Raw genomic sequence first — 134,430 nt, 5'->3', positions numbered from 1 at the left:
CTGTATATATTCAATCATGGTGTGATTATTATTGTCCATAAAAACAGACAAAAGATTTGAATTCCCTAGAATCCTGGTAAAAAATCTGTATATTCAAATTTGAATGACAATTTTCAGTGACAGTTGTTTTGTTATATTATTACCTAAGATTTAGATAAAACGTCAGTCAGATTGACTTAGAAGTAACAAAGAATTATAATTGGCAGATGCAATGTTATAAACAACACCCAGCAATATTTTATTTAATTAAAAGGAAATAAGGAATCAACCTTTCCTTTAAAGCAGCGATTCCCAACCAATATGTCGCGGCACACCAGCATGCCGCGAGGCCTCCAAAGGTATGCCGCGAAAATTTTGCAACATAAACCATTTAAGTCTTATGAACATAGTCTTACAACTGTTTATTGAATAATAGTGTTCTGTTATGACAATGTTTGTAGTTCAGTATTCAGCCGTGTAGAATGCAGCATTCTATGAGTCACTTCTAGTAGTGCAATATGTCTCCTCTACGACGGCGACAGCGCTGCATAGCGTTGGCCAAATGTCAGTCAGGCCACGTCACGTCACTACGTCAGTGCCAGTGAAGCTCTTATTGTAGTCGGAGCTATTATTTTTTTTCTGTGTTGAAATGGATCGTTTCGTAATTAAGAAAAATGAATTACTTTGTACGAGTTCGAGTGAAAATAATCTCCCTGTTAGTGCGGAGACTCATTGTTTGGAAAGTACGTCTAATTTAACGTAAACGATGTGGACATAGCGATGGTGAGACAGGGACTTTTCTTCAATATCATGAAAGCTATTTAGTCTTTCATTTCACGTTATTTGGTCGGGAAAACCCCAAACCTCGATGCCTAATTTGTGGCGAACTACTATCGAACGAAGTAATGATACCAAGTAAGTTGAAAAGACATCTTCTTGGAAATTGTTAAAATCATGTTTGGAGAAGAATGTGAAAAAGAGATCTGTCAAATAATACCATAAGTAGGCGTATACAAGACTTGTCCAAAGATGTTGAGACACAAGTCAATGAGAAACTAAAAGCAGCGTTGGATGAATTCACAGATATAACTGGGAAACCCCAGGTTTTAGCATTAGTCAGATTTAGAAACGAAAAAAAAGTAATTGAACCATTTTTATTTTGTAAAGATCACTAGTAAAGAATCAAAATCCAGATATTATATTTACTCATTGCTTCCTTCACAGAGAAGCTCAGGTTGCCAAGTCTTTGGTCCCTGAGCTTGAAGAATGCTTAAGAACTGTTGTGAAAATGGTAAACTTTATTGAAAGTAGGCTTTTAAAAGCTAGAATATTTAACAATCTGTGTTCTGCTATGGATGCTGAGCATACCTAGTTGTTGTTGCACACAGAAGTAAGATGGCTATCCCTCAGTCGTGACCTGCAGAGAATCTATGAACTCAGAGAGGAGTTACTCGTATTTTTTATCTGTGAAAAGTCAGAGTATGCTGGTTTTATTGGTGATTACTCCTGGTATACTAAAGTTGCGTTGTAGCTGAAATATTTAAGAAATTGTATGTTTTGAACAAAGCCATCTAAGAAAAGCGAGAGAACATTCTCACGTCTATAGACAAAATCAATTCATTCCCACAAAAGCTTTCTTTGTGGATATCTAAAATATAAACACAAGAAACATGGGATAAGTTTGAGCTCACAAAAGTTTGCCACATTGACTTTAATATTTTCCATATCAATTTGAACATTCTTCGTCAGCTTAAAAATATCATATCAAATATTTTCCATCTCTTGATGTATCTTCAATGGACTGGGTGAGAAATCCTTTTATTGATTCTGCATATGAAACTGTATCTCTTAGTACTGATGAAAAGAGTGAACTGTACTGTAAATTAGTTGAAGAAATTGAAGCCAAGTCTAAATTAAAGAAAACTAAAGTAAATTGTAGATATTGCATCCTTTTGAATCCCTCTGATAAATGAGTATCCATTAATCTCAATGAAAGCAATGAAGGCGATACTCCCTTTTCAACTTCGTACATCTCTGAGCCCGCTTTTTCATCTATGAATGCGATCAAGACAAAAAACCGTTCACTGCTAAAAAATTGGAAACACGACATGAGGGTGTGCTTGTCAACTATTCAACCAAGAAAGGATCTTCTAATGAAGGGATTTCAGGCACAAATATCCCATTCGTTTTTCTTCACACCTAGTATGCTAATTAAACTTTATCGAATTTTATTTTGTCCTGTAATGATTTTGTTTTCTCTTAATATTAAAATATTTGTTTACTTGGCTTTAGTTTTTTTTATTTAGTTTTCATTGGTCATTTTTTCTGATAAAACTTGCTATTATCAAGTGTAAGTATTACCATATCATATTATATAACATTATGTATAATATAATGAAACGCAATATTGAAATACACTAATCAAGTATACCGTGGCTAAATGAGGATTAAAGTTAATGTGTCATAACGTAAAAAAGGTTGGGAATCGCTGCTTTAAAGATACTCTCAAACTACAAATATTTTCCATTCTTCTGTATCGTACGCAGGGTTTCCAGACGTACCGGATTTCAAGAGACAGTCCCCCATTTCTCTAACTTGTCCCACGTCCTGAAACAAATTATCCCGCAAAATAGAACATTAATATTGGTGCAACCACCCCACCATACCATGTCATCCATTTCACCAATCGTTACTCAGTTCAGTTCACAGCAGTCGAGTTAACACATTGACTGCCACGGCAAGATTCAGAATTCCGTTTAAAAATGACAATTTGATTTAATTACATTACGATTCGACCTGTCGCTTCTCTAAAGCTAAATCATATATACGCGTTCATATTCTCAAATATTGTCGACTGCATTACATTTACGTCTTTCTTGAGTGTTTTTTCTTATAATAAATGTTATAATTAAATGATCAAGAATCCAATATGGATAAGAAAAGACCACTGACACAAAATGAAATTGAATACTACGCAAATCTGAGTGATTCCGAATTAGACGAAATTTTTGGCGAGGATGGTAACGACAGTAGCGATTAAGAACCTTCTGAGAATTCAAGTGATAGTGAAGATGAAATCTCTGAACCTGAAGATGATCCCGGATCTGAAGATAATGATTCCCAAGCAACGACATCAAATGCGAATGATAATTTGTGGACAGAAATTCAACCAGACTCGAAAAAAATGAAATTGCAAAAGATTCATTATTTAGGGAATCTACCACTTACTGAAAAAAAGCAGCGTCCGACAAAGCCACCTCGTATATGTACCCAAGCAAAAAAACGTAGAGAAACGCGTTATTTCTGTTCAACATGTAAAGAAAAGCCAGCCCTTTGTTTGAAAGATTGCTTTAAGAAGTTCCACAAACAATAAAATATTATTTTATTTCGAGAATTTGAACTAATTTTTATAATTATATTTTTTTCTTCTAGACTGGCTATTGATTTCCTAATAAAATATTATCTCCACGCTTTCTCTGAAAATAAAAGCTTCACATATCTTTCGATTAAGTCTATCATGAACCCCAAATTTAAAGCGGCTCCAGAATAACACAGACACGACAACTCACTTCGAAAAGCATTGAGTAACTGAATTTCAAAAGAATGACGTTATTTAAGTCTAAAATTCATTAACCGCTACACTGTGAAAATATTTTTGACAGCGCTGGTCATTGACAGACAAAAGCAATCATAAGATACTTAAGTTAAATAAAGGACTGTTATTTAATGAAAGTATTTAATACAAATATAATGCAAAATATTGTATAGATACATTGTTAAATTTAATAGATTCGGATATTTGTATTTTATTAACAAAATTTCACATTGAGAATTAGTTATTTTATTGCAATGTACATAATGTAACAAACTTTCCTCACTGTATTCTGTTGGTGCCATTCCCATCTAAAAATTCTTATCAATAAAAGCCAGTTGCAATTGGAGCTTTGTCAAGCGGTGCTAAATGAAAATAACGAAGCTAAGTTTACGAAGGTCAGGTCATATATATATATATATATATATATATATATATATATATATATATATATATATATATATATATATATATATATATATATATATATATATATATATATATATATATATATATATATAAAAACAAAGTGATGCCTTTCAAATAATTTATTATTTAATTTTAAACAAAAAACAATGTTGATACAAAAAACCACCTGTACAGTAAATTCCATTCAACCAATACAATTATTTAAGATAAAACAGTATCACAGTTTGAAAATTCTGGAATTGTTCTTGTTGTTTGTCAAATTTTGAAATTATTCTTCTTAACATTCAATTAAATCATTTGGATTTCCATGTTTCACTAAATTTGACAATTCTACCGCGCTGTAACCTAAAAGTTGTTTCAAATCGCATACAAATTTATACACAAATCTCTTCCCATGAACTTTTGAGATCATATCTCCATCATAATAATATCTTAATGCTCTGGAAAGTTTCTCGTAATTCATCATCGGTTTATTTTTTCTTTCTCCCCATAAATGCGCCACCACTTCTGGATGATTTAAACGGAATTCTCCTTCTTTACCTAAAAATTTCAATATTTATTTATGTATATAGTTGAAATTAATCTTAGTCGAAAAATTATGTAACAATACAGGAATTACGTAACAAGAATTGTAAGTAACCCATTACGCACGAAGTGAAAAATTTTATGCACGAAGCCGCGCAGCGCCTATTCATACATGCCACTTAAGACAAGGTGTCCTATTTTTAGTAAAATTGTATATTGTGCTGCCTACATTTAGGGGCATCACTCTTTCAATCCTAAATATATCTCAATAATGCTAGAAGCTTTTATGTTTGTTAATTGACTAAATTTGTGTAAATAGACCAAATAAAGTCTTACGTAAATGAAAACTTGATTGTAATTTGATTAAACCAAGAAGATTAAGTGCGATTTTTGACGTTTACAGACATGGGCGTAGAAAAAAAAATTATAGTAGTTTGAAAGCTATTTTCAAAGAGAGTAATTTATACTGGTTTACAAATTTGTTTTGAAAGATGTTGAATTAAACTATAAAAAATTCTAATTGTGATATTTTTCAAAATCGAATCTCCGTGTGTCGAACGATATACCAAAACAGGAACGGATGTAATAATGTTTATGTTGAGGTTAGGACAATAAAAGTAGAGAAAAATTAGTGATAATTAAAAGCCCTATAAATGATCAAATTTTTAAATTCGGCATAGATTTGAATTAGTTTTGAATACTTAGGTTTTGTCGTTCTTGAATTATTCCATTTTGCAGAAATGCAGAGTTTAAGTAGCAGTTTAATCCCGAAGAATCCATTCAACTTAGACAAGCGAAGTTTACAACAATGATTTAAGGAACCTTGATTTTTGTTACTCCGTTATTTCATAATAAGGTGTTCAAATATTGAAGACCACTTGGTCCAATTACTTTAATACTTCAATAGAAGCACCCTATATTTTTCTTCTGTTTTTTACCCTTCAATGGTGGCCTTTCTTTTATATCTGACTTTTTGCATTATTTCTCAAAATTAATTCGAATTGTACAGTATTTTGTAATGAATGTCAAATTAGTAGTTACAGTTTGGACTCCTAGATACTGTTAACGTTCCTGAGATGTGGCCGAGACCCGTTGTTAGTTACCACCCTGTACAAACACGAATTAAAAATGTATAGCTTAAACTATTTTGATGTGTTAAGAAAAACTTCAAATGAAGGGTTGGTCAAAAGCTAGTAGTGAGAATGTCCATGGTATTCTCAACGGTAAGCATATTTTCTTTTATTATTATTTTTATTTTTGAACCTTCCCTTTTTTATATAGAGTTCTAATAATAGACAAATTGATGCAATGTAATCAGTCAAAAAATGGTAATTCATTGCGGTAAATAGGTACATTGACACCAATGAATAAGATTACTTCTTAAAATGAGTAAATAACCACCCCAACCCTCATACCTTGATAATGTATCCAAAATGGAAGCCAAACTGTAGAGAAATTTCTACTACGTAGATACAAAAATTTTATAATACTCACCGATCCATTGGATAATGGACTTGTATTCTCTAGTTGTTAAAAGTTCCAAAAGAAATTGCCATAATTGTATTTGACCATTATTTCCACTTTTGTTATTACCCGCTGCATAACTAGCAGGATCGAAGTATCGGACATTAGTAGAGTAGTTCATTATTTTTAGATCTTTTTTTGATCCCTAAAATTAATTTGAAAACATTAGTTGAACAAGAAATAACTTCACAATCTAAATAGTCGGAATCATAAGAATCATAGCTAGGAAGAAATATAATTTTATCATGGTATCATGATTATTCATCAAAATTTCTAGAAAGATAATATATTTGACACTAAATAAGTTTCAATCCAAAGAATGAATATCAAATGTTGATAAATTTGGTCCAATTAAACAATTATTACAACGAGAAGTATGAAGATACGTCTCTATCAATAAAAACTTGAATATTTTGTTAGCACATACAGAAAAATGTTTACTCCACATATAAACTTCGATAAACATCTAACAAACCGTCAGTCCACGTGGACTCATTATCTTCACTGTTTATCAATGAAAAGATCGAATCGTAAACATCAATGCATTTCTGTTGGCCGAAGCTTTATGTACACAATTTCTTCGAAATATTCCTGCCAGACAGTCTGCGATAAGCAGTGGCATGTCAAGTTTTGTCAGCATGTGGTTTTAAACACAAGAAACTAAATAAATGGATGGCAATAGCCGAATCGTCAAGGATAGTTCGATGTCAACAAGATTATTTGCGTCAGATAAAAGACTACCGAAGTTCTAATAGACACATAATTTATTTAGATTAAACATGGTTTGACAGTCACGATGTAGTAAATTTTGGTTGAGTTGACAATAGTAAAAATTGCTGTTTGAATGGGCCATGATCTAAAGGGAAACGCATTATAATAGTACACGCTGGAAGCAAAGACGGCTTCTTGCCTAATGCTTTATTAATATCTGCAAAAAAATTGAAAACTGTGAAGCTGATCAACATGAGGATATGATAGCAGAAATATTTGAAAAGTGATTTAATGAACAACTTTTATCTAACATTCCACCAGAGTCGGTAATCGTTATGGACAACGCATCCTATCACTTGCGGAAACTCCTTAATATACCAAATAGTAGTAGTAACAAAGCTCAAAATTTAGCATTTATGTCTGAAAAAAATATTCGTATTCCCTGTCAGCGATCATAAAAAATGCCCAACTAACACAGAATTGCTTACTGTGATTAAAGATCTAAAGTTGGCGAAAATTTATTATATCGACAAGCTGTGCAAAGAACAGTGTCATACTCGTCTCAGACTACCTCCTTACTATTGCATATTTAACCCTATAGAGTTAATATGAGCTAATGTAGAGAATTACGAAAATGTTATCAGTCTCCTGAACTGAGTAACGAAGCTGTAGAGGTCGTTAAGAAAGTTCTAGCAGCAGACAGCCAAGAGCTTTGGAAAAATTGTTGTGAACATGTTATCAAAAAAGATGAGTATGTGGTATCACCATCTTTATAACCCTTCATAATTCAATCAAATGATGACTCTAGTTTAGACGATTCTGACTACCATGATTATTCATAAAGATACTTTGGAATTGAAATGTTTTTTTTTCTTTTGTTTTATTTGCGAAGAATTCATTTTCCTTTAAGGCTTTTGCTTTGGAAATTTCGTTTTCCAGAAAAAACGAATGGGGTTCAAAAAGGGCTCAGCTCACGTCTGGTACCCTGTTTAAATCAAACTCCCTTACAGTGCGGTACATTTTACTCGTCTATTCACGTTTTATAATTTAATATTCAGTGGTAGCAAGTTAACAAGGTATAATAATGATTTTTTTCCAAGTTTCAAGTAGGAATACAATCAAGTGCATCTATCTAAATAATGGCGTATAATACCGTTCAATTTATAACGATTCGATTGTCTTTTAACAAATACTTTCTCGCATAAGATATACATATTTTTAAATGTATTTATAAAAATAATAAATTTATAAAATCTACGCCTAAGGATGATCAAACAAAATTGTCGGCAAGGGTTTCGAACCAATTTTTATAATCTGCAATTAATATTGGAAGAACTATAGTAGCTAACGAACGTTTTAATTATTTATTATGTCTATTTTTATGTACGAAGGAGTAGTGAACCCTGGTTTCTAATGCAAAACTAAGTAAGGTTATTACAAATTTTGTTACATAATAATTTAAATATTTCTTAAAATTCTCATAAATGTACCAGTCTTTTATAATCATAAGCTATATAGAGCAATAGAAAAAGGATTGGACAGGCCAAAAGCCATGTGTGTCAAATATCACATAGCCGTATCATAATTAGTATTAATTTGAGAATGAATGTTAGAAATTTTGTTTGATTTTAATTCCAAGAATCTCTTTTCAAAAAATTTCACCGAAAATACGATCGTAGTTTTTTTCATTCAGTAAAGAGATCCAAGTTGTGTATTCTCTACAGTTAGTTTAGTTACAACTTGCAAAGTCCAGTGTGAGTAAAAGCCGAATAATCGGTCCATTAACAGTTAATGAAAAAACATTAAAAATTTTACGTAAAATTGTTGATGAAACAGTAGAATTAGTTAATAGTACGCTTGGTATTGGAAAATCTACAATTTACAGAGTGCTTAAAGAAGATAAATTTGACGAATTTTAAACTTAAAGAAACCTCCGGAATAACCAAAATTTCAAATATAAAATCATTCCAAAGAAAGACTTTTAAGAAAAGTGTTGCGTTCTTCTTTAGACAAGAATTTCCGACAGTAGATAAAGTTCTTGCCACGTTTCGACATTATAACTATTATCCTGAAATGAGTCGAAGAAATATTATTCCTGAAAAAAAAAACATTCCAGAAAATATATTTTAATATAAAGAGCCGATATTGTAGTATGGAAAATAGATTACCGACTATAAAAGAAATGAGAAATCAAAGAAAACATGGATCAACGAGGGACATATACCAAATAAATTTTGCCAATACTAAACAGTTACAGGCTTTTTTGAATAATTTATTTACAGGTTTAAACTACCATCAGGAAAGACTGATAATAGTATAGATAGGCAGTTCAAAATTTACGTTTATTTCAAACGTTTCAAAAGGCGTTGCTATGTTCTTGAAATTAACAAATCCTCATGAATATACGGAACATTGCCTTCGTAGGACTTCAGCAACTATTTTAGTTGACAACGAAGAGAACATTACCGCTTTGAAACCAAATGGTGGATGAAAATCCACTAGTATTGCTGAAGGGTATTTAGAAGATTCTGTGTCCTGCAAGAAACAAACTGCATAAAAAATACTTCATTGGGTGAAGAGATTTACATTCAAGAAACCTTTCAAATGAAAATATTTCCAACATAATAAATATAGACAAACACTTTACTAATCACATGTACATTAGTGGTCGCCAAACTTTTAGGGAGTCATCCTAGCATCTATAAACCTTTTAGTGAGCTACCTAGGAATAAGTGTAACAAAAAAAAGTATAAATGTTCATTTCAATGAGAAGGGTGGAACTCTTTTTGGCCATCAAGTATTTTCTTGAAGTTTGGAGAGTATGTTGTAGCTGCCATACTGATGCAGTTGTCCAACTGTTCATCAATCAGTCCGTTTCTATATTTGTTTTTTATGAATTTTATACTTGAAAGAGATGCTTCACGCAAGTACATAGAGCTGAGCATAGCTTTCAATCTCAATGTAACTCGAACCACAATTGAATACTTTTCTTTGGGGACTAGAGGCCAGACATTTTCAGTGGTAGAGAGAGAGATTTTAGATACAGGTCATTCTGAAAGTCAACAACTTCTATTTCAACGGCAGCCTGATCTCTACCAAAATGTTTTACAACACAAGCTGAAAAATCTTCTGCATCGATCTCTACAAAGGGAGAATTGACGAATTATGCCACAATCAATATGCTTTTAAAGTCTTGGAATCGTTGATCAAATTGTTGTCTTAAGTCTGTGAGAATTTCCACGTATTCTTGGTTATTGCTGGGGTGTTGTGGAGGATTTTGTTTGTCAACGATCTTCTTCAGACTAGGTAAGTGCTTGTATTAAAACTGAGATATTCTTTTCCCATAGCTCGAGTTTTTTTGAAAATTATGTTACATCTGAAATAATTCTGCCAATGTTCTTATCTTTGCCTTGAAGCTGCAAGTTTAAGTCATTCAACTTCTCAGTTATATCAATAAGAAAGGAAAAATAGTGTAGCCATGTGGGATCTTCCAGTTCGGTGAGATGCTCACCCCGATCTTTCAAGAACCTTTACCAGCTCTTCTTTTGTTTCAAATACCATTCTTACAAAAATAGCCAACTGAGCTGTATCAACTATATCAGTTGATTAGTCAAGTTGTAAGGAAAAATAACTACAACGACCAAAATCACTTTTAAGCTGTGAAACTAAATCAGAACTCATAGCTTCAACTCTTCGCATTACTATATTAGCAGAAAGTTGAACAGATTTAATAACAGACATGAACTCAACTTTGTTTTTGAAGTTATCAAATAATGTATCTGCAGCTTCTAAACATGCAGTTTTAATTCACTCGCCTTCGTACTGTACGGAAATGACGCATAGGTAGCTGCCTTGTTCTTGTCTAGTGTTTTAAAAAAAAGTTGAATGTTGTGCATTTAACTGAGATTTTAACCGCATCACCATCTCTCTTCTCAGAGCTGAATTTAGCGGATAATCTTTTTTTCAATTCCACTGTGAACTGTCTTGAAATGACGCTCAACATTTCCCTTCTTTCCAACAGAGACACTCACATTACAAAGTAAACACACACATTTATCTTTAACTTTAACTCTCCCACTTTTATTTGAATTAGCCATAGTAAAAGCAAACAAGGAAAGAGCTTAAACGTGTACACGTGAATTAAACACGTGCGGCACAGACATAACCTAGCTCTAGCTACACACATAACACTAACAGTCTGAGAAACAAAAACGTGTAGCTCCGGAAATGAATAATCGGCTGCAGCGCTCCCAGACACTCAGTGTTATCCCCCGCTGAGCGTCGCTGCGAACTACCCAATATTACTCCGCGAGCCACCGATGACTCGAGATAAACTGTTTAGTGACCACTAATGTACACCAATGACAATATTATGAATATCGAAGCCGAAAGCGGTGGCAGTGGCTTGAATTTAAATAACTGCAGTATACAAAACTACACCTTTATATTACCATTAATAAATAGGTATTTTTTAATATTTGTATTAATAAATAGTTGAGATATAAACAACATATTCAATTTTTTTCTACTTATAAATTGCATTATTCTTCATCCAGTTTGTACAGAATCAGAGCTCAACAATAATGATAGCCTTCTACTCGTAGTAACATAATGTTCTATTACTTGAAATAAGTTTTCAATGAATCTCGTAGCGGTCATAACGTTGAAAGTTATCATAAATACCTTCAAGTTTATACCCAAATTGGGTTAATACCCAGGGTATTTACCCACAGTTTTAAATACCCGGGTATTTTACATCTCTACCTCCATCACTGCTTTCCGACGTTAACACTAGTAAATATCAAAATTTAAGTAAAAATAGAATTGGGCCACTTTCAAACTAAAAACTTCAATAATTGAACTAAGAACTTATGAATTATCGAATTTGCTAGGAATAAAAGAAAGCTAAAATGCTTTACTGATAAATAATATGAAATAGTACAATGTTTCAAATATCATTGTTTTGATATTTACTTAATATAATTCTCCAATCAATTCGACATTGTTACGAGATATTCAATAAATAAAATAAGTTAATAACTTGATTATATTGATTGTACCTTATTGACTTTCACAATTTTTGGTATGATTCTTTTTGTTGACTCTTCCTTCTTTGTTGCTAAAAAATAAAATATATTTTTAAAAAATTATTATTTACCAGACTAATTCTACAAGTTTCCAATTAGTATCACATTAATTAATCACTTCCAATTACAATAAAAAAGATGACATGTGCAAAGTGAATTAAATATACCTAGTGACCAATAAGCGAGTTAAGCGGCTGAATCGCAGAACCTTTTTCTAAAAATTTGTAAAATGTCCGTTGGGGGTAACTATGAGTATAAGAAAGTAAATTATTATTTTTGAGGTCTTTATTAGATCCGAAATACTTTTCCACTGGGACTCATACTGCTTGTTTATTTTCAAACCAATAGGGCTTCAACTTTGTAGTTTAAATATTCGATGATAAAATATAATGAAGAACATAACAGCTTTAATTGTATAGAACTGGTCTATTTTTTCGAGAGATTTTTTTTCTAACCCTATGCAACATGAAATCTGACTTAATAGGTTGATTTGTCATGTGTGAGTTGTATCGTTGGCACTGTTAATTTGTTCCTCATTTGTAGAAATATAAATCTGAACTTGAATTCGTGATTTCTGTGTTTTTAAACAAAAGGAGTAAGTACAGTGCACTAAAATCAGCCTGAGTTAATAAACTCTTAGTTGTTATTTATTTTTGATGCTATATTCGAAGATATTTCTGATTTTAACATGATGATGATGTTATGTTCTTGTTGTTTTGATTTTCATGTGTTATCAATATGTCCCTTCATATACTTATACGAATTTTTTTACTTGACCCCCATTTGGGGATCGTGATACATATCATGTTGAAATCATAAGTCGGATATGCGTTTATCGCCAGTTTCTTTTTCTTCTTAGTTGAACACGTTTTTCACAGGAATGGCCTATCGAGAAGGTATGTCTGTAAGAAACTTTGAACATATATTAAATGATCCTAACTTTTGGGATAATGACGTCAATACCATTGATATTGTTGAATTACCACCAGAAGATGTAGATGAAGTCACAGATTGTAAGGAATGTGACGAAAATCTATTGGAAGATGTAACCCCCACAGAAATTCCTCGGACTCCTAAAGTTCACAGTAATCATGCATGAGATACTGTCGATGATGGTCCGAGTACTTCGGGCTAACAGCCAACTACAAAAACAACGTTACCTAGGGCAAAAAATCTCGTAATCTTGAAATACATGATGTCCATTCAGAACATGAGTCTGGTGAGAATTCGAATACATCCACTCCTCATCAAAGTAAGAAAAGGAAGTCAACAATCCCTGAAAGTACTGACAACACTATAAAAATTGAATTGAAGGGACAGAGTCCTCATGAAATTTTCGAATTTTGGAGCACATCGTCAGTGAAAGCTCAAAATTTGGTGCTCAAAATAAAAATCACCAATTTTTTTTGAAGGAAAGCAAAGAAAATGTGGAGTATGGAAGACAAACGTGAGAAAACAATGTGCCGAATGTGGTATAGGTGTCCATGTAGAATGTTTTCCCATATTCCATTCAAAATAATATAGCTACTAATATGACTACTGTTATCGTTGGATGTCCAGACCATATATAACCATCTATGCAAGTTTTTGCTCTCTTAAATACTAATTCTATTGTATACAAAAGCTAAAATTAATTATATTTATGGTAGTTACAATCACTATGATAAAGAGCCGGCAAAGGACAAAAAAATTTCTCTTCATGCCTTCTTTGTGAATTCAAATTTTGAAAAAAAAATATTCAACATTTGTTCGCGCGATTTTCGATCCATCCTAACCTCTATACTTAAAGAGACGGGGAGAAAATTTATGCCAAAGTTACAGATTCAAATTTATTTGCATTTTCATTATAGCTAAATATGAGAATTTAAAAAAAAACTTTTTTGTAATTTCAAATCTGCTACACCCCTTAGTATACATTATACAAACTGGAAATTAATTTGCAGTAATTTCGTTTGGCTGCCTTCCTAAAAATAATTTTTAACGAAAGGTCGTAAGTTAAACAGTATCCAAAATACAACACCTTACATACATCGCTTAGTTTGTCACTAGGTACAAGGTATACCCTGTTGAGCTGAGTAGATATAAATGTCAGTAACTACATGTAATATTTTTCTGAAAATTTATATACAGAAATCGTTCTAGTTTAAATATTTTCAGTTGTCTATGACTTCCAACCCTTGAAACAACAAAACTCAGCAGATGTTTTAAGGGATAGACCAAATAATCTTCATAGTTCTTTATTTCGAAGTCATTCAACATATCGACTAATTTTAGTAAAGTTTATTTGAACAGAAGCGATGAAAATGAAATCGAAGCTGTAAGTTTCGAAGGGATACTCAAAAAAGATGATAGCCAAGCGCATATTGTGATTACCTAAAAATGGGATAATGAAGATTGATTATTTATCATTAAGTGATAGTGAATTCCAGTATTTGAAACCTCTGTTGTATATGGAGTTAGTTGCCATATTTGATCATTATAAGATTGTTAGAAGTTACTTAAAACGCAAGGTAAGTAAAAATAAAGGTGATGAAAATGTGTTTTGTGTGAATCTTTCAACATTGGTAATGCGGGATATGCCTCGACCAAATGATAATTGCATGATTCCTGAAACATTTCAAACTGTTATCAAACATTTGACAACCCGATGTATTAAAGAATCTGAGAATCGCAAGCCAAAAGATGAAACTGGAACAACAAAATAGAAGCTAAATTTTATACAAACAGAAAAGAAGTTGAGAATCTTCTAGGACAAACGACTATTCACGAACTGACTGGGTATCGGGTATCAGGGTATCAGAACCGACGATCTCTGTGCAGAATGCAGTGAAGAGGAAGAGACAATAGAACACCTAATGTGTCACTGCACAGCATTGGCGTCGAAACGACTACAATGCATGGGGTGTAAAACATTGGAATGTCCGGAAGAAGTAGCGGAGCTGGGTGTTGCAAGCTGGAAAAGCTTGGGAAGGGGCAAGGACCTGGGAACGGAAGAGATAGGGAAGGAGAGTTAAATGGTGCTGACTGAAAAGGGCATGACAATGGGCCTAAGGCCCCCGAGTGGACAAATTTTTCCAAAAATGGAAGTTTTCTTGTGATACATTTTATAATGAAAATTTGAAACGTGAGAGTGGAGTATGATATTAAAAAATATTTATTCGTTTCAGAAAAGTGTCTATATAAATTAAATTTGAGCTAGAATCGGTTGTGGTATCACAACGACGGAGCCCTACCTCATTGTTGAATAGAGAACAATGCACCTCATCAATGGCCTCCTCATTCACCTGATATACTTCAATGGATTTCTTTTATTTGATTTTTGGAAGAATGTTTTACAGTTGTATACTCTGCATTAAGGGATCAATGATCATGGATATGCTCTGGTATATCGTCGCAATCTCGTAATTCGCGACTTTGAGATTTACCCGAAAAACATTAGCAACAAATAACGTCAAATTGTCACAGTCAATCAACATTAGATTTTGTTTTTTTTTTGTAGCTTTTGATGAAAATAAACTAAAAACAAAGATTATTCTGATGGGGAGAATAATTTGAATAACAAATACGATTTGAAATATTAGTTCCGATTAAATGTACTATAAAAGAAAATTTTGTTTACAAATTTGTGGAAGGTTCAGGGAAATCAGTTTCATCTCGAGGACAACGAAATTAGACTTAGCCAAACTTGAAATAAAATAAAATAAATGAAGCTTCTCCATCTTATCCTATAATAATTATTCTAAATGAAGATTCCGTACAAATGTAATTTCTCTTCTTACCAAAGATTTTAGTTTTCAATATTATCTTTTAGTTAATAATTATTATCAGTGAGCAAGAATACTCTATGTTTAGGTGCATAAATTTTAAACTTAGTAAGAAGCTATAGCAATAAACTATTAGAGACTACTAAACTAAAGAAAACAAAAACAGATTGGAATATTAAAGAAAAACAAATGCAAACAGGTTTTTTAAACAAACCGAAAATGGAATCCGACTACTGTGAAAAAGATACATTCAAAATGTATTTGGATAATTTATGTAAGTCTGTCCAAAATGCTTATTGTGATTTTAAAAATATATGGAAGAACATACATGAAACTGTTCTCGATACCACCAATTCATGGACATTGTTATCGGTATCGAGAATCGATCGCAAAAAATCGATACCAATACCATTAAATGGACGGAAAAATTATTTTTTAATCCAGTTTATATTGTTATCAAAATGAAATTATTATATTTTGAAAAATCATTTGTTAAAATATTTGTCTTTGTTTAAACAACAGGCTGCCTCGGTACAGAAGAGAAGGTTACTGACAAGGTAAAAAGTATTGTAGATAAATCAAGGATGATTTAAGGATGATATTCAGCTGCAAAATGATATGTGTGCTCTCTACTTTAAGTAAAATTGAAGTTTCATCAATTCACAGTGTATAACATAATTTAGGGTGATGTGTTATGTTATATACGACCACAGAAATATTTGCATCTAGCTTAATTGATCTTTTAAATAGTGAAGTGAAGAATTAAGCAATTTAAAAAAATTAGTTTACCATCAGTCACTGAAGAAGATAACTTATGGAAAATTGGTGTAGTGGTAGTGTAAACAGTGGGTGATGGAAGATGATATCCATACCTTTGTACGTAGATTGTCGAATAAAAATAGAAAAGATAATGAAATAAATATTCCAACATATTTACCTATGTTACTTATGAAAAACCTATCTGCAAAGGGGATGCCACGATTGCTTAATATTCATAAAAAACTCGGTCGCAATGAAAATTCATATGAATTACCTAACGGTAATTTGAGTGAATGTTTTGTCTATATGCAACAAGTAACAAAAATTACTATAACCCACATGAGCTTATCGGAAAATTTTTCAAAATTTTCAGAAAAATATTACTACTAGTTTATGAGATACATGTCAACTCGATTCATTGTGATAAACCATCTACATCATATCTATAAAATTTTTCAAATAAGCGATAGTTTTTAGAATAAAAACAACAACTATATAGTTTCCTACGAACAAACATTGAAAAGATTAAAAAACTATGTGCATATAGGATACTCAAAAAAATTACATAAGCTTTGACAAGCATAAAGAAATGAAAAAAAAAACATTTGAAATAACAGAATGATAAATATAAAAAGAAGTATCCTTATCCCTTTTTTGCAATGCAGACAAATAAATTTATATAATTTTATGTAATCTTACCTACAACTTTCATTTTTCTTAATAATTCGAGATGTGTCCAAAAAACATCTCCTGGATCGCTAGGAACAATTTTTTGAAAATCCTGTATAGTTAATGCATCCAATTCTCTACCATCCATCAACCAATCGCTCAATTTAATATTAGTTAAATTGAATTGGCGCACTGCCCACTGTACCCAATGTCTAACTTGGAGAGTAGTCCTAAAATAATAAATAGAGAAGCAATTTAGAAAAATTGATAAGCAACATTATTATTAAACATATATTATTTCGCAAGAAACTCAAATGGTGTAGAGCAAAAGCTCCAAACTTTTTCAACCCTCGGCTCCCTTTCATTCATTTCATTGAAGGCGCACCTAGAAAAATATACTTATTTGCATTGCATGACATTATATTTTTAATTTCTCTTATAGTTAATTGTCAATATATTCTTACACAACATAACATATTATATAAGATTGTTACTATTTTTATAACAACACAAAATTTTGGATTTTCAACTTATCTTACAGATTGTTCAGTTACTGACAAAGTTTACCAGGTTTACTTTGTTCTTACAGAGTCAAGAAGTAACATTTAACAACATACAAGAGTTGTAATAATACATGATATACTGCCAAAAAATCTACTTGGAACAAAAATTAGGAAAACACATCTCCCTTCTTTTAAAAAATTCTAAAACATAAATGAAGTGCCAACTTGCAAAAAATCATACAGAAAGTCCATATGTTTTTGTTTCAATGGGAAGGATGCGCTTGTTTGTCTTTTATGAGTGCATTTTATCTGGGAGTAAATTTTGATAGAGCCACTTGAATTTCTATTTCAATGTTAAGCTTTGCTCTATACTTGGATTGCATCACTGCAATAGCAGAAAAATCACACCCGCAAAGGTAAGAACTGACAAAAGGAATAACAGCTAAGAATTCAACTAGTAACTCAATTATACATTGAATGCTAATAATTATGGATACTTCTCTTTATTTTCCGTTCTTGCTGGCAGGATAAATAACTGATGGAATGTTAATATTTTAGAAAAAATAATAAGAATACAAACAAGTAATTACACAAAGAGATATATTGTGGATTACAGTTCATATTTCACAATAAATAGAATTGGAAGTGTAAAAAAAATAAGATCTAATTAATTAATAATCTAATAAAAAATATTACCATTCTTTTGGATCAGATGGAATTTTCAGTCTTTCTTGTTCCTTTTTATAATTTGCATCGACTTGCCATTGAACAATATTCTTCGATTTACTAATTGTTTCTGTAGCTTTTACTTGCTCAGATTCTTCTTTGGTAGAAATATCTTCTACATCGGTATCTTCTACAAAAAAAATTTCATATCCTTCTATTCTGAAGAAGAGTTGTAGCGAATCAAAAGTTTTTTCATTACTTAGCCATACATAATGCATAATAATAAAAATAAATTTCATATACAAAGACAATATACTATAATAGCACATAAAATATAAATATATATCAATGTAAAATCGATAACAACTCAATTCCAGTCTACTAGTGTATATTTCAATAAAACATCTCCTAATAAATCCACGAAAATGAAAATTCTTAAATGATAATTTAATTAAGTAAAGACACGTCGCAATTACTTCAACTTTTGTCTTATTGCCTTAATGGTTTGGACAACTAGAAGATTCAAAGAAAGAAATATTACAAAAATAACCTTAATGATAATTTAAAAGGAAATGAAAATAAAGTTAAGAAAAAAAAAAAGAAATCCATGACAATAAATATTTTATTTTAAATAATTCCGAAAATAGAAACATTTGGAGATTAATCTTGTGATCTGGGAATAGTACCACACCAAGAAATATTTCTATTATTAAAAGTAATTTGAAACTTCACTTTTATTGTCAGAAGATCATTCTACTGAAACAGTATATTAATGCATAAAAAACGATAATTTTCAAAATTTTAGTTTCATCTGATTATTTTATGAAACTCCATCTATTTGACGGTAACAATGTTTTCATTCATTATATAAATTTTTTAAAATTGCAATATCTGAGCACAACTTTAAAATTAATCAATGGAAGCAAAAGCCAGATAAAGACAAATCCTCACTCACACATTCCTATTAAACCAGTGTAATGAGAAACTAGTGGAAGAGTTAAGTTACATTAGTAGACTGTAATTAATTGGGTTAAAGAGTTTACAGTATTTTTTAAACATATAAAGATACACATTGTCGAAAGAGGAAAATTATGAATACAATTAGATTTATAGTGTTAGTTATATAGAAGATAATAATTTCTCTTTTTGTATTGGCCTGAGAAAATTTACATTAAATGACCTCCAGTCTTTCACCAAAAAAATACTTTTTTTGATAAAAACTGAAATTAAATCGAAGCATTAAATGGAATTTCTCTTTAAAAAGCCAGAAGAGACCTATAATCAAAACGATTTTTCAACAAAAATGCACACTGGACACTGTTGGATGGAGTACCACTTGAAGAGCATCGGAGTAAATCCTGACAGCTCTTGTCGTTTCTACAATACAGGAACAGTTAAGGTAACTTCTTAATTCCTTCCACAAAAAGCTTCTATAGTTCGTTTTATTGGGGTTTTATAAGCAAAAAATGTTTTTGTACTATGGAGGTACCGTTCCCAAAGTTCCCAGAGATCTAAGCCCAAAACATGTTTTAGGATACTCTACACACTATAATAAATAACCAAGTTATCGTCTAGGTCAATTAAAACTTATTTACTTTATTAATTTACTTAATTCCAACGAGAAAACCTCATCGGCGGCAAATTTCACATTCATTCCTCAACTACTAAACTATAGAGTGGAGGAATAGGCCTGTAGTAGATTTGTTTTTTCATTTTTAATGATATGTGTGGATTCCCCAGTATTTAGTAGTACCAGATCAATTGTGTTAATTCTTTATCTACATTATATCCATCTTGTCATTTATGTAAATTCATCTTTTTAGTAAATACTGTAGATTGTGAATTCCACTACAAAAGTTATATTGAGTTTTTATAGAATTTTTGTAATTTTTATGCTAGAGGGGGATGGGTAATATGATTCACCTCAATAATAAACTATAATAGCAAATGGGATCAAAACACCATACAAGAAATGAGCAGAAATCCCATTGAATGATATACAGATAGATCATAAATAGCAGATGAAACTGGAGAAGGAGTGTACGAGCCCAGAACTAAACACTCTGAAAGTCTTATCAGCGCACCAAGCATTTTTCAAGTAGAAATTTATGCAATTGAAAAATATATTCAGTGCAATCTAGAGAGGAACTGTCGCAAACAGAAGACAGTCAAGTAGCCATTAAAGCACTAAGCTCAAATATCATAACTTGTTTGGGATTGCCTAAAAATATTAAAGGAGCTAGACAAAAAAAATAAATTTACCCTATAATGGATTCCAGATTATACCGGAGCGAAGGGAAATGAAATAGACCTTAAGCTCGCTAAAGCGGGGACAGACAAGCCCTTCATGGGACCCGAATCCTTCTGTGGTATCAGCTACAGAACAATGGAAAAAGCACTGGAGAAGGTAGATGCAAGCAAAAACAATTATTGGTACAACCTACAGGGGTTGAGACAGACAAATACTTTTCTGGGAAAAACTATAACCAGAGTAGATCTGCTGAATGTAAATAAGAACAATCTACAAATACTATTCGGAGTTCTATCGGGACACTGTCGCCTCAACAAACACCTGAAGATGCTAGACCTAGCAGATAATGCGGCGTGCATTCCACATTCTCTAGGACTGTGAAACACTAAGGAAGTCCAGAGCACTACACCTAGGAGCGCATGAAATAGAAGACAAAGATTTCTGGCCATCCCACATTCTAGACTTTTTAAAAGGAGTGGGATTAATGGATCAGCTGTAAACACTGGGTTCTCCAGTATCTCTGCAAGATAGGGGGACACAATAGATCCTTTGGGTCACAATGTATTTGAGACCCCAAATCCATACATACATACATGGGTAATATGTTTAAATTTTATCAATCTGGCACTATAAATTTATTATTAAAACTAATAGCTGAAAAATATAAATTACCTAAATAGAAACCACTAGTTTTGTGATCATTAAGCATTTGAATGGATGTCTGTATTATTGGAGAGAAGAATTAAAACTATTAATTAATTATTTGATAAATATAATTAAAATAATGACATACCTATATGAACGTAATCTTCTGCGGGTTTCAATACATCAATGATATTGATTCTTTTAAGATTTGTTTGAACCTGTACATTAACTTGAACTAGTCCTTCGCCTTGAACACACTGTTCAACCAGATTTTTATCATCATCCAACTAAAATAAGAACATACATGATACTTAATTTGCACAATACGTTGTCTATTCTTTTTGAAAGAATATTTTAGAATTACAGATTACAAAACACTATTTCTATTAATTTGTTTCTGTTTCTTGAGTCTATTTTCAATCCATTTTGTGTGTATATTGTATGGAAATAAGGTATAAATGTAAGGAACTCATACATCTCGTGTTTAGTGTTTATAATCTAGTAAAAGTTTTTGAAAACAATGACAGACCAAGTGATAAATGGTACAGATTATTTCTCAAAAGACATAAAGAATTTGCCAAATTCTTATTCCAAGTAGAGAAACTGTGTCTAAAAAACAAATGGACAGCTAGTTTGAAGAAGTAAAAAATTAAATATCTATGAAATATTGTGTGTAAAACTATGACTAGTCCTTTTATCTAAAAGTGTCGATCATTGGTTGTTTACAAAAATATCTAACAATTTTTTTGAGGAATGTCTTGAGGGGATTCAGTGGAATAGTTAGTTTATTATAATTTATCAAGACATTAAATTATATAATATTATTATCATTAAAATTAAGTTGGGAGGGATTTTACATTGAAATTTCTATATTTCGCAAAATTTTTTAAATACCATATAACAGTTGATTAAAATATGTAAGATATACTTAATTTAGAAATGAAAGAAACTTTGAACAAATATAGAAGAAACATTCCTACACCATTTTACACATATAAAGTAGGTTTCAAAGAATACTTTTTGAGTATGGAATTGATAAAAGCTTCAAACTTTCTACTATGGAAAAGAGAACAAAATATTATACAATAATCAATGATTTTAGAATATGTTTCACAATTATTTATAAGAATGCAATTCAATGTTTCAGATATGCAGATAGTGTTATGGACAGTGCACACTATAAAATTATTATTCTGCTAACCCTCCAAAATGTATCCATAATTTTATACCATAACCATCATGACATACGCAATTGGCTTTTTGTCAAAATGATTAGTTTTACGGTCAGCTGATGTGAGACTGACACTTGGTTGGTTGTTAAGCCAAAAATAACTAAATTTCTCCCTAGAATTGCAACTTGCACGCAATAAAAATGGCACAAAACTGAAGTGCCAGATCTTGCATGAAACAATCAGGTGAACCTATCTATGCATGCTTTTGATCAAGAAATATTGCGTCTTGTATTGATTGCACTTTGTATTACATCATGTCAAGCGACCTTTAGTAGTAAAATCTTAATCTTAATCTTAATTACTCGCTAATAACCCTGTGTGGTTGATGCGTGAAAAAAATATGATTTCTTGCATTTTTCTGTAACAATCTGTTGATAGTAAACCAGATCTTTGTATCATGCAAACCCTTTGACATAAAATACTTCCCATTCCCAGTTTCTGATTATGTCATCAGCAAATAGTGTTCCAAATTTTGAAATGTGATATGTGTGCTTCTCAGACAAAACTAGTTCAATTAGATATTGCCTGTAGCTGTAAGATAATTAATTATTGTATTTTGTTACAATACACAATTTCTTACTGTATAGTAAAATTTGTTTTTTATAATAATTATTATATATTACAAAAAATTGAGCATCAAAATTCGTTTTTCAAAAAAATAAATAGATATCTTTAAATTGATGTTCCAAATCAAAATAAAAATCCATACTTACAATTTGAACACCCTGCAATGCAAAGACATATCCTTGTAGTCCTACTCCCAATCTATTTTCTATAAGTTTTCGAAGTTTAGTTAAAGGTTCCCTTATATCCATATGTTGCATAATATGTTGCGATTGGGGATTTGGTACCATGTTCATGAAATCGGAATCTAATTCATTCATAAGGTTCTCTTCAAATTCTGAAACTCCATCTAAAGAATTCATTATACCTGAAAATAACAAAGATCTGATTTGTTTTGAAATTAATTTGACTGTTTTTGGACATTTGAAAGCTAGAAAATATTCAAAAAAATATCTAAATTCTCTTCTCTTTGGCTGTTACATCAATTAAAGGCTTCTTAGATATACACAGTGAATGTGGATTTAGTCAACTAATCATCTTTGAAAAAACAATATCCACAAATGTCTCCTGCGATATCAATATTTTATCCACTTTATCCACGTTTCAAATCAGTTTATTATTTGTATTGTTTTGTAGTCTCCAGAAAAATAACACAGAAGTAGATGGCGTAGTATTGGGATAATTACAAAATTGAAACATCCTAATATTCTGATATATAATCAAACTTCTTTTACAGAAAATTTGTATATTATAAGATACTGAATAAATCTTGTAATCTTTTGTCTCAACAGAGAAGAAATAGTGTACGGGAGAAGGAGACCTTTTGAACAATTCTGACTCACACATCAAGTTGGTAGTCTGTGTATTCATGCCTCAACATCTGGCAATTTACCTATAGAAGAGCCATTGGAATTTTCAAGTGAATTTGCAGATGCTATTTTTACAGAGAAATTTAGCAGTTTAACAATCAAAAATCGGGTTTTTTAACTATAGCTGGAACTAGTAAGAACAATTTAACACCTGGGGAAATGGTAAGATATCAAGTTCATCAGAATAAAACCTGCAGTTAAAGACATTGAAGATAATGTGGAATATTGGAACATTTGAGTGTATAGAAGAAAGTTTAAATAATGTAAGAATTCACTAATTACGGTTAAGAATTCTCCATAGACAAGGTACAGCAAAGTGATGACTGTTTGTGATAAAACTTATCTCTTTACCTAACTGAGTAGGATCTTCTAATGAGTTAATATGCTGTACTTCACTGTTACTTGTACCATTACTATCATCTTCGCTATTTAAATGGGAATCTAATTTAACGGCGCAAATAGCTGTTTCTGGATAATATTCCGACATATTGCCTTCATCATCTAAAATATACCTGAAAAAAATAAAAATATTTAGTTTCAATAATTACTTTTTAATAAATATATATACTACTTTTTCCCTGGTTCCGATTGAGATGTACAAATCTTTTGTCCAAAATCGTTTAAGCTTAAAATGAATGTTTGTTCCTTATTTTTTTCCATTATTGAAAATACCAGTTTAATGTTTAGTTTTACTCACTTTGAGGGGTTAGATATTCTTCTTTTTTATGGCCTTCTTCTACTTTTTCGTTTGACCAGACATAAGTTTATTTCTTGTTTCCGAAAGCTTATTTTAATACATTGTCTATAGCATATATGTAATACTTCTATATGGATAGCTTTTATAAGTGGAAGCTGTTCCAACCAAGAAAGATGGAATGGTAACGATTTCTCTATCCTACGAGGTTACATCTCGGCTCTGCGCACTCCCAAGTTTAGATAAAGTGTCTCGAACGAAAGAGAAGATTAATATTATCGGCACCGTAACGTAGAACGTTTTTTTTTTTCATATAGGAGTATTACATGTATGGTCTATAGTGATGTGAGAAGTATAAATTTATGCATATTAGCTTTAAATATTGAAAAATTTTTAAAAGCTAGTTGTGTTTATTGTTTAACTATAATATTCAAATTGGAGGTAATAAATTTTTGTGTAAATAATGTTCCAATATGTAGTTACTAAAATTACATCACATGAATATGGACAGAATCCAAATCTTATTATACATGGAAAAATAATAACAAAATATGGACCCTGCTTACTTGCAATTACTGATGGAGAAAAACTGTGCTTTGTATACTTCTGCAAAGATTATAATTTAGGCTTCAAAGAATTGAAAAACATTTATCCTCTATCAAATTATACTCTTAATGATCAAATTATTGGCAGGTTTGTTCATTACTTTGAAATGAATGCAACTGGCATTATTCACTTGCAACTTAAAGGTACTAATTTTCAAATGAAAGTTTGGGAATATTTACTAAGCATTCAGAGAGGATCTACAGTTTCATATGAAGAAGTAGCTAAAGGTATTGGTAATCCTAGAGGGTCTAGGGCTGTAGCAAACGCGATATCTAAAAATAATATTGCTTATTTTGTTCCATGTCATAGGGTGATTAGTAAAAATCGTAATCTTAATAAATACAGATGGGGGGTAGAAATAAAAAAATTGATGTTGTGTGAAGAAATGATGAACTCTTTCAAAAATTAGGAAAAAAGGCAACTTCAGAGAAGTGAATGAAGCTATTAAAATATTTATAATTTGTTTTGTTACTTCTGGTAACTTTTTATTTAAGAATTCTACTGAAAATTGTAAATTTATTATTTACTTTTTTTATTATAATATTTGCATATTTACAATCTACATCACATGTGAGTATTAAGTAAATTAATGGTCTGTATTTAACTTGGAAGGGAAGCATTCATTAATGCTGATCCTTATATACTATTTTTCAAAGTTGTAGTAGGTCTTGAGGCCTACGTAGTCTTCTCGTGCATGGACAATTATTGGATAGTTCTTCTATTAGCTTGTTGTCATGGTTTGCCATCTGTTGATTGTATGTTACGGCCATAATCTGAATCTCATTTTTGATGTATTAATGTTGAAATCAGAATGGAGGGTATGATTACTGACATACTATGGAGCACCCACCAGGTTTCTTAATGTTTTAGATTGAAACCTTTGTATTATGTTGATCGTAGTAGATTTAGGGCATCCCCAGAATTGGATCCCATACAGTCAGATCGGCTTTGAGATTGATTTGTATATCAGCAATTTGTTGGTTGAGCCATTTTAGTGTTAATTTTTGTTATTTGATTTTATACTTGTAGTTTTATATTTTGTTTTTATTTTAAGCAGAATACACGCAGTTTTTCAGAAAAAAATCTTCTTTTTTACAACATCATTCTTATTAACCTTCCGGAACTGGCTCAGATTCTGGGTACGGCCACTGGCGGCGGACTGTGACTCCGCATATGTTTCTGTCGCACGGAGAATGTTGTATACAAGATTCATCAGATTAAAAAAGAATAACAATAAAAAACTTTTAATATTTATTAAACCATAAAATATATAAAATACAAATAAAACATTTTGCATATAAAGTTGAAAATTAAGGTAAATTACATTCGCTACAAATACAAGTTAAATGTCCCAGACACATGAACTTGCCACAAGTCTGGCATGGAAAACGCGTAGGTCGGTTTTTCTATCGGTCGCAGTATGAACAACATCCACGACTATTTTCAGTATTATTTACAGGTTGGAGATTTTGTATTCCAAATATTTCCTTTATCCTAATCGTTATGGTTTTGGGAATATTGGTCTGTACTGCTCGAGTACGAAGATAATTTTCGGCTATTTGAGAAATTAGCATATGGAAAAACTGTCTTCTTGTTATTTTTTGGCCAACGTTTTGTAAATGAAAAAGTACCATTGAATTCACTCCGGCTATATTGAGTAATGAGTAAAAAATTACAATCGGCCATCGTTTCGTATTTCTACCACAGTCATATAATGCGCACAATTTGTCTAGACTATCTACACCACCCTTGGAACTGTTGTAATCTATCATCACTTCTGGTTTTCCTGTTAATTCGTCAATTTTATCATCATGATGAAGACTTGATATCAGTAAAACGTTTTAGTTTTTCTTGGAGATATAAGAGACCAACGTTAAATTTTTATTGTAAGCAAACATACTTGAATCTATTGGCCTTTTTGTTGGATTCGAAATTTCTAAAGGTGAGAGTGAAATCCGTAAACAGAGTACGGACTAGAGGAATAATGATAAACCAGTTATCACATGTCACATTTCTCCTAGAATGTCTGATTGGTTCAACTAGTCTTTAAACAAGTGCTAAAGGAGAATTGTCCAAAGAGTGAGGTCCATCCGGCTGTTTGCCAACAATAGCCTCCAAATTGCTCGTATAAAAAGTTTTGGAATCCACCATTGCAAAAATTTTCAAGCCATATTTATTTGGCTTACTGGGAATGTATAATCGATTGTCAAATTTTGAAGTGACGTGTATGCAGCTTTACACTTTTCAACAAAATAATCGAAGATATCCCTGATTGGAACCAATTTGTCCGTAGATTTTCTTTCCAACCGTGTATCTATATCATCAAAACGTAAATGTTGTGGTAGGAAGCTAAACCGAAATTGTGACATTGTAAGGCGGAATTGTTCAACACCAGTTCCATTGTTGTTCCACGACATTTAGACGACTTGACTTGAGAACTCCTCCCAAATAGAGTAAGCTAATAATGCCTGAATTTCAGCCGCATCCGTTCCTTTCGCATTCCTTTCACGGGCATAATTTTCTTAATTTCTCGCGATATGTCGGTTTGTACATTCAACAATTTTCGCTAGCATCGTATCATCAAAAAAATATTTCCAAATGTCAACAGCGGTTTTCAAAGTCTTTACAGGTGCTTTATGGCCTGTTAAACGTGTAATCAAATTCTCTGAACGGGTTTTGGTGGAAGCAGGAACTTGTTTAAGCAATTTAGTTCCATCTTTTCCAGTGAAAAAAGGTATCTGTGTATGATATTCTTCCTTACTTATATCCATTGTTTCCACTTCATCATCTGAAATTTCTTGTTCAGTGTCGGAATTCTCAAATTGTTCTTCCACATTATCTTCCTCATTATCGTCATCTTGCAAATCCTTATTTATTTCGTCTGCATCATCTTCGCTCAAACACTAGCATTAATTTGTTTAGTATGTCCTGTTTTTGTTCGTACGACATTATAGGATACTTTTAGAACATGAAACCTTAGTTATCATAATGATTCAAAATGTGAAAATCGGCGTCTTACCTTCCATGAAGTTAAAAATAACAAGTTTCAAAATATTTATATGTTACTGGCGGAGGACTCTCAGTCCGCATTTATTTATAGAATTAACACTATAGCACCGTTGCACTTCAAACTCACAACTGATGTTCTCTGAAACATTGTCGAGGCATACTATAACGGAAATGACCAGGTAGTAGGGATGTTCGGAAAAAATACGTATAAGAGATGTCTGCGGAGTGAAAGTCCACGTTTCTCACTCCATCTTGTCTTGCAAAGTCTGGAAATATTAGGTATCAACTTCCTCCTCAAAAAACTGATTCCCGAAAAAAGTTTATAGTATCATTGGTGGCTCCCGTGGTATTTCTAATTTCAGGAAGTGAATTTAGATCATTGATAACTAGATTCAGTTTGTGGGACGAGCAATGAAAGTAGAGGGCTTTGATGTACTTTTTGCGTAAGATCGCTTGTACCCCTCCGTCTTCTGACATCGTTGAACAACCACCAAAACCAACCCATATTTGTAATACTCCTATATGAACAGTATACTAAAAAATGCCTCAAGTAATCACATTTATTTTACTTTAGTAATTAGTGTTGTGGTGAACCTGACTGCATTCAAAAACTGTCAACATGGCTTCGATCTTAAAATTTTCACGATCTTTTGCAAAATTACCCAAATATGAAAATGTACTCAACGTAAGTACCTATAGTTGTTTTTATTCATATTTAATAATGCACATTAATTATAAAAACTTAATTTTGAGGTTCAACATTTATTACGTAATCAGATTTGACAATTAAAATGTACATTTTTTCAGGCTTATGGCAAAAATATAATTAGAGGAGCCGCCAGTCAGCCAGAATCACAAACTGTTGTTCTTAACGTTCCACCCACGAAAGTTAGTACATTACCAAATGGTAAGAAAAATTTAGATCGTTAAGGTTATGTGTTATGTCATTGTCATCTGAAATCAGAGTAATATGTATTCCTTTTCTTGCAATTCTTATCATATATCGTCTACACAATTTTTATTTAATATCAGCAGTCACATCCCATATTTATATAGTACAATTCATGTTTTGTCCAAATATGAAGTTTTATTGGATCTCCACATTTGAAGAACAATATATTGTTCCTGAAAGTGGCGTAACTCAAAGGTTGCTACTCAAAAGTTTCAAAATGTATTTTTTTTTTCAATTCAAAGTACTTACATTTATTTTGGCCTAATTATTTCGTTACAAATTAATAGGGAATATTTTCTATTTGAGTTGTTATTTCCCTGCAATCTTTTACCCACTTATGCTTTTTCACTTAACTTACCACAATGAATTTGATGTATTCCAATAATTACTATTCATATTAATATTATTAATTGAGAAATAATTATTTACCTACTAATATAGATTTTGTCATAATAATTATCAATAGATTGGGAACAGGTTTCAAGAAATAACTAATTTTTAATAATACAAAATCTTATATAACTTTATCAAAAGTTTTGATTGAATAGAGAAGGTAAAACACTTATTATTATTATGTTATGTATAAATAATAAAGGAACAAATTGATCACATAAAAAAAGTAAAAAGACAAGGTAGACAATGGCTTAGGAGCCCAATTGGTATACAATGGAGTGAAAAACTATAAGCCCTACTTATGGGAAAGATCATCATAAAAAGAATGCATATCAGCTGGAATAACAGCCTTCAACTGCTGCAAATGATTATATTTTTCGAGGCTAATGTTAATTGGCTTATTATTCAATGAAATAAATTAATTTAGCAATGGCTCATCCTTTTTTCCATTCCACGTTTTTCTGGGAGGTCCACAAATTCGTCGTGAAAATTTAACTTAAACTTTATTACTCCAATTGGATTGTAGAGTTGTACGCTTTTGATGTTGTTGATAGTTGGGTTTCCATCTTTGTTTCCTGGTCTAATTGAGGTGTATTTCAGATTGCAGTGAAAATCGCAAAAAAATCCATAGTCTACTTACATATATAAGGAGACCTAAAGCTAATAATATTTAGTAATAATGTGTTTTTCACATTCTGATGTTATGGGGAAGTTAAGATATTAAAAAATTGACACAAAATCTGAAGGAAATGTAACAAAAAAAGGGAAATAACTCACCTGGATTGAGGATAAGGAAATGCACAGGACTAAGCGACTTACGCACCTTCTCAAACATTCTAGAACCATTTGAGATATGCCTATTAACTAAATCGTTTTCTCTCGAGCCGGAAAATTTTTCATAGTTACACTTTTTATCTAGAAAGATGCACTTAATTTTTCTTCTGTGTAGTTTGGTTATGAACATGAAAAATGTAATTTTTTCAAGGTTATCCTACTTCTCAGAAAGAATGACGATAGATTACACATTACTTATTGTTTACAACTGTTTAAAATACTTTCATCTTTAGGAATTAGAGTGGCAACTGAAGATTGGGGATCACAAACTGCCACTGTAGGTGTTTGGATTGATGCGGGAAGTAGATATGAAGATGATAAGAATAACGGAGTTGCTCATTTTATGGAACACATGGCATTTAAGGTAAATTCATACTCTATAGAATATTTAAGTTAATACTCCTGTAGAAATCAAGTTTAAACTGCAACTACAATAGCTATTTTCATTTTAGGGTACAAGTAAAAGAAGCCAAAGTCAATTAGAAATTGAAATTGAAGATTTAGGCGCCCAATTGAATGCGTATACCAGCAGAGAACAGACAGTTTACTATTCTAAGTGTTTGAGCAAAGATGTACCAAAAGCTATTGAAATTTTGGCAGATATAATTCAGAATGCTAAATTGGGAGAATCTGAAATTGAACGAGAAAGAGGCGTTATTCTTCGAGAAATGCAAGAGGTTGAATCCAATTTGCAAGAAGTTGTATTTGACCACTTGCATGCTACTGCTTATCAAGGAACACCTCTTGCTAACACAATTTTAGGTAATAATTTAAATAAAATTTATTCTTCCATTGATTTGGAAATATGCAGGATTGATAATGAAATGTTTTTAACATCAAAATTCGAAATGGTGACGTATTTCAAAGATAAAATTATGCACGAATCAATAAAAATAAATTTACTCATACACAACTAAATTCCCTGGCAAACTTATCTTATTTTAGTGGAAAATATAAAATTTTGGGGGGTGTACTGGGTTGGTGCAAAGACCAATATTATGTTCTTTGAGTAAGAAAGTAGGTATACAGGTGTTTCAAAAAGAAAATTCACATTAAAATTCTTATTGCTAACTAGTGCACTACAAAACCTTTGGGTCACAGTATATATGGCACCCTGAATTATGCATATGAGATGGATACACTCCATGATTTTTCCATACTTGTACGGGAGACATATAATTGTTTGGCATTGTGACTATAACACCTGGAACAGTATAATTTTTGCTGTAAAATATCTTATCAAAATTATTTCTTACTTACAAATTATAATTAAGAATAATCTGACTCAATCCTCAAACGAAGAATGTGTTGTGGATTCCTGGAATATCCAGAGAATTTAAAAATCCAGTTGCTAAAAATCAGTGTATCACTGGGTAACAGCTGTTGTATCTAGAAAAACATGATTAGTGAGTCAATTATGACCTATGTAATTATTCAATATGACCTAGAGGACACTATTGATTACTTCACTTTTTATCTCAACAATAAATACTGCAGTAATTGTATGGAATATGGCAATAGGTATCATGTATTTAAATGAAGTTCACCGTTTCTTATAACTATGAGATTTTATAAAATATAGATTTTGCAATTGCATATTTCTTCTTCCTTCCTCATAGAAAATATTATTTTAAACATGTTTGAATCTTATTAAGAAATGTGAATGACTTTTAATGTTACCAGACAGTAGTAAAACAGTTTCATTGTAAGTTTATTGTTAGCTTTCAAATTTTGCTTAGTTACATTACATGTTTCAAGTGAATTGAACTATTTTGCAACATTGCTGCTATTCTATATAAACATGCTCTTCAGTAATCATCCAACAAAATTTCAAATTCTGTATTAATATACAGTTAAATTGAATTACAGCATCTTTTGTTGGAAACTTATACGAATTAAATTGCAAAAAAATATGCATCAACTTATAATCAAATATATTGAAATAAATAATTGAGATACAAACTATCCTATCTTTTAAGTTGGACCAATTTACACATAGTAATAAAATTTTAAGATCAGTTTTGGAGCTTATGCTTGATTTTGACATTATAAATTACTAGATCAATCTCCAAATACAATATAGCTAAACCATATAAAGATTTTCCATTTTAAATTGTGAGAATTTAAGTGTTGATATACCGGAAATAAAAAATTATCAATTTGAATTATTTATATATACCATAATTATGCAATAATCGGATTCTTAATTTTTTATTAGTTTAGGTGCTGTTTATGTTGTTTAACATAATCTGGCAACACTGATTTTTTATTACATTACATTTGTTCATCCAATTATTTAGAGAAATTATTAGTCTTTTCTATGCAAAAATTTGCATGAATTTTATTGCGATTGTTACATTTATGTTGTTCGAGTAGATAATACAACTTAATGAAATTTTTAATGATTACATTTAATTATTGGCAAAAATAATATTTTACACAAATCTTTCTGTAGGTCCAACAGCTAACATCCGAACAATCAATGCGACGGACCTCAGAAATTATTTAGACAATCACTACAAAGCAAGCAGAATTGTTGTTGCCGGAGCAGGAGGAGTTAGTCACCAGGACCTACTACAACTTGCAGAAGCTAGTTTTGGTTCTTTAAGTATGTATCTACAGATTTTACAATATATTATTTTCCGTTAACAATAAATTGAAATTGTTATAATTCAATTAAAATTAATCAACTATAAGGCACTACAAGTTTCGCAAAATAAATTTTAGGATTATTGAAAGCATAAAAGTTGAGTAAAATGCCAATAATAATCAAGCAACAAACCACCACCAAGAGGACTCTTTTCGATGTACCTACCTACCTTCTGAAGAGCCTTTAAGTCTTTCAAAAGATGTATTTGTGGTTGCCACTAAAATCCTTATAAATTTCTTATGCAAATGATGTAATAATATTTCCACTAGAACAAACCAAAAATTAAAAGAAGGACGTGGATACTATATTATTTGATAATAGCTCCTTAACGTTTGAAACTGAAAATGTGCAAGAAAACATAAAAAGTTCACAAGAAGAATCTGACTCAACGAGCACAAAGCTCTCAGTATAAATAACAGAAGATGACAGAAAGACTCCTACCAAAAAAAGAAAAAAAATCGTCAGAATCGTAAATATAATGTTAGAAAAGAAAGAAGACAACATAGAGAAAAGTACACTAACATTAAAGGAAAGGTAATGAAAAAAATAGAAGTCAAAATGTTTCAATACTACTAGAGATTAAATTTTGAAAAAAATTGTGTTTGTTAAGGGTTATTCTGCAATACTTGAGCAAAAGTCGACAAAAGGCGTACTAGTTTTTCCAAAAGGTACAAAATCCTGTGACAAAAGTCGCTCGGTCTCCCTTAAAAGGAAAACACACTAAACGTGTCACTCCTACAGAAAAATTAGACAAAGTACGAAATCACATCAAATCGTTCCCAACTATGGATTCTCAAAATTGTCTTGCTAATTCCAAAAAAACCTAACCTAACCAAACAATAATCCTGTTACTCATGCTATTTACAGTAAAATATTCAATAAGAAAGATATTTGTGACAAATGCGAAGCCCTTCTGCAGATCAACAGATTCAACATAATGAACATTGCATATTGCATGAATTCCTAACAGGGCGGGATTCTAATGCAATTTCAAGTGTAGTAGTACGTATTTTGGATGTATTGGCTTAAGATTTAGCAAATCTGAAAAAAGTTATTTTGTGGTCAAACAGTTGTGTTCCACAAAATAAAAATAACATTAGGAGTCTAATTCTAATGCATTTCATTCAAAATACGGATAGCAATCTAGAGCAAAAGTTTTCTAAGTAATCTGCAAGATGTTGATGCTACCCATTCAGTGATAGAGAGAAATATAAAGACCATTGATATTAATAGTCCTCTAGGACTCATTAGAATAAAAATGAACATTTTTTCTAAGAAAAGTATTAGATATAAGAAATGAAAAATCCAACAAATAATGTATGATACATTATTGAAAATAATGTTTAAAATCAGATTCCCTCGGGATGTTACAGACAAACAACTCCTTACTCATCAAAACGAGGAAAGGACAATACAAGTGACACCAGTTTGGAACAAAACAGGACAGTAATTCAGGTGCCTATGTTGAAAGAAGAGAAAACAATTTCAGCAAGAGAACTTAAGGATGTAAGCGACATGCTGACACTGAAGTGTATGGAACTGATAAAAATTTTACAATACCATAATAAAAAGTTTGAAAATTAAAAAAATAGTATAAGTATGATAAGTTATTTTGTTTCATATTTTTAGAAAAAATATTGTTCTACATCAATTATTATCAATAAGTTTTTGATATTTTTATCCTCTTTCTATCTTATTCTCTAAATATATCTGTCTATTTAAATACGTTTGTACAACTTGGATTTCTATTTTTTTTTTTTTTCATTTCAGATAACAATTATCCAGGAAAAGTTCCAGTAATTGCACCTTGTCGTTTTACTGGATCTGAAATTCGTGTTAGAGACGACTCCTTACCATTGGCTCATATCGCTATTGCCGTTGAAGGTGCTGGTTGGACTGATCCAGATACTTTAACATTAATGGTAGCATCAACTCTACTTGGTGCTTGGGATAGATCTCAAGCATCAGCCAAACAGAATGCTACCAATTTAGCTAGGGCTAGTGGTGAAGGTGATTTATGCCATTCCTACCAAAGTTTTAATACTTGCTACAAGGTTAGTATGATCATATACTGAATACCATATTGCATAATTTGAAATACAAACTCAACTTCTATTCATATGACATAACATAACATTATATCCATGGTTAAAAATAACGAAGTAGTAGGAACAGATACAATAACTGCCAAATTAATAAAACAAGGGGAGAAAGAATATATTAATACATAGTTAATAAGAAGAAAATATAATAGAATAGTTAACAGGACAGAAAGTGTCAATACCAAAAAAGAGGACAAAAAGTAGCAGAAGAATTTGAAATAGAAAAAGATAGAAATAAAAGTCAAAAGGAAAAGGATTTGAATTAAACTGAATAAAACCAGTTATTTTGCCATTCATTCAATCATGTGTGTTATTTACAATGATATTTTCATTAGTTTTATTTAAAATTAGGCAAAGTTAGGAACAAAGTTCTCCTCAAAGTATTTTGTATTCATAGATTATTTAGATAGATTTGGTAGTGTTACGAAATTGAATTTTTTTATTCAAATAGAATCAATATAGAAAAATACTATGTGAGATTTTCTTTTAAGGATACTGGTTTATGGGGTGTGTATTTCGTCTCGGATCCTATGAAAATAGAAGATATGGTTTTCAATATTCAACAGGAATTTATGAGATTGTGTACTTCAGTAACTGAGAACGAAGTCGAACGAGCCAAAGCTCTACTCACTGCCAATACACTTCTACAACTTGATACTACAAGTGCTGTTTGTGAAGACATTGGTAAGCTTTTCTTTCCAATTACACAATAATTTCAATTGATATAATAATTTTTTCATTTTTTTACAATTTTAGTTTGGATAAATATTTTGTTAACAAATAATTTATCTTTATTTTCCAACCATACAAATCTAAAAGTAGACAATTCTGAAGTCAACACACTATTTATTACCACTATACCAACACTCATGATTTCAGCCACGTTTTGATAAAAAAAGTTATCGTCTTCACACCGAATATAAACTGTTGAGACAATAATTTGTATCAGAGAAAGAAATTGTGATTATATGTTAATAGACAGAAACTCAATCTGGAATCCAAATCTTAATTATACCCCTTCGATAATGTATTCATTGAAATAATACATTGTTTATAATTTTCTTTGCATAAGATGTTATTACTATTTTCCATAGTAATGGAATACCCCGCTTTTATTACAATTTTAAAATATATGATGAATTTCAATATAATTTTATTTATAATATCAAATGTCTAAGAGGTATTAGTTTTAGCTATCTTGAAGTGCTTACAATATATATCAGTATTAAACGATTTTTGTAGAAACTAAAATTTCCGTATTAATATTTGACATTCCAGCATTCAGTGAAGAAGATTACAATTACATTTAGATACACCAATACCTACTCATTATACTCTCATTTGCAATTACAAAACACATTAAAAAAATATAAAAAAGTCAATCTGTCGTAGATAATATGAGTTACACTCTTGGAATCCTTTAGACAATTCCTTAGTAGATGCAGAAAAAAACTAAAAAAAATAACTATGGCCTGTATTCATTTTCATCAGTTTAAAATGTAAAAGCAAGTGACGGTCAATGAGGAATGATGTTTGCAGATTCATATTAATCGAAATTGAGAAAATTAAACATTTTTCATAAGAAGTCATTGGCGAATTAGGCAAAATTAATGGAAAATGTGATGCTAAATCTCAAATTATTAGCAAATGTTGTTGGTTAACAGACACTCCAGCATTTATTTTTTGTCGAATTTTCGAAAAAAGTATCTCTAATCACAACACAGATATTTTAGTTTTCCAACTGTCTGCAAAACCGTTGAGTTTAGATATATGGTTGTAACTATAAACTCCCCAATTTTTTGGGGTTCTGAGAAAAATAGGCTACAGTCGACTCTCGTGAATTCGAAACTCGAAGGACTCTTAAAATGTTTAACGAATTATTGAGTGTTTGATATTTTCAAATGGTTCGAAATTTGTGATAGAAAATAAATAAAACTTCGAATTATTAGGTGTTGATCAATTATTATTAACTGCTATTCTATAACAATGTAAAAAGTTTACAGGTACTTTAATGTACCTGTACCATATCTGTCGCAGATAAAATTTCGTTATCAGTTAGTGAACTTGAGATCATCTTTTAAGAAACCGGAGTTTTTGAGGCAGTTGAGAATCGTTAGGGGTGTTACAGCTCTCCTTGCCTTTGTCCGTTTATCGAGAGATTCAAAAACGAGCTTAATAATTTCTTTGCAATAGAACGTCTTATAATTATGGATGATCCCTTGTTCCAATGGCTTACAATTTGGATGTTGTATTTGTAGAGGTCCAAGTTGGATAATGTACGAGGTTTGTTGTGGACAGTGCAATTATCGAAAAATAGTAAAATTTTCCGCTTTTGTCGTTTCATGTCATCCAAGTTTTTTTGTTAGCACGATAAACAGTAGGAAACGAGTTCACTCCTTTGAAACATTGCTTTTCGTATCACTATGACATTTTTCATCTTTAAAAGTAAGCGTCTTGTCCGGTAAACAGTTGAAAAATAGGCCAGTTTCATCAGTATTAAAAATATCTAGGGCATCATTGTTTTCAATCAAGTTGTTTAATTTACCGTGCCAATCTAAGCACACTGTATCATCAACACTTCCACTTTCCCCACAAACATTTTTTTAACAACTCCATTTCTCTTTTTAAAATTTGTAAGCCACCCTTCACTTGAAGTTTTTGATGCTTAGAGCAGACGTGAACTCTTTTGCTTTTTCCTTCAACAAGTTTCCACTAATACACTTTTTGTCCTCTACACTGTCTTAGTCAAATAACCAGGCTTTCTTCCAGACAAGGAAATTCACCTTTAGTAGCTCTTTTCTGTATTCCAGCAGTTTGAGCAGCATTAATTTTTACCTTGTGCTTTATTATGGTTGAGAGAATACTCAGAGGAATGTTGATTGTCAAACATTTATACTTTCTAGGGCTCATAATTAAGACAAACTTTTTATCTGTATACCAACAAAAGTGTAACAGTAACTGAATGATAACTAAACAAACCCATTCGTGAGAAGTGTGTGTCAAATAGTCAAACTAATCGTAACAAAAACAAAGGCTCGTGTACGTCGATACAAGTTTGAACTTGTTGCAAAATGTACTTACAATCTTTCCGCCTCTTTCTCTCTGCAAATTTGAATTGTCTAATATTGGACGCCTATGAGTTCGAATTAACGCGTCATTTTGTTATATAGCAATGATTTTTTCATTCGATTCACCAAGTGCATAAAAATGTATTGATTCAGTTCGAAATATAAAGAGATTTTGTAGGGAACTCATGACAACTTTGAATTATAGAGAGGTTCGAATTATCGTAGGTTTGAATTAATGAGAGTCGACTGTATTTAAAAAAAGTGAGCTATAAAATTTTGGAGATAGGCGAATTTGGTACCAATTATGATTTAGAAAGCTTCCGACGAAATTACTCAGACAAATTATAAAAATTTTTCATCTTCTGTCTTTCTAAAAATATTTTTTGTGAAGGGTTACATTTGTCAAAATATTGAAAAACCAATTCAAATACTGAATACTGGATCCCTTTAGACATTTAATGTTTCATTAGTTAAATAATGGAATCCATCTTAAAGACTAAATGTGCAATAAAAAAAGGCAGTGCTACCGAATGTTGTAGACAACTGTTTTAACTGAAATGAACTGGTAAACTCATAAAATTTCAGAAAGATATTAGCAGTTCACCATATACAGTTATTAATAAAGTACAGATGAATAATCCAATCAAGTCACCTCATTCAAGCCGGTCAAAAGTGTGATAATATATGATAGTTAAAGCACAATCTTTATTTGAACATTTACCTTATAACATCCCAAAATAAGAGATTAAAATTTTGTTATTTCAGGTCGTCAATTACTCTGTTATGGCAGAAGACTTCCACCTCATGAATTAGCTCATCGTATCAACAGTATAACGGCACAAAATGTCAAAGATGTTTGTTATAAATACATTTACGATAGATGTCCAGCAGTAGCAGGTGTAGGACCTGTAGAACAATTACCCGATTACAACGTTATTAGATCACAAATGTACTGGCTCAGAGTTTAGATTTGAAATTTTATAACAAACAAGAATATTGATATTTTTGAAGTATTATAATGAAGTTGTGTTTTCTACGTTTTGCATATCTCATAGCTTGATCACATAAAAAATGCTTTTATTATAGATGTTCAAAATATATCTGATTAAAAGCTGAATTTGTTTAAATCATAGATACAACACATAGCACATTTAAATCTCTAATGCCTCTCTCTAATTCTTGATAAAACAAAATGCACATAATCTTGGATCTGCAGAACTCTATTCTTTCTCAACTTGACACATTGAAACCTCAAAATGTCATCAAAAATACTGAGCTGTGAAAAACATTCTTCTACATTGAAATTCTCTGGTATTCTATGTTATGTCAATAGAAAACAAAATCGCTTCATGTTTGTCGATTATTCTTGTTTGACTCTGACCATTTCTCTTCTTATTAATTGATAATTTTCAATATTTTCAGTATGTATGAAACATCAACTTGTAATATATTAATTTATAGAATATATTGTTTAATTCTATGTTAAGAAAATTGTTTCATTTTTATTTAAATACATATTAAGGTTTTGTTTATTGCTTTTATTCTTCATCAGCATAAGTAAAACTGCTACTTTTATAGATTCTTATACTATTTATTGGGTGACCAATGAAGTGGGTGGTACACGGGCGCTCATGGTGGTAGGGGCACGTGACTGGTATCTAACGTTTCCTTTGTTCGTAGCATTTACATTTCAGTCATTGAGATAGAGCCGTGGACGCTAGACCAACGCTTGTACGCGTATGACAGTTTTATGCAAAATGTCGAATCTGTAACTGTTGTTCAGCGAGATTTATGCAGTCAGTTAATAATAATAGTTAATATCCATTGTAATGCACGCGTCCCTTCTCGTAACACAATATTGAGACGGGTAAACAATATTCGAACAAGCTAGCACTCCGGAGAACATTGAACGAGTAAGGGAAGCCTTGGTCAGAAGCCCACGCCGCTCTATTCAGAGGCATTCAGCAGCACTTCAAATGAGCACAAGTACGGTAAGACGAATTCTGCGGACAGACCTAAATTTCCATCCTTACAAGATAACCGTCGTGCAGCAAAATTCTCATCAGCGATTACAATTTTGTCGACAAGTGCTTACCATTTTTGAAGAAAATGAAAATTTGATATTGTTAATGAGTCGTGTGTACAACAATAAACCGCTTACTTTGGAGGACCTAATGATCGCAATTCGTCGACACGTCACCCAGTTTGATGTAGACATGTTGCAAAGAATTGAGGCCAGTTTCTGATAAGGCTACAACAATGTACAAAATGGACATCACTTACTGGACATAATTTTTCGTGAGTAAGTAACAAATGATATGATTCAACAAGTGTTTCTGTACCAATAAATCTTTTTTAAAGTAAACATTTAATTTTTTATCATTATTTTAAAAACATCCGGCTCCCATGACCAAAAAATTCAAAATTCTGAAACTATTTATTTACCATATAGTTTTGACAAAACCAGAACAGTAGAGCGCTACATTATTTTGAAACATTAACATAAAAAGTATTGGCAATATTCATTTAATCATTTTTTCAGGTTACAGAGGTACATTTGAGGTTTTATTTTTATCAGTTTTAATAATAAAGGTGGTATCCACCTTCGGCAATGTACGTAACTATGTTGATAATAGCATCAAATTATGTTTGAGTCAATAAAAATCTTTAGACAAGCAGAATAAACCAAATTCATTTCTTCTTATGCATACTTTTGAGTAATTCCATGAGATGGAACGACATAGCGATTGCATTTTTCAAACAGCATATTTTTTTATCTGATGAATAAATTTTTAAAAAATAGTTTAAAGTCGAAATTTTACAGTGTGCTGATTTCTATGTAGCCAAGTATATTATAATAAAATTATTTACCTTATGTTTACCCGTTTTAATATCATACTTTATCATTTGAGCTTTTAAAACCAAGAAAGAATGTCTACAAACCGCGATTTTTTCTTCAGTCTTTTAAAAATAGAAAAATCACCTAGTTTTGTTAGATTTAAAGTAATTCTGCTAATATAGTTAATTTTGCCCTCTGTTTAAAACACACCCACTGGTTAAATAACTTAAATCACAACTTTGGAAAAACTATTTATCAACATAAAATATAAATAAATAAAGTGCTTTCAAATTATTTGACTACCGTTCTCGTTGGATATTACTATTATATCTGGCCCTGTATGCCAGTTTATTCTCTCTTAAATACTGATTCTATTATATACAAAGGTTATAATTACTTAATTATATTTATGGTCGTCACGTCACATTAAGAAAATAAGTAATTTGGTAAGTTAATGGGAAGGGACACATTGAACCGCTTAAGTAAGACGTTGTGGACGGTCAGTCTACAATAAATCTTACAATACAAAACGAATACAGTAGTAAGTAGGTAGATTTATGATTCTTCACAGTCACATCAATATAAGACAGAAATTAGGTAAATAGAGCATAAAATAACTTGTATAACTTAATTTATGGTTAACAGATCTTAAATAGTTCCCATCAGGAGTGGGGATGAAGTTTCTTGCTAACTATGGTTCCTCCAATTAGAATAAGAGGACAATAAATAATTATTGTCCATACATTGGACGTTGAATTCCTCTTGGTGAATATCTTGTAGTTTGATGCTCTTGCAGAAGTACTGATAACGACAAACTGATAAAATATAACGCAGACGCAAAGACACTGACTATCCACCGACACGAACTCGAATGCAGGGGTGGGGAAAGCCAGCTAAGGTCAAAGGTCGAAGCGCGTTGACATTCCAAAGCTATTTTGCCGCTGGTAAACAATTTAATTGTGGCATTTTAATTTTAATTGCGGAATTTTTTGCTTTATTTTTATTTATTTTTCTAGGAGAGCTCACGCCCCCCCTGAAATCCTTCCATGCCCCCCAGGTGGAGAACCGCTGTAATAGGGAATATTTGGTATGACTTCCTATCGCAAAACATATTTTTTTTCACAATCTGCCAACACTCTAATGAGAATTTCGTATTTTCTTGGCTTCTCTTTCATGAAAACTTTCAACGAGCATCGTCCTCGAAAAAGTGACAGCATTACGAATTGGGGCAAATTTGTCGGTTTTTCTGCGTTCTCCGCATGGATCTTTATCATCAAATCTAACTGTTTTTCGCAACAAATCGTGTCTTGATAAAGTTTTCTGACAATAAATCTGGAGCCACTTCATCTACACTAGATGTAGCTTCAGCTACTTCACTAAGATGATCTTCCTCATCACTATCACTTGAGGATTCGTCGCACTTCATAACCTCAAAGTACGAAATATTTTCCACTTCTTCTTCAAGTTCGTTTTGAGAGAGATGTCGACTCATAATTGCACTTGTTTGAAGAAATGTATAAAAATAAACTATTATTACTATTATTTGCTACCCAAAAATACGCGCACAGGCGGATTTCAAGTTGTAAACTCAACAGAACTTACGAAAACATAAGAATCAGCTTACGACTTTTGGAGGAAGAGTGTTGGACCAAGGCACGGCACTTTTTAGCCAACCGATTTTGAGTTTAATTAAAAAAGTACGACGTTGCACTACGCAGTTTATGTTCACTTGGTAGAAATAGTATGGACCTAGAAACAATGTAGAATTTTTTCTTGAAAATTTAAACGAGATACAAAAGAAATGTCTCAAGGTGGCACTAAGTGCCAAACCTTGGTCGTTCTAGGGTTAAGAATTCTGTGGTGTAGCCTCCAACTTGTTAATCGCAGTCGTCTTCAATGTCCAGCCTTCCAGAAGCACCGACCAAACATAGCACTTTACAAACCTCAGTCTTAGGTTAAGATCAAAATCGGGATATATGTTTTCCTTTTTTAAAGAAAGAAGTGGCAAATCAATTTTTCAAATCAAAGGTTAATGTAGAACTTTCATCTTATTATTTATGAACCTCTTTATAAAATCTGGGTCTTTTTTATAAAATATTGTTGGTATTCTAATTTTCTGTTTTCTTCTCCACCAGAATTCTAATGATTTCTATTGATATTTGATCTGGATATGTGACTTTCGCGTCTATGTTCTGACAACTCGGAATTCCGATGCTACAAATTTTTTTAGGAAATAGAAACTACTTAGTTATCATGTTGATTGGATGCGCTAGTTGATAAAAAATAGTAAATTGGATTTGTCCAAAATTAATACGATTTGATCATCAAATGTCAATAGATTAAAGACATATTTCCACAAATAAAAAAGTTGAGAATCACTGTTATAATTGATACATTATAGGTTCTCATTATGTTTTGGCAGAAACTTCATTTAGGATGCGCTAAAATAATTGCCTTTGACATTAAAAATGTTGGCAGCTTAATCGAAATGGCAAATTGTCGTTCCGCTCATTTGTTTAAAACAACCTAACGTCATTAATTATTGAACGAAAATCAAAAAGTTGTCATTGAACTGTTAAAAAATTAGAGAATGGGAAAAGGTAAAAAAGGAGGAAAAAGTGGTGGAGGAAGTGCTACAGCATCTGCGACTACAGAAGTAAGTGTTTCAACATATTTTATTTAAGATTTTCAATAGTTATACGGATTGAACCTCAGAAAATAGTACACTTTATTTGGTTGTATCAATTAGACTTTTATCATATTCTGCGACAGATTTGTCAAACCCGTCATTTCCTCTTCCCCGTCCTCATAATTTAAAATAGAGAATGTATTATATAAATCATTAGAAAGATATTAAATAACTGATATTTATTCCATCTTAAGCTCGCTAGACAATCCAGCCATTCACTCAGTTTTAAAATTTAAAAACGGTCATCTTGAGGAGTTAAAACTGAAGAACGTCCTTGTCAGGCTTATTAGAATGTAAACCGGTCTCTCGAAATCTTTGCATAAATCTGCCAATGTTGTGTGGTGTACGCCAAACAGATTTGACACTTCACGATAACTTTGTCCCTGTCCAACTAACTCGGCTATTCATTCAGCTTTGAGTTTACTTTACTGCCTAACTATATTCCTTTTTTGTTTAACTAGTCTCGACGTTAACCTTGATTGACTTAAATTACTGCTGTTCACAAGTTGGTACAACAATAGAATGAAAGAAGTATTAAAATATGTATAAAATTGAAATCTTAAAAAACCATAAAAACAGTTATTTGCTGATAACAAATTTTGCTACATTCTATCGCTAACATTCAAGATACTTTTTGTGATAGAAAAAAAAAAGAAACCCAAAAGATTAACATTTTAGGTTTTAATATTGAGATAAAGGGTGGTGCATTATTTAAAATTCCATACCAGTTTTGACGAATATTGCAAAATGGCAGCCTAAGAATGAAAAAAGATGTAGACCTAAGGATATCAACATCTATAATCTTATAAGTATGCATTTGGAGCAAAATTCCTATCTCTTTGTAGTGTGTGATTTTATACGTGATCTGTGCTGCACTGTAGACATGTCAAATATCCTCAAGAATCTACAGAAGAAACGTATCAAATTTTAAACATAAAGCAACAAGCTGGAGGATCATGACATGAGTAACTAAGAAGTGATTGAGCCATCGATCGCTCTTGTTGTATTTGTAAAGAAAAAGTACGACTGATTAACCAAAATTTGTGAAAAAAAAGGGGTAGTTAACCTTTACCCAGAACGAAAATACGTTATAGACTCTCTCTGACAATTCGTGGTTATGTCATTTGATATATCTAACGTTTAGTTACATTTAAGAGACCAATGAAGGCATTTCGAATAAAATTTGTAATTACATACTCAAAGGTATGTTTGGATGATTTTATAGTAAAAGAATAATGGAAATATCTTAGTGTTCCAGAGCAAACTAATCCCAAAGGGATCTTCTACATGGGCCAATCCGTACTAAGTGATGAAGTTACGGCCGACTCTAAAAATATTGATGCGGATAATCTATATCTAAAAAGAAGCAAGACATGTAAAAATGATGTAATCCTGGAGTTAATCTAGATATGCAAAATACCGATTAACTTATTCTCTATAGCTTTGAAAAGTGAAGAATTCATATGGGAAAACATGATTATCATGATAACAATTCGGCACTATGTGTAAGAATTGAACTCTTTAGCGGAATCAGAGCACCCATTAGGGGTGCACATCAGCAATTTTATAGAAAAAGATTCCAAAGATATCCACTATTTTTCAAATCAGGAAGCTGCTACGATTATAGAATTGCTGGATAAGGAATGCTTCAGCTGATCCATTGGAGATCCTTTCAGATTGAAAACAAAATTTCTAATAATTGTCATTCTATTGTCATTCTGATAGTAATCTCTGAAAATCAACGAGAATGGGATCTATATCTTTATTTCACATAAAATTCGTATGAAGTAGTCTTCTATAATATGTTACTTTCCACGTTTTGATATCAACAACAACAAAAAATAATAATGACTGAAATAAAAACACCAAGAATAATTAAGGAAGTGAGCCTCAGAGACGAAATGGAGAATCAGAATATTAGAGAATGTAAACGAAATTGGAGGCTTCATGTCGAAAGAATACCAGAAAACAGATAGGGAAAATAAGCAAATAAACACAAACCAAACACACAAAGATCCCGCAGTTCAATTAGAAGATGATATGAGGGAGCTTAGCCCTTGAAAAAAGATCAGTCGGAAAGTAATATTTGGAATAAGATAGGAAAGAAAATGAAGGGAGACATTTTAATCCGTGAGAAATGAGAATTTTGATTTTATGGAATTATTCATTTATGCTGACTAACAGAATAAAAATTTTCTATTCTTATAAAATAGTTGGAAAGATGTACACAAACATGATGGATTTGTAATTTATCCAGATCAGTGTAGTTAATTTAGTAGTACTATAACTGAGAACCATTTACCACAACCATGTTAGGGTCGATACTGCGAGCTTCAGCGACTTCGCACTATGTTGTGCTCTTCATTTTAAAAAAATAAGAGATCTACACCCTTGAAGCGGGACTATGTTGAAAGGCTATCTAAGCATTAACACTTCCTATAGTTTGCCATTGCCACATTTTTTTAAAGATTACATTTCTGTTGATTCTAAGTAAATATTGCACCAAACCTTACATCTACACCGCAAAAGTTATCCATGTAACTCATCATTCCTATTAATCTATAATTAAAATTTAAAATGACCTGTAGTTACTATGTTATTTCAGAAAAAAGCTGCAACCAATCCAAAAACCGAAGAAAAGACTGCTGCAAAAGATAACAGTAGTTCAACGCAAAAAGTTGGAGGCGGAAAAAAAGGTGAGAGCTTACATAACTACTGTTACTGTTAGTTCTTAGACTTCGGCATATTTTGTCACTTCCTTTATCTTCAATTATCTACCATTTAAATGATTTAGAGCACCTAAACAATTTAAACAGAATATATTTGTATCGATGAATTATTTAAATTGTTCCCTGAGTCTTCTTCATATATTAAAACTTAAATCTCACAATTAAGACAACAGCTTTCATATACTACTCTCAGTTTTGTAGAATAAACACCATTTCTTATAAAACGTATTATGTCCAATACACTCTGCATATTCGAACATTTTTTTATTGCCAAATGAAAAGTGTCCCACTCTAGCAAGGTTTTGAAATGAACTCTTCCATCGAGACCAAAATTTCTGTTGGTCACGTCCCAATGGGGTTTCCACTCTACCCAGTTATTGCCAATATGCAAGAGTTTGAAATGAACTCTTCCGTTAAGCCCAAAATATCTGTTGGTTATGATATATTTACGATGAAGATGAAGACACAGATACAGAATAATTTCCGTTTCTAGACATACAAATGACCTACAACAATAAACAACGTATTCCATATACTATATGCAGAAAACCTACTAACAAATTATTATCTACTCACAAAATCACATCATCACCTTTTCCAACTTAATTCAGTAGTAAAAACAGTGAGATCGCACTCTATCTGGTTAACAAATCCACGCAGCAGACATTTCGAGCTCCAAATTATTAATCAAGTTCTTTCTCGCAAAAGTTTTCTCCTTACATTAGAGGTGAAACTGATTGAATTAACCCAATATTCAAAACCGTCAAAAAAAAGTCGTTTTTATAACCAGAAACTATACCAATTAGTTAGATCAACGGAGGACAGAAATCTCAAAGAAACAACGGTGCTTATAAAATCCATTGTTATTATTGTTTCCACTTGTACATCAGGGAAATAAGAAAATAAATTTTCGACTATACCATCATTCACTTTTAGCAAAAACACCTTTTCCACATTAACTCAACATCTCAGCCAATCTATAGATTTTGGTTAAAATAGACAATATACGACTCTTATCAAATATAGACGACAGTGGAAACTCAAATTCCGCTTCATTCTAACATGACACATTGAAACCCGGCATACTCAAATTCGCACCAAAGAGTAAGCAGATCAAGACCATCCTAATTAAACCAGTCTTTTGATATTAGATAGTAAGCAAATTGAATTAGTTAAAGCTCATAACACATCGACACAAGGAGTAGATAGATTAAGGCCCCATAGATTTTTAAAATCATATCACAAACTTTTAATTTAGATATCAATATTATATCCAGATATCCGTTCTTCATCAGCATCCAATAGGATATCGTCATATATCTTTCGGGTGTTCCGGCAGGGCGACGAGACGCGAGCGCCATCTACTGAGCACTCATGACAACTAGGGGCGGCCATTTTGTAGATGCGTTTCGAGGAGAGAAGACATACCGGAACATTGCTAGTGATTATTGTTTGATTACGTATGACTCTACGGAATATAGTGAGAAATTGACTCATCATGACCGTAAGCGCTATCAGAAGAAAGATCAGGAGTGTGGTTGTGACCCCTTTGAGCTGCGGTACGAAGATATAGAAGAAGATAATGACCAGTGGCCACGCGTGGCCGAATTGGACAGACTGGAGTACCTAGTTTTCCGCACGAACTTTACGACCAAAGATGCTATGGAGAATTAAAAGAGTTTAGAAGATCAAAATTTCCTCACTTCTAACCTTGTACTTCCTCCTCGTGTGAAAGTGCTTAGTAAGGTTTGTATTCTACTTGTTGTGCTTGCGGCACCATAGTGTTCTTATTCTTCTGGAATCAGGAATTAACTCTTAGCACATTTTGTCTTAATGTCCGAATATCTTTTCTTCTCACTTTCATTGCTTTCAATTCTCCTAAATCATTTTATGCGTGTCCCTGTGTCTTTCCTTTCTATGGAACAATATACAACTGAATAGTGTTTTTTTCTTTCCACTTTATTCCAATTTTCCTGTTAAAATTTGTCTTGCGTCCCTAGGAGTAGTTGAGATGTTTTTCAGATATTTAGATATCAAACTAATAAATTCAGGGTCAGATCATCTTTGAAATTTTGATATTTCCAGTCTTTTACGGCGTCTCATTATTTTCTGTGCGAAAAATGTAAAATTTTCTCTATTATATTATGTTGAACGTTTTCATCGGAAATATGGATAGATGATCCGTATAGAGTAGATGTAAATGAAGCAATATGGGTAATTAGTCTTTGGTACTATCCTTCACACTTTTTTCCATCAATCTAGGCTTTTGTAAAGACTAAAAAATGAAATTTGGCCTAATGTTAATAGGCCAGTTAATGTAATATATGAGTGGTCGGATTGTCGATAGAAATTTCACGCGCCCACGACTCAATTTTCAGTCTGACAAGGTATTTATCTGTTCAGTAATTTTTTAAAAGAATTGAAAGAAGAAGGTACGGTGTTATGAAGACCCTGGTTTGTTTACGAAAAACGCATCAACGATATGGCCGACACTCAGTTGTCGTATCTGACCGCTATATGGCGCTAGCGTTACAGGGGCAAAAAATGCAACCCGCATGAACTCGTCAACCCCACGATGTAAAGACTACAAGAATAGCATGCATATCAAAAAGATTAATATTTTTTCTTTTTAGGTGGTAAGAAATGATTTTCTGCAGCCGTGAAGATGTATCAAACGATTACTTTAAAAGTTATTTTTCCTTTATACTTAATATGTTATAATTACGAATAAACTAGAACTATATTGAAAAGACATTGGATTAAAATCAATTTCGACCATTATAATTCGTTCATTAACGTTATAAATGTAGGTATATCCTCATTTCCAGGGTATTTGAAAATGTTTTGATTGAATTTGGAGGAACCTAATTAAGAGTATAATTTAATTTACTAAATTATTTAGGAAAAAAAGAGAGATCTGAACTAGCAGATCTGTACGATACTGCCTGATAAAACAGAAAGTGACTAAATGGCCACTTTCATATTTTGAAACCGCTGTAATAAGCAAAAGACGCTGCGTCGACGAGTCTTGGAATCATATGATAAACAATTATTGGATTTTGACATGGAAAGAACAATGAATTATCTCACCTCTCCTGATAGGAACCATTTAAGATCTGTTAACCATAAATTAAGTTTACAAGTTATTTTATGCTCCATTTATCTAATTTCTGTCTAATATTACTAAGACTGTGAAGAATCATAAATTTACCTACTTATTATTGTATTCGTTTTGTATTGTAAGATTTATTGTAGACTGACCGTTCTCAATGTCTTCACAAGCGGTTCAACATGTGCCTTAAACACTTAAAGTTCCATTAACTTACCTCAAATTACTTATTTTATTGATGTGACGTGAGGACCATGAATATTATTAATTATACTTCTATATACAATAGAATTAGTATTTAAGAGAGCATAAACTTGCATAGATTGTCATATAAATCCTTAACATCCAACGAGAACAGTAGTCAAATTATTTGAAATCACTTTATTTATATTTTATGTTAACAGATAGTTGTGAATTAAGTTATCCTACAGAGGGATGGACGACACCAACATGAGACTCAAGGACAGATACTTCTGACCTTACATGGAAAATTCTATACAAACTTACATAAATAAATGTGACATTTGCCAACAAAGCAAATATGAAAGGAACCTCGTAGCAATCAAAATGAATCAAATCCCAACAGCAACAATATCATTTCAATATTTATACTTAGATACGTTTGATCTTGAAGGAAATAAATTTCTCACAATTATTCACACATTTTCAAAATATGCTCAAGCATACCCGTTAAACAATTTATCTAGCATCGAAATCGTTAATAACCTTATAAACTTTTTCTCTCACCATGGCATTCCCGAACAAATATTCACAGAAAAATGAACTGAATTCAAAAATTCTGTAATTCTAGAACTTTTGAATTTGCATAAAATTAAAATTCATTTCTCTTGTCCGGAACATCCCTAATCTCAAGATTCGATTGACAAACTACATTCAACACTCATTCAAACTAGGACACATTAGATTGTAAAATACCCAAGGATCTCTCAAAACACCAATCAATTTAAAAATGCCTTATGCATTCATAGTCCGGGAGCCAGAGACAATTTTTTTTTTGGTCATTTCCTCCCATTCTAAAATTTTTTCCAATAATAGTTTATCTAATATCTTGAAGGAAAAATAAAGTCAGCTGACCATATCATGGAGGATTAAACGTCAGCTGGCTGCTCGAATATGAAAAAATAATTTATATTTTCAACGATTTCCTCTCAACTTAAAATTAATCTGGTGATAGTTTATATGTTACTGTGAATGAAAATTAATGTCAGTTTGCTGTATCTCAGAAGACAGTTCGTCAACTGGTAACTTGGGAGAAAATTACTCTTCTCTAGTTCTAGCATCTGTAAAGATTCATTGACGGTATTAATCGTAATATCAACCCGTTTGATGAGAGTTTGGATAAACAATTTTTATACAATATTTCCACTGGTGAAGCAGCACCCAAACATATTGAGAAATTCTTACCCAATATTGAGAAATAAGGCAATAAAGGCAACAAAAATTTTACAAATAACTTGTGCAAACAGGGCTAAGATAATCGTTATTGCTTTTGATCGATATATATTTCCATATATTTCCAAAGATACCGAGCACAAACTTCGAGGTATGTAGCAAGCTAACTTCCGTATCGATGGTCCTGATCAAGTACGAAAAGAATTTTCAATCGAGCTGAAAAATATTAATTTCAAGGCAGCTCTTATTCATTTCATTATTGAAAATTGGTAGCAGGATTATATGGCACCATATATGAGCAACAAAACTATTTTTGTGAATGCGGATTTTTGTTATAGATACTTGGTCACTAATGGAAAAGTTTTAGAAACTGTACAGAATGAATTTTCGTGTCCAGCTCATGAAGAAGCGAACACAAAAATGATTTTTCGCACTTGCCAAATCGATTTTCAAGGAAACTTAACGATCCGTTGTTCTGACACAGATGTATTGGTTATAATGTTCGCTAATGTGGTTCATGTTTCAAACGATGTTAACGTTTTTATGGAAGTTGGCGTTGAAAAACATATTAGATTCATAAATGTTACTCAACTTTACAAAACTTTAGGACCGAGTTTAAATGCTGCACTTCCGGCATTCCATGCATTTACAGGATGTGATTTCAACCCTGCATTTTTTAGAAAAGGCAAAAATCGTCCATTTACCATCAAGTCAAAATCTGAAGCTTTTACCGAGAGTTTTGTTCAAATATCAGAGCCATCGATGAACAGGGAAGATTTATTTGCCAAAATTCAAGAGTTTACTTGCCAAATGTATAACTTCAATCGGTTGAAAAAGATGTTCCAAAATATTTATTGTTTTGGACAATACAGATGAATTCAAGTTATCCAAACAAGGTATTGACGATTTTTCTCTACCCCCATGTGAATCAAAGCTTTATAACCAATATTTAATGGCGTCTTACATTGCCAAAATTTGGTCTCACGCACACCTTAAAGTTCCTACAACTGAAGAACCTTCAGATTTTGGTTGGGAAGATAATCGATTTGAATTTCAATAGTTTTCTGGGACTCAGTTACCAAAGTCGATTGAGGAGATAACCATTCATCCTGAAAAAGGTATCAATTCTTTTCTCATATTGATCATATTTTACTAAACACGCGTATTAATAATTTTTTTATCTTTTAACAGATGATAATGATGATCGCATATAATTCCTCTGACAGCGAAACTGACAGTGAATTCGAGAGAATTGAAAGCGACTCAAGCCAAAGCGAAAATAATTGTTATTATTATATTTTGTATTCATTATAATAAAATAAGAATTCATTAGTTCATAAATTATTGATTAATTACTTTAGTTATACCTATATTTCTTTCATTTTTAAACATCATATTTATTATCAACATACTCAAATCAAGTATACTGCCGAACAACTAGAGCAAAATGATTTCCATCCAAGTTGAAATGTATAAGAGAATAAGTAATATTTCTCTAGTAAATAAAAAAAAATATCAGTTAACTCTAAATCAAGGGAAAAGTCGTCAGCTGATAAGATTCAGTAGGTGATAGATGCTGCTACGTTACACATTTCAAGTTACCAACTGACGAACTTTCCACTGAGATACAGCGAGCTGATATTAATTAATTTTAAGTTGAGAGGAAATTATTTTTTCATATTCGACCAGCCAGCTGACGTATAATCCGCCATGATATGGTCAGCTTACTCTATTTTTCCTTCAAGATATTAGATAAACTATTATTGGAGAAATTTTAGAATGGGAGGAAATGACTACCTATATCAACATAAGCGCTGTTCTATTGCGAACACGTTGATAGAAGGTGGAGGCTCCCGTGTCTACCAAACTAGTGATATTGAAATGAAAATTTATTGATTTTCATGCTTAAAAATCTCGAATTAATCAGTTATGAACTAAAACGTTCCCATTTTATTAAAAGTAAAGAGTCGCTCATTTGATTCTTTGAAAACAGCCAATAAGCGTCGAGTTTTGCTACACATACACATAGGGTGCATTCCACTAAGCTCTCACGTCAATTCCCAAAAAACTCTTCTCACATATTAATTACGTGCGCAAACATCAACCCCAAAACTTCCACTTAAGGCTTTGGGGAGATAGGCCCGAAATATGCAGAGAAGCCGTCTATCTGGGTGTGAAATTTACTCACACTCTCAGCTAGACGGCTGATCTGAATAACACTCTAAACAGAGTACAGAAATTAATCTTTCTCATCAAGGCGCTCGGAGGAAATTTCGGACAAACCCACCCCCTCACCCTACTTCATACGTATAAAACATTCATCCGCCCCATTATCGAATATAGGGAAAACGTCTTCAGCACTTTATCCGAATATCTTCTCAAAAAACTCCTGACCTGCAGTCCATACTCAGGTACTGCCAATACAAAGGTAGATTCAGCCCTAGCAACACCGTTTATGTCAATACCGACATAACCCCCGTTCTAAGCCGCCTAAATGACCTCCAAGCCTGCTATGTGATTCGTACCATCGAATAAACTAATTCCGCTGCAAAAGAAACCATTCTGATTTCCTGGGTCATCAATAAGCGGCCGCTTGGCTTAAAACCCAAGAAAAAACTCCCTTATCAGCCCCTTCGACTGCTAGCCACAGCATACGACGTACCTTAATGATCTGAAATCTACTTAAACTTCCTAGATAATTCCTCCATAACAATCAGATAAACTCCGACCCCCCAACACCCACCCTACACACTCTTTGTCGATCGTGGGTGTTGCAGGTTTTCTGCGATTTCCTTGCAACCTGGTGAACCGGTTCTCCAGTCAAATGGTCGACGATAGGGAATAATGCTACCGCAGCTGGACCCTTTTAAATTAAAAATAATCAAAAAAAAAACACAAAATTTTCAAAAAACCAAAAAATTTCTTCAAAAATAAAAAAAAACAAACAGAGAAGAGCCGGTTTTGCTTAAAAGCTTCATTTTCGTTTTATTCTGACCAAAATCTCTCTTCAGAAATAGTTAGGCAAGCACAACCCCATGCAACCACGACAACCCAACCAACTCTGCAGAGGAGCTATTCCTATATCAGGACCTACTCCAACAAACCACATCCCTTACAAAAATCCTCCTTATCCTACCAAACTTTAACCAACGAATATCTCACGACAATCACGTTCCCGTTCCACTTCCAGAGCGTTATAATCGTAAACCCAAGTGGATTGGGTTGCGATGCGTTTTGAACCTCGATATAAACAATAACGAATGGCAGAACAGAAAAAATAAAGTGAAAGCATTAAGAGGTTATGTTATAATTTGTAATTAGACTTCTTGACTGATTTACGTTAAAGTAAAATCAAAATATCACAGGAATAGATACAAGTCAGAAATAGTGTATTACATAACGAGTTTGGAAAGTGATACACTTTTCAATGAGTTGTGTACACCATTTTTCCTAAGACCACGTAGAAAATTCTTCAAAAAAAACGTATTTTTTAAACAAGAAAGTCAATTAAACAATATCACAAATGTATTGAAAAGTATTTCAACACATATGTTAAAAAGTATATAAACCTGTTAGTAAAATCAAGTCAGTCATGAGGAATGTTTTCCTTCGCTATTGAGATTCATTCAACTACTAGTATGTATTTGAACACAAATCACAACAAACTCAATTTTTATTCTAAACACTGATATAACCTCAAAAAATCATATTATCTATTTCCTCAGTCTTCTTAAATTTGGCCGTTTGCCTTGCGGTACCCAGCCAGATTCATATTGTATTCGCGCAATCCCTCTATCGATCGAGACCATATATAATATAAGAAAAAGAAGCATTTCAATACATATATGTTTCTACTTCTCAGGTAAAAATGAGTGTGCAATCTATCATTTTCATCAGTGGTCGTAGGAAAAATATTTTATTGTTGCAACATTTAATGAAAAATCATTTGTTGAAAAATGAATAAATATATTTTGTCCAGGATTTTTTTTATCAAACCCACTTTTACTTATATTTTCTAATATACCAAATTTATTATAAAATTAGTTTTATTTTATTATCAGGTCGGTAAAGGTGTCTTTCATCTTTCATTTTCCGAATTACTTTTTATATATTTTTTCCGTTGATAAGAACTTTTTAGTGGAATAAACATGTTGAAATTAAATTCCATTTCAAGTTTATCTTAAAAAATAAAGTTTGAATGCTGAATTTAAGCAATAATACCTTGAAGCATTATTTAAAAATATTGACATATGCTTTCAGTGGTTATTTTGTTTGTAATATTGATCTAAATCCATTATTTTCTAAAATCTTATGATTTTTCTTGAGAAAAGTCTTTGGAGGTTTCACCGAGAAGCACTAGTTTCAAAAGCATAAGAATTTGTAATTGTATTAAAACAAGGCCCTTAGAAGTGCGTTTGTTTCAAAAACTGTGTGAAGAAATGTGTAGTCTGCACACATATTTCCTTCTTCATACGGAGGTACGTTGATTATCCAGTGGCTAAGTGCTGACATGATTAGTGGAACTACGAAAGGAGGTACAAATTTTCTTAGAAGAAAAAACAGATTATAATCTACGAGATGAACAATTCGTACTTAAGTTACATATACAGTGCGATAGGGTCCTTGCAGTGGTCGGTAATTTGTTATTTAACATATTAAACATTAAAAATTTATCTCTTCTTATGTATCAATTTAGGTTGAATTCTATTAACTTAAAATATTATAAATCACAAATATAAATTGATGATAATTTGAATAAAACGTGACAGAAAACATGTTTCTATTGTTTACTGCGGTTGTGACGTGGAGAGTAAGTAAAAACTGAAACGTGGTCGCAGCGAGTCGCTTTTTAAACACCATTCTGTTGTTGTGAGTGGAAGGAATTGTTTATTTAGTGCGATTTGTGTTTTTCTGAGGGTGCAAAAACAATTCTAATTGAAATGATGGCCGAGATAGAATTTATCGAAGCAAAATCGGACAATCTATCTAAAGTAGATGCATTCAAGGTTGCTAAGTTCTTTGCTAATAATCAATTATTCACTTCGGCTGAAATACGTGGAGTAAAAGCAGATATATAAGTACTACTTATTAGATTTCCTTATGGTAACGACATTAACACATTTGTTTGCTTGAACTTTTTTAAAATGTAGTCATAAAGATGATAGCTTTCCATGTTTTTTGTCGTTTTATTACCAACGGACGAGATGTTTCAGGAAATGCCCATTTCCGATGTTTCTGGCAATCAAATTTGGTTGGAACAGCATTTTTTTTAAGAATTTTTTTGCATTGTGTTTATTTCCACATCATATAATTTTCCAAATTTGTTTCAATCTACAATAAAAAATTACAATAAGTTAACATTTTTTAAATACCCACAGATAAAACTTACATTGAATTGGTCTTATATCGCATAATCCCTTCTTATAGCTTGAAACCATTGATTTCGTCGCTTTTTCTCTCGAAGGACTTGCAAAAAAACTTTATTTGGTGTTTTTATACTAGTGTTTATTCTGGTACAATGCACCTCACTTAAGTCTGTTTACTTACTTTCTACGTCACACTCAGTCATGTGACGCGTTTTAGCGCGTCGGTTAGGTATTTAAATTTATTTATTTTTTATGAACTAATATACCGGTTTGAAACATTTTTAAAATAGTGTGTGATAAAGAACGATTTACTAAACGTAGTTAAGGTATAAAAAAATATAAGGACCTTATTGTGTATTGGTGTAATGTTAACAGTAAAAAGTGTGTGCAGTATAAAAGATCATTAATGTTTCTAGAAATTTCGAGCTGAAGACAGATTATATTTTGAGTTGTTAATATTTTGATTTTTAAAGTTATTAGCATATTATCACAAAAATTTCAATTAAATACAGATTATTTCAAGTAAATGTAAAATTATAAAAATTACAATATTTGTTATTTCAACTTCAGGGTGCAAAGTTCAGTTTTATGAAATCTACAGATTTATTTATTTCATAGCTTTATCTCGTATCACCGTTATCTTTGTATATGACAACCTTGGACCTTGTGATAAACCTAAATTTGTTATAATGTTACTGTTACAATATTTTATATGTAACTTTTGACTAAAATTGAGTTTGAATTGTGCGTTGTATCATTTCTGGATTTATAATTTTTGCATGAATAAATAATTTTTTCAATATTCTCGATACATTAAACAATAATACAAATAAAGTTATTGCTACAGTACTTAATAAAGCCCAATGTCCCGAGCCCAAATAAAGTATGAGAATTAACAAGTGAACCCTTTAGAAGCTCACATAACCGTTGGAGATGAAAACACTGAAAAAATATGAGGAAGTGGAAGCGGCAAATAATACCAAAGCAGTATTTTGAACTGTCATAACACTCAAGTTCAAGAAATAAGTTTATAGTCCGAGAGTCAGCCGCTGAAAAATACGCAGTCAAATTGTACATTAAAATTGCAAGTGAACGGCTAGTTCTGATTTTTGGGTATGTTGTTTGGAACTATTAGGGAAATCTAAATCCAACTTTTCAGGAATGAAAACCTTGTGCTTCTTGCGTAGTACTCTAAAAACCTCAAAATTTTTGCCGTTATGCTGGTTTTCTCGCTATAACTTTAAAACGATGCGTTTGTCGTGAATTGCTATTCCATAATTATTTAAACTAGATAAAATTTGCTACAAAACGGGACTAAGTGTAGCTCTGTAGTTCTTATAGTTTCTGAGATACAGCCTTTCAAAAATTGCTAATTTTTTCCAAAAAAGTGAAATTTCAACTTTTGGTCAACTTTGGACCTAAAAATCAGAGAAAATACGTAATATTAGAAGGAAGTTATGGGAATAGAAGTTATGCAAATTTAATTAGCTTTCATTTAAGCTCAATTGTACGTCTTTACGCCTTATGGTTCGGACGCATTAAATGTGGCATTAGAAGAAACGCTTCATCGCCGATAAAGAGCTCAGTTGAGCAGAATCCTCAGAGTAACAGACAGCCAATTTGATCAACCCTCCAGCCTAATACTGCATTTTCTTATGCCATAACACAAGAATTTCTTGAATTTTTCTCTCCATCGAACTCAACATTTCAACATCTCTAGAGAAGCTACTCAGGACATGAAGACGATTCCTCAAGAACATTTTTTGAGTTATGATAGCATGTATAAATTCACTGAATAAATATTTTTATTTATTCAGTGTATTTTCTTATAAATATTAATTTTTTTTAATCTTACCTCAAACACACTGCTAATTTTTTGCGTTGCAATCTTGACCAGTAATATCCTTTTCAATTAATTTATAAGCCTGTGTTCTGTTTAACCGAAACGCCTCCTTGAACATATTATCTGGAATTTCACCAGATAACTTGAACTCTCCGTAGCTCACTCTTTTTCGCAAATACTCATTTGTTTTATTAGATTTTCTTTTTTTTTGTTGGTGGTTGCAACATAATAAATCTTTTGTCATTCTCAGATTCAGACTCCAGATCGAAAAGAAGCTGCTGGCTAATGGGGATTTGGGTACAAATCGTGGGCGTGGGCTGTGTTCCATATGCGGCGGTCTTGCACGTTCGCCGTGCTAAGTAAGCGTAGCGATACGAGAAATTAGCATTTATGTATGGTCTAGAGATGACACCGCGGACCCCCAGGGGACCGCGGACCACAGGTTGCGAAACACTGCTTTAAACCATTGGGTGGAGACGTCATTTCGAATCAATAAAATCTTTAAATGAAATTAAACCAAATGTGAAAGCAACGAACTAATTGAATTATGAATATCACAAAAATTTACAACTACGAGAAAATTAAAAAACTCGTAAATTATCTGATAAAAAGAATATGACTTAGGTTTCCACATTTTAAACAGAAATGTACTAGTTTCCTTTTGTTCAAATTTCTATCGTTACAGGACGTATCGCTTGACAGAAAATCCGAAGTAAAGGAGTGTCACATATTAAGTTGCTCGTATAATTTGAATATAGTATGTAATAAGTAAAGCAAGAAAGGAAAATTTTCTTTAAATACTGAATAGAAGTATAAGAAAAGCTCCTTCCTTCATTCGCGAATTACAAAAAATATGACCCAATTCCTATATTCGCGCCAATAAATATACCAAAATCATTTGTAAATGCCGTCAAATGGACTAATAAAAAAAGTAAAATTGATCTTATTGCAACTTTGCCTAAAGTATGTTGTCAAATGATATTGCCGAACACTGACATAAGCTGCCTTCGCCTCGATCGGTGTTTTTGAGAATGTAAAGCAAATTTTTAATCTTGCTGCTCCGTTCTATGGTAAAGCCGATTTGCGTGTTTTATTGTTTCATCTTGCACATTTGTTACAAAAATTGTGATCGAGTAACACATCTTTACCGCTGTAGTGGTAGTGGAAATAGAAATGCTTGATCGTTTACACCTTGGACAGTCATTTGCATCCATTTCACGCTCATTGAATGTCCACGAATCAACTGTACGATCGATGAAAAAATTCGAGGATAAAATAAGGTCGTTTGTAGCTTCAACTTCAACTTCACTGTCAGCGAAAATTGTTTGTGATCCAGCAATAGAAAAAATGGCGTTGTCGTTATGGATCGAAGACTGCAACCAAAAATGGGTGCCCCTAAGTGGTCCAATGGTCCGGAAGAAGATAAAGCGTCTTTACGCTCATTTTAAAGAACCTGATGGTAGTTGTTGGTAGATGGAATGTTCACATGGAGGCTTTCAAGCATCGGAGGGTTGGTTCAATAAATTTAAGATGAGACAATCAATGCATAACATTGAAATCGTTGGAGAAGCAGCATCAGCAGACACTGCTGCAGCAAAACGATATCCAAAAGAATTTGCAAAGTGCACGTATTTAATGCACTGGTTTGGAAGAGAGTGTCAAACAAAACATTCATTTCTAAAAGAGAAAAGTCTGTTCCTGGATTTAAGGCAGCAAAGGATAGAGTTAGACTGCTGCCATTTTCTGATGCATCTGCAGATCGTTTAATCCTATTCATCGAAAATATGAGGAAAACTACATAAGTTACAGTTTTACATATTGCACAGACGATTCTTGTTGATGGCTGCAAGTAAACTAATACGACATTTAACCAATAAACACCCATCAGTAGTCTAAAAAGGCAAACGTATTTTCAACATTTGAAGGACCAATAGAAGAAGCAGGTAAATTTCATGAGTTTGTCTTTCGAAACCTCAGACAAAGCACAAAAAGCAAGCTACGTAATCGCCAACATGTTAGTTAAAGCAAAAAAAGCCGCACTCTCTTGCTAAAACTTTAGTTTTACCTGCATTGGATGAAAATATTTCGCGTCGAAGTAACTACATCTATATCGAGCTTTAAAAAATCAAAACAAGGATAACCTGCGCTATTTTTTATGACTAGTTCCGGAATTTTTTTTCTGAAGTTGAAAGTTATTTAAAAACAGAATTTAGACTTTAAAGCACTTCTAGTTTTGGACAATGTACTTGGTCATCCTCACGAACTTGAAACTCCTGTGCATCCAAATATAAAAGTGACATTTTGACCTCCAAACACGACGGTTTTGCTCAAACTATACGTCAAGGAATAATACAGGGTTTAAGATCTATTGCATTAGACGAATCTTCGAAATCATATTGGATAATATGGATTGTAATCCTGAAATGAATGTTATGGAATCCTGGAAGAAATTTGACATAGCAAGATGCAACGTAAACAGAAAAGAAGAATAACTGGGGCCACACACATTGAAGTCATGTTGGAAAAAACTGTAGCCTGCTCCGACTGCAGAAAATGACGAACAATATGGGTAAAATGAAACTTTGACTGCAAACGCAACCGAAATCTCAAATGGAATAGTACGAGATGGGTTTGAACAGATAGAATCAACTCACAGGATTTTTTTGAATTGCAAGATGAAGATTTCACTGAAACCGACTTGGAAGAAATGTTGAATTCACAGCCTTTTGAAGAAAAGGATTCAACAAGCACTATAAACGTGACATTAAATTTGAAACATCTTAGTGAAGGTTTAAGAATGGCAAATGAGCTTTGCGATTTCTTTATGAACATTGATCCTTCTATGGATCGAAGCCTTATTTTTAAGAGGCAAATTGCTAATGCGACTGCTGCGTATCAGTCTGAATTTAAGGTGCCTTTAAGAACAGCCAAGTAAGAGAAAATTACAATATTTTTCAAACCATTACCTAAGCCTTAAGATAATTGATCAAAATGTTTAATAATGCTTTAATAAACTGATTTTATTTTTCATATTGTCACCTAGGAACGTATCCCACATAAATTACCATTCCGTATTCACGGTTTCTGTATTTGCGGTATATTTATGTAACCCACGATTAAAGAGCTTTTACTGTATTCACTTTCTCTCTAACGAGACTGGTTAGGAAAAAGGGTTTTATTATGAAAATTATATATATCCACATTCGAATGCTCCCGTTGAATATACTCCCCTCCCCACACACTTTCCATACGTTTTTTCAATTGATCGAAGCAGTGCTGAAAGTCTTCTTTGGTAATTGTCTTTAGATCTACAGTTTCTTGCTTTACCGCTTCCATCGTTCAAACGGGTCCCTTCCAAAGCAGATTTTATCTTCGGAAACAAAAAAAAATCGCACGGCGCCAAATCTGGTGAGTACGGCAGGTGTTCGAGCACTGGAGTGCGCTTACTGGCCAAATACTGCTTCACAAACAGCGCGTTACGGGCAGGTGCATTTTTCTGTCCACAACTTTGTCCGTTTTTTACGAACTCGTTCTCGCACTATTGCCAAAGCTGACAAATAGTAAGTCTGGTTGATAGTCTGACTCTCTGGAACCCATTCAGTCATCACGATACCGTAAATATCGATCAACATTGCCTTGAATTTTGATTTGCTCTCGCGGCCTTTACTAAAACGCTTACATCGCTAAAAACACTCGCTAGAGATAGAGAATTGTCCCCATTGGCCTATTGCAACAATTTATTGCACTTAATCCGAGTTTCTTTTCAATTAAACGAGAAATTTGAGATTGATACGCTACTTCTGTTTTTCATCACACATGATTTTTAGCCCGAGAAAAAAACACGTTCGTTTCAAACCGCTATTGCACCAATACTATAATAGTGACGGAAACGTGTTTTGGGACGTGCATAGACAAAATATCTAGATATCCAACGCACTAGTCTTTTTTTAACCGACTCGTCTAGGGCGCCTTCTAGGCGCGCAGTCTCGTTATTTAATAGCCAAAACTAGTACAGTCGTTATATTCTCACTTGAAGCAAAAAATTCGGGGAAAGAAAAATAATTTTGATGTTTTTAGCAACATCCTATTGTTGAAATAACTAAGTTGTATTAAAATATAGAATGTTGAAAAATTTTTATTTTGGAATTCTATGAAAAAAGATAATAAATCTTTTGAAAAATTACTTTGCAAATTTAGATCAAGTAACTTCTCTGAAGTATATATATCATTAAGGACTGATCTGTTGTCTATGTAGGAGTAAAAGTAAAATCTAATAGATGACAGAATTTTTCAGTCAAATATTAAATGTTTCAATCAATCCAATGTTTTATACAGCGGGCAACAAAGAAATTAATTACCCAGAGGAGTTTAATGTTCAAACTAGTCGATATCACTCAGATCAACAGGAATTATCGTACGTACATATACACAAAAAAATAAATTTTGTTTTTTTTTATTGAACGATTTACTACAAAATGAAATACATCAAAAAAATAAAATATGTAAAACTAAAAAATGTTACTTATTTGTTAAATGAACAAAATGTGAAGAAGTCAAAATATTTCTTAATACGGTCCATAAAATTAAAAAAAATTAAAAAAAAAACAAATTTTTTTGTCGTTAAAAAAACATAAAGAATACTTCCAAACACCTATATTTATCTTAATACGCTTACTAAAAATACTTGATTGATTTTGAATGTATTTACTTGAACACTATTGAAAAATTTCCACTACTGAAACACCTACCTTGGTGTTTCACATCAAACAGATAGAAATTTCGTTTATAACAAACCAAACCACTTTAGTGTCCACTGTTAAAATAAACATGAATAATGAGATGAAACAGTCATAATTTGGAAAACGACATTTTAAGTTGCTTCCCAATTAATAACACTGTTTGCACGGAACCCATGGGCTCGACGCTAATGAGCTTGGCATACAAGAATCAATTGGAACAAACTTAGATTTAATATATAAGACATGTTTATTTTACCTTCGGTCTCCAAAAAATGGTAACTTGTTTATCGAAAACAAAACACCGACACCATTCTGGTATTTTTTCAAAATATTTGGAAAGTTGAGAGTCAGAGTAAAATTTCCACACCAATACAGTTAACGACGAGTTGAAACTATCTGTATATGGCAAAATAATTATAGTAAAATCGTGAAAATTTATACGTTTGGGTTTTCGAATACGATTTTTTTATATTATATATTATAACTAAAAGGTATTGAAAGGTTCTACCGGAAGTAGACTGTAACTTCTGTTATTTTAAATGGAACACCCTGTATATTAATACATTTTTGAAATCTACGTAAAATTTTTGTATAATTTTGTCTAAAAATGCATACTTTTTGAGTTTTATTTTTTTTCGTAAAAAAATTGATCAGTTTTTCTATTTTAATACATTCAGCAAATTTATGTTAACTTTCCTATACCTAAACCTTACCGTTATCCAAATATTAAATGTTTTTTGTGAATTTTTAGAGATGCAGGTGTGGTCTAAATTTTATATACACCCTGTATAAAATGAAATTTTTTTCAACATAGACTCAAATACGTCTGACCTTGATAAAAGCAACCGAATAGAAACCATTTTCATATCTTTAAAGGTATCCTCGTAAAAAATGATTTATAAGGATCTGCAGCTTTCAAATTTTTTCCAAAAAAATTGATAACTCAAAAAGTGTGCAATTCTCGAACAAAGTTTTCAAACAAATGTATACTGAAATTTTACGTAGAATTCAAAAATGTAATATTATACAGGGTGTTCTATTTAAAATAACAAAGTTACAGTAGAACCGGAAGTCTGCAATCTTTGAAAATATTTTAGTTAAAAGATCATATCCTAAAACCCAAACATAGAAATTTTCATAATTCTACTACTAGTATTTTGCTATATACAGATAATTTTAACTCGTCGTGGGACACCCTGTATAAGAAATAAAAATTAAATTTAAAACTGCCACTTGCTTGTAAATCAATTTAGAAAATTTTACTTGAGATATAAAATGAACCGAATAAGTAAGAACCGTATTTGTAGAATCCATGAATTCTGAATTATATTAAAATTATTAACATACCTTAAATAAACATGAAATATTTAATATAAGTGGACTTCAAATTTAAAAAAAATTTTGGTCTACCCCTATAATTTTATTGTTGCTAATGCCAATCTAGTTAATTCAAAATAAGTGATCTTTTTTACAAAACCCATTATGAAATATCTCAATATTAGTGAGAACACCTCTCCAATATCAACATTCTATTTTGCATTAGGAGATAGCAGATACTCTCATTAAAGATACACCATTATATGAAAAAATGAAAAAGATTAAAAAAAAAAAAGAAATATCCACCCGAGGAAAACAATAAGAAGAACAATATAATAAGTGTCAAACCTAAAGTATATTTTCCGCAAAGTCACATCAACATCTCGACTACCGCAGACTCATCATGTTGAGAATCAGGCGATGAGCCTGAGTACCTGATTTGTAACAAATGTTATTGTAAGAGCATAGAAATGAGTTGCAATAGACGGAGACAATATTTCTCATTGGTAAAGTCATTCAATGAAATAAAATTTAATTTCCATTGTCATTACTCTTACTGATTAATTTTTCATCATCAGCAAATGTATCCTACACCAATACATCATGGATAAGGCATTCCTTTTTCTTTCAACATTCCTATAAAATTATTTTCTCAAGTTACAATCTTCCATATTATTTGTAATTTGAATTATTATTGTAGAGTAAGAAATTTGGAACATTAAGAGAATTTGTATCTAAAAAATCATTGAAGCTCTTTCATACTTTTTCTGAACAGATTCTTCATATTCAAATAATCTAAAACCATTTCTAATGTTTTCTGATTTGCCATAGAAAAACAAATTAAATTATTTGATTTTATTCTAATTACTTTTTAAATGTATGTAAATAATCTAGAAAAATTGTAAAAAAATTAAACCAAAAAAAGTTGTTGAACAGTTTTTGAAAAGTGGAGCAATCTAAAGAAAGATATTTTACTACCTTGAAGTTTGAAGAACTAATCTATTTTCCAACTTGTTTCCTATATATTTAATTTTTAAGTGTATTTTCAAGTGCTGCTATTGAATTTTTGGTTAAAATTTCGTATTTCTATATGTTTCATATTTATATAATTAAAATTTTAATAAAACCCTAATAAATTACTCAAAATATTTATTCACAGAATAAAACTGAAGATGGAAAAAAGTGGGGTAACTTATACAAAATCTACCATACTTATTAGAGCAAAATTTAATTTCTCAAAGTAAACAGATTTTTACAAAAATGAATTATTTTTCATGTATGTACCTACTTAAGAATTTCAATTGTTACACCACTCTGTACAACTATTCCACTCAACAAATTCAAAATAATGAGTTGTTATACTGTAATTTAAATCTACTATTTGAATGACTTAATATAGAGCTTACATATTAAAATTTGTATATTAAATTCTACTCATAAAATTGCAAACACTATAACCAGGTTGCAGCTTGTATATGAAGCGACATTAATTGGGTGATCCGGATCGACTTCTGGATTTACTTCTTTCCTTGCTAACTGATCTTTCTTTGGAAGCCTCGCGGGATTGGGAGCGCTTGTCTGGTGTCCTGGAGTGGGATCTAGAGCGGGAATGGTCACGATCAGCGGACTTCTTTCTAGAATTTGACCTGGAACGATCTGACTTCTTACGAGAATTGGACCTTGAACGAGACCTAGATTTGGATTTTTCTCGGTCTGCTTTAGCACTGGCTGAGCGTGATCTAGACCTCGACTTACTCTTGGATTTTGACCGAGAACTACGACTACGCGACCTCGAACGTTTAGCTGAACGGCTACGGGATCTGCTACGACTGCTATAAGAAGCAGAACGTCTGCTCTTGGTCTTTCTGTCTTCAATTAAACGGAGTTTTCTACCATTCAGTTCAGTATCATCAAGCTTTTCAATAGCATTTTTCATATCAGAGTATGAAGCAAATTCAACAACACCTTCATTACGGTGCTGTTTATGAGCATCTGCATATGTGACTTCCCCAGCCTGACGCATGTAATCTTTCAGATCTTGCCAACTGATCCGGGACGAGAGGTTTTCCACAATCAACCTGTAGTTGGTGCGGGTTGGGGGTCCATACTTGTCACTATAGGAGGAGCGGTGGTCATCATTATTTCTGCTGCTTCGGCTGCTACCCGATGACCATTGGTCTCGACCTCGGGGGGTGCCTCTGGCCCTCTCAACCGTCACTCGCTCCCCTAAAAGTTTTTTACCATTTAATTCATATACAGCATCATCAGCATCTCTATAATCGTCAAATTCAACAAAGCCATACCCGTTTTTGATGAGAACGTCCCTCATACGCCCATATCCTCGAAAGAAGCGCTCCAGGTCCCGCTCTGTTGTACCATAGGGCAGCCCACCTACGTAAACCCTAGATCCGACCATCCTGAAACTAAAATCTATGTACTTAACGGCAGCTCGGTCCTAAATGTATCCAGATCGTCCTTCCCGTATTCAACTTCACAAAGATACAGACCGTAAGCAGGCAAAATTTTTATCTGAGGATACCAAGAATAACGAGACGGCACCTCTAGCATCAATTTTATGTCCCTAACTTCAATTTTACTTCGTGCCAAAGCGATCAGTGCAGCAACTGTCCTTCGAACCTGTATAAAAAAAAAACCATTTGTACTAAATAATATCATACCTTGTAAACGGCTTCATCCGAAGCCATTTTGATATGTTTCCCTCCAAGCCCACCGGCCACTTTGTAGGTTAAGCAACGTGTCAAATAAATTCTCAATAAAAATATATAAAAATACATTCAGCCATTAAAAAATAATAAAAAAATATTTACTTGATTCTGAATATGATACTTGTCCTGCACAATATAAATAGATGACTTTGTAAACAATCAAAAACGAGACGTTAAAATATTACTTTAACACTCTTCTACAACGCACATCAAGAGAACTTTCTAGCGAAAGGAAGTTTGTCATTAATCAATGTTACCAATTATTATTCACACGTTACCACAACACTAGTCACGTTTCGTTAAGGTGTGTTTACACATGCACAAATAAACGCAGCTTTCACGGAGCTGGACCAGGCAATTGAGAATTTATATATTAGAAATATAAATACATATTTAAATCGTTGTAGAAATAAAAAGATATATGATATAAATATAATTTGCGCCCCACCCCTCAATATATTGAATATATTTAGAATAAAAATTGTATATTTTCTTACTTGTCTATATAAAAAGCCTTTAGATTTCATATACACATCTAAAAATAAATAATCTTCTGTTTTAGTAAATGGTGGCCAACTGTAGGAGCTATAACCAGGCCTTTCAATTTTTTTAATTGTTATATATTCTACTTCTCTTCTAGTCAATTTATAACCCGGTTGTTTGTTTTTTCCCATAAAAGTTCTAAAGTCATGATAACCTTCAAATAATTTGGCTCCTTCTCTCATTTTTTCAATATCAAAAGTGTCAGTGCTAAAAATGTTTATTTTTTCAACTTTAATAAAAAATAGCGTTACATTCACACCACTTTTATTTCTCAGCCTACTTTCAAACAAACAGGCAAAGTATAAGAAATATTTGAATTCTGAGCATAAGTCTACCTTTAGCATGTAATGTTGGCAACATTCCAAATGAATTATGGCAAACTTGGAATAAAATAAAAATTACTAGGAACAAGGAGGTTAGTTTAATTAAGTAAATGTAAAAAAATTCGTAAATTAATTCATTTCTAAAATAATACTGTTATTTAAAAACGACTAAAACGATTTGTAAATCTTACCAGAAAAATAAACATCTTCTCCACTCTTCAATAGGGATATAACGATAATGGATATTCAGATTTTCAGCATTTGCAGGAGCAATCATTAATCTGTACAAGTATGTCCTAGATAATGCATTGTAACGACAATGAAACGTTTCCGGTACGTTATATGTCTTCAGGATTCGAATAGGAACATCCTCTCTTTCAAAATATTTATTTAAACATAACGTTATTGTTGGAGGGTCAAAGCCTATTTCATTGTTTCTAATTAAATCTACGTGACATGTACTACCAAACGCGTTAACGCCTGCATCAGTCCTAAATTATGTAAAAATATTGAATTAAAAATTAATAAAATGACACGTTTATTCAAAACAAAACTAGGTTACCTGGAAGACATGATTACTATAGGTTCATTTGTTGGATTAAGTAATTTTAAACCCATCTCTAATCTACCTTGGATGGATAAAGGATCATCAATTTTGGATAAATTTCTATTTATTTGTCGTTGAGACCCTCTAAAACATGAATATTACAGGTTATATGCAAACATTTGACATAGAGTACACAATACCGAAATGATTTTCCAATGTAAGCAAAATATAAAAAATATCTATGAGAGCACATAATAAGTCTATTTTAAAAAGTTTTTATTTAAATAAAAAAAGTAAAAAACTTAAACAAATTCATCCACAATTTACTTCTTCTGTTTTATATTCAATTTTTTACTAATAGCGTGACATCCCCAGCCAGTGGAAGAAAATTTTTAGACTACGTTTAATCAGAAAAACCAAGAGAATTATAATATTTATGTAATAAATTTAATTGATATCTGTACACGGGAAACAGAAAAACTTATAATCAAACACTAGAAGATTATATGAATTAATTCAATTTATTTCTTATGTATAGATGATTTAGTGAAAATCATATCAAATTTAAACCTATTAATAATATACACAATAATTTATATGATTGTGTATTTTCATATCAACATTTTATTGAGCTTAATGGCTTCTAAGAAAGCAAATAATTCAAAAAGAACCAAAATGGATTCTAGCAATCAAACGAGGAGATTAAAAAAATAGAAGTACGCCACAGACACATTCCTTATATACTATTTTTAAACATAGAAGAAACATGGCGGTGTTCGGACATTATCCGACGAGCCTTTAAGTTATCGGAGATAAAAAATACTCGAAAGTTGCACAATTGAAGCATGTAAATTAAAGCAAATAATAGTGCCCATAGTGACAAAGTGTTTAAAATTTTAGTTTAGGAATAATTTTTCTAAGTAGTGCCTGAATTCGACCGTAAATTTTTTGGGTGGATTTTAAATTTCTTCCAACTGGTGAGTCTGCTGTTATTAAATTCACATTTAATAATGAAAAATTGTTGGATTTCTTTTATGTATGTATATGTGTCTATCTGTAAAACAGTTGAATGATAATCTTATCAGTAATGACGAATATTTACATGATTGTTATGTCAAATTGCTATATTTAAAAATCGGTTTATAATTAGGTTACAACATTTTAAACGTACGGATTTTAGTTTCTTTTTGCACTTCAGACGTTTTTAGATAAAAAATTTAGCCTATAATTTTTTTTCTATTTAAAAACATCTCAGATTTTCGGTATTCAGAGTTAAAATAGCAATTGGCATTTTTATGCATGATTCGCCAACGTAAATTATGTGGGTAAAAGTATATTGAAACCTTGTTGAACTTTTTTCCGGGAATAGATTGTTCTTGAGAAAACGACGAATATTTAAATAAAATAATGTTATGATGTCATTGCTACCTTCTTAAAAATTTTCAACTAATCTCTTTTCCAACAGTTTTGTGTAGGTAGATATATTTAAAATAATTTTTATAGGTATTTTCAACTCACAGCTGATAGGATGATGCCTTGTGTATTGTTCATTTTTTAATGAACCTTGTAGACTTTGAAGACTGTTGGTCAGAGTTTTCTATAAGTGCCTCTTTTTCCATTTGTTCCAATTTCTACATTTTCCGGGTAAAATTGAGATTGTAAATGTATCTAAAAATATCATTATACATAAAATAAAGACCTATAATTAAGGTTTAAGATCTGGTGTGATCAGAATAGTAATCGTTAGACATTTTGTGGCATTAGAATCAGTTATCAATACTTCTCAGTAGATTTGAATGTTGGAATCTGTAATCTTATATCTATAATACCATGATTATAATTCATTACTTCATTTTTTATAACTAGTGGGGTGCTAAATTACAAAAACAGTGATATTGTAGTACTTGTACTTAGTAAATTTTATTAAAATAAAAAAAAATATTTAGATCAGTGTTTTTAGTTTTTGCCAGTGTGTTTCAAAGCTGAAATACAGAATGGTATCTTATTGAATTCAAAATTAAGTAGAGCATCTTAATTTTCATAAAGTTTTTGTGTAATTATTATATTTGCTATATTATACCTTACTTACTGTGTAGGTAACTTATGATCAATCAATTACCAGATACCCCTTCCCTTCCAATTTGAAGAAGTGTTTCTATTGCTATATCACAAGACTGGTAGAAATAGCCTATAATATGATATCCAAGTTTTACAAAATTTATAAGTTTCCCTCTATATGAATGCCACCCCATACCATTACTCATCTGTCCCTATACACATTCCTTGGTTGTATGCAACATTCCACAAACCTCAAGTTTTTTCTGTATACTGCAAATGTGAATTATTGCCAAATAGGCAAATTTGTAGTCATCCCAGAAAACTCCTGTGGACCACTATCTCAAGTGTTCATAAAGTTTTCCTGAAGTAGTTGTTGTGTATATATTCTTAGCCCATTAGTTCATAGGGTATCTCCATATATTGGTACAGATTTCCATTAAAAGCTAAGTAGGGTGCTGGTGGGATGATTATATTTTGATTTTGGAGAGGGTTGAAAACAAACAGAAATTTTAGAAAGATTTGTGTTGTAGATTAGTAAGTAGATGACGAATAGCAATGGTATTGTTGTAATACCCGTTAACTTTTAGAAATTAATATTTTGTGAAATATGAATTGTTCTGGTTTTTCTCAAGTTAGGCGAGAGCCCTGTCATATATTACGACATCTTAATCCAAATTTTCTAATATTGTCTTGCTTACAGTTTCATAGTGTAGGTAGGCGTTAGTTAAGTAATGAAACAAGCCATGTAAAATATTTTATCCATCGTGTCAATTTTTCTTTGTTTGAAACAATGCTAAAAATATTTTTGTATCAGCTTCTTTAGGACATCTGATACTCCAATTTCCAATGTACAACTAATTTTTTATGAGCATCACAATTTGTCATCCCTTTAAATACATTTAGGTCATTTTTAATGTCAGTGCAAACATTTTTACGAGATTCTTACTATGCAAACAAAAGAACTTCAGACAGTATTTTGCTACAAATGTTCTGTATGAACACTTCTTCACTTTGTGCAGTTCCAGCAGTCAGTCATGATCAGATCAAGCCAGATTACTAATCAACTTTCATTACTATTCACTTCTTCCAACAAATTATAAGTTCTGTTTGAGTTTTCCCAAATTTGAAGTAAATTTTGACAATAATTTCGTAGTCTTTCATCACAATTAACATTTTTTTAACTAAATAACAAAAGAAAACAAACTATAAAGTGAATTAATGCCCAACTAAACTGATTTGTTTATAGAATGCTGCATTTAAAAGAAAATACTTCTTGATAACAGCAATATTCATTCTATATTACTTTGTAATTTAATAACCTCGCCTCGTATAGTATTGAAATAGATTTACTTCTCCATTTTTTCTTATTTTTTTTGGTGGTTGCATTAGTTCCTTATTCAGATCATTCATATTTAGCTCTAGAAAAAAATTGTCAAAAAACATAGTAAGCAACTTTAGACTTCATATATATTGGAATAATTCACAAATCTACAGAGTCCAAGCTATCTAAGATGCTGCACTACCTTCTTACAGGCGTTGGCAAATTACCGACTATATTCTGCCCAGATGATTGGCCTTTCAATTGAACTGTAGGTCCTTTCTATCCGTGAAAAGTTTCCATCTCCCAATTACTGATATGGCAAAAGAAGAAGTTGGATCTTAAGAGACGATAAAAATTATTGACCTTGTTAATATTCCCTAAATATAGGATTAGTCAATTGCATTGTAGGTACCTTCTATCAGCGAAAAGTTTCCATCTACTCCAATGCATCAATTAGTAGGTACTGTAGGCTGTGCTCAAAATTTGGTAGCTGATAAAGTTATTTGTTGGTAGGGCTGAACTAAGGTTAACAAGTCTAAAAGTCACTTGGCTGTTGTAGTGTCTTATTGGTCTTTCACTAATGGGTATTCCTACAACAGGACTTTCTTAAACTGTGAGTCTTATTACTTTTTAAGTTGTTTTATTCTTCTTTGAGTTAGTCTTTTATTCAAAAATAAATGTAATCGATATAAACTAAAAATGATGATCAAGGTTGTTGAACCATGGATGAACCAACTGTAAGTCACTTGAAATACATACTATTATCTGATAATTGATAAAATAAACCATCTAAATTTTTATTAAGAAAAGCAACCAAATCAAAAAATGTAATTTCCTTTAATTACCACGGGGGATGGTTTTGATTAGTGTAGTTTTGAACAATACCAAAGAATTGTCATTATTGAAGTTAGAGAAATTCGTGTCAAAATGAAAAAAATGGTAGAATACAATGTATATGTACTAAAAGTAAGTAATAGGAATATACAGCTGTGAAACAATATGATTAATATCTGCAGATAATGTGTTAGAAACTTAGAAGTTAGTTCCTTCTCGTCTTCTCATAAATTGAAGGAACTCTGAACTCCGATTTGCCAACATTGCCAACTTATTTTAAGTTCAGCTATATTATAACATAGAGAGTATAATTTTCATTACAGAGCAAGCTAGAATCTTTATTTTCAACTTACGAAAATGTTTCCACGTTGCTTATGACCGGATATGGCATTTCACTTTCACTATCAATTTCACTCAGGGCTATCACGCCTTTTCTTGTTTCTCTTGATCCCCACATTCTTTTATTTTGGAATCACTAACTTTATTTTAGAGTTTTTTCTTAAGTATATTCCTTTCTGAACTTAGTTTACTTTTTATTTTCTTTCTATCCCAAGTTTCTTGAAAAGTTTCATCTTTTTCTGGGGTTAAGTTTTGACTTGACCTCAGTTTATTTTTTATTTGTTTTCTATCGCAAGTTTCCTGAAAAAAATTATCCTTTTCTGAGCTTAAGTTTTGACTTGACCTCAGTTTACTTTTTATTTGCTTTCTATCGCCAGTTTCCTGAAAAATTTTATCCTTTTCAGGGGTTAAGTTTTGACTTGACCTCACTTTACTTTTTATTTGCTTTCTATCCCAAGTTTCCTGAAAAATTTTATCCTTTTCAGGGGTTAAGTTTTGACTTGACCTCAGTTTACTTTTTATTTGTTTTCTGTCCCTAGTTTCCTGAAAAATTTTATCTTTTTCTGGGGTTAAGTTTTGACTTGTCCTTTTGACTGCTACATCTGGTCTTTATGTTTATAAATTTAGATTGGAATAGTAATAATATATAAGTAATATATAAGTAAACTTATGGAAACCCCTTCTGATAGTTCTGGGCTTTTGCTGGTCTTCCAAAGTTGCTGCAACTTGAGGAACATTCTAACGAGAGAGTTGTAAGTTGAAGGCAAATAAATAGACACAATAGTATTTCAAGGAATTTTTTTTGTTGATTTGATTGTGGAGTCTTCATTTTTCAGTTACATTCGCCGCTAAAGATAATACATTAGAATTTTCCTCCATAAAAACTAATTTATCAAGAGGTCTTACACCTCATGCAAAATATTAGGAAGAACATCAATAGTGGTTAAGCTGTCGTTATTGGAAATTGCTAGTTTGGTCTTGAAAGATGAATATCTAACTTTAACAAGTTATTCTGTCAGGTGTGAGATAAACAACAGTTTACAACGAACAATCTGTTTCATGATTTTTATTTAATGTACTTGCTAAATTTTATAAAAAATTAAAGAAATTTACAGAAAACTTTTTGATCACAAGGATAATTTGGTGAGCCCAAACTAGTAAGAGGAGTATGTTTTAGTTATTCACTTTTAACTTTTGCTTCAGAGAAAATGAAAATATGTGGAATTTAATTTGAAGTTGCAAAAATGTTGTAGGTTGTTCTAGGATTGTTTTACTTTATTCTAAAATTGCATTAGGCTGAGAATGAAACGCTTAGAACAAATTGGGAAAAAAAAGATTTTTGAGCTAGCATCCAGGTATCGTGATTGTGGCAGTTGTTTTGTGTTCTAGGTTTGTTCTATATCGTTCTTAAATATAACGTTTCAAAAAATATTTCTCACAAATTTCGAGAAAATACTTTTTCAGCTATTTTATCTATCGCTATTTTGATTATTGTTCTGAGTTGTTTCAAATTTGTTCTCAATTATTTCAGAATATTGCTTTAAAAAAATTTTTTAGAGATTGTAATAACTTGTCTTAGAAGAATGTGGAAACTAGAACAACCACAATAATTCATAATAGTGATTTCTCAAAATTAGGTATATCATATGTAAACAAAGTGAGTTTTATGTATGAAACGCCTCAATGATCTCGGTCTTGGTCTTGTTATACGATCGGTATTATGATGGTATCTACATTGTTGTCAGATTTTTCCTTTTTCTGGAAACATAATGAACTTTGTTCAGATGCTCAAAATGTCTACTTCAATACAAGCCATGCGATTTTCAAACTTTGCAATACATTTTGAAGATCCCCGACTGTTCAATTCTTCTTATTTCTGTGGTAATCCTATCTTTTAATTTCTGAATATTGACAGGTTTTGTTCTATAAACGATTTTTTTTAAGTGATCCCACAGGAAATAGTCTAAAGAATTCATGTCGGGTGATCGCTGGGGCCATTCGATAAAACTACGCCTTCAATCCATCTTCTGGGAAACACATTATTTAGGTATTGCCTCACCACACACTAATAGTGAGGTGGGACACCATCTTGTTATAACTAAATGTTGTCGTTTGGGACCAATTATTCTGTCGCCTATTAATCCAGCCCATACATTCAGTTTTTCGGGATATTGGGTGTGGGATTCACGTATCCAACAAGGATTGTTACGTGACTAGTATCTACAATTATGCCGATTTACGATTCCATTAATACAAAAAGTAGCTTCATCGCAAAACATAATATTATTTAGAAAATTCTTCACTTCACAAAAACCCGTTTACGATATACTTTTGATTTTATGTGAATTGAAATTACCTTGAGGTTTTTTAAAGTTAGGCTATGCTTTTAATGATTTTCATGTTAAGAATATTTGCAATTTTCCCAAGTCATAATATTTTGAAAATCACATAAATCCAGATGTCAACAGGTGCCAGAAATAGTCACATTCTAAAAATAAAAATACTATCTATCTATGTAATCTAGCCTAAACCTTGTATATTGTCATCATATTTAATGAGGCACTAGATATTATCTAACTAAGAATCAGAAGCGGCGATAGGATAGGGCGCGGTAGGGCGATCGCCCAGAGCCCCAGGCTTAAAGGGGCGCGGTTGGCGAGATATTCGAACGAAAATTTCCAGAACTCTGCGAATATTTCGTTATTTTAGCAACAATAAAATGGAACGTATTATCCAATCGCTGTACTGCATGCAGCTCATTTTAAGGGGCATATTCTATTATACAGTAACACATTATCTATTTCTTTTTAACATAAACATTCGAAAAGAGAGCTGGGAAGGAAGGACGGGAATCCGCAACTAGAGATAAACACAAGGCTGTTTAAAAAAAATGTTATTGGAAAAATACCGTGCAAATTAGATCTCTTTAAATTAATTTTAAGAGGTACCCAATCCCAAATTTTTATTTCCTATTTCAATGAACAACGTTCTTTTGGAATTTGAAATTTTGCAACACACGATGGGCACGAGATTTTGGAATTGTCAAGATGTATTCTTGTAAAAAATTTAACGCTCTACAAAAAAGCAGCTATTCTCAAAAAAGCTTCTTAACAATTTTTTGACATATTCAATCCTTCAAAAGTTATCAAAGGTTGAATTGGATCCATATTAATTTTTGACATTCTTCTATTTTCCAGCAACTTTGTCTATCGAGAATGAAATTGCCGATAATGTCGACTTTGATAACTTAATAAAAGATCTCGACGAGGCTAACAAAGTCAAATTTTAATAGTTTTTTTTAAATAAATGAATATAAAAAATGAAAATGCTTTGCCTTTTTTTCGTATAGATTTGAACAGCAGTTGAGAGGTGCCATAGAAATTTCACTCAGGGCGCTAATGGTGCTAAATCCGGCACTGCTAACAATATAAGAAATCTAAAGAATTAACACAGAAATATGATTAAAACAAAAAAATTTGTTAAATGACACAATATGAAAAAATCTCTCAACAGAGAAATTGGCTAAAACTACAAAACAAAATTAAACCTGATAAAATGATTAAGTAAAACAATATACAAACCATTTAAATATCATCCTACAAATTCGCACAAAAAAATAATCTAATTAGATCTCGGGAAGGTAACTTATACATCTATCATATTTCTTTGAACCGACCATATCGGAACCCCTCTAATAGGGGTTAGGACATTCGAATTTTGGGTGAGTCTCTGAATTGTCACTTTAAGTTGAAGTGACTGAAATAGATTTCATAAGATAAGATAAGAAAAAAAATAATAACTATTAGTTTTCATATATTTTTGAAAAACACAACTTCAAATCAAAGTTGTAGCTTTTTCAACTTTACACAAAAATGTTCGTTTGAAGTCACACTCCATTAATGATGTTTATAAAGGTTTATAGGGTTGCTAGAGCTTAATCTATAATAATTACAGCTTTAAAAAAATCGATGAAAATGACAATTTTTCTAAAAAAAATTGTTGTTTAAATGTTTAAAAAATTATGAATTTGAAATGTTACTAATGGAAATTTCCTTTTTATTGCATAATTCATATAATAGTCAAAACGTTTTATTGAGCAAACTCTTCATTATAAACAATTAAATAAATTTGTCTGAAATTATTTTTTAAACATTTTAAACAACTTTTTAGAGTTATAATTTTTTAAATCTATAATTAGTAACTCTAAACAGCTGTAAACATCCTAACTTTTGTAAATATCAATATTAGAGCGAAAAATATCGAAGGACAATTTTTGTGTAGAATAAAAAAAATTACAACTTTAATTTGAATGATTTTTCCCAACTTCTACCTTTTTTAATGAAAAGATACCCCTATGTAACTTATATTAAAAATTCAGGAGCTTACACAGAAATCGCATTTGATGACCCATTTTTATAGACTATTATCACTGTCCAATTATTATTTGAAAAAACCTATACATCGAAGGCTGATAAGTCATACCTCAAAAATATTCTTGAAAATCATACACCAAAGAATTTATAGTTCTTTCAATATAAATGACCGAAGAGAGTTATGCGAGGAACAATCCATATTCATACTAAATTAAGAAATGAAAAATAATGTTTACTTCCCGTATAAAATTCGGTAAACATCTAACAAACCGTCAGTCCACGTGGACTCATCTCTCCACTGTTTACCAATGAAAACGTGGAATCGTAAACATAAATGGATTTCTATTGGCCGAAGCTGTCGAAAGGCATATATTCACAATTTCTTTGGTACGATTCATTTAATTCATAAATTTCTTTAAATAAATAGAGATCGTTCTTTAGAACATGGGCTAATGAAGACAAGTAATATAGCAAAAAGTAGCAGATTATTCAGAATACAATTTATTATACCAGTTAAGAAACATTACGTCAAGTTTTGTCAGCATGTGATTTTAAACACAAGAAACTGAATAAACGGATGGCAATAACCGAATCGTCAAGGATCTTTCGATGGTAACAAGATGAATTGCGTCAAATAAAAGACTACCGAAGTTCAATAGACAAATAATTTATCTAGATGACACATGGTTTGATATGACAGACACGATTTAGTAAATTTCGGTTGGGTTGACAATAGTAAAAATTGCTGTTTGAATGGGCGATGTTCTAAAGGGAAACGCATTATATTATTAAAATCTACCAAAAAATTAAAAACTGTGCAGTTGATTATCATGAAGATATGAAAGCAGAATTATTTGAAAAGTGGTTTAATGAACAGTCAATAATCGTTATGGGCAACGCATCGTACCTCCTCCCTATTGCATATTTAACCCTATAGAGTCAATATGGGCAAACGTAAAATCAGAATTACGAAAATATAATCAGTCTCCAGAACTGAGTAAAGAGCTTGTAGAACTAGTAAAAAAAGTTCTAGCAGCAGACTGCAAAGAGCTTAGGAAAAACTGTATTGAACATGTTATCAAAGAAGAAGATGAGTATGTGGTATCACCCTCTTTATAACCCTTCATAATTCAATCAAATGATTGACTCCAGTTTCGATGATTATGACTATCATGATTATTTATAAAGATACTTTGGAATTGAAATGTTTTTTTCTTTCCTTTTAATTTGCAACGAATTCATTTTCCTTTACGGTTTTTGCTATGAAATTTCGTTTTCCAGAAAAAACGAATGGGGTACAAAAAGGGTTCAATTCACGTCTGGTTCCCTGTTTAAACCAAACGCCCTTACAGACAGCTACATTTTACTCGTCTATTTACGTTTTATAATTTAATATTAGTTAAAACAAGATAACGAGCTAGAATAATGATTTTTTCCAGTAGGACTACAATTAATGAATTTTTCAAAATATCCGTCCAATTTATAATGATTCGATTTCCTTTTAAGGAATACTTTCTCGCATAAGATATACATATTTTAAAAAGTATTTATAAAGTAATAACTTCATAAAATGAGGTATCTACGCCTATGGTAGATCAAACAAAATTGTCGGCAAGAGTTTCGAACCAGTTTTTACAATCTGCAATTGACATTTGAAGAACTGTACCTACTTATTGAAAAACAATCTTATGATACGGCTATATGATCTTTAATACACAGGGTTTTTGGCCTTTAAAAACATTTTTCTATTGTTCTTTACAGCTTATTCTACTCTATAAAAGACTAATAAAAGACGGAAAACTTGTATTTGCTCAGGTAAATGTAAGCTTAAGGAAATATTTAGATTAGTCTGTAATAATATTTAAAATGACGGTACTAAGTTTTGCATTAGAAAATAGGTTTTATTACTCTCTTGTTAATAAAAATAAACTATTGAATCTTTTAATATCTCTATTAGGTACTTGTCAATAGAAATAACATAGAGAGATTCAATAACTTTAAATACCTTGGATGAATGTTAAATGAATGAAATGGGATTGCGACGAAGAAGTTAATACTCGGATAACAATTGCAATTGCTTTTACAATGTGAGATAAGTTCCTAATCGGCCGAGAAGCCTTAGATTGAGGGTGATAAAATGTTATATTTGACCAATCCTTTTGTATGGTGTGGAGACGTGGTCCCTGAAAGTGAGATCCTTAAACAGAATAGAAGCAATGGAAACGTGGCTGTTGCGCAGACTTCTGCGGATCCCATGGACCGAGCACATGCCGAATGAAGTACTGAGGAGAGCGGGTGTGGAAAGAGAGCTGATCGTGGTAATTAAACAACGAAACGTATCTTATTTGGGACACATCCTGCGAGGACCGAGATATTCTACTCTCAAGCTCATACTGACTGGAAGGATCGACGTAAGGAGAGGTCCAGGGCATAAACAACATTCCTGGTTACGGAATATAAGAGACTGGTGTAGCAACAAATTTTTACTAGAAGAAGAAGAATTAGGTACCAAGGAATTGATATTTTTAAAGTTGATTAATACCTGGGTCAGTAAGGGACAAGAATAAGAGAAGATAGTCATTATCCAACAAAGGAAGTCTTTTTCTCATATGTTTGTATATGTAAATTTGAATAAAAAAATATTAAAATAATTTAAATTTAAGTTTAAGTTTATTTCTGAGAGTTTGTTTAACCTGTAACCTTTTCATTTTGGGTTTTAAACATTTTTTTAAGGAACTTAAATGGAATGGAATCAATGGAATAATATTACTGATTACTCTTGGAATTATCAAAAATAGTAAGGAATCGTTTTTTTTTTCAGATTCCAAAATGGTTGTAGGTGAAGGAATAAATAACATTATGGGGGGTATAGAAAACACAGGAACAGTGAAACAACATAATCACAAAAAGAAACTCAGGCAAAGGTAATATCATGATTTTTGATAATTACGGGTGTTCGGTGGCAGAATCATTATTTGAATTTCGAATTTCTCAGTAACCATTGAGCAGCGGGGCGGGGTGGGTTCATCGTTGGCATCGTCATTCGTGCGGGTTATTCAGTCCATAGATAAAAGATATAAAGGTAGATAGGCAATTTGTTGCGTAAATTTCGTTTTTAGCGAGCGGAGTCATTACTAATTTGGATTTGCCGGGATATTAATAATATACAAAACAAGATTTATCTCATACCTTCATTATTAAAAACTTCTTCTTATTATTCCGTGTATTAGGCGTAATCGCTTGTTTTATCTTCGACATCTTTGCCTCCTATCCTACTTCAAGGTTGTCGCTCCAACTTTTTCTGAGTCGCCCGGTATTCCTTCGGCCCAATGGGTATTTATCGCGCTCTATCTTGACCAGTCTATTGTTATCCATACGACTTATGTGTTCATTCCAATTTTTCTTTCTTGATAGAACCCGTCATCTATTTTGCACAATCTTCTGACGTTCTTATTTCTTTCCCTGTCCATTAGGGTTTTTCCGGCTATCCTGCGTAGCACTTTCAACTCTGCTGTTTCCATAATTTTTTTGGTTTTCGTCGTTTCTGGCCGTGTCTCTGCGGTGTCGGTCATTATGGGATTTGGTTTCGTTCAAACATGCTGCTATTCTTAAGGCTTTAGTTGTTTGCTCTCTTATTTCGTTCTCTACGTCTTCAAATCCTGAAAATCGATTCCTAGGTATTTGAATTTCATTACTTGGTGAATTATCTGATCGTCTACTTCTTATCGGAGTTTTGAATGTGGTCATACACTTTGTTTTGGACGCAGATATTATTATATTGAAAGATTTAGCCTGTGCAGTTAAACCCATGTAAAAGCCTTTGGAAATCATCCTCATTTTTTGCGACTAGAACAGCATCATCAGCGTAACATAATATTGTAATATTTCGGTCCCCCAACTGGTAGCCCCTTAGCTTTCTTACTTTCTTGATTATTTCGTCCATAATTAGATTGAAAAGCAAAGGGCTTAAGGAGTCTCCCTGGCGAATCCTTTTGTTTACTGCCACACTACTGCAGTACTCAAAGGAATTATTAAAATGAAACACTTTAATATATAATTATTTAATAACCATATTGATTAATGATATGGTGTTTCATTTAAATAATGAATAGTATTAAATCTAGATTATAAATTTCCATCATTAGCAATTGATAGAGATGAGATAGTTGAATGGATTACATATTCTCCAACTACAAATAATGCTCTCTTCCCTTTTTGTCGAAGAATGTAGTGGATAGGATATAAAAAAGGCATTTCAAGTTAAACTATTTATTTTTGACAACTTTGGTTCCAGATATAATAGTTATACACTAATTATTATAAGATTGGTATAATATGTACATTTCAAGAATTTAAATGCAACACCCTACAAGTCTTTCAAAACAAATTTTAAAAAAAATCACGGAAATTCCAACTGCCAGAATAATATCAAAAATAAAGTATCATAAAAGAGATTTTGTCCTTTAAATTTTGTAGTTATTAATCCAATTAGAGTACTTTCTGTAGCCTATTCTCTCAGATGTAGGATACTGCATTTAGACATCCGATTTCACTTTATTCATTTGTTCTTTTATTTTTCTATGAATTAGATATTTTTTTGCACCAGTAAATGTAATTGGTCAGTATATGTCCTTTTTGATGTCTCACTTTTTAATATTTTATTAAGGCTGGAACATCAGGTAAAAATATAGAATGAAAATATAAATTCTGCAAATAATTGGAGCTTATTGTGGTCCGTACAATTAAAGATATAACGAAACTCTGTGTTGTGAGTTGAAAAATTAAATTAAATTTGATATCTTTAACTATACAGGTCTAAGGTATTATGACCATTAAAATCTGGATTGAATTTGTCACCAGCTTCTTATTAATCCGTTCAATTTAGACATTCGAAGTTACATTTAAATATAAATAAAATACAGAAACTTCAAGTGCACAAAGCAGCACATATTATGAAAAAAGTCCGGTCAAATTAGACCAAAAAATAAGTGTGAATCTACATAAATTCCCATCAATCAGTAAAATTGTTTAAAATACATTTGAACATAGAATTTGAATGTTCTCCATCATTTCCGCGTATGGAAAAAATTTTTATTCAAGGTCAAAGATGAAAAAAAAATTTTATCATAAAAATGGACGAAAATTGTAGACCATAAAATTATCTACAAAAAACGTATCAATACTTTTTTCCTACGAGCCACTGTTTCTGGGATATAACGATTCAAAAAGTTGTAGGTTCACTCTTATTTTTTGGTCTAATTTTACCGGACTATTTTCATAGTATGTGCTGCTTTGTGCAATTGAAGTTTCTGTATTTTATTTATATTTAAATATCTCATTTTTCATATTTGTAGTAGGGTAAAATAATGTTCAAATTAGTTATGTAAACACTAGTGAGTTATTTGTAACGTTTTTCATTTTCTCCATTTCTTTTATTGCATTAACATTACAACGTTTGTTCGAAATCAACTTGGAGCAGTCAAATTCTTCGATTCGAATACCACTGCCACACTAGCTTGTAAAATTCGAGAAACGTCATTAATTTGTACAAAGTCCTGATTATTTTGGACCGCGCTTTGAACAATATTTTGCGATGTGGCAGTTTTTCGGTAACCTCGAAAAGATTTTGAGCGAAAAGAACTGTTTGGCCACGAAATTCGTATTGTCCAAATGAGCTTTACAATTTTTGAAAATTGTATTATTCGAGAAAGAAGGCGCTTTCCAACTTGCGAGTATAACGTGAGGTATAGGTCCAGGTTCCATACTGTTCCAATATGCCTTAGAAGGATTGCTAATTGCTACATCGGTAACACAGCATCAATTTTTCTTTATTCTCGCATAATCCTCGTGAAATAAAAGTAGAAGATGTGGCACTAATTAGGTCCCTTTATATTTGGTCCCTTGATGGTGATAATATCTCTTTGTGCAAATATTATACACTTTATCGCAAAATGTATTTATCATGTTATTAAAGTACTCAACGTTACCACGCTGCAATTCATCTGGTTAGTTTTTTACTTTTACTGCCGTTCATTTTATGCTGTTACAATGCGTTCCTCTGCCGTTTGTGTTAACTGACTTGCTTGCCGGAGCATTCTCTTCGTTTCGAGTCTGTCGAGTCGATAATTTTTTTCTCTCTCTTGTGTATAGATTCTATCGGTATCTTACCTATTTTTGCATCATAAAACCCTGGTTACCCTCTAGTATCAAAGTACACATCAAGACGAATTAAATGAACTCAAACCCGATGGGGTTGCGTTATTATGGCACAGATTTCCTATTGCCACCTTCCAGCTCCATAATCAGACCTTGATTACCAAAGAGTATCAAAGTAGTCTTCAAGACGAATTAAACGAAGTCAAACTCGATGGGGTTGCGTTGTTATATCACAATGCTTACTTATTTTAGCTTAAAATTCATTTAAAACCATTTTCATAAAGATTTATGATTCCTTTGCCCGTGGAAATAATAATTCTAATACTTTCTGTGTATTACTACGATGATAAATGTGATAAGTGTATTTTTGTAGATTTGATATTATAAAGAAATTAGGCCAAGGGACATTTGGTAAAGTGCAGCTAGGAATAAATAAAGAGACAGGTCAAGAGGTTGCTATTAAAACTATAAAGAAATCAAAAATAGAAACTGAAGCTGACTTGGTTAGAATTAGAAGAGAAATCCAAATCATGTCTTCAGTTCAACATCCCAATATCATACATATATATGAAGGTAAGTGTATCAATTTCTTTCCAATTCCATCTCGTTTTAAGCCACCAAAAAATTAATCGTTGCTTTTCTTTGTTTCTCAAAAATGTATGTGTATTTATTATTTTATTGATGATTTTGAAGCGATTGATGGAAATTTAAAACATTCACCTTGTTATTGATATTTTTAATTTGATGCTTGGGTTCATCATATTACAATGCCGTCAGAGTCCAGTTTACAAGATCGAAAACGTGAAAAATAGAGGTAAAGGTCCTAAAAATATAAGTGATAGCTCATTGGATTCGGAGTCACTTCTATGAAAATGTTTTTGAAAGATTTTGATGCGAGGTAGAAAATTGTAAATGTTATTAACAAAATAAGATGAAAAAGTTATTTCATTTTTAAGTAATAATTCAAAAAATATCAATATTTAAGTAATTTCGAAAAACTCGTTAAAAGGAGAAAATTTCTTTATCTATTTATGATAATTTTAATTTGAAGTTGAAAATATGGCTCCGAGCGGCAATAACGACATGCGCGTACCGCCGCTAAAGTGAGTTTATCAAATAAGTTTTTATATAATAAAATGTCGTTTTAAAAATTTGAAAATAGTATCAAAACACTTGAAAGAATTGAGCTCCGTTGGAAAAAGTTTTATCACCATCAAAAAGTTATTCAATTGATAACTAACAAATGTTTTCCTAATTTCTGTGGGTATAAATAATGAGATAAAAGGTACGAGAGCCGTTTTTTTTCAAACTCCGATCGCTCCGTGTAGGCGCTACCCGGGCAGAAGAAAGCGTACATGCGCTGTAGGTGACTGCGAAGTTCTCTCCGCCATTGTTAACATTCGAGCGTCAGTCGGCGTTGTGCTACAGCCACGTAACCATGTCCGCCATTATTGATGTTCCCGCCAAGTGTGAATTGCGAAGTGTAATTGGTTTTCTAAAGACTGAAGGCCATAGTGCTGCAGGAGTCTATCGGAGAATGAGTCGTGTGTATAGGGAAAACTTCATGAGTGATGGTGTTGGGCGTGAATGGTGTGTAAAAATTTAAAGATAGCCGTAATGATGAAAAGTTAATATCTCTTCGGTCATATTAGCAAAAATAGTTGAAATCTCCTCATCCATATCAGCAAGAAAAGTTGGCATCTGTTTGACCATATTAGTAAAAATAGTTAAATCTTCTCGTCCACATTAGCCGAATAGTTGAAATCTTCTCGACTATATCAGCAGGAATAGTTGTAACCTTCTCGTCCATCAACAAGAAAAGTTTCACTATACACAACTACTTGCTTGCCGGCGATACGAGTTTTCTTTTTTCGCATTTACTACGACTGTTAAATTTTTTTCAAGAAAATTTGATTTTGACAAAAATGAGTGTATTCGTCATATTTGACAATTTTCTATTTTTCAATTATTTTCAACTCTTTTTTATTGACTTTGACGCCATTGCACACCAGCATAATTAGCACTCAAGATTTGAATATTTTACTTTTTAATTTACATTTAAATGATTTTTTTTAATTTTTTAAATAATAAATTATTCAATTTTTTATGCACATATCAGTTGAGTTTTTTATTAATATATTCTTATTCAATTGCTGGTCATTGAAAGATGTGAAAACCTATTCCATTAATTGGAAGAAATTTCTTTATGATACACTTCTTAGATGTAAAATCGTTTAAATTTAAGAAAAAATGGCGTATTAGAATTTTCAAATCTTTGTATTTTCATTGGAAATTAATCCAATGCCCTCAAGATTAGAAAGAGACGACTTTACCCCTACAGCATCGAACCATTATGTTAAAATTGTCAATTTTACACGATTTTTGCCAAAATTTTGATGAACTTGGTTTTAAATTAAATTAATTAAAAAAAAACTAAAGAAAATTGAAAAAATGATATCCAGTGGATATCCAGTTGATCCAGCAACCTCGAGATTGGAAGTCAGCGACGTAACTGCTAGGCCGTTGCACTGTTTTGTAACAACGAAATATTTATATAAAATACTACTACGCTATCTGTAAATGGAATGTAGAAATTGTTTTGTTATAATAAATTAATTAATTACCAGTAAATAATAAATTATTGTGTAGAAAGTCATGTATTGTTTCGTAATTAGCTGAAGTCAGTAGTTCAGTTTGAGATAGGACCAAATATTGATTTTGAAATTCTATAGAAATAGAGTAGATTAAGTATTTTAATAAGAGAAGTAAATTCTAAGCTCTCTATTGTCTTATCAAAAACGCTGATTAAATATTTAGACACAGACTATTTTAATATTTTAAAAATAAATTTAGTTCAGTGACCGAACAAAAAAATCTAACCGTGGGTTAATCTTAAGTGTTGTTAGGTGTATTAGAGCAACATAAATTGTTTTTTTTTTGGAAGCTGACACATGTACGAAAAAATTTTTCTTCAATAAATTGAGGATTGTCGATATACAAGGAAAGTTATAATAAATTTATTGTGTATTTCATTTGAATGTACCGATTGACGATATTTCGGAAATATAATTGTTATGAGAACGACCAAACGGAATTGCTGGAAATAATTTTTATGTTTGTAAAATGTCTGCTAGTATCGTAACTTATAGTTCTTCTAATATCAATTGCAAAAGACAGTTATGCTAGGAAGAATCTATATTCTCACTCATACCAAATTATGTTTACTCCCCCGTATAAAATTCGGTAAACATCTAACAAACCGTCAGTCCACGTAGACTCATCATCTCCACTCTTTACCAATAAAAACATCGAATCGTAAACATAAATGCTTTTCTATTGGTCGAAGCGTATGTATACAATTTCTTCGAAATACTCCTGCGATAAGCAGTGGGGTCGTTTGGTGAGATTCATTAAATTCATAAATTTCTTTGAATAAATATAAATTTGGCGTTCTTTAGATCATGAGCGAATGAAGACAATGAAATTGAACAGTATAGTGAGAATAAAGACGATGTTCTTACTTAAAGAACTATAAAAAGTATCAAAGATTTCTGATGGTTAAACTGATATACCAGGGATAGCGCTCACAATACCCATTCTCACGGCAAAACTAGTGAATTTTAATAGCACTGGTCGACAAGATTTTCGTAACAGTCGGGACCTTTATTTTTAAAATGAAAATACCTGTCTAATAATATAAAAAAAAAGATTATGAAGCCCTAACACATACCATTTTTCAATAGCTTAATCATCCCTGTTTACATTAGCAGGTAGGTAATTTTATAAAGGAGCGGTTAATATCAGTAAATTTAATGGCCGAAAAAATACCTGAACTGTATTATTCAGAATAATAAACATAAAAATAACATTAAAAATTGGTATTATGTTGGATTTCATAGTTTCATATTGCAAAAAGTGATTATAAAGACGAAAATGTCGAGTCAAACGCGCTGCAGTTGCAAAACTTTTTCTGACAAATTTGTTATATTTGTGGAGAATTTATGGTTAAATAGCAAGCCAGGCTATTCATTCACTGGAAATTTTTTCATAATAAAACCCTTTTTCGTAACTAGTCTCGTTATTTAACAGCCAAACCTCGTACAGTGAAAGTTTCACTCTTGATATTTAGATGTGCCGCATCGAAAATTTCGATTTTTCATTTAAGTACCGTGGAAATAAATTCTTTTCCACTTCGGATTTTTATAGCTTATGTTGGAAACAAAAATTGGAATGTGCAAAATAGATTTTTTTTCTAAATTTTCGATTTTATCAGTCATTGCAAAAGTAATTTATTGTTGAAGTGGGGTTGATCATAATTTTTTTTTGTTTTTTCAATTTTTTCCACAACACTTGAATTAATTTTATTAATCATATGATGAGGGTTGCTATTTAAGTTTTCACACAAATAAAAACAAACGCTTATAATTTGATATGGTTTTATTGTTTTCCAATATATTCTCTATTAAGATTAATACACTTTTTCATGCATTTGAACCAATTGTCGAAGTATTTTTTCCCTCCAAAACATATGATTTGAACGCATAAAACGCTTCTTTAGGTGTAGAAAAACGTTGACCTCGCAATTTATTTTTGCGGAATAAGAAGTCTGCGGAAATAAGAAGAAATCATAGGGTGCCAAACAAGGACTGTATGATGGATGACCCATCAATTCGATGTTTTAATTATTCAAAAGGTTTTTGTTTGAATTGATGCGTGAGAACCCGAATTGTCATGGTGCAAAATAGTTCGTGTTCTGCGATTGGTTTCTCTGATTTTTTCGAACCCTTCTGGCAAACAAATACTAGTGTACCATTCGCAATTGACCGTTCTATGTTGCTCTAACGAAACGGTGGCGATATGTGCAGTTATTCCGAATAACTTTTGTTGGATTCGGCTCGTCTTAAAAGGACCATACAGTCGATTGCTCTTTAGTTTCATGTGATTGACACGAGCTTTTTTTGAGCGATTGTCAAATTATGCGTAATCCAACGCGAAGAAATCTTTTTGGAAGCCAAATGTATGCGAGTGGATCTAATGACCAAGTAGATTTTGCAATATCAGTTTACCCACAACGTCGAAGTTTTCTGGTACAGTAGCCGAGATTGGACGACTTTCATGAAATTCATCCTGTAGCGATGTGCGGCCACTATTGAATTTGGAAACCAGCGAAATATGGTGGCTCGAGATGGTGCTTCTTCACCAAAAATCGAAGCGAGTTGATCGCCACACTGCTGTTGGTTTAATCCACGTCTAAAGTCATAGAAAATAATCGCATGAAAATGTTTGCGTTTTGATACCATTTATTGGTATTCATGAATGAAGTATCTGCAAACAACTCAAATAGCACTCTTATGAAAACACGTTCTGAGTATGTTCACCATTAAAAATATCAAACTTTATAGTGGCAATTTCAGATTTGATATATTTATATTAGTATTGTCATATCTCAAAACTTAAGTAGCAACCCTCGAATTTCTTTTCAAATTAGCAATATGCCATTAATTATTATTTCTGTTTGTTTTTTAGTGTTTGAAAATAGAGAAAAAATGGTTCTAGTCATGGAATATGCTGCAGGTGGTGAACTGTATGATTATTTATCTGAACGTAAAGTACTTGACGAAGAGGAAGCTAGGAGGATATTTAGGCAGATAGCCACAGCTTGTTATTACTGCCATAAACACAAAATATGTCATCGAGATCTCAAATTAGAGAATATTTTACTTGACGAATATAACAACGCAAAGGTAAGTACATATCAAAAACTACTATCAGAAAGTTTAAAACGCCTGTTTACCACTGTAGTAATAAATCAATGTGTTATCAATATCGAAATATACAACAGAAAACCATAATAATATCCGAGGAGGAGCAAAAGACCTAGAGTAAACTAGTATGTTGAAAAAATATGCGAAAAGTCTACAGTTGAAAACCAGACCCAAAAAAACATCTGCAGTTAGACATTAGACACAATATCAACAATAGAAGAAGATGTACCTGAAAGACGAATAGAAAAAATTTCTAGAAAACGTGATAATAAGCTTGAGATGCTTTCAAAATAATTTGAGATACAGTAGAACTTCTCTAATCACATACATACAGTAGAAAACTCGATTATCCGGTCCTCAGAGTTATTCGGATTCGTGATTATCTCGCACTCAGTTAGACGAATTCGTGATTATCCGGCCGTCAGTTATACGGATTCGCGATTATTCGGCACTCAGTTATACGGATTCGCGATTATTCGGACTATCAATTGCGACCAATTAAATAATTAAGTAATATTGAGCCGAGTTACAAAATGTTTAACATATGTACTAAAAGTCGAATTTATGCAAGCACGAACGAGTCGGAACTGGCATTACCTCGCCCGCGTCCCACGGGATCGCTGTCCCACGCGTTTCGTTACAGTTTTAATTAGTTAGCAATTGTGATGTGCGTGTCGCGTCTAAATATTTGAAAATGTCAAAGCATAAGAGAGTGGAGTTATCGCTTAAATTCAAAATAAATATTAATGATTCATTAAAAAAAGTAGAAACCGGTCGTAAGTTAGAATGATGAGTATGGTGTACATCCACGATAAGTGATATTAAAAAGAATGCCGATTCAATTTTGTTTTACACCTGCAAATTAGATAGTGAAGACGGGAGTAAACATCGGAAAATGATGAAGAAACCGAAAAACGAACTTTTAGAAGTCGCTTTGTAATGTTGGATTTTACAAAAACGATCAACAGTTAAATAAAAAATTATGTGGTGTTGAATAGTTTGTCGCCACTAATCGCTGGTTATACAGATTTAAATCTCTTCATATAGTTCATGAATTGGAAATACAAGGTGACAAAATGATAGCTAATGTAGACGCAGTAAACTTTTTTAAAGGTGATTTTATGAAGAAATTGGATGGAAATAACTATAACTCGGATTTTGTTTATAATGTTGATTAAACTGAAAATCATTAACTTTAAAATCTTTAGTTTCTAGGCGAGAGAATTCAGCTCCAGGATATAAAACTAACAAAGAACGAGTAACTATATTAGTCTGCGCTAACGCTACCGGGTCCCATAAAATACCTTTGCTCCTCATCGGAAAATAAAAAACCCCAGATGTTTTAATAATATCAGAGTGCCCTTAATTTATAAAAATCAAAAAAGCGCACGGGTGAACTCTGAAATATTCATTGACTGATATGACAACACTTTTATCCCAGAAGTAAAAAAAAAAACGAAATTGGCAAGCAAGGTAATGTATTACTTTTACTGGATAATGCGCCAACCCATCCTTCGGTTCCATTGTTAGAAAAAATGGAAAGTTTAAAGTAAAATTCTCCTAAATCTTACCTCCTAATGTGACATTCTTGCTACAACCAATAGATCAAAGTATTATCGAGACGACTTAACAAAAAACAACTTTTACGTAGGTTGTTATCTGTTTATGAAGTCGTTTTATCATTTTTTTAAGGGAATGAATTTAAAGGAGTGTTGTTACATAGGATTTGATTAAAAGGAGTACTTTAAACAAGGCTAGAAACAAAGTACTTGATAGGGAGGATGAAAATTCAATAACCAGTATGGATGATTTTATTTTGGAGGATATGAATGTGCTAATGTTAAAGATACAAATATGCCAGGATTGTGATGATGATGATATCAAAGAGTGGGTCACTTGTGACAATAATGATCAAGGCTTACAGATTATGTCGGATGACGAAATCCTAGAAAACATGCAAGAAGATGAAACAGAAGAAAATCTAGATGTGGAAAATGATGTAGGACCATCTCAAGCACATCAGTCTCTGGAAACAGCTCTCAGATGGTTTGAAAAACAAACAGAGAGTGATTCTGTGAGTTTACTACAGCTGAAACGAATTCGTGATATAGCAGCAAAGAAGAAAAAAAAGTAGCTTTCGTCAAATGTCAATTAACAAATATTTTAAACCAAATCAAACTTATTATCAAATTATTATTATTTTTTATCGATAATTTTATTATTTATTAATAAATATTACTGTTGATTTTTATTTTATATTTTATTGTTATATTTCTTGAACCTTAAAACCAGCATCCAAATAAAACCACCAGCAATTGTATACGGGAACTAATTTTAATGAATAAATCCATTAACAAATAAATGATAACTTAAAAAACATATCTCTTAAAAAAACGAGCTTCTGTAATCTAGAATTTTCAGAATAGGATAATAGAACAGTGACAATGTTAAAACCATTTGAGGCAATTTTGCACGCCATCTAGTTACTTGTACGCTCGTTCATTTTCTTCTTGCAATGACTGCTTCCTACCTCCAATTCCCATAGAACAAGATGGAAGGTTCTGTAACTCTTTCAACCACTCTTCATCTTCATGGTTACTGATAGAACTATCTGACATGTCAATGTTTCTGGAATGAGTTGGGGCAATAAAATCGCTATTTGAATATGTTTGTGGATGTGAAAAAACATTCAATTGGATTATTTGTTCATCCAATTGTCTCTATCCGATTCACTTTCTGAACCTTCATCATTTTTGTAGCGGAATGGTACAGCAGTAGTAGGCAATCTTTTAGATTGACTAATATTTTCACTGAAATGTTTGCTGCAGATCAGCTTATTTCCTAGTGATTTCTGGCTTAGGCTTGCCAAAACAGCATTACCTGAAATAAGGAACATCAATGTTAACATACATATTTATTGTAATGGTTATGGTAAAGTATTTTTTTATGTTCAAAAACAAGAATTTATTTTATTTCTATAACGGGCATAAATGGAATAACGACTTGTAGTACCCTTATTTGGAATTTCCTTAATTATATCTTATATCATCGACGGAATGACAGAATTTTCCCGAATTGTGTTCAGATAATTCAATACCTGTGTATCATTCTCAAAAACAACTACACATCAATCAAATTTCTTGGTTTGCTCACAACAACGGTAAAAACACTCTCATACTTATCTTTAATAAGCGATTTTAAAATCAAACAAAAAAGACCATTCAAAAGAATTGTAACAAAACCAGAAATAAAAAATATACAAATAAGTATATACGTACCAAAAATAATTAAATAATCTGATTTTAATATAAATATTATATTCATTGGCTTTGTATTGATAGTTACGTAGCTATATCGCTTAAATTGACTAATAATTATAATAAATAAGCATATCCTAATTAAAAACCTATATGTTTGCCTCGTGAAGGCACGAAACGTCGTATCGAAGATGTGTTGGTACATGTCTATAGTAAATTTGTATTCAAATAAAACTAGTATTTGATATTATTTCATTCAAACGGAGAATGGAGAAAATTATAATTTCCTCCCTTATTGTTACTATTTTGTCAATTTGTTATGGCATAGAATATAGTATTATATTATAATATGTGATAAAAAAAACAGTCTATAATATACATTTAAACAGGTGAAATTTTTGCCTCATTGACAGGATAATTTCCAAATATAAACACACAGACACACTACCTTATTTTTATATGCTTAGTTCATAAACATAAAAAAATAACAAAAAACACTATTTCAATTTTTGCAAAGAATTTTTTTTTGGGTGGGCTCAATATGTACATTCTCGGATTGGTAGCCACTTTGAACAATTATTATGAATTAACACGCATTTATACTACATTATTTTATTTTTTTGTGAATAAAACTTTGGTGTTATTTAAAATTACATCGATAGGAAAAATATTTCTGGAGAAGTCTCAAAACTTGATATAAGGTTACAGAACACACCATGTCAAAGGTATGAAAATCAAATATTAGTCTAATTTCTTATTTAGTAAAATTATTATTTAAACATTTAATGTAATGTCTTAAACTTTTAGAAACTCTTTATACAATTAGATCCGAAATACAGTTATCATGATAAGCTGAGTTAATATTTCGTTTAAAACTTTTTGTTTTATACCAAAATTCGATGACAACATTGTTTTTGTAAATGAAACAATGTATTTTCTATTGTATTCTTAGAATTTATGATTTATTTCAATATAATTTTATTCGAAACATGCCTAAAAGGATCCATAATTTTTTTTGACTTCAGGAGTCATCATTCAAAAAAAAAACTGGAAAATTTTCACTCCACTTTATTTACACAAAAGTGGTGTAAAGTTATATTGAAATTTCTCATATATTCCAAAAATGCAAAAAGGAACTTGATGATCCAATAAAAAAAGTTGCGATCCCTTTCTGATTTAAATGGACGTGGTGTAAACATCTGGAAATATTTTTACTGAAACTAAACTCTTAGTCGTATACCCTGTACATAGCGAAAATTTCCATTTTACGAAGTTGATCTAATAAATAAAATCAAAAGCTTTGGTATATTGAATGGTATCTGATCACTTCTCATGATATTTGGAATATGTGAACTGTTGGGAATATTCATTATATGTCTAAATATTCTTTCTTTTCCAAAATTTCAAAAGTATGTTGAAAGGCAACAAAATTAATGGTTTATATGTAACTTGTCTATTTTAAACGTATTTAATTAAATGTTTTATAATTTTAGATAGCAGATTTTGGTTTATCAAACGTATTCGACGATCAAAGGCTACTAAATACATTTTGCGGTTCACCTCTTTACGCTTCCCCTGAAATAGTTAAAGGAACCCCCTATCAAGGTCCTGAAGTGGATTGTTGGTCTCTTGGAGTACTTCTGTATACTCTAGTCTACGGAGCAATGCCTTTTGATGGTAGTAATTTCAAGAGACTAGTCAAACAAATTTCACAAGGAGATTATTTTGAGCCGTCAAAACCCAGTCGTAAGTGCTATAGATTTTAATTTTTAAATTATATGTTTATTTTTCAACTTACACACCTCAAAAAGTAAAAAAATTGGATTTGATCCTCAAGTGGTACAGTCACGTAATTGGTGTCCTGGGATGTTTCAACACCTCATTTTAAAACAATATTTTCAAAATAAAAATTTCACAAGAAAAAATTAGATTCAATGTAATAAATAATATAAACCCGCTTCAACAAACCACGAAATACTAAAAAAGGAAAAATAGATCTATAGGACGTATATTCAAAAAACTGAATACACAAGAAAGTGGAAAATTTCAGTAAATCTTTTTTTTTTGCAGCTGCATCTCCATTGATAAGAGAAATGCTTACAGTAAATCCTAAAAACCGTGCTGACGTAGAAAAAATTTGTAGCCATTGGTGGGTAAACGAAGGTTACAGCGATAATTGTCTAGATATATCCGAAGATTTGGCTAATCAAACTCCAGTTCGATTAGATGTTCTTTTGGCATTAGCTCCTCCTCCTCCTCAGCTAGAAAGCGAAAAATTGATGTTAACTGGAGACGAAAACACGCAGTCAAAACCGACCGAACCGATTGCTCCCACTAGATCACAATCTGTTGGTAGTCTTATGGAATTATCTCACCCGGCTGAAAGAAGAATACTCAATATGTTGTTAGATGATAAAGTTACCCCAAAGAGAAAATTAGAAACGACTGTTAGTACAGATAGAGCCAATTTGGACAAGAGAAAAGAAAAGATAATCAAAGAAAACACCGTAGCTGATATTACAGTACATGGGGCGCACAAAGAAATTGAAGAACAGGAAGAAATCAAACCGTTGCCTTTAGATAAAAGTTCAACACAAACTGTATCACCCAAAGAAATGGAGATTGAACAAGATGTAGATCCTAATTTACAAGGAGCAGCTTGTACACAAATAATCGAGGAAGCCGAAAAGAAAAAAACACAGAAGCTCAAAAAGTCATTAACAAAAACTATTAGTAATAATATTCTAGAAAATATTAACGAAATGCCTAGCCAGGAAAATGTAGCAGAATCGTTGAATAAAGAAAACGTAATTGAACCTGCTAAAGAGGAGGCTACACAAAAAGAACCACAAGAAAGTGAAGTTAAAAAATCTGAGTCCAAGGCGCCTACAAAAAAGAAGGCAGTGAAAGTGTTGTCAGATAAAAATGAAAATTCTGTAGAAGCTCCTGTTGGCGAATCCGAGAAACCCAAAAAGGAAGAAACTCCGCAAAAAGGTGAGTTTATATTTATTTTTGATACCAATAAATATATTTTTGATATGCATAATTATCAATTTTTGATTAATATTTGCTAAATTCAGAATACGGTATTGGAAAATGGATTTAAGAACAGGAATATCAACGTAAAATCATTAAACTGCTCAATTCCAATCCTTCAGTGACAGTTTCAATAGAACCTCGCATTAAATTTAATAAACTTAACTGTTCTATTGCATTCGCACTCCACTCTTTGGTTACCCCACTTTTCTTAATTTTAATAAAATCAAAATTGATCACTATAAAAACAAGAACAGGGAATTGTGAAAGAATGAGTGTTAAAAAGAATATTTGTGATGCTATAATTGCATGGAAATTAAGTAGAATCTAAAAAATAAGTAAAAGTTCGATTCTGACCGTTATTAGTTGATTACCTGAAATTGATCAGCTCCTAAGTGTGTAAAAAATTGTACGAGCATAAAATTGAATAATCTCGATAGAAAACCATAATCTACTTAAACAGAACATCTCCGTTCGCCGTCATTTTAATTGTAATTGCTTTTAACGCGTCTGCGTACTCTCTGCCATTTGTTTAACAATTATTTTCTCGTTGTTCGGGTTTTCTCTCCTTCTGGTTGATTGTTTTCTTGGTCTGTTCACGTTTAGCTTCGGTACTAGAACTTGGATCTTTGTGTCTGTGTTTCTGAAAAAAAATTCCGCACACTTGTTCAGATAATCGTGGTTTTTATTTCCCACCGCTGCAAGTATAATTCTTATGGATTTATGCACGCTCTGGATGGGAGATTGGCAGCTACACACCAAAGTGAAAATACTATTAGAGTTCCAAGTTTAATAAATCAATAAAATTAAAGATTACGATTCTTTGAAAAATCACGCCCAGAGCTACTGTTAGTGTTATCTAAATAAATCAGGGCTGCTGAATTGTAATGTAACTGGTTCTAATCGGAAACATGAAATTCTTAAAACTTAACTTAGTGGGCTGAGAGAGATATGCTCAGAAAGACACTAATGGTTTTATTGCACATCAGCTTGTAAAAATTGTAATGTCATCTTTTACTACAACGTCCAGCTCCACTTCTTTTAGAATGTCCAGAATGTGGGATGGTTGTAGATGCAAGAGATCTTTGTCCATTTCGTAAGCTCCTAGGTGTAGTACTCTGGACTTCCATAGTGTTTCTCACTTTGAGATAATGAATCCCTGAATCCATTGAAGGATAACTTAATTTTTCTATTTCTTATTGAATGTAACTATAATTTTCTTTCCTTTTGTACAATTGGTTTTTTATTTACCTATAATTAATTTCCACAGCAAATACCATGAGTTTGAGGTGTAAAAGCACATAGCATAATTGAATTATATCTTTTGCACGGATTTGCCTTTATTGTCAGAAATAAACTTAATAATTGCTTGAGGTTAATTTTTTTTGCTTAGAAACAAAAGAACCAGAGCCTGAGCAGCCTTCCAAACCAATAGAGAGAAGAAAATCGAGAATCTTCGAAGCCGCGGAAAAATTCCAGAATCTAATATCGCCAACCGAATCAAAACCTACAGTTACCGAAAAACCAAAGAAGATACTTATACCAGGGGTAAGCGTAGATGGATTTAAAAAAGAATTCGAAAGAAAAGCTAGCTTAACATCAACTCCGATTAAAGTAAAAGGTAAAGATTTTCATTAGTTGGGAATTATTTTTACTTCTAATGTCTTCTTCTAGGTGCCTTAAATAAAAAAATACCAGTTAAAAAGTCTGAAGAAAAGGAACAATTAGAAGAACCAGCGGAAAAACCAAAAACTGAGACTGATGATCAGAAAAAAGAACGCGTTCGAAATGCCGTAAATATTATTTCAAGTGCCTTAGACAAAGAAGGAGCAAGAAAGTCGAAATCTCGTCCCTGTATTGAACGTAAACCACCAGTACCTTTCGGAGTTAGTGGTAGATCAGCATCTGGCAATATAGGGATGTTAACACAACCTTTATCTCCACCACCTGGGCCAAAACCTTACGTGCCACCCAAATTCGATAACTTGAATGTCCAGAAAGTTGAAGACAAACCACAAGATGTGGAAGAAAATAAAGTGTCGTCTGCGGAAATCACTCTCAAATCGGCAACGTTGCCTAGGAGAAAGACCACCAAGGCTGAGATTCAATTGAACTACCCAGTTCCTAAACCTCCGGCTATGGGCTTCAAGACTGAAATGGCACATAACGTTGAAGGTAAAAAAGAATGCTCAATACAAACTTAATCAATACATTTTCTTAATTTAGATTTTAATTTAGATAATGTGATATTTCAGGGCTCGTCACACAAAAACACCAAAACTAAGAAAATTTTCATAATTTCATAGTAATTAATGAAATTTCTCTATGCATTAAAACATTATTGCTCCGAAATGTGTTTATACCGTATACTTCCGCTCATACTTTCAAATAATACATTTTTTCAAATTGATCTTTAATATCTTATGTCTAAGAAGTTCTATTGTTTCATAAATGCGAGCTAACTTATAATTTTTGTACTCCTCCTCATGCAAATCTTAATTCTTCATTTAATCAATATTTTCATTTATTTTCTTCGACCACTTTATTTATTCATGTTTGTTTTGTTAGGCTCCAAGATCACTGGTGTATATTATTGATGACCTAACCTCTTTTTGTACAGGTGTTATTATTTCATGTGTTATAACGTTCTTCCCAAAACGGTAGACTTTACAATGTTAAAGAGTTTTCCAGCTTTTTCAATCTATGATTAATTTCTTCGACCATATTTCCCGATTCTTCTATAGATAATTGAATCTTATCAATTGTTCTGTTTTTTCCTTCGATTTTGATCTTTTCTTTTTTTCTCATTTATTTGTTTGTCAATTAATTGATGGTAAAAAAAGAAGTAACGATTAAACCAAGTTGAATAAGACAAATAAAAAGTAATACATTCATATGAAATGTTAATAATATATTGTACATACTCGTACATTCTTTTTGGTTAGGTATTGTAGTTTAATTTTGTACTTATATGTACCATATATCTTCAGCAAATAGAAATTCTAGTTTTTTAATGTTGAGCTTCAACTCATCTTTTTTTACAGTGTAAAGGATCTGTAAAAAATAGAAAGGTATCAGCGTGCATTATTGTTTAAATTCATTCATTGCTCTGATTTCTGTAGATTCCATATTATTCGTCGTTTATGTTGTGACAATGTTTCTCATTTCGTCGAAAGCCTTCTTCAAATAAGTGTTCTTCTATTCGGTATAAATATTAAGTTTGGCATGTTCCCTTCCTTCCTGAGGTTTTTCCAACGTTAACTCTAGTTTGAGTTTGTTTTCTATTTTTCTTCTGGAACTGGATATGATAGTCAATGTGATGCCTCTGAAATTTGCGCAAATCCTGTCCTCGGATCCATGGATATTTTTTGGGGTTTAAAATGACATCTAATATAAAAAGGAACTATTATTTTTCATTTTCTCCTATGTTCTCTATTATTTCAGATGCCATATTAACTTGTTTTAGTGGTTTTCCTATTTTCGCTTACTTTCTGTATGGCTTCTGAGGTTATTGTTTAGTAGTAGTTGTAGGACTTCTTCCATAAGCTTATTATTTATTTTTCAATGTTCAATATATTTTCTTTCCAATCTTAGTGGTTTTTCTTGTTGTAGTTGTTTCTTTTATAAATATTTCTTCTATTTGTAAGTCTTCTGCTCTAAGTAAGCTTTAGTTAAGTGATCGTTTCTGTAGATTTTTCTATTTCTATAATCTGTAATTTGCTTTGGTTCAATATTTTGTACTTATATTTTTTGTTTCTCAGATCGATCAATTCAAGTTTTTTTCAATGTTATCTTTTACTACAACACTCGGCTTTTTTAAATAAAATTTTTAAAACGTTGGGCCCCGGTACGGTTCATAGTCCCGCAACTGAACTTTCCCTACAGCCCAAAGTGGTCCATGTGGATTGCATGACGTATTTTATTTTAAATCTTCTCCACAGTTGAAGGGACCGGATTCAAATGTGTTTTACATTTTGGTTGGACCGTCCTGGGTACTTGATCCATTGGATTTTTGTACAATTACTCTTCATTTCTTTATCACATATAATATTTTTTCCTACACATCGCACATTTTTGTGCACTTTACATAAAAGTATATATCATCGTCCAAAAGATAAAAAACACAAAATTTTTGTACTACAACTAGGGTGTACCTTCAAAGAAATATAATGAGGATTGCTCTAAGCCCTTGGGAAAAGTTTTAGAGCTAAACTTTTTATTTCAAATAATTTTTTCCTTTATTTTTCCTTAAATCCTCACCCCATATAGAGTGTAACAATACAAAAAAAATGTTTGGGTCCAAGGGAATGTTTATCAAGTTTGATTTCTCGAATTTTTTGTCTCCTTCGAGTGTTTTATTTCTCTATTTAATATTTTTCTCAAACTCTCTCAGACATCTTATTCATCCTGTAAAATTTTTTGTGTTGTAGTTTCTAGAATCTCGTTTTCCTTTTATATAATATTTATCAGCTGCTAGATTTATTAGTAGGAGTATCATTTCTTTTATTTCTTGTTGAAGAGTTAGGTAAACCCTTTTGTTGGATATTTTGTCATTTTTATCTTGATTCTTTTCTCATTTCTCGCTTTTCTATCTTATTTTATATTATTTCAATTCAATAGCACTGTATATGTACTAATATTTTTTCTTTGAATGTTGGAGAATTAGATATGTGGCTCTAATGTTTATTTTTCTTATGACTGAACTAAACGAATGAATGTAACTACGATTTTCCATACTTTTGTACAATTGTTTTCTGTTCTATACTGAGTTAACTACTATTTGTAAAGTGTATTTATCTTAGCAAAAACCATAAATCCGAGTTTATTGTTGCTGAAAATGCCCCCTTTTTTTTAGGTTATAATCCCCAGCGAACCGAAGTTGTCGCAGATATTACTCTGCCGCGACCAAAATTGGATAATTCATCTAGAGAACGAATAATACCAATAGCTTTTGAAAAACAAGATAGCCAAGAGTCTGTTCAAAGCCCGTCGCAAACTAAACCACCTGCCCCACGAACATATCCAACTCAAAAGTAAGTAGCTATAGTTATAATATACCCTTGAGGGCTCTATATGTCTTCTTAACAAAGACAAAGGTTTCTCTTTATTACCTGCTTTTATCACCAATCTGATTCTTTTCAAACATAGTCAGAGCAATCTGAGGCACTTAAAGACACTCAAGAATATTCGATAACTATATAATCACACCAGTAAAGTTACAGGAGAGAAAGAAGTATAACCTAAGTAATTGAACAACCTATTGAAATTTGAAGTACTTTAACTTTATAATAAAGGTACAAAAATATAATGAGAAATTATCTCCCGACTAGAGTTTGTAATTCTGAATAATATGAAACTTTTAACCACTTTTTGTAATTCAAAAATTGAATCATAACTAAACGTTTTGACGTTTTACATTTCAGAGGTTCCGATTTTAGTAAAATATTTTCCCTCATCAAGCAGTTCTTAAAGAATCGTTTTAATATGTTTACCCTTTCAATAACGTGCAAATTGTTATTCTTTTAGATTTATCTCGAGAGGTCTGGCTGTATGAGGTTGATTAAGCATAGTTTAGCATAGCATGGTTTTTTGGGTTTGAAGTCCGGAGCTCTGTATCATGTAGTAGCAAAACGACTCGGATGGATAGATGCCATACTTTTGAATTTGCTTGATATACAGCTCAAAACTGGTTAAAAAGCTCATAGAAGTGGGCATTGTTTATTTTTAAAATCATGGAGAAATTCATTTTTTTTAACCGAATTTTTGTGTATATTCAACGTTTCTAGTGGGTTCTCAAACATTTTCACATTCCTTTGTGCGTGAAATACTAGAATTTAATATAAAAATTCACGATCTACTATGTCTTCATGCATTACTTAGATCCTGAGTTTTGGTTTGTTTAAAAATTAATTTTATTGTTATAGCTTGGACAACTGAAAGATGAGCTACTTCTCAATTTATTTTGGTTACATAGGGAATGGATCCCAGGTTCCTTTTTAATTGGCTTACCCTTTTTCTGTCTCCTTAGACTGGTTTGTATTTCTGAAAATCTCTAGAAATAATGACCTTTAGACATTCATTGTTGATTACAGCAAAAAAATATTTTGCTATTGTCCCCAACCTAATTAAAGCGGAGACATGTAGTTTCTACTTTTGTTTTTTAAGTTATTTAAGTTCAAATTTTGTATAAGATGCTACCTTTAATCTTTATCTAGCTAAAAATTGAAGTAGGTTTATGCTATAGTATTTTTCATCTTAATTATAGTCCCTACTTACACCTTTCCAGATACTTTACTGTAATCTTGGTTTTCTTTTTCAGCAGTTTTTAACAACCACTTCACCTAGACTTAAAGTTTCTTTAAATTCTTACACAATCTTCTTATTTGTACCATAGCTTTGGTGTACCCCCCCTATACTAACACTAACAATTACTATGTCTGAGGAGGGTTTGTCTTTTCTTTAAAGACCAAATGTAATTATGTAATTGTGAATGGCGCTGTCGTGATGATAGACAGTGATTTTCACTTTTGTGTGGGTTAGGAAAGCTGGCTTCAAAATTTTATTTGTTATTCAAGGATTCATTTTTAGAAATATATAAATTACTAGCAATTTAGAAAATGTCTAGCTTATTTATAATATATCCTATAACTCTTTTAACATACATGGTTGAATTCCAGATCCAATTTGTCAAGGCAATCAACCCAAGAATCCGATACAGAAACTGTTGCTTCAAGTGGCGAACCAATAAGAAAATCTCCTAGGGAATACATTATTCCGATAGCTGTGGAAGGTGGAGGTTATGTAACTCCAAGAGCAGGAAGCTTAGAACCGAGCGATACGGCTAGTACAACAAGTACAATGACTAATAGGAGCAAAACCAAATTTGGAAGAGGAACCAGGAGACTCAAGTAAGAATGAATTTTATTAATAATAGTAAACACCAATTAGTTTTCTTTCCTATAGTCTACATTTTTAACATTCCCAACTGTTTTTATATACAATAATTTGTCAAAAAATAAATATTATCATTGTCGTGGCATATATCAGATTATCTATAATATGAAAATTGAATTAAAAAGATCTAAGTTTTGAAAAAAATTAGTATTACTGCATATTATAATTGAGGCATTTCCAATATAAACCAATAACTATAAATTGTCAACATATAGTATCGGAAACAAGTTTAGGTAACATAAGAAGATTATTGTAAAATCTTTAAACAACTCAATTACTGTTGGATTCTCAATCTACTTGACCAGATTGTTCTATCTGTTAGTGCTGATTTGTCTCTAGTATGCTTTTGTTTTACAGATAGAGTTGATACTGATGCAAAACCAAAACAATTTTTTAAAAACCTCCTACTTCAGCCGTCCTGCTCCCAACAAATGTAATGTTGAATTTTTTTTTGGTATACTTTTCATAAAGAATTTTTACTTGTGGTTGCTTTCAAGTGACTTTCCAGATTATCAGATTTATCTCAAAATTATATTTTTCTTTGAGATTATTCAAATATTTATCGACGTTGCTTGAAAAATTTACTAAACTTAATAATTTAAGAGAAAAAATACCTCAACTTTGTGGTAGAATGACAATTAAACAGCTGAGATATATTGTTGAAGATTTTTCATTGATATTTCTATGTTGAGCACAATATTTACTTTTTCCAGTTCTCCAGCTAAAGATGATGGAGTTTATTTTCATTACATAAGTAGTTTTCAAAAATAATAACGATTATTTTGTGAAAAATTTTCTTCAAGTGAAGAAAACCCACACAGCAGTTGATTCCATGTTTGCCTATCCTGTGCAATCTTTTCGGCATGATGCAGTCTCATATTTATTAAGGATTTTGTTTGGTCTACCCATCTAGTGGAAGATCTGTGTCTTGGGCATTTTCCTTCTACTTTCCCTTCTATGATTAATCGTTCCATTGTTCCTGATCCTCTAGCTATATGTCCCAGATACTGCAGATACATGCTGTTTATTCTGGTTAGCAGCCTTGTACGTGGATCAATTTCTTGTAATAGGGGTACGTTGGTTCGGTGTTCTGTCATGATACTCGTAAGAGTAGTCTATAAACCCAATTTTTTAAAGTTTCTATTTGGTTTTTATCTGAACCAAGGAGTTGGTTCAGAATTTAACAAAGCAATTTTAGATAAATTATTATTAGCTTTTTTCATTGTGTCATTTATGAAATTCTATATATCTGAATTCTTAAAAAGTGTATTTGAAATATTTCCGTGCTAGTTAAACATGTGTTAAGTTGGGAACTCACCTCACTAAAGAGAATTGGAAAAATTATTCCAAAACAAAATTTATTTTGAAGTGTAGGTATAGAGATAGAATTACACCTACAACTCTTTTTGACTTTCTAAATGAGATAGTATGAATCGAAAATGATGTCACTCACTTTTTCATGAAATTCAGTATCCATCTCGGCAAACAGGCAACAGGTTATTGCCTCACAAAACAGTGTGAATCCCATTAATATGTTTATTAAGCGTTAACTAAACATTGGAAAACTCTAAATACAAAGTATTGTTTGGTCAAATTTGAAACAAGTTAAGTCAAATATCTTACAAATTTTATTGTTATAGTATTACATACCTTTTTTCAGTCACAACTCAGTAAAAGTATTATACACTTTATATTGTATTCATTGTTTTAGTTCATTGTTCAGCGATAGAGATTCGGAAGATGAGTCTTCACCATTTCAAGCTTTCCATCACCCTAGAGATAGCGACAATGAAGATTCTAGGAAGGACGCTTTCCATAGACTTAGGTAAACTTCTACCACTTTTCGTTGATCATAAAGTGTTGTTTTTGAGCCTCAATCGGATAACTTCTAAATGAATGTTTGGTTTTAATATTAATTTTTCACCAAACAAATTCTCATGAAATTCATTAACATTAATAATATTATAAATTCTTTATCAACACCAATTTGTATAAAAATGTCGTGCTTAAATAGATAAACAAAATTCACAGAAAAGAACACACTTGAAATAAAAATAAAAGTTGGTGATAAGTTAGCATATCATATTAAAAAACGTCTTGGTTTACCGAAGAGGTTGCGCCATTATCTGATTATTGTTCTTCTTTAATCAATTTTCACAATACATCTTTTCCGTTAATGTTATATCTCGGAACTTTCATAATAACTTTTATTCTTTACTATAACTATTTTCATACATCTTTAATATGTTACAACTCGGACGGCTTCTACTTTCACAACATCTATTTTCAATTCAATTTTCACATTACATTTTTTGCGTCAAGAGTTTATATATCGACCCGCATCTATTTTCATTATATTTCTTTTTGAATTAATTTTCCCAATACATCTTTTGCGTTAACGTTATATCTCGGACGGTTCCTACCTCATAGTTCATAGGTGTGGGCGGCCTTTGAAGCCGTTGACCACATAGGCCTCCAGATAAGCCCGTAGTGCCCCACTTGACGTCACCAAAGTCCGATGTCCTTTGAGAAGCCAATCAGGCGTTTCGGCTTGAACACTTTGATGTCGTTAGGCAGGTTGTGGGGTTTGCCCCAGGTGTTTAACCCGCGCCCGTTTGAATGCATGGCACTCCAGATGGCGCCTACAAAATTTATCATATAAAACAAGTGCTTTCGTGTTTGAAGCACACTTTTTTTGCAGCAAGAAGTGAGAGTACTTTCCAAAGTATCGATGAGGTTATGTCTAAGTTCAATGAAAGAAGTAGCCATCAACAATAGCTTTTCTATATGAATTGAACATATATTTCAGAGTAGATGCAGGTAGAAATCAAAGTACAACTCTAAGAAAAGATGTTGCCCTAAAGTTAGCAGGAACCATTCGAGAAATAGATGTTTTATTAAGGAATTACCTTTTGCAGCAGTTGGTACATCAATAATTAAAAGGAAAAAACATGCAAAGTTCGTGCAATCAGTTTTTTATATGTGCAATTTCTTGTCCAATCTAATCCAGGGCAAGAAGACCTTTAAGGGTGCCTAGCTTTTTACGACGATACATAGTTGACCGTCTTCAATAGGCTCAAAAGCACAGGGATTGGGTTTTACAACAATGGCGTAACGTTTTTTTTTTCGTTGAGTCCCGATTTGGTTTCCACGACTCAATTTTACTGTTGTTCCCTATCACGGCGAATCCGTGATGTTTTGGGGTGGAATAATATATGGTCACTGTACACCACTTATTGTCATTTAGTGAACAATGACAGGTACCACATAGAATGAAAACATAAGACCGATAGTTCAGCACTTGCGCAATGAATATGGGGTAAATTTAATTTTTCAAGATGATAATAATGCTAGACCACATAACACGGAAATGGTGCAAAACATCCTAGAGGAAGGAGATATCCAAAGAATGAATTCGCCAGACATGAATCCCATTGAACTTGTGTGAGATTATATTAGCAGAGCAATATGCAATCGAGAAAACCCACCTGTAACCGATCAAGACCTGACTACTGCCGTTCAAGAAGAGTGGAACAATATGGCTGATCATGTTATCGATAACTCGGGATGCTGAGACGCGTTGGCCAATTGATTGCAAGAAGAGGCGGTAAAACGAACTCGTAAATACGTAAATTTAAATTTTTTTGCTTCACAAAATATTTTTTCATTAAATAACTAGATGGGAAAAGACTTTTGGAGATGTGAGTATATAATCTGCTTTCATCTACCTAATAACATGTACCTCAATTGTTGCCAACTATTGAACATAAACAATAGCCTCAAAATCTTAATTTAGACAACCTACAATAATTTAGTTTCTGTATAATTTACATTATATTTCTTTTTTAATTTATAGGACCACACGTACTAGAAAGTCTAATTTAGAACACGCCGACTCCGTAAGTTCTGGCGACGAGGATGACGACGAAGGATTCGAAATACTTACAGCTGAAAATCTATTTTCTACTCTTCTTTCTAGGGTAAGACAAAATTATTATTTAAATTCGTTCATGTACAAAAATCTGCTTTCATTTTAAGGTACGTGATTTAACTCAAAGGTTAAATGTGGATGAGGGAGGAATGAGACCTGGCTTCCCGTCTAGTAGATTGTTTAGTCATTTTGATCATGGAACAAATTTCTTTAATAGATTGGAACATCCTTTGTCAAGGTAATTTCATTCTTATAAAAAATTCTAATCCAAAAAATAGTTTATCCTTCAAACATTAACTTGTATAGTAACTGTCCTGGTATATGTTTATATCTTTGGTAAAACTGTGAATATATACAGAAATAACAAGAAACCGCAGTTGTAAATCATTTGATAACATCCAAGTAGTCACAGCACCCAAGTTATGCTTAAAGTTTCAATATGACTCTTTAATAGATTTAGACAAATCATTGACATATAAAATTTAAAATATTCTTTGTTATACTGATAAAATACAGAATTAATATTCTGGATTAGTGCTTGCAAATTAATGTTATTGTACATAATACTGGTAAAATAGGATTAAATTCGGCGCTTCTGATTTTCTAGATTCTCAGAGATTTTCAGTTGTAAGCCTAGCAACTCTCAACAAAAATACGGCACAGATTTTCGAAATTTTATAACTTGTAGCTCAAAAAAATTTTGAAACGCGAATAACTTGAAAACTAAGAGGAATTCGAAAAAAACTACTTGAATCAAAAATATGAAGTACACAATTTTCTACAAAAAAGATCTCCAGTCATTTACGTTCCAGGCGCACATGGAAAATGCTCTAACTCTTGGAAAACTACTTCATTTTCAAAAAATCAAAATGCATCATGATTGTAAAGACATCTATTTTCTACTTAGGTAAGCTAGAATAGAATTTTCGACTTATGAAATTTTCGAAAATCTTGCGAGATCAAGAGGTATATTGGTCTCATGAGCACTTGAAGTTTCAATGGATATATTTCATCACTCGCCATATAATTAAGCAAATTCAACGAGAAATTTATCGTTCGTGTTATAGATCCCAGATGACTCATAAATGTGTAAATTTAAACATTTTTTTGTCCTCACAGTTTTTGAGTTATCCGCAATTTACAATGTTTTTAAGTACATGAACCCATTTTATGGTGAAACTTTTGAGGTTAGGAAAAAATGCTTGAAGAACAATCAGTAAAGAATTTTGTGCCCTACATTTTTTGTTTTGGAACTTTTATTCGAATTCCTCATAGTTTTCGAGTTATTCACTATTCAAAATATTTTTGAGTGTATAAACCCATTTTAAGGTGAAAATTTTGAAGTTAGGCACAAATACTTGGGATACTATTTCTTAGAGAATTTTGTATTCTAAATTCTTTGTTACGGAAATTTTTTTTTTTTTCGAATTCTTCATAATTTTCAAGTTATTCGAGTTTCAAGTCCCAAAATTTCGAAAATCCGTGCCCGCAATTTTGTTAAGAGCTGTTAGACTTGATCAGTATCACAAAACCTCCTAGAATCTAGAAAATCAAAACCTCCTAATTTAATTTAAGGTTTTAGCTCAAAATCTCCTAATTTGCCTGCACTAACAGTTAAATGTTCACAAAAGCAATCTTACGAATGTTTTTTTAGGGTGGGCAAAATAAGCCGACTATTTTTTTTTCAATAGTTACCTTAAAAAGATTGTTTAATATGGTGGAAATTTAAGCTTTTAATATTAATATTTAGACCAGGGTAGAAGCTTTTAAAAATAATAAAAAGGGAAATAAAAATAATAGTAGAATGAAACCTATTTGGGTGAGTTTTTAAGGGTAAAAAACGGTTTATCTCGATTTCTAGCAAAACTACAAGTCCTATCGAAAAAAGTCAAATAGGAAAGTTGTAGGTAATAAGAAAATCTACCACTTTTGTATCCACAATACACATAACCTTAAAATTTATGTGAAAATTTAAAAAATAAATTTTTTCGTTTTAAATTTTTTATTTTTTACAAAAAACATTTTTTAATTTTGTGAAAAATCACCTTGAAATAATTATTTATCATATCATATATATCATGTTATTTTGACATAATATCAAAGAGCATCCTAATTTCGATCGAAAATTCTGCCGTCAAAATATCAGCTTTTTTGAAAAAGTCGGTGATATTTTTATTTTATATATTATTATATTAAAAATGGGGTACTTTTTCGATATTATGTCAAAATAACGTGAAAAAATGAATATTCCAAATCAAATAAATTTACAGTGCACATGGGACATAAAAAGGTGACTTTTCACAAAATTTCGTAGAGAAAATGTTTTTTGTAAAAGATCAAAATTAAGAACAATTTTATTTGATATACCTTAGGCGTAGATACCTCTTTTATAAATTTATTATTTTTATAAATACTTTTGAAAATATGTAGATCTTTATTCACAGCAACCCCTTTCGTGAGTACTCGATAAATGGAAAATTTATTTACTCTAGTTAATTTAGTAATTCTTATTATGATTGCATTATCAGATTGCTGAATATTTTCTTATATTAAACATTAGAATATATTTAAAATAACTTGCGGTGTTTGTATATATAAATTTTTATTATTAAATTCATCTCACTAGACCATGCACTTTCGTTGTCCTCATCCGCCCATGATCTAAAGAATTCCATATTAATATTTATTTAAAGAAATGTATGAACGCCACTGCTTATCGCAGACTGTCTGGCAGGAATATTACTAAGAAATTGTGTACATATGCCTTCCGACAACTTCAGCAAATAGAAATGCATTTATGTTTACGATTCATTGTTTTCATTGGTAAACAGTGGAAATGATCAGTCCACGTGTACTGACGGTTTGTTAGATATTTACCGAATTTTATACGGGGAGTAAACATTATTTTTCATATTTATGAAATATTGATTGTTCCTGGCTTGCATTTGATATTGGAAGAACTATACTTTCATACGTATACCACCAGTTCCTTCAAAATATTGCCGCTTACTAGTCTATCGCTATCATTTTCTATTGTATGAGCTAATGGCATGCGTATTCTATTACATCCTGCGGTCGCACCGTGCGCTACCTCAACTTGTGGTCACAATAAAACAGCGCTTATTTTAAGTTCAATTTATAGAATAAACAGGTAAGTGAAAATCATTAAGACCGAAATACCTGTTTTCACCTGGTAAGCCAGGAAAAATATAGGCAACCTCACGTTTGCATATTCTATAGGCTTCATACTTACGGATGGTGTACAATTTTTTCATTAAACTTCTCGGTAGAAATTAAAAAAAAAATTAATTAATTATAGCCTGGTCAGGATTTTTTCAGGCAACCCATTTTTTTATGATATTTAACATCCTAAATTACTTATAAAATTATTTTCATCCATTAATCATATGGGTGAAGGTCGATTTTACTTCGGATCCTCTGATATGGGAATTTGAATAAAATTATAGGAATGGAATAACATATTTGCCAACATTTTTGAAAAATATTGTTTATAACTATCCATATATTATACTATGGCCGCTATTTTTTTCAACCTCCGATAGGCTATAAATAAAAGACAAGTTGATATAAAACAATAATTTTATTACCAAAAGATTGGTACACTTACGGTTACTTTTCGACAAAATCACCGAAGCGATTGAGATATTTGTTATATATGTGGACAAGTTTATCAATACCCTCTTCAAAGAAAGTTGCCACCAATGAATTCAAGTAGAGTTCAAAACAGACCTTAAAAGCTCTGGAAATTCCGCAGACAAAGCAGTAATGGTGAATTCTTTCAACTCGTTGAACCAGGTCATCTGAAACGACAGATTTGCGTCCTTATCAACACCATCACTCATGAAGTTTTCCCCATACACGCGACTCATTCTCCGATGGATTTCTGCAGTACTACGGCCTTCAGTCTGTAGAAAACCAATCACACTTCGCAATTCACACTTAGTGGGAACATCAATAATGGCGCACATGTTTACGTGGCTGTAGCACAACGCCGACTGACGCTTGAATGTCAACAATGGAGGAGTGTGTAGTGCGAGAGCTTCGCAGTCGCCTACAGCGCATACCCGCTTTCTTCTGCCCGTGTAACGTCTGCACGGAGCAATCGGAGGTTGAAAAAAAACGACCCTCGTATATTTTATTTATACAATTTTCGGATGGATAGTTTTATCAAAATAGTTATGATGTTGAAATAAGAATTTGATATACTGTCGTCCTCTAATAATTTCTGGCGCGGTTTTTAAAACTTTTCCATTTGCTACTAAAGCATCACGTTTATTTGTTCCCTTTCAATATATATTTTTTGACACATTGTTATGGTTCTCATTACCTCTGTTCTCCATAATATGTGCGCTAACTTTTCTACGTTTGTAGGCACTCATCTTTAGGTAGAACATTTAGCAGGCCTATCACTAAAACTACAGTAGGTAGCAGCTTTGGTGTTCCATGGAGGCGGAGTGTTAGTCGCGATTTGGCCTCAGATATAGATAATGTATTCAAAAATTCGAATACACCGTCATTGTCACGCCCTGCAGGTTAGCATACTAATATAATAACGCGCATTTTTGTGTTGTGTTACGACAATGTTCTAGAACTGAGGATATTTGAAAAATTTTGACAGTTTTATATAGCAATATTTTGTATCTTTTTACCATAGAATACTCAAGAAATAATCTTGAATGAATGAATTTTGTCATATTTGTTTTAATTTAACTGAAGTTTATTTATATTGATTCGGTTCTCTTGAATACCATTTTCTAGCATTGTCCAACAGTATTGAAAAATTTTGATTCACTAGAATCACTATTTCACATTGACTACTAAGTTTACAAGAAAGTAATGTGCTGAGAGATTTTTGGTCGCCTATTAATGGATAAAAACTTTGATCAAATAATAATTCTCATTGGGAAAATTATTCACATATATACACAGGTAGTGTACAATGCCCAAAGTTACTAGCTACTAGCTATTTCGGAATTTTCGTCGAAAAACTGTACCAAAATGTATTATTATATGCTGTAAAGATTGTAAACGCTATTTTTTCTGAGAAAGTTTTTTTAGCCACCTGTTATTTTGCATCATATGAATTGTGCTGTTATATTTTCAACAAAAATGAATCTTTTTTTTATTTTACACCATATAACATACAATCTGTCTTAACCCTTTTAGCACCAGTGGACGTACGACGTACGTCTACTAATTTTTTAAAAATATTTCAGATTCTCTCTAAATGTTTTCTTTCTATAATTTTTCAATTCCAAATAATTTTATTCTATTGGACTTTAAACATTTACCAAACTATAAGAGAAAAAAATGGATTCATCAAAGGAAAATACTGATTTTCCAAGTTTGATATTACCAAATTTTTCATATTTAGAAATTATATTTTTATTTTTTAAATCTGTCAAAATTTCTCAATTATTCGTATCTAGAGTATCTACGGATGTGCAGTAGATGAATGTTTACCATTTTTTTTGCTAGTTGGTAGTTTGTAGGGTATTTTTCCTGCAACCCTGTTGATGCAAACAAATCTTTCGATTGTTATTTTTAATATGGTTGTATGAGTATTGTTTCAATATTTTTTGTATGATACTCAGTTGGATTTGATTCGAAGAACTATAAAAATTTTGTTTGAAAATTCAATAGTTAATCATGTAAATTGAAATGTATTTTTGATATTTATTTGATATACCCCAACGTAATCTGATGCGCTTTACCAACGATTTAGTTTATATGTCAATAAAGATTAAGTACAATACATTAAAATATTTGTTTCCTAATTATAGAATAAATTTGAGAAACTAAAAATGAGAATTCTCAATAACTTGTTGATTTAGTTTTCTATTTTAATTCTATAATTATAAGTTTTCACAATTTGTAACTTTACCTAAAAATTATTTTTTTCCAAATATATGTTTCCTTAATATCAATTTATAGCCGTATACCAGCAAATATACAAGGTGAAATGGAATTGTATACATTCCTTTTCTAAAGTCAAAAGTGCGACAAAAAAAAACAAAAGATAAAACTCTCCAAAGGGGTGAAGTGAGAATTGCATTTTCCCTGTCAAATGTATAATAATATATAATCAATTTCTTGTTATCACTCACCCTGTATGACTCCAGGGTAGTCTTGAGTGGTCAGAGTGATTGACGATTACGAGGTCTGGTTATTAAATAAACGAGACTGGTTACGAAAAAGGGTTTTATCGTAAAAATTATTCTTCATTCGAATGCCCTCCTTCAATATACTCCCCTCCCCTCGCCACACACCTTTCCATACGTTATTTCCATTGATAGAAGCAATGCTGGAAGTTTTCTTTGGTGAGTGCTTTTAGGAGCTCTATCGTTTTTTCTTTATCGCTTCCATCAACTCAAATCGGGTCAATTTCAAAGCAGATTTTTTCTTCGGAAACAAAAAAGTTGCACGATGCCAAATCTGGTGTTCAAGCACTGGAGTGTGCTTACTGGCCAAATACTGCTTCACAGATAGCGCGTTATGAGCAGGTGCGTTGCTCCGGTGCAAAATCCACGAGTTGTTTTTCCACAACTCGGGACGTCGTTTTTTACGAACTCGTTGTCGTAGTGTTGCCAAAACTGACAAATAGTAAGTCTGGTTGACAGTCTGACCCTTTGGAACCCATTCAGTCATCACGATACCGTTAATATCGAAAAAACGATCAACATTGCCTTGAATTTTGATTTGAATATCCTTGCTTTTTTGATTCTGGGCGATTCAGACGTCTTTCAAAGCATCGATTGTCGCTTTGTTTCAACATCGTGCATAATGAAGGAGGCAAGGACGCAAATCTGTCGTTTCAGATGAATTGATTCAACGAGTTGACAGAATGGTTAAAGAAAACCGCAGATTCACCACTACTGCTTTGTCTACTGAATTTATAGAAGCTTAAAGGTCTGTTTTGTACTCTATTGTTACTGAACGGTTAGGCTACATTGACGGCAACTTTTTTTGAAGAGGGTATTGAAAAGCTTGTCCACAGAAATGACAAATGTCTCAATTCCTTCGGTGATTATGTCGAAAAGTAACCGTAAGTGTACCATTCTTTTGATAATAAAATTATTGTTTATATGAACTTGTCTTTTATTTATAGCCTATCGGAGGTTGAAAAAAACGGCTCTCGAACATCATATTCTCGATTACGTAAAATACATCTATCAACTAGTGCTTTCCACTCTGATCTTCTTACCCATCTGTCTACATCTGTTATTTGGTCTCAGATTTGTCTAGTGTCGGAATTGCGTTTTCTGTTCCAGAGGGTTACTCCATCTATTGATCTAAGGATAATAATGTTTTCTGTTTCTCAGAGAAATAAATCGCGCCAACTTCGGTGATTTTGGCGGTCTTATTTGCTTGTATGCTTATGCGCTTTCTCGTAGAGGTTTCCATTGTTTGATTTTACATAACATAGTTGTTCTATGATTTTATCGTCTATCGCTAATTTGCAGAATACTGGGTCTTTACTTATTTTCACAAACGTAGGGAGATATACCTTTATATTTAAGTGTTCTGTCATTTGGTTGAATCTGGAAAGGAAAAATGATTACAAGGAACACCGAAGGAGAGATCCAGTTGACAAAAACGGACTTGGGAAGATTACATCAAGCACCTATTTGCAGCAGAGCGAGATGACGCGGGAGAAGAAAGCAGATAGACGTAAAATTTATGTATTCTTCAGTCCGAAGTGGAGCATGCCATAAAAATCTCAAAAACCAGAAAAGCAGCCGGATCTGGCAACATTTCAATAGTATGGTTGAAGGCTTTGAACGATATTGAGATTGACCCATCTTACAAAATTGTTCAACAAAATCTATAAAACAAGGCTTAAATCAGTATTCATTCCATTGCCTAAAAAGAACAATCCTAAGTCTTGTGACGAATATCGGATGATTAGTTTGATGAGCAACACACTAAAAGTACTCGTGACAATAATCCAGCAGAGAATGCGAAAAACTAGATGAAACGCAGTTTGGCTTTAGAGAAGGATTAGGAACTGAGAAGCATTATTCGCTATCACAGTACTACTACAGAAGTGCAGAGAATACAAAAAAACGTTTATGTCTGTTTCATTGATTTCAAGAAGGCTTTTGATAAAGTCTAACACGATAAACTTATAGAGAATTTAATAACTATTAACTTAGATCCAAACGATATACGATTGATTGTTCCTCGCACAACTGTCTTCTGCAATTGATATTGGAAAAACTATACTACCATTTCATAGCCTCAATCATGTAGTCATAAAAGAAAAGTATCTGTTTCCTAACTTGTATAAATTGCGAAGTAAAGGCTACCATTGAGGAATTTTTATTTTGTAATTTCAAAACTTCATATTTATTTATTCTTTATTCATGTATTTAAAAACTTAATATAAAGATTTCTATATTTTTCTCGTTCTCATTCAACCTTAGCACATCAGAATGCGTTTTGGTAAACAATTTAGATATAGAAAATGAAAAGATAAAAAACAAAGCATGGTTGTGTGATTGCAGCGCGCGTGCGTGTTACGGTGCATGTGCCCTGCGGTCCAGCCAATCAGAAGGGTACCAACTAACAGCCTGCTGGCAAACTGCTACGACACAGATTCGGTAGGCTGCATGCACAACTAATTCATCTATCCATTCTTTCCGAAATTTATTTCAATTTCCCTTTATAAATATTTGACCATTGTTTCTAATCCAAATGAATTATGTACCCTTAAAGATCAATCTTTTCCTATAAAGTATGGAGATCTTTTATCTAAAGAAAGTCTATTGAAATTGGCACATCAATGAAAACTAAACATACACCAAATAAATGTTACAACAATCCCGTCATGGAAGAGGCGTGTTCAACAACTTTGAATTGAACTCATGGCTCTAAGCTCTTAGTTTAAGAAATATGGAAAAATGTTATAAGAATTGATCAGTATAGAATATTTTGAAATCATGACCCTAACTTTTTTTTATAAATGAAATTATTGGGGAATGAAATTAGCTTGAGAGGAAAATAAACGACTGTCTTCATGTAAAATGTACCTAAAAGCTTTTAATATCAATCACAACTTGACCAATTATGAATGAGAACATGAAGATAATTTATAGATTCTCATAAATATCTTACAAATTCATGGAGGTAAAATTTTAGGGAATGAAATACTAAAATGTGTAAAATGACTGAAACTGAAAAATTAACTTTATCCACCGTATCAGTCGGTAAGGTTAGTGTTCATAACAGTACATTAATATAATTGTTGAATAGCACAAAAATGAATAAATTTTTCCTATGCCAAAGAAAGGTGACATTTGAAAAATGTCATCATTACATACAAACTGGAAGTAACTGGAAAAGGCTTGTGATACGGCCGGTATTATGGTGGTATTTGCATTGTTGTCAGATCTTTCCTTCCTACGGAAAATTAATGGATCACTCTATGTATTTTGTGTTTTTAGAAGAACTACTGATTATTTTTCATATGTTCCTTATACCTAAATGTCATAATTTCGGAGTTATAGCTACATTTGCATTATCTCCCCCGAAGTTAAAATAATAATTATTGTTGAAGTTTGATTGATTGATTGAATTGATATTTTAATCATATTAGGATATAGTGATAGGCGTAGAAGTCAACAAGGAAAGTGTAATATCTTTAATAATTTATATCCTAACCGAAATCCCAGAATTTACTGTCAGTAAATTAGTAAAAAAGTTTAACGATACTGGTTCAGTAAAAGGTTTTTCCAAATTAGGGCGCAGAAAAACTGCATCAACTGTAAACAAATCTTTAGATGTTTGTGTCCTGTTGGAAGACGATCCACACTTGAGTACTAGACAAATATCCAAAAAGGAAAGATCTGACAACAATGTAGATACGTACATAATATTCCTAGAAAATTGAGGCGTTCCATACATAAAACTCCGCGAGACTCCAGTTGGACAGCCCTGTTATAAAAGAAAGCTAAAGATCTAAACTTCTATTCAAATACGATTAAGTTATTTATTCCAGTCAATAATATAAGTCTAAATAAAAAACGTTTCTATACAGTTTCTCTTTCAATAACTTTAAAATAAATAAGGTTGTATTTATACTGGCTTGACAGTTATATGTTTGTAATTTAATAAATTATGAAAAACTGAAAATATTGAGTGTACTGTTTAAAAAATTGATAATATTAATTGAGAAATCTAACAAAAGTTGAAGTTATGAACACATATTTTTTATTTGCAAATATTTCCACACTTGCATTATGTATGTTTAGCAGTGGTAAGCATATAGCTCCTTATATGAAAATTGGAGACTTTCAACTAACAAATTATGGTCAAATATATATATTTTCACCTCATTGCAATATTATAACAAATTATTTGGGTGTTTTTCTTTTGATTTTTACAACAAATAGGTTTATGGAAAAAAACTAAGACATTGCATGATTATCTTTGACAAAATCAGGTTTAAACAGGCTTCTACCACGTGGAATAAATTCAGTATCTAATTGTGAATATTTATAAAAAATAGCTGGAAAAATTATGAAATCATATCAGGCCGCAGAAAAAATTGATATTGTATTCAACCGTATTCAAGTAAAAGTGAAAGCTTTTGGGATATTCAACAAAATTAGAATGTTAGGGGTTCCAAATATATTGGAAAAAATACAACTAAAAATATATGAATCAAACTTATTAACGAGGGCCGTTTTTTTCAACCTCCGATATGCCATAACATTTGTCATATCTGTGGACAAGCTTTTCAGGAAAAAGATGGAAGCAGTAATGGCGAATCTGAGGTTTTATCTAACCATTTACACGACTAATTCACTGATCGATTTCTGCAGCACTATGGCCTTCAGCCTATAGAAAACGAATTACACTTGGCGGGAGCATCAATAATGTTTACGTGGCTGTAGCACAACGCCCACTGACGCCTAAATGTCAACAATGGCGGAGTATGTAGTGCGAGAGCTTTGCAGTCTTTGCTTTCTTCTGCCCTCGTACATAATATATACAAAAATATTTTAAAATTACGCAAGTTTTAGAAAAATGTTGATTTGTTATATAAATTCTTTGATAAGATTTGGTTTAAGGTTTAGTCAAAACGTTCAAACTCATTTTAGGGGGTATAAAAAGAATAATATAGTTGTGCAAGAGAAATACCACTCCCAATTATTAATGACTCCAAGACAAGAAACATATCTAAGGATAGGGCCTGTATTACAACTAATTGAATACACCCAGCTTTTATTTTAATAAATATATTTTTCAAATTATAGTTCAAATTAGAAAAAAAGAATATTTAATGAAATTAAATATAATTAATAAAAATAAAAGTATTATATGCAACCAGTAATTTTACCCTTTGTTGAAGTTAATCACAATGTTTTTTATTTTTTAATTTGCGCTTATTTGACACTTATTATTTTTTTAACAAGTTGTACACATCAAACAAGATCATGTACTACTGTTCACACACTAAGAAAAATAATTGGTACCCATCTTGTCATGAAATGATATTATCATATGCAGGAAAAATACCCTTTCATGTTTGTTCAATTTTGATGTCTACAATTTGTTATTTTTTTTTCAGAAGTTTGATTTTATCAAATTTTATTTGTTTGTGTGTGCGAGAGAGCTTAAATGCCTGTTTTTTTGTTTTTATGATGATTGAAATATTGATTATAATTACTAATAATTTATATTTTACGTTTACAACTACAAGGTAAGTCACCGTTATTATATATGTCTAAACAGTTGAGTTTTTAATACTATTAAATATGCGTTCATATTCAGCTTTAGTTTGTCATCTGAAAATCATTGAGTTCTAATTATGATCAGTTGAATGTCAAATCCAATTATTAACAACAATTTCTTAAGCAATTAACCACACACCAACCACCCGAATAAACGAAATTTCTTTTCATCTACTTGGATAATCCAATACACCCATCACGTTCGGGTGTGTCAGTTGATAATGAAATCTTCAGGTATCTTCTCCTTTTTAATTGTGTGCTTATGTAGAAGTCTGGCACGAGCAAAACAAGTCTTCTACCACTAGTCGACCACTTTTGAATGGATTGTACCACTCTAACCTTAATATAACATATTAATTTTTGTAATGGATATTTTATCTTCTGTTTTATTCTTGAGGATGCTAGACTTTCATGCAGTTTCGGATTACGTTGCACGCATGGTTTGTTAAACTAGTATCACCTTGTGTGGCAACTGCCCTGCTGTTGTGACTGTCATGGTGAAAGCAGTGTCATTGTAAATTTAGAAATAGTAATAAGATGATATCGCGCCCGCGCAGTTTGTAGTGACTTTTTTATTACTTCTCTCTTTTTCAAGTTATCTAACCTTGCGTGAAAAGATTTAAAACTACTGTCAATAAAGTCTGTGTTCATCCATTTTTACTGTTGTGTTCGTCTACGTCTACATCATCATAGAATCCGTTTCGATTCGTTTTTATTAAATTCTCCATGTTTATCCGTCATCTGATCTCTCCTTTTATTATAGTTTTGTTCTTGGTAGCTGCACTGGAACTGTACTGAACTGGACCGGTGCAAGCCAGTTTATGAGTGTATAGAATTAGTTCGATAGGATTCAAAGAACAATATAGTGCAGAGAGCAATGGAGCATGTTGTTGATTGATGTATTTGAGGTTATTTGATATGATTCAGGCCTTGCAGTATTAACAATAATGGAAAACGATTTAGTACTTTTTGATATTTTACTTTCTTCCGTTGACGAAGATGTAGTGTCAACGTTTCCAGATTACACTTATTGTACTGTCTTTTACTACACTGACTGAACTGATTATAGACCTAGTGCAAGCAGTATAGTGAACTAATTCTCTCGCACTGCTACTAAGAACAGCGACACTAGCGGTGGTTCTGCTACAAAGAATGCTTTAGTGTACACTTTCTGAACTAGTCTGCCAGTGCAGCTACCAAGAATAAACCGTATGTAGTCTCCGAGATGTGCAACATAACATACTGGTTGAAAGTTTCGATTTAAGGATGATAGGAATTACGAGTATAAGTGTTTAAAGTGTATAGTTAAGCTTGCCAGGAGAGGCCGAAGTCATACAGACTCTTCTATCTCATCTTGTTTGTTTTTATCTTTAGTTTCTTTTTGTGACCTAGGTAGACATATCCTTAGATCCTAAAGATCTAAAGATATGTCTAGGATGGAAGTTTTCGTCAAGTTCATTATTAGGCCTGTTATTTTTGAAGCTTTCAACAGTTCCAATGGCATTTTTAGGCAAAATTTTCTCCGCATTTGACTTCTCTTTGAACTTATCCATATTTGAGATTGGTATCTGAAATCAACTATGGCGTTGTTCCTTGCTTGAAATGAAACTCTGAATTAAGTTGATATTGCCATAGCCTTTGTGGAGGCCTACTTTTGACGGAGGGTAGCATTTATCAAATTAAGTAGTTAATCCATTGATGATTACTTTGGTAATAAGTTTTCACATAGATTATTTTAACTATTGGGCAAGTTCGAAGTTTTCTTGTATCTATTGTTTTCATCTTTTAACTGATATATTCGATTCCTTCCAAATGTACAGTTCTTACCAAAATTAGTTTGAAAATTTAACTGTTTAACTATAGTCTCCTAACGGTGCAAACATGTATATATTATAATGGTAAATAGTGAGTCGTTATTAAAAATAAATGATTACAATGCTACCCGAAAAAAAAAAAGAAATTACATCACTGATTGATTAATTAGATGTATTTGATGTTAAAGAAGAAATGTACGCTTACAGTTTATTATAAAATTTCATTGAAAAAAAATTGTATGATAAAAGTTCTACAAGAATACCATTTTTAGATTTATAATTCTTTTCAAAATAGTAAAAGATGGTATTTTTTTCAAACTGATGGTATATTGTTTTAAAAAATTTGAAGAAACTCTGCATTATTTTTATCTGGCATTTTTTCTCTAATTATTATTTTTAATATTGTTTTCCATCGCTCATTTAAAAGGACGTTCATTGGTCCGTCTGATGATGGGCCAAGTGCAATTATAAGAATTTTTATAATTGTCTTGTTACATTTAAAACGGCAAAATACATAGCGATGGTTTTCTAACGAAACCTCTTATTTAAAAAACTACTACTTTTCAGGAATGACAAAAAACGTTTTATAATTAAATTAAACAATTTTTTTTTATTCATTTAAAAGATATTATTAAAGAAACTTTTTAAAACGTTTTTGTTTGAGAGAATTATTGCTCCGTTTCCCTGATTTTTTCGAACATTTCTGGTAAAGAAATGCTGGTGTATCATTTAGAATTGACCTTTCTATGTTGCTCTAATAGAACTGTGGCGATATGTCCAGTTATTTCGAAAATACAGGCGATCATTTGCTTCGAACTGCTTCGATTGTTGTTTATTTTCGGGTTCATATGCATAGATCCATGATTCGGCGGCTGTCCCGAGTCTTTAGAAGCACCACAATTTAATAACGCGAAAAAATATTTTTCACTAATGCCCAAGTATGCCTGAATCTCACGGTATATCACATGTCGATCTTGCATTATCACAACAGCTGATTTTGAATGAGTTTTAAAAAATTCAACCTTAGCGAAGTGCGAGCATGATTCAATACAATCTTTACATTTTTTGACCAATTTGAATGTTTCAAATATCTGTAAACAACACAAATAACACTCTTATGAACGTTCACCATTAAAAATTGATATCCATAACAGTGTTGTCATATCTCAAAAATTTAGTAGCAACCCTCTTAGTAACTGCTTTATCAAATAAATCGACATAGTAGAGCAGAAAGAATAATAAAATATTTATGGAACTAATATTCACTTGAAAATATTATTCCTATAATATTACTTGCTTCTCAAGATTAAAATCGTTCCTAACTTTAATAGACAAAAACTGTCCTGATCCTTTTGTTGGATATTTGTTTTATACGGCTCACTATTTTCATTGTTACAATTCATAAATAAATTGTAAATTTCGAAATTATAATCTTTTTGCATGAGAGTCTAATGTGTTTTTATTATTTATTTAACTAATTTTCGTTGTTTGTGTTTTTTATTTCAAGCTGCAGCAGATAATGTGTGCCAAAAATTCATTAATTTATGAAGGTAGGTTTCGTTTAATATTTGCAAGTTTTGTCACCAAAACAGCATGCAATTAATTTTAAACATATATGGAAGTTGGACCTACTACATTTCAAAAATGTATTCTAGTATAACTTGTATTGTTAATTTTATTCAGCTGTTGCCAAGAAAAAAAAATAACGAAGATGCTGCAAATATTGATATAAGGTGTATGTCACAAAGCTCTATTGCTTTCGTTAAATGTTTTTGGTGTCATGAGCTTTTTTTCATCATATGTTACATATTGCTTAACGCTCAAATACTCATAGAAAAGCGCCAACTACCAGTGATATTAATTTCCTCGAACCATAAACTCATATCCTCCAAGAGTTGAACAATCACCTGGAAATCTATGCTTCTATGGTCTTCAGACACTGGAGGTAAACTGTTTTTTTTTACCTTTAGTCTCCGAAGTCGATAACTTGGTTATCGAAACGCGCGTCATACAGTGTAATCGTGAGTGTTGGTGTAGTGGTAGTGTAAACAGTGTGTTCAGTATGAATATCACCAACGGTTCCAGAAATTCCAATTTAGTCTTCATTTCTATCCTTATTTTTTTCGGCGACGACACGTAGTTCAATATTTTGGGGGCTATAACGAAAGGTAAATTTGCTACCACACGCCCACGCCCAAAAATATTACTTGAGGAGTACTTACCTCGCCAAATAATTGTCTTTTTAGATATAACACGTTTTAAATTGAAAATCAATATTTCCTTTTCGAGATTTCCTTCGAAATTAAAATTTGGGCTCCTTCAAACATTTATTTACACTTTGCGAAGGCAGTTAACCTATTTTCACCCATTGTACATTTATGAAAAGTTTTTATTCGTTTTAAACTTGTAATGCCCATATGTGGCCTCATCGCTTCCAAATAATAAACATGGAAAAGAGCAAAGACTGTTATTCACGATTTTTTATTTTAATTACGTTTACAATTATCACATGTTTCGGACGCCCAACATTTATTTTTTTCCACTAAGGGGGAGAAAGAAAAATTTAATTAACCTTAAATATTGCACTCTAATATCCGTTATATTATCAAAATTTCCGTTTCGATACCAACTGCTACATTCGCGATCTACACGTGCACTGAATTAATGTGCACATAGACTAGAACTATGGCGGAGAGGAGGGCAGGTGATTGACCAATCAGATCTAATACTGCTATGTGCAGTGGATGAAGTTATAGCGAATCGCACCGGAGAAAGCCTACCTCTGAATTTCTCACGAACGGCATAATTAGTGACTTGCGACTTGGAATTTTCAAAATAATCGATTGTTTTCAAATAAAAAGGTATATTAAAATACTGAGAGGACAGAATTTTGAAAGGGATTTTCAACTTAAAACTCTCTATATCTCAGAAACTGAACCCTTTGAAAGTTCTTGTTGCTATATCCATTTTCTGCATGTGACAGCTCCGGGGTAGATCTTTGATAATTGCAAACATCAACACCTTGTATCAACCACAAGGTGTCAATCATATCCTATTTACATATTATCAATTATCGTTTCAATTCTAAGGATAACAGTAAGTGAGTAACTTGAGACTCATTGGGTCTTTCAATCCTCGTTGTTAGTAATATTTATACCTAACTTCTTGTTTACTACCACTACACCAAAAATAATAACTTGATGTGGGCGCCAGGCAGTGTTCAGTATAGTACTCATCCGCTGTTCGGTAGAAATTGAATTATTTTTCAATATTAGAAAATGAAGATCCAACTTTCATTTCAAAATTGAATAAAATTCACTAACGTTCAAAGTTTTATAGAAAAAAAAATTAATTTAGATTTTCGTTTGACAGTAAACGTAAAACTTTGAACTCATGTAGTAGAATACACTATTCTAATACTTAATCCGTTTTCAGATGAACCTAAGGACGAAAACCTTAATTTAGCAGATCTAGATTTAAAAAAATTAAAACTCTCCGAAGAAGATGCTTTGGCACTTTCTTATTTAACGCCTGGTCTTTCGAAACGCATCCAAAAACAACTGCTTGCCCAACTAGCTCCATCCGAAGCTCGAAAATTGCATAGAACAATGTCTTCTTGTACTCCAGAAGATAAAATTGGTAGATCTACATTATCTAGAAGATGCTCAGCCGAGAATAATATTCTTAAAGAAACCGTAGATAGCACTAAAGAGCCTAAAGTGGTAAAATCTTTTCTTCCCGTTAAAAGAGAAGAATTTAGACCTTCTGAATTTAGTATTAGATCATCTAGTATCGGCGCTGAACCTAGATGTGATAGTAGATTCCTTAGAAAACCTAGAGTAACAAAATCAACTTCACTCCGTGAGCCCAGAATGTATAATTCGAAAACTGATTTACAAAGTCCAGATTCTAGTATATCCGAAAGTATTTCCACTTCCTACAAAAACGATAGCTCAAAATGTATCTCGGATTCTTCAGCATCAAGACCATATTCAAAATATTCTTCAGAATCTCTATATAGTAGATACTCACCAAACAAATCCTTGGATACCATCGATAGTAAGACTGATCTACAAAAACCGTCCTCTTCAAAGAAACTTTCAAGATTTTTAAGACCTGACTTTTTTGATGGTCCTAAAGACGAACATGTATACCTAAGAGATAAAAAAGAGCGCGAAATGGAAACCCAGAAAGTTTTAAAAGAAATAAGGGATAAAAGGAAGGGCAGGTTATATTCTAAAAGAGAAGGTTCAACCTCAAAAGAAAAATCTGAAGACGAATTGATCAAAGAAACTGACGTTATTCTTGATAAGGTATCTGACAGTATCAAAAATTTGGAAAATGCAAATAATATACACGATTATGTTAATATTGCTGGTGCTACTAATAACTGTGATTCTCTAGATAATATTAAAATTGATACGGATAAAATTATACACGATTATGTCAATGTTAAAGCACCAAAAAATCTAACGAAAAAAGATAAGCCATCCAGAATAGCAAGACCAAAAAGTTATCCAACAGAGAATTTAGTCAAAGAAAGTATTTCAAAAGAGAAACTCAAAGAAAATAGTAAAGAAACTGTATCTCCTGAAAAAGAATCCAAACTAAGTAAATTAAGAAAAGGTTTTAGTAAAAGTAAAGAAAAGACTAAAGAAGATAAAAGTGAAAGTCCCAAAAACACAAATGAGGATGAAAAGGTGCAGAAAAATAAGCTGCTGCAAAGTTTAGAGAAGAAATTCGAGAAATTCAGAACATCCAAAGACCAACAGGTCATACAAGAGAAAAAATCTACCGTTGAAAATGCAATTAAAAGATTAAGAGAACAAAGTTTGCCAAGAAATTTGGAACATTGTACCGAATCCGGTTTGATAAAGAGAGCTGTATCAGTAGAAGACTTATCATGTAGTAATAAACCTTTACAAGCTTCGAGAAAATCAGTTACTAAAATTTTAGGACTTTTCAAAAAATATGAGGAACAAGAAAAGAAAAAAGTTTTGAAGAAACAAAAAAATAAGAATACCAAGAAAGAAAGTGATAATGATAACAAAACTGTGATTTCCAATGATGAAAATCAAAACGATTCTACTGAAAGTACCATTAAAAAAGAGAGACCTAAATCTTTACTAATCGATAAGATGAAGCATTTCCAAAACGGCACTACTGATAAAGATAGTAAACCCAAGTCAAAATTACCAGTTAATTCTTACAGACGTAGTTTAAATTTGGATAATATGTCCGATTCCGTAAATAATAACGAAAAACCTGATAGAGCAAATTTAAAACTCGATTTTTCAAAAGTTCAAAGCAGAAGTGAACCGATAGTGATCAAAGAACCTGTTCCTAGTACAAGTACCCACGATGATAACTTCAACGACAATAGAAATTCTATGGCGATGACTGACGACAGCTCAACTGTACTGTCACCTTCTGATGATTATCAGAGCTGCGATTCGTGGTCGGTGATGTCTGAATATCCTAACGTCAATGATCTACATTCGCCATTATCTCCTAATGGTTATTTATATTCCGGGGATGAAAATGAATCTGTGATCGATAGGATTAGAAGGAAAAGTTTCTATACCAGATTTAACGAGAAAAAGAGAATGAGAAAACCGAATAATTATAACTTAGACTTGGGATATAAGAGTCCAACGGATTATAGTTCCCTAGATAGGAAAAATTATGACTACAGATCATCAATTACTCGTAGGTAAGTTTTCTGATAATATTAAAATATAATTTACTGTATATTCGAGTATTAATAGCCACTTTAAAAAATCTAAAATTTAGTTTCGCGTTTCAAAAAAATTTTGGGGTAGTCTGCAAAAAAAATTGAAAATATTAATTTATAAATAAGGCACAGAAAGTGTTTTAATTAAAACGATCCGATCTATATAAACTAGGATGGGTAATTTTTTAGAAAAATATATATATCATAAAAGGGATTTCTTTTTATTCATATGTACATGTTATAACTTCTTCTTCTTCTCCAGATATAACTTCTACCTGCGAATTTGTATATTGTTAGAATTTTCTATGAAAGGGTATTTTGGAATTACGTATAATTTGAATTTTATAATTTATTATCAGAAGCAATTGAATTTTTAACTAATTATTTTATAAGTAACTTCTATTGGACTCCATACAAATTTAAAAGCGTTTCGCACGTAATGTACTATATTTAGGTTATTTTCTTAACGTGCAAGATCATTTCACTGATAGATTAAGTTAGAAGCCTTTAAAAATAATAAAAAGTGAAAAAAAAAATAATAAGAATAAAAGGAAAAATAATTTACGAGCGAACTAAGGTCGGGAACGGAAAGGGGGTGAGTTTTTAAGGGCAAAAAAAGATTTATCTCGATAAAAATTTACCTTTTTATGTCCTACATACACTGTAATTAATTTTGACATAATATCAAAAATGCATTCTAATTTTGGAACGAAAATCCTGCCGTCAAAATATCAGCTTTTTCGAAAAAGTTGGTGAGGTTTTTATTCGTTGAAATCTCTACTTCTTGTTGGTGTAAATAAATATTATCATCAACCATGGTAAACTTTCTCAGAAAAGGCAAAAAATAAGAAGAAAATATTCGCATCCCAAATTTTTTTAATCATTTTGTACAAATTTTAGATATTTATTAAAATTCTGATTGAAAAAAAATCTTAAATTTATGACATATAATTTTTTCATAAATTTTGTAGACCTAGTTACATCGCCTCTGCTCAAGAACCTTCTAGAAATTATAATCGGCCTTACTCAAGAAGCTCTTCTTTATTAAACGATTATGTGAACGTTCCCAATCGTTATCAGACTTATAGTTCCAAAATTGGGAGGCCTGCTTCTTCCTTATATTCCGATTCTGAGGATAATACAATTGATGATTTGCTGACAACTGCTAAACCTAGAAAGTAAGTGAAAACTTTGTGGTTGTAGAAGAAAAAAGTGTCTGGTGAAAGTAACCACTGATACTTTGATAAAAAAGTGTATATATTAAGTGAGTTGCGAAAAATAAAAAAAAATCCTGAAGTTTGAATAGTGACCAAAGATTAAAAATTGTGAACGAGTTAGTTACGAAAAGAATATTAAATAAATTACTGGTCCAGAGTTATAAAGTCAGTTACGAGTTATCGAAAAGAAATAAAGTGTGACCCAAATATAAAAAAGACAAGCAAAGTCCTGAAACTGTAGTAGGAAACACATTGAACTGAAGTGTCAAGGAAACTTGGTTAATGAGAAATTCATAACTTTGATATCGTTAGTCATACTTGGAGTAGTATAATATAACATAACCTAGGAAGGCTACAGTTTTTTTTTAGAATCTAACGTTATTGTTGAGTTGAGCAATGATCCATACTATTTTGTTTTATATTTTTTTGAACAAAATGCTTTCTGATAAACTGAAATTAATCTAGTCATTACATCTTAATCATTACAGGAAATAACACTTGACATATGTCAAACAATAAAGAACACAGAATACAAACTTATAATTTGATTGTATCAACAATCAAATAACAACGATCAAATAATATTAGTACGTCGAAATTAAATTGTATCTTTCAACATTTGTCACAAATGACAGATTCAGAATAACGACAACTTATACAGATTTTTTTTATATTATCCTCGAGACAATACAACTGAGTAGTGAAATACTGAACACACTGTTTACACTACCACTACACCAACACTCACAATTACACTGTCTGCAGGGCAAAGGTATAAGTAGTAAAAAATAAAGAAAATTAAAAATACATATATAGAAGGTATATTTGTAGCATTTGTATATGAATTATAAGCAAAATGATATTCTTAATATATATTTTTTTAGTTACAGTTTATCAACACCTCCATCTAGATTGAGTCGAGGATCCGTTTCTCCCTCTAATGAATATTTTCTTAGTCATACGTCTTCCTCGTTGATACCGCCAAATATGCCAGAACCTAACTGATACTGTCAAAACAATTAAAACTAAAAAAAAAAAAAAAATATTTCTAAAAATCTAGTTGCTGTCTACTCTACTTCCGAATACGATATCATGCCGATTTTTAATAACCGTTATTACACTGTATTTTCATTAAATTATTTCAGGATAATATGTATTGTACAATAACTAATTTATCCATTTTATACATATCCAAATTTTTTTCTTTAGAATTGATTCCATAGAGTATAATTATAACAGTTCCACTGGATTCACCCTCCACTCTTTGAGTATCTTAATTATCTGTAATTTTATTAGCATCGAAATCTATAAGTAATAAAACAAGAGTGGGACAGTAAACGCAAACTCCACAGATTGAAAAGATTATTTGTTATAAAACATACCCACAGTAATTTAACTCTTAAAAGAAACATTGCATCTTTTGCCATAATGGCTTCGAAAAAATTTCGATTCTAAAAAGGAATTCCGAAAAATTATTTAAAAAAAATTGAAACGGGAAATAATATTGAACAAGATGTTGTCATAAAGTCTCGAATAAATTAGCTAAATAAATCCAAATATATTCTACAAAGAGTCTTATATTTGTCTGATGGTCAGCTGTAGTAACTCTATAACAAAGTTGATTTATTTTTTTTTTATTTTGTTTTAAATAGCCTCAAACGACAAAATTATTTGAAGATAATTCTGGTGATAAGGGAGGCCAATCATTTTCAATCTCATGTTTATTGTGATCAGGTCTTGATGAAACGAAAGTTCATTCCTTAACAATATCATATCAATCACGAAACTTCTTCAATTTGATATGGTTTTCGGTTTACCTATCTGGATTCTTCGTTCTTTAAAGCAACTGTAACCATTTTTCATCTTTTGTATACATTTTTATGAATTATAATATCTCAGCTTAGAAACTTCAATTTTGAAAATAATCAGTGAAAGTTGTGATATGGATCTCCAAGTGTTTAAAATCAGATTTTGATTAATAAGATGTTAAATTAGCTTTAGATTACCCACCTTAGACATTATCCAGTTCACAAAACTTCAGAGAACTCTCTTCTAGACAGCTTCGTCAACCATTAGCAGTCTTTTTCTTTTATATAGTACGATAACCGGGAAAAATAAATACTGCAGGTTTGGATAGGGCAAGACATCTACCAATTTAATTCAGTTTCAAAACTATTCCTACTCATTCGGAAGTTAAAGCCTATCACTTTCATTCGCGAATATACAAATAATATCGAATAGAATAGAATTTGTTGTTTGGTTGGCAAGAAAATAATCAAATTTCTATATACAAAGTCCTTGTCGGCACGACTGTTATGACTATCTTCAAAAAAATCAGAATTAGAACTGTTGCTTCCACTAAAAATGGCACTTGAACGAGCACGTGTATCGGAAGTCGACGCCATTATGATGTGGCTAACCATGTTTTACGCGAAAAGATGATGAAATTTGGCCAACACGATATAGCGATCACTCCGCCACCTATTGCTATATAGTCGAATTAAATTTTTAGTTTTCGCCATTTGTGTGGCTCACCATTGTATTGCTCTAAGGTCTTCGTATATATATTTTTTAATTTATAAACATAGATCGATTTAAAATTTTTTGTATCAGTTGTTTAGAGGTGCATCTTTCGATTCTCAATCGAATGACAACTAAAGCGACGATATTGTGATTGGTCAAAGAATTTATGTTGATATCCTGTAAATTTTTTCACAATATTCTATAACATGAAAAATTAACGTACTCAAATTTGATTATTTTCAGTTCTAGTCGTAGTAATGAGGCAGTGTTATCATCAGCTTGTTGAAAATGTGTTTTATACAAAGTATGAGTAAATGTTTAGTATTATTTCAATACCTTGAATTATTTTTTCTGTGCAGTTTCGAAATATATTTCCATAATTTTTTTATGGTGCATTTGAAATCGTTATTTCATTCTTTTTATCTAATTTTTAAAGTAGGTAGTTTACCATAATCATTTATTTTAAATTGATATTCAAATTAGTATTATTGAAATCAAAATTGACAGCAAGTAGTTTTTTGTGGATTCTGTTAAATTGAGGTATTTTTACTTTAAGCTCTCTATTTGTTAATTTTAAATTGATTGATTTGTGAATATTGTTAAAATTTTGAGAAATCTTTAAATAAAATTCAATTACGTAATATAAACGCAATAACATATCTTATAAATTTGTTTGTATAGGTTTTATGAAAATTTTTCGAAAAAATAGATAAAACGTTTTATATTATAACAATTTTATTTTGAACAAACTAGTCACTAAAAAAGTTTTATTTTTTCGAACAATTTGTATCATATGAATGTTTCTTTTTTGCTTTCATAACTTATTGTATTTATCTTTGTTTAGTGTTTTAATATTTATTCTTTTAAAGCCTTTTTCCAGAGTTTTTACTGAAAATCTAGCAAGTTACTAATTTTCACTACATTGTAGAATTATTTAAATTTATTTCTTATCAGGTATAGTCGACTAAAATATATGAATATTTGAGGCATCAGAAAGTTTAGGATAAATAATATATTTTAATTATTATCGACATTTGTAAAATTAGAAATGAAAAAATTAAAATAGAATATTATTGATATTTCCAGAAACTGCCTCTAGTTGAAAAGCAAACCTCAGTGCTTGATATGAATAGAAATGTTTTGTGAGAAAAATGACCAATAACAAAAAAAAGTGAAAAGAAATCTGTAATGGGTAAGGACAATGAAGTGTAATAATACAAATAGAACAGAAAAAGAAGAAAAGTGGAAAAATGAATAAGATTGTAACTTATTTATAAGTTAAATGGGAAATAAATGTAAAGTATTTTTGTACTTGAAAAAAACAAATTTATAAATATTGAAATAGATATATTGAGATAAAAAAAGGTTGATGGAAGAAGAAATAATTAATAACCTAAAGTGCTGTTGAAGAACGAAATAACATGTATACATTACGATGAAATGAAATCTGCCCTTTTTCACTGTTAGCTAAATACTTGTTTATATTTTTTTTATTAATGATAATTGTTTTGGTACTTTTAATCCTTTTTTAATTTGACTCACGTTCTTTTTCTGGTTATTCTATTTCTATTGTATTTACTTTTGACTTATTTTCCATACCGTCGCAATAATTTCAAAATTGTTAAAAAAAGGAAAATGAATACAGTGAGATAACTAAAATAATAAAAAAATTTGAATGAGAAAGATTAAAATAAAAATCTAGAGGTACACCAAATTGAACGTGTTCATACAAGGAGAGAGTCAAAAAAATATATAAAGCCCTATAACGTCGGGTAGGTTATTACGATCATAAATTATACAAATTTATTACTCAATGGAAAACTTTCTGTTTGTCTTTTGAATAGATCATAATGTTTAGGAACAACTTCCAAGATTTACTTTATATATTTGATTGCTTGCTATATTTTCACCCATCCCAGTTAATATATCTGGAAATTGGCATATTCTTATATATTTATTTTATACACAATCCGTTTTATCAAAATAAATATCTATTGATATTTTCAATAAAAATGTAGTAAAGGACTACTAAAAAACTGTAAAAAGTTAAAGTTGTTGAAGTTTTGAATAATTTTAATAATAATGTTGCAATATGTATTTCATTATATTTACTTTTATCAGTTTTTCCCATGAAAATATTTCACTATAGATTTTACAATTGTTACGTCACCCCTTACCCCATTTCTTAGGTTGAGGTTTGTGTGAATTTGTTAAGAGTTGTATGTTGACTTTTGCGATTTCATAAAAAATTATCGAGAATATTTTTGTTTTATTTTCTTATCCTCATACTAAGTATACGACTGTTTTTTGCTACCGAGTTGAATAATTTGGCTTCTATAGCAATTCCAATAATATTCGAAGCCATGTGACACTTTTAACGGAGACAGATTATACGCAACCCCCCAGCAAGAATGAACCGAATCTTTAAAAGCTTTAATAGAGAGAAGGTTCACTGATATCTCGTTATGAAGGTTGTTAAACTACCTTTTCAAAAATACCACATATTCGACCTTTTTTAGCAAGTCGTGAGAAATTTGGAGAAAACTATAATTGAGTTAGGCATCAAAATCAATAGGGTCAAGAGCTACATATTCTGAATCAAGAAGAACTTATCGTATCACTTTCCAGGCTATTAGATTTTGAGTACAATTAAATTTGAACAAGACCTATCAGGAAACAGATACAGTACTGCTATAAAACAGTTAATCAACTATAAAAACAATCAATTCAAAGCTGGTTATAAAAAATATGGAAACACTAAATGCATCAGGATAATCAAATATATTTGTTTTAATGCTAGCACATAGAGGTATATAAAGAAAGTAGAAGGCAAATAATTTGATAAAAATGGGGTTGAAACTTCTCCCACTGGATCAGAAACGATATGTTTCCTTAGAGGGAACATAAGAAGACCTCATTCAAGCAGTCAAATATGTGTTTATATCATATCTTAGACTTTTGAGACCCTTCTAACATCGACCCGAGTAGGAACAATTTATACTCTCCTATGGGGTACAGATAATTTTTTTATTCACCGAGACAGCACCTATATAATTGCAGGGCTTTAAGTGAGGTCCCTAAAGTCCCTTTTTTATTTTAGGTCCCTAAATGTCCCATTTTTAGACATTGATCCCTAAGTTTCTTGCCGCATACTTTTAATTTGATGATCGTGTTCAGAAACACTTTTTTTCATATGTCTATGACTGCGAGATGAAGTTGTATTATTGGAAGTGAAAATTTCTCTCTTTACAACTCTTCGTAATTAAATAAAATGATGACTCTAGTTGAGACGATTTTCTTTATCATTATCATTTATAAAGATACTTTGGAATTGAATTATTTTTTCTTTTGTTTTATTTGCTTTTAAATTTTTTTTTCCAAAAAAAAAACGAATAGGGTACAATAAGGGCTCAGTTCACGTCTGGTACCCTGTTTAAACCAAACTCCCTTACAGGCAGGTACATTACACTCGTCTATGTACGTTTTATAATCTAATATTCAGTTGTAGCAAGTTAACGAGATATAATAATGATTGTTTTCTAAGCTCCAAATATGACTACAATTAAGTGCATCCAATCAACGCTTCGAATTATTCTATACAAAATCAAGTAAGTGCTGTTTCCCTGTTTGTTCAGATAGTAATCGAAATATATGCTCTTCATAGCCTTTTTTCCTTACAGTAATGGATCCCGTAATGTCTTCCTATAAAATTGTGGCATTATCACATTACTGGGTTACTGGGAAAGTGATTCCCCAGCACTACTTCTATTCCTATACCTTGCTTTGAGCCATCTGCATACCAAGCTGCAGCTCTGCAGCTGAATGTATGGGTATATCTGCCTTTCGGTCTTCCCTACATGCATAGTTATTTTGAAATTGTTATTAAAGTTATCTTGTTACTGTTACATCAATGGGTCGTTTCAAGTTGACCACGTGTATTTTGTAAGGATTGACTGTAGGTACTTCTTATTTATACCACCTCCGACAATAATTACTTCTTTTGTAAAGAAATTGTCAAGTAAGGTTTACAAGAGTAACGGCTGTGACACTCCTTCCTGTGACTATCTTCGACTGGATTTGATGGTGGTTGGACCTATCAATGAGCTGGTAGTGAGAGCCATCTTCTTGTCTTCTATTGAGATCAGTCTGCTCAGATCTTCTAGCGTGTAATATATAAATTAACCCAGATGAATTTACAATGAGTGTTTTGTATGATTGGCCACACATTCTGTTTTTATCATCAACAGCACTGAAAAAGAAAGATTTAGTGACTAACAAACACTTTAATACATTATTAACTTTTTAGAAATAATTTCATTAATATAAATCGTATTATTTGGCTGCCATTGACTATGAAGTTTGGAATCAAGGAACAGTTTATCAGAATGTTTGGAAAAATTGTCTATTTGTATTCCCTATAAATTGTGACCTAAATACATTCACTTACATACTGGTTAGGTATGTATAGATCACAAATGATTACCTGCTTGTTCATGATGAATATTGTGTTAAAACAATTGATCAATTCAAGTACACAGTTATCTATACTAGTGAAGACATTTACTTCCAGCTCAGATAGGAATGGTTCCGAACGTAAACATTGTTAGTTTGATGGGGTTATTAATCATTGTGCGAACAAGTTCGTGCAAGATAATGAGTTTGAACGTGACTTAAATACGCAATTAAAACGAAATCATGATTAAGTTAAGGTCCAAACATAGTTCTGAAATTTTACTATATAACAAGCTACTTAAACTTAAAATTTAAATACCTTTCGACATTCACTGCAGCTTGAATGAGAATACACACATATACTAATTTATATCAAGAGACTTGAATTGATTACAAAATTTAAAATGTGGATACTTACAAAAGTAGGAAAATGTCAAACAATTTGTAATTGCTCTTGATCGTGACTTAAATATTTGGATAGTTTCGAGGGGTAAATATTAAAGGTAGAATGTTTGTAGGTATTAAAAAAAAATTTCTCTCGGTTACACGCCTGTGATAGTTCATCGTTTCTAAAACTGATGGATGGAAAATTTTAGTCGGATATTTATAAAAGAGCTTCTCACTATTTTGGAATTTTGCAATCTAGT

The 134,430-nt window shown here is 31.7% G+C and overlaps 6 protein-coding genes and 2 long non-coding RNA genes across 11 annotated transcripts; 4 read left to right on the top strand and 4 right to left on the bottom strand.

The window, feature by feature from the left end:
• Nucleotides 1-4,104: 4,104 nt before the first annotated feature.
• LOC130893900 (DNA-binding protein Ets97D) lies at nucleotides 4,105-24,676 on the bottom strand. 2 transcript variants are annotated; one of them, XM_057800345.1, is made up of 10 exons: nucleotides 24,467-24,582; nucleotides 24,341-24,394; nucleotides 24,121-24,281; nucleotides 23,050-23,267; nucleotides 21,253-21,391; nucleotides 18,239-18,398; nucleotides 17,070-17,269; nucleotides 11,821-11,879; nucleotides 6,020-6,194; nucleotides 4,105-4,540 (listed from the first exon to the last, which is right to left on the bottom strand). In XM_057800345.1, exons 3-10 carry the CDS (start codon nucleotides 24,254-24,256, stop codon nucleotides 4,278-4,280), a joined length of 1,350 nt encoding a protein of 449 aa, XP_057656328.1. In that variant the 5' UTR covers nucleotides 24,257-24,281; nucleotides 24,341-24,394; nucleotides 24,467-24,582; the 3' UTR covers nucleotides 4,105-4,277. The 2 variants fall into 2 exon arrangements, with proteins under 2 accessions (XP_057656328.1, XP_057656327.1); XM_057800344.1 differs by having other exon boundaries at nucleotides 24,341-24,676.
• Nucleotides 24,677-24,697: 21 nt separating this feature from the next.
• Nucleotides 24,698-39,540, top strand: LOC130893902 (mitochondrial-processing peptidase subunit beta). 2 transcript variants are annotated; one of them, XM_057800347.1, is made up of 9 exons: nucleotides 24,698-24,904; nucleotides 28,441-28,763; nucleotides 28,886-28,985; nucleotides 30,491-30,621; nucleotides 30,710-31,019; nucleotides 32,713-32,865; nucleotides 34,678-34,961; nucleotides 35,501-35,693; nucleotides 38,843-39,540. In XM_057800347.1, exons 2-9 carry the CDS (start codon nucleotides 28,698-28,700, stop codon nucleotides 39,043-39,045), a joined length of 1,440 nt encoding a protein of 479 aa, XP_057656330.1. In that variant the 5' UTR covers nucleotides 24,698-24,904; nucleotides 28,441-28,697; the 3' UTR covers nucleotides 39,046-39,540. The 2 variants fall into 2 exon arrangements, with proteins under 2 accessions (XP_057656330.1, XP_057656329.1); XM_057800346.1 differs by having other exon boundaries at nucleotides 24,762-24,904; nucleotides 28,653-28,763.
• Nucleotides 24,914-26,348, top strand: LOC130893903 (bifunctional transcriptional activator/DNA repair enzyme Ada). Its single transcript, XM_057800349.1, has one exon. It carries the CDS (start codon nucleotides 24,927-24,929, stop codon nucleotides 25,476-25,478), a length of 552 nt encoding a protein of 183 aa, XP_057656332.1. The 5' UTR covers nucleotides 24,914-24,926; the 3' UTR covers nucleotides 25,479-26,348.
• A 3,795-nt stretch (nucleotides 39,541-43,335) lies between the features above and the next one.
• On the top strand, nucleotides 43,336-49,086 carry LOC130893928 (uncharacterized). 2 transcript variants are annotated; one of them, XR_009059267.1, is made up of 3 exons: nucleotides 43,336-43,572; nucleotides 46,211-46,301; nucleotides 48,968-49,086. It is a non-coding gene; the product is annotated as an uncharacterized LOC130893928 (long non-coding RNA). The 2 variants fall into 2 exon arrangements; XR_009059268.1 differs by having other exon boundaries at nucleotides 43,359-43,572; nucleotides 46,194-46,301.
• Nucleotides 49,087-56,119: 7,033 nt separating this feature from the next.
• Nucleotides 56,120-61,936, bottom strand: LOC130894591 (uncharacterized). Its single transcript, XR_009059348.1, has 2 exons — nucleotides 56,246-61,936; nucleotides 56,120-56,187 (listed from the first exon to the last, which is right to left on the bottom strand). It is a non-coding gene; the product is annotated as an uncharacterized LOC130894591 (long non-coding RNA).
• A 3,319-nt stretch (nucleotides 61,937-65,255) lies between these two features.
• LOC130894590 (serine-arginine protein 55) lies at nucleotides 65,256-67,155 on the bottom strand. Its single transcript, XM_057801502.1, has 2 exons — nucleotides 66,950-67,155; nucleotides 65,256-66,758 (listed from the first exon to the last, which is right to left on the bottom strand). Exon 2 carries the CDS (start codon nucleotides 66,535-66,537, stop codon nucleotides 65,608-65,610), a length of 930 nt encoding a protein of 309 aa, XP_057657485.1. The 5' UTR covers nucleotides 66,538-66,758; nucleotides 66,950-67,155; the 3' UTR covers nucleotides 65,256-65,607.
• LOC130894524 (tRNA pseudouridine synthase-like 1) lies at nucleotides 66,552-68,862 on the bottom strand. Its single transcript, XM_057801405.1, has 5 exons — nucleotides 68,461-68,862; nucleotides 68,276-68,404; nucleotides 67,905-68,204; nucleotides 67,345-67,597; nucleotides 66,552-66,758 (listed from the first exon to the last, which is right to left on the bottom strand). The coding sequence occupies exons 1-5, from the start codon at nucleotides 68,511-68,513 to the stop codon at nucleotides 66,552-66,554; spliced, it is 942 nt and encodes a 313-aa protein (XP_057657388.1). The 5' UTR covers nucleotides 68,514-68,862.
• Nucleotides 68,863-69,011: 149 nt separating this feature from the next.
• Nucleotides 69,012-131,590, top strand: LOC130894589 (uncharacterized). The gene is made up of 17 exons (XM_057801501.1): nucleotides 69,012-69,237; nucleotides 80,007-80,109; nucleotides 83,715-83,914; nucleotides 88,868-89,085; nucleotides 93,857-94,109; nucleotides 94,434-95,357; nucleotides 96,793-97,020; nucleotides 97,074-97,574; nucleotides 100,255-100,432; nucleotides 102,077-102,307; nucleotides 104,065-104,178; nucleotides 106,210-106,333; nucleotides 106,392-106,522; nucleotides 110,677-110,837; nucleotides 123,293-125,570; nucleotides 126,563-126,769; nucleotides 127,693-131,590. The coding sequence occupies exons 2-17, from the start codon at nucleotides 80,015-80,017 to the stop codon at nucleotides 127,811-127,813; spliced, it is 5,964 nt and encodes a 1,987-aa protein (XP_057657484.1). The 5' UTR covers nucleotides 69,012-69,237; nucleotides 80,007-80,014; the 3' UTR covers nucleotides 127,814-131,590.
• The last annotated feature ends 2,840 nt before the right edge of the window (nucleotides 131,591-134,430 follow it).

The sequence above is a fragment of the Diorhabda carinulata genome, chromosome 5 (genome assembly GCF_026250575.1).
Source record: "Diorhabda carinulata isolate Delta chromosome 5, icDioCari1.1, whole genome shotgun sequence".
Classification (NCBI taxonomy): domain Eukaryota; kingdom Metazoa; phylum Arthropoda; class Insecta; order Coleoptera; family Chrysomelidae; genus Diorhabda; species Diorhabda carinulata.
The sequence above is the reverse complement of the archived record's forward strand: the minus strand, read 5'-3'. Positions and strand labels throughout refer to the sequence as shown.

Excerpts from the sequence above, each read along its gene's own strand:
- LOC130894524 (XM_057801405.1), bottom strand. The coding sequence starts at position 68,513 with ATGTGCTCTCATAGATATTTTTTATATTTTGCTTACATTGGAAAATCA. Across the intron at positions 68,405-68,460 it reads TACATTGGAAAATCATTTCG|AGGGTCTCAACGACAAATAA; the intron begins GTATTGTGTACT and ends TTCATGTTTTAG. Across the intron at positions 67,598-67,904 it reads AGAAGATGTTTATTTTTCTG|CACTGACACTTTTGATATTG; the intron begins GTAAGATTTACA and ends AAACATTTTTAG.
- LOC130893902 (XM_057800347.1), top strand. The coding sequence starts at position 28,698 with ATGGCTTCGATCTTAAAATTTTCACGATCTTTTGCAAAATTACCCAAA. Across the intron at positions 32,866-34,677 it reads AGCTAGTTTTGGTTCTTTAA|ATAACAATTATCCAGGAAAA; the intron begins GTATGTATCTAC and ends TTTTCATTTCAG. Across the intron at positions 35,694-38,842 it reads TGCTGTTTGTGAAGACATTG|GTCGTCAATTACTCTGTTAT; the intron begins GTAAGCTTTTCT and ends TTGTTATTTCAG.
- LOC130894590 (XM_057801502.1), bottom strand. The coding sequence starts at position 66,537 with ATGGTCGGATCTAGGGTTTACGTAGGTGGGCTGCCCTATGGTACAACA.
- LOC130893903 (XM_057800349.1), top strand. The coding sequence starts at position 24,927 with ATGTTCCAATATGTAGTTACTAAAATTACATCACATGAATATGGACAG.
- LOC130893900 (XM_057800344.1), bottom strand. The coding sequence starts at position 24,429 with ATGGAAAAAAATAAGGAACAAACATTCATTTTAAGCTTAAACGATTTT. Across the intron at positions 23,268-24,120 it reads AGAAGATCCTACTCAGTTAG|GTATAATGAATTCTTTAGAT; the intron begins GTAAAGAGATAA and ends TGTTATTTTCAG. Across the intron at positions 4,541-6,019 it reads GTCCATTATCCAATGGATCG|GTAAAGAAGGAGAATTCCGT; the intron begins GTGAGTATTATA and ends TGAAATTTTTAG.
- LOC130894589 (XM_057801501.1), top strand. The coding sequence starts at position 80,015 with ATGGTTGTAGGTGAAGGAATAAATAACATTATGGGGGGTATAGAAAAC. Across the intron at positions 104,179-106,209 it reads GACGCTTTCCATAGACTTAG|GACCACACGTACTAGAAAGT; the intron begins GTAAACTTCTAC and ends TTTAATTTATAG. Across the intron at positions 106,523-110,676 it reads TTGGAACATCCTTTGTCAAG|GCACTCATCTTTAGGTAGAA; the intron begins GTAATTTCATTC and ends CTACGTTTGTAG.